This window comes from Salminus brasiliensis, chromosome 17 (genome assembly GCF_030463535.1).
Source record: "Salminus brasiliensis chromosome 17, fSalBra1.hap2, whole genome shotgun sequence".
NCBI lineage: Eukaryota > Metazoa > Chordata > Actinopteri > Characiformes > Bryconidae > Salminus > Salminus brasiliensis.
The window spans coordinates 22,501-132,500 of record NC_132894.1 but is presented as its reverse complement, the minus strand read 5'-3'; the positions used below and the strand labels follow the sequence as shown (position 1 = coordinate 132,500).

Here is a 110,000-nt window from a genome sequence, read left to right as displayed (position 1 = left end):
CCTTCACTCTTTTCACTCTTTACCCTCAGGCTTGTACTTAGTAGCCAAGAGCTTGCTGACGTCACGCTGAGACCGTGGTTTAAATACACAGCACTACGGAGAGAACCAGGGCTTCAAATCTCAACCTGGAGGTTCCTGAGTGCTTCTTGGCTTCTACTAATCTGATGGTTCTCCACATGTTCATAGTAGAGCCCTCACTTCCTCTCCATCTGAGCTCTGTATGGCTGTTTTTCGGCTGTTCTCAGGTGTTTAGCTGGTATGAGGGGAGTTTGTGTGCCGACGAGAGCACACAAGAGGTGACAGATCCTGGAGCTGAGCCAGAACACTCAAAGATAGGAACGTTCTCCGCTCTGTAACCACAAACAAACCGCACACACCACCGTCTCCTAGGCTCCTAGGCTTTTGATGAGGTGGGGTGGTTATCATCCAACATCCTAAGCTAATTAATGCTCTTGTTGCAGAATGCAGTAAAGTCAGTGTCTCAATACTTTTGTCCATATAATGTATGTTGTCATATAATCATATTTAAATGTGTGTGTGTGTGAGAGAGAGCGAGAGAGAGAGAGAGCTGAATGAACTTTTTATATGGACAGTTGAATTCAGTCAATTTAACATTTATGATTTCTATTTTATTATTTTTATGTCATTTCTGGACAAACCTTCTGTAGGTGGACATTAGTTTTGAGATCAGCTCTGTATTAACATTCCTCCTCGAGAGTTCACCCCCGCACTGACCATTCGTTCCTTTTGACTTTATTGACAGATCTTCCATATGACCTATGACCTGGCCAGTGCGGTGATGAGGATCTTTAACCTGATCGGGATGATGCTGCTGCTGTGTCACTGGGACGGCTGCCTGCAGTTCCTGGTGCCCATGCTGCAGGACTTCCCCTCTGACTGCTGGGTGTCTCTTAACAAGATGGTGGTAAGCTTAACGTCTGCAATTGCTCTGCTGACCGTCACCATTACTGTTTTGTTTCAGGTTCTCCTCGGTGTGGGTTCTGTCTCCTCAGCCCATCTCTGTTTATTAGTCACTGCATTTCTTATCCCAGAAAATGAGAGCTGAGAGACTCACTGTAGAGAAAACTCACTGAAGCTTCCCTGAAGGCCGTGGCTGAGTGAGGAGCTGAGGTGGAGAGGACTAGAACTTCTCATAACTTTAACATTAGAGTTTCTGTCACGTCACAGCTATGAAATATATTAAGTATTGATGCTGAATATTTTCTTTAGGAAGTAAAATGATGATCTGTCTGAAACAAGTGTCTAAAAAAGAAAAACAGTAAAGATATTAACAGGAAGAGCAGGACCTCCTTCCAAACCCCGGCACACACAGCTACATGATACGGAACGAGTGCTCATTTCCCTCCATTAAACACTTTATTTAGTACTAATGAAATTCAGATTTTCTTTTTTGGAAACGTTTGGCTGTTTCACTGCTTTACTTTTATGTTTCTGAGAATACTTTATCAGTCTCTGTATTGAGATATTAATAAATCTGTTTATTAATCTAAATGAAAAACCCATCTCCAGTCGACAGGATCAGAAAAGAGTTCCTGCTTTTGAGGAAATAAACGAGAGCCTTAAAGAGTGAAGCCTTTCACCCAGAAGGTCAGTCAAAACTTCTACAAAGAAGCTGAACACTTGGAAGGTTTGGAAGATGTGAGGACAGCTGGTGTCAGAACGAGGAGGTGGGGTTTATGTGCGGCTCTCTGTCATGAAAGAAAAAACCATAAGAAGCAGAAGTGTTTCCTGAAAGCACAAAGAACGATCAGGGAGAACGGCCACTCTGGGGTCACTGTGGGGTCACTGCTTTAGCGGGAAGCTAACTGAGTAAAAGTTTATAAATCCGATTCTATAAATCAGATCCAGATGGTTTGGGCAGAACTCAGCTCAAATAAAACCCTTTGATCTTGTTTGATCCACAGTCTCACATTTTATCATCTGTCCACAGGATGAAGCTTTCCATGCTCTCACAATGTCTAGGTCCAGCAGCGACCTCCCTGTTCCGCTCACATAGAACCGCTGTTACACTCAGAACCACCATCAGACAAGCGGACCACCACCAGCACCACAGGAAAGCCCACATGCATTACAGCTAATTATGCCTTATTATTTATTCAATTACGAGAGCCGCTGCACTGCCCAGCTGAGCCGGCAGTTTCAGCCCTGTCTTTTAGTGCAAAACAGTCCAACCAGACCTCAGCGGACCTTTAGGCTAGCATCAGCAAACACAGCTGGAAACCAGGCTGACAGCTAACCACTCCCCTTCTAATGGTGAAGCTTTTACAGGCTGAAGGTCCTGCTTAACCCCTCGTGGACAGCGGTGTCGACAGGTTTCCTGCACTGAGAAAAGAATTTGCATTGTTTGTGCCTCCGGGCTGAGTGACGCGCAGCTTCAAGAAAACAGCATCAATCTCATTGATCAGATCTATTGATGAAGTGAACAGATGTCTGGATCAGTTTTAGAACCTGAACAAACAAAGCAGGCTCAACGAAGCCGACGATGACTGAGGACTGTCTCAAAACCTTACAGCCGCAGACCCTCGCAGGTTACTCCAAACCCTGTCCAAAGAGCTTAAGCTGGAGTGTCATAACCGGACTTCGGGGAAATGGAGGAAGGTCACCTGCTCCAGGGAGTCATATGTTGGACGTGCTGAAACAGGATGGCGGTCCCACTATTTACAGGACTTGAATTATCTGCTGTTAACGTCAGGCTTTGGGTTCCAGAGACCACAGGACACCCGTCTCACCTCTTTAGTCCGTCTCAGTGAGTCTCGTTCCTAATGTAAATGCCTGTTTGTGCAGAACAAAGGAGGACAGTCTGATGAGCAGTATGGGGACAGGAGGACAGTTTCCCAGAAGTCTTGTTTCCTAAAGTCCTCTCTTTATTATCTCCTTAATTTCCCTTTTCCAGCATGCCTGTCTCTTTTCTCGCCTGTTCCTCATCTAAAGTCAATCTGAGACTCCCTGACTCAGTGTCTCAGTGATAGTGTTCTGATCTCCGGCCTGGACCTCCTGGCACAGACTGAATGCAAATCGCAAGAAGCAGATTCACGCAGAAACCCATCAGATCCATCCAGGAGAGATCAGACACTGTTTTAACATAGAGGCCGCCGGCTCCCAGCAGCAGCTCAGACCATATACTGATATCAGAGGGGGGGGGGTGAGAGAGGGGATGAGAGAGAGAGAGCGCGAGAGAGAGAGCGAGAGAGCCTGCATATAAGCCTGGCTGAAAAATAAACAGCGCCGCTGCTCAGCTGCCTTTTTAAGGCTGAATGAAAGAGTGCAGGTAATGAATCTATCAGGTTGGCGGGAGACGCAGATATTAGAGGCCAGACTTTAATCCTCCTCCGTCACAAAGGGGTTTACTGAGGATGGAGGAGAGCTCCACCTGAGCCAGGATAAAGTCAGGAGGTTCTTATTGTTCTTCCATCTGAGTACAAGCACACAGTGGAGCCACATGACGTTCCTCCAGGACCTCAATGGTGCAACATGGAATCAGAACAACACAATAAACACCATAAATACAGACATTAGACACAGTAATCAGACAGGACAGTGCAGTGCTGACAGCACTCAGTACTGACTGTGTGTGGTGGGGATAAGGTGCAGAGGTGTGCAGTGTGCTATGGCATATAGCGCTATACAGTTAGCTTATAGCATACGTGAACACAGCAGTTACTGAGAGAGAGAGAGAGATCAGCTGATAGGTGTGCAGGTAGACACATGGTGGGAGCATCAATAGAGCTGTGTGTGTGTGTGTGTGTGTGGTGAAAGGGGGTCTCAGCTCAGTCCTTGTGTGTTGACCACAGCAGCAGTGAGAAGAGTGTGTGTGAGAGGAGTCATCCACAATGCTGGTGGCTTTGCGGACGCAGCGCTTGGTGTGAATGTCTGTGATGGAGGATGAGGAAGTAGAGGCGCTGCTGGGCTCTCTTGGCTGTAAGCTGGCGTTGAGGTTCTCTGCGATGTGATTTCCACAGCAGACCCGTTGATGTCCAGTGTGGGGTGGTCACCTCATACTCTACTGATGTCAACAACCATTTCCTTTGTTAAGTCTGTTAGCCGCTGCACCTTCTCTTTGTATGCTGCCTCGTTGTTTTTGCTGATTGGCCCACCACGGTTTGCAAACTGCAGTGGGCCCAGAGAAGAGCGGGGCTGGTTTTTGATGTGCCTCATGACAAGCCTCTCGAAGCACTTTATGATGATGGGCTTTAGCATTAGCACTAGGAGCTAGATATACTGCTAATTTGTACGCTGTATTCAGCTTCCTCTGTAAATAAAAGAGTCTGGCTTGACAATTGCATACTCCAGAGTCCGGAGGGAAGGCCATCATCCATGTTGGATCCAGTGGATCTTAGCAACCGTATGCAGTCTGCCTGAGAGCAAACTTGGTGGTGGTTGTGGTAGGTGTCGGGTTGTGACAGATATTTAACAAAAAAAAACAAAAACTTGGAGGTCACTGCAGCCATGTGCCGCATCACCAGAACACAAAGGTTAGCATCTCAAAGGAAGCAGAGGTGAGGAATGTGCCACTCTGACAGAATACAGTGTTGGATGTATTATCGTCCGCAGTGCATTGTCTAGGTGTTTCAGGCACATTCGGCCTTCAGGTCTGAGGCAGTCACTTTTCGCTCTCTATCAGTAAATAATTTGAAAAAAATAAGGTTTGTGTCTTTTTGATTCTAGTTTAATGAATCCCTCTGTCCGTCTCTCTGTCTCTCTTTCCTCTCCTGTCTGTGCAGAACGACTCGTGGAGCGAGCTGTACTCCTTCGCTCTGTTCAAGGCCATGAGCCATATGCTGTGTATCGGATATGGACGCCAGGCCCCGGAGAGCATGTCTGATATCTGGCTCACCATGCTCAGCATGATCGTAGGAGCCACCTGTTACGCCATGTTCATTGGCCACGCCACCGCTCTCATCCAGTCCCTGGACTCATCACGCCGCCAGTACCAGGAAAAGGTGGGTCCACGTTGGTCACTGTTGATCAGGCCTGACACTACATACTGGGTTTGAAGGCGTTGGACATCATTTCTCAGATATTTACCAGGCTTGAGACGGGTTTCTCACAGCCAGTCTGTGACCTGCAGAACCCACTGATTTAAGTTTAATTTAAGTTTAAACTTTTTTTTTATCTGTCCTGCTTTTATTAACGGGGGGACTTTTTTAAATCTGGCTCTCTGCTCTAAACTTGTGTTTATTTATTCAGGCTGAAAGTGTTTGGATGCAAAAATGCAGCTTTCAGCCTGGATGAAGCCTGTTTATTCCTCTTGAAGAAAAGTCACACAGTGTCATGCCAGGTCAGGCGTGGAGGTGAACACAAGGAAACTCAAAACCACAAGCCGAGCTTGGGTGTAAAGACAGTAAGACAGGAACAAGGAGAAACAAACCTGAAGCAGAGCTTCAAACCGGTAAAACTAAACAAACAAGGGAGGGTACGAAGAGCAAAACCAAAACTAGAACTGGAGAAGGAAGTAGGTCAACTCACTAGAAACAAAGCCAACAGACACAAAGACAGGAGTAACAAGAGCAAGGTTACCCACGACAGGACAGGGCATGGACGACGCAACACTGGAGGCTTCTCCTTGACCAGACCGTGAAAGACTCTAAACCCAGATAGACGAGTCTGTGAGAGTCACTGGCTTTTGTAGCCACAGTCCAGGTGGAACGTATGAGGTTAACAAGGGGGAGGCGACCGCAGTGCGCATGAGCAGCTGACCCCGGCTCCTGACAGGGCACTTGGGCGGAGTCCTGGGATTGCCCCGGGGGAGAGCGTGAAGATCCTGACACAAAGTTTAATACCCGAACCAGATATTAAGTTTAGGTTATTTTTGGAGGAATTACAGAAAGTGGATTGGATCTGATTTTCTGCTGAAACTGCTCTTCCATTGACTTCATTCAATTAAGAATAAGCCAGACTGGTTGGCCTTGCAGAAGGTATTAGCTGGCTGCTAGCATGTAGGAGCCACTACCCACACAGGTGGCCTACTGGGAGTTAGCTGTTCAGAGTTAAGATTTCTTCAAACCCATGCAGTTCATGAGCTCCTGCTGCTCTCTGAAAAGAACAGCAGTCTAAATTGTTCGCCCCCTCAGCTCGGGGTGGCACCACGCAACTTGCTACGCACCTGCAGACGATCATTTCATGTGTCAATTTTGTTTTGATGTTGGCGGATCAAAGGCAGTGACCGTGATGCAGCAGGGAACTCTGGGTATTCTCTGTGACGTGGCATCTTTGTTATCTGACCCATTGCTCACTCTTCCTGCTACAGTAATTGGTGCCTCTTTGATTCTAATAGCAACATCTGGCTCTTGTTTACTGACATGTTCTCACTCGCCACTGACCTGCTGCTGCCAGACCTCCGTCTCGTTCAGTTTGCCCTCCACTCTAAGATCGGATGCTTCTCCCCTCTTTCTCTTCCTAGAGAGAGATAATCACTGCATTCCCTGGGTCGCGGTACAACCTCAGAGAAAAGCAAGTGTCCGGAGAGACCGTATTTTCCAGAAAGGCCTGGCGTTATTGGAGGGTTCCTGAGGCCAGCAGTCAGTTCTCATCAGGGAAGACTGAGTGATGTGGACAGACAACGCAGATAAGAGACTTTCCTCTTGTTTTGCTACCTCAGGAAATGGAAGCCTTAGTCATCATAAGTGGTAAAAGCAGCGTCCTGGACATGAACTCTCACACGTCCTTGTATGACATAGATAAGGCAGAGCGACGACTTTACTTTAAAGATAGTGAGAGTTAGCGTTCTGGATCACACCAGTGTGAATAAGGTGGATGTGGAGAGGTTGATTTGGGACCCCATCCCAGCGGCCATGGAAGCATGGTAAAGCTTCACTCATGAGAAATAAAATCAAGTGATCTTGCACGCTCATCTTTAAGTGGGTATTCATGGGGGGGATTCATTTCCATTTAATAAGGGGTCCTAAACTGTGTTCAGAATCATTGGTTTCCTAGCATCTCAACAAGAGGCTGTTTTCCAGTTTGTTTGATAAAGTCTGGAATTATGATATAATGCAGCGCGACAAAGGGCTCATCTAATCTCCCCGCAGGCGACAGACATTTCTCCTTATTAATCATTATCCAGCAGAGCAACACGCAGGCAGGGTCGTCTAACGCTCGGACGGATACGGCGGCACGCACCCACGGAATGCTCTTAAGAGCCAGACAAAAGCCATTCTTTGAGTAAGATACCGGGAACGCAGTCGACAGCTGCCAGTTCTGTTTCTGTGATACCGAGCAAACAGGTGCTAATGATGGTGGAGCTGGAGATGAATGGAGCTCAGAGAGGTGATGCTGATTGTGCTGGAATTAGGTTCCCATCAGAGAGGGTTAGTAATAACTCGGGTTCGACACTCACAGCTTGATCTACAAAACAAACTCTAGTTATCAAGAGCTTAAGTCCTGAATGATGAACAAGGCTGTAAATCAGGGTTCCTTAGTTCTGGTCCTGGAGGAACGATGCCAGATGAGTACAATTACAGATGAGCTGAATCAGGTAAAATTAAATGTTTGTGTTGATGCTTTTTTTTAGTATGCCTTAGTATGTTAATGAGCTGTGTTTGGATTGGTTGCTCATCCTAAAAACACTCCTTATAGCATTATCAGGATTTGGTGGGCCTGCTGTTGGGGGGTATATAACGGAAGTACATCCTAAATAGTATTAAAGTGGACAGTGTTTTAAGTTCTTATGGTAAATTTAATAAAGATGGTGGAAGTGGGCGGAGACTCTGACCTTCAGAGCGCTTGTGTGAGAGAACACCTCAGATGCTCCTGAGAGCTCCTATTCTCTGAGCACGGGGCAGATGAAAGTGTGTGGACAGTGTCAGGAAGTGCACAGCGGAGGGTCTGGGCACCAAAGCTGGATATATGAGTGTTTACATTTCAGAGAGTGTTTAAGCTTTGTTCTAGATATGAACAGTATGTTCTGTACGCTTGTATGCACATCCTGACAAACACACGGAGTGATATACAGCACTGAGGCAGGCCCCACTTTACCACAGTGTGTGTGTGTGTGCATGTGTGGTCCTAGTTTTCACACGCAAATTGATGAGACAGACGCACCCTGTCCCTCACAGTGCCGTCCTCTTCCATTCACATCTCAGTCTTCGGCATCTCTGGAAAGATGCATCATTTCTCAGGTCATTCTTTACAAATCGGCGATTCTCAATGACCACTGGCTGGAGCAACTGTACGCTTGAACCTTTGGCTTCTGGCTTCAGGTCCCATCTGCTTGACGCCCCCAGAACTCCAGCTCAAATGTCTCGAGTTCTCCTTCCTTGCCTCAGCTGGCGTGGTCCGCACTTCACAAATGATGCTATAAATGACAGAACGCTCCGGTCTAAACCCTTTCGTGTGCGTGGGATCTGGGTAAGGTACTGAACAGAATAAGATGCTTGACTTTCCTGGTTCTGATTCCAGCTACTGGATTAGCATATAGACTGAGCCGGAGAGCACACAGATAAGAAAGAAGGGCATTTTGGAATCCTCTTGGCTCATTTCCCTTCTGACTAAGCCCTTATCCAGAGTAATTAATTACGATTTAATTAGATTAGGATTTGATGCGGATTACAGAAACAAAAGGTTTGATGGAATTGTTTTATAACAGAGATTTTCTTTCTTTCACCTCTGAACATCAGTGCTCTACCAGAGGGAGGATGAGTAATACCCTGTGTGTGTGTGTGTGTGTGTGTGTGTGTGTGTGTGTGTTATGTCACTCTATAATGCCCCTTTAAGAGGATGCCTGTATCTGCTGAGTGAGGCAGAGTGTATGATGGTTGGGCTTTAAATGACAGTTTTTATTTTATTTATCTGGGCCTTCTTCTGGATCTGAGCTGAGCTTGTGGTCTGATCAGCAGCTTCTCATTGCCCACAGAAACCCTTCTCTTTTACTAGGACTAACCCATATCTGAAACTTGGGCTCTGATCATCTCATGATGTCAGGATGTCAGAATGACTGCAGGCTAGACGGCCATGTTTAGTTCAGGCTGGTTGAGGCAGTTCTGTGATGAAGAGCAATATGGTTCTGGAAACAGTGAGAGCTGCTGTCAGGTTGTGAGGGATTGACCTCTGACCTCTGTGTGTTGCGGTTTTGTGTGACAGCAGAGCTCAGTAATGCACACACGCATACATTACCCAGCAGAGAGAGACCATATAAACCAGGACTCGCTGAAGAACTAGACCCGGACTGGTTCCAAAAAACACACCTTTACATTAAACTCATACATACACACTTCTTCATCAGTATCAGTATCATCAATATCATCAGTATCAGTATCATCAGTATCTGTATCATCAATATCATCAGTATCAGGATCATCAATATCACCAGTATCAGTATCATCAGTATCATCAATATCATCAGTATCTGTATCATCAATATCATCAGTATCAGTATCATCAATACCATCAATATCATCAGTATCTGTATTATCAGTATCAGTATCATCAATATCACCAGTATCATCATTATCATCAGTATCAGGATCATCAGTATCTGTATCATCAATATCACCAGTATCAGTATCATCAGTATCTGTATCATCAGTATCAGTATCATCAATATCATCAGTGTCATCAGTATCATCAGTATCAGTATCATCAATATCATCAGTATCAGTATCATCAGTATCATCAATATCATCAGTATCAGTATCATCAAGATCATCAGTATCAGTATCATCAATATCATCAGTATCAGTATCATCAATATCATCAGTATCAGTATCATCAGTATAATCAGTATCAGTATCATCAGTATAATCAGTATCAGTATCATCAATATCATCAGTATCATCAATATCATCAGTATCAGTATCATTAATATCATCAGTATCATTAATATCATCAGTATCAGTACCATCAATATCATCAGTATCATCAATATCATCAGTATCAGTATAATCAGTATCATCAATATCATCAGTATCAGTATCATCAGTATAATCAGTATCAGTATAATCAGTATCAGTATCACCAGTATCATCAGTATCAGTATCATCAGTATCATCAATATCACCAGTATCAGTATCATCATCATCAGTATCTGTATCATCAGTATCAGTATCATCAATATCATCAGTATCATCAATATCAGTGTCATCAGTACAATCAGTATCTGTATCATCAATATCACCAGTATCAGTATCATCAGTATCATCATTATCATCAGTATCAATATCATCAGTATCATCAATATCACCAGTATCAGTATCATCAGTATCAGTATCAATATCACCAGTATCAGTATCATCATTATCATCATTATCATCAGTATCTGTATCATCAGTATCATCAATATCATCAGTATCAGTATAATCAGTATCAGTATCATCAGTATCATCAATATCATCAGTATCTGTATCATCAGTATCAGTATCATCCATATCACCAGTATCAGTATCATCAGTATCATCATTATCTTTAGTATCAGTATCATCAGTATCTGTATCATCAATATCACCAGTATCAGTATCATCAATATCATCAGTATCATCAGTATCAGTGTCATCAGTATCATCAATATCATCAGTATCAGTATCATCAATATCATCAGTATCATCAATATCATCAGTATCAGTATAATCAGTATCAGTATCATCAATGTCATCAGTATCATCAGTATCAGTATCAGTATCATCAGTATCAGTATCAGTATAATCAGTATCAGTATCAATATCATCAGTATCAGTATTAGTATCAGTATCATCAGTATCAGTATAATCAGTATAATCAGTATCAGTATCAATATCATCAGTATCAGTATCATCAGTATCAGTATCAGTATCATCAGTATCAGTATAATCAGTATCAGTATCATCAGTATCAGTATTAGTATCAGTATCATCAGTATCAGTATAATCAGTATAATCAGTATCAGTATCAATATCATCAGTATCAGTATCATCAGTATCAGTATCAGTATCATCAGTATCAGTATAATCAGTATCAGTATCATCAGTATCAGTATTAGTATCAGTATCATCAGTATCAGTATAATCAGTATAATCAGTATCAGTATCAATATCATCAGTATCAGTATCATCAGTATCAGTATCAGTATCATCAGTATCAGTATAATCAGTATCAGTATCATCAGTATCAGTATTAGTATCAGTATCATCAGTATCAGTATAATCAGTATAATCAGTATCAGTATCAATATCATCAGTATCAGTATCATCAGTATCAGTATCAGTATCATCAGTATCAGTATAATCAGTATCAGTATCATCAGTATCAGTATTAGTATCAGTATCATCAGTATCAGTATAATCAGTATAATCAGTATCAATATCATCAGTATCAGTATCATCAGTATCATCAATATCATCAGTATCTGTATCATCAGTATCATCAATATCATCAGTATCAGTATAATCAGTATCATCAGTATCAGTATCAGTATAATCAGTATCAGTATTAGTATCAGTATCATCAGTATCTGAGGAGGGAAGTCTGCCATGGCTGATTAGCGTTCGCGCTGCATCTGTTTCTGTTTGTTCTCCTCAGTACAAACAAGTGGAGCAGTACATGTCCTTTCACAAACTTCCAGCAGACTTTCGTCAGAAGATCCATGATTACTACGAGCACAGATATCAGGGCAAGATGTTTGATGAGGAGAGTATTTTGGAGGAGCTAAACGAGCCACTGAGAGAGGTAAAGATCTACGTTCTTCAGTTAAATGATCTTCAGACTAAATTGCTTTTAACCTAAAAATGTAATAATTTATACATTTAGACTTAAGTATTTATAGTGTATATGCTTTGTATTTTGAATGTGTATGGCTGTGTGTGTGTGTGTGTGTGTGTGTGTGTATGTTTTTTTACACACAAAAAGGAAATCGTTAACTTCAACTGTCGCAAGTTGGTGGCCTCCATGCCGCTGTTCGCCAATGCTGACCCCAACTTTGTGACAGCCATGTTGACAAAGCTCCGCTTTGAGGTCTTCCAGCCCATGGATTACATCATTCGGGAGGGAACCATCGGCAAGAAGATGTACTTCATCCAGCATGGCTTTGTAAGCGTCCTCACCAAAGGCAGCATAGGCATGAAGCTATCTGATGGATCTTATTTTGGAGGTAATCAGAATCAGAATCAGAATCTCTTTATTTCACCAAGTATGTTGTACATACAAGGAATTTGTCTTGGTGAGAGCAACCCGTATGACAAGTAACAAAAAACACAGAACAGATTATTTACAGTCTTAAACTAAAGGAAAATGACACTAAACAATAAATAGGGTAGGGGATAAATTAAAAAAGTAAGAAGTACTAAAGGTAATAAAGAGCTGATATTTACAGAAAGTAAAGAGCTGATATTTACAGAAAAGAACATCTGTACAGTGTGCAAATAGGCAGAGTGCAAAATAGCTGTTCAGTCCGGTTTGGTACAGTTCAGTTGTATGGTCACAGTGGGAGGTGTCCACTGTGGTTGAGGAGCGCTACAGCTCTGGGGAAGAAGCTGTTAGCATGGCGTGTTGTGCTGGTTTTGATGGATCGCAGTCTTCTACCAGAGGGGAGTGTCTGGAAGAGGAGGTGTCCAGGATGTGAGTAGTCTTGCCAGCCCGCTTCCTCATCCTGCTGGAGTAGATCTGCTGAAGTGATGGCAGGTTACATCCTATGATCCTCTCTGCTGTCCTGATGATGCGCTGGAGTTTGGCTCTTTCTTGTGAGGTGGAGGAACCAAACCAGATAGTTATGGAGGCTGTGAGAATGGACTCGATGATCGCTGTGTAGAACTGGATCATCGGGGTCTGTGGCAGGTTGAATTTCTTGAGCTGTCTCAAGAAGAACATTCGTTGTTGAGCTTTCTTGATGATGGAGATGGTGTTTTTCTCCCATTTCAAGTCTCTGGAAATGGTGGTGCCCAGGAACTTGAGTGACTCCACCATTGATACTGCAGTGTTGTTGATGTGGAGGGGGGGAAGGGTGGGTGGATTGCGTCGGAAGTCCACCACCATCTCTACAGTCTTTTCTGTGTTTAGCAGCAGGTGGTTGTTGCTGCACCAGGACACCAGCTGCTCAATTTCCTTTCTGTAAGCAGACTCATCACCGTTGGCTATGAGGCCCACCAGAGTGGAGTCATCTGCAAATTTCAGGATCTTTACAGCTGGATCTTTGGAGACACAGTCATTAGTGTAGAGGCTAAAGAGAAGGGGTGAAAGAACACAACCCTGAGGGACTCCAGTACTGAGTGTCCGGAGGTCTGAAGTGTGCTTCCCCAGCCGCACCTGCTGTCTCCTGTCTGTCAGAAAATCCACGATCCACCGACACATGGAGTCTGGCACTGACAGCTGGGAGAGCTTGGCCTGAAGAAGCTGCGGCACATCAGTGTTAAAAGCCGAGCTAAAGTCCACAAACAAAAAAAAAGACCAACAACACCAACAGCACCCACCAGCACCCAACACCACCCAACACCACCAGCACCCAAAACCACCCAAAACCACCCAACAACACTACCAGCACCCAACAGCACCCAAAACCACCCAACAACACCACCAGCACCCAAAACCACCCAAAACCACCCAACAACACCACCAGCACCCAAAACCACCCAACAACACCACCAGCACCCAAAACCACCCAAAACCACCCAACAACACCACCAGCACCCAAAACCACCCAACAACACCACCAGCACCCAAAACCACCCAAAACCACCCAACAACACCACCAGCACCCAAAACCACCCAAAACCACCCAACAACACCACCAGCACCCAACAGCACCCAACAACACCACCAGCACCCAACAGCACCCAAAACCACCCAACAACACCACCAGCACCCAACAGCACCCAAAACCACCCAACAACACCACCAGCACCCAGAACCACCCAACAACACCACCAGCACCCAAAACCACCCAATAACACCACCAGCACCCAACAGCACCCAAAACCACCCAACAACACCACCAGCACCCAAAACCACCCAACAACAACACCAGCACCCAAAACCACCCAAAACCACCCAACAACACCACCAGCACCCAAAACCACCCAACAACACCACCAGCACCCAACAGCACCCAAAACCACCCAACAACACCACCGGCACCCAAAACCACCCAAAACCACCCAACAACACCAACAGCACCCAAAACCACCCAACAACACCACCAGCACCCAAAAACACCCAAAACCACCCAACAACACCACCAGCACCCAACAATACCAACAGCACCCACCAGCACCCAAAACCACCCAACAACACCAGCACCCAAAACCACCCAACAACACCACCAGCACCCAAAAACACCCAAAACCACCCAACAACACCACCAGCACCCAAAACCACCCAACAACAACACCAGCACCCAACAATACCAACAGCACCCAACAATACCAACAGCACCCACCAGCACCCAAAACCACCCAACAAGACCACCAGCACCCAACAACACCAACAGCACCCACCAGCACCCAAAACCACCCAACAACACCACCAGCACCCAAAACCACCCACCAGCACCCAAAACCACCCAACAACACCACCAGCACCCAACAATACCAACAGCGCTCACCAGCACCCACCAACACCACCAGCACCCAAAACCACCCAACAACACCAACAGCACCCACCAGCACCCAACAACACCACCAGCACCCAAAACCACCTAACACCACCACCAGCACCCAAAACCAACCAACAACACCGACAGCGCCCACCAGCACCCAACAACACCACCAGCACCCAAAACCACCTAACACCACCACCAGCACCCAAAACCACCCAACAACACCAACAGCGCCCACCAGCACCCAAAACCACCCAACAACACCAACAGCACCCAACAGCACCCAACAATACCAACAGCACCCACCAGCACCCAAAACCACCCAACAACACCACCAGCACCAAACAGCACCCAAAACCACCCAACAACACCACCAGCACCAAACAGCACCCAAAACCACCCAACAACACCACCAGCACCCAAAACCACCCAACAACACCACCAGCACCAAACAGCACCCAAAACCACCTAACACCACCACCAGCACCCAAAACCACCCAACAACACCACCAGTACCCACCAGCACCCAAAACCACCCAACAACACCACCAGCACCAAACAGCACCCAAAACCACCCAACAACACCACCAGCACCCAAAACCACCCAAAACCACCCAACAACACCACCAGCACCCAACAATACCAACAGCACCCACCAGCACCCAAAACCACCCAACACCACCAGCACCCAAAACCACCCAACAACACCACCAGCACCCAACAATACCAACAGCACCCACCAGCACCCAAAACCACCCAACAACACCACCAGCACCCAAAACCACCCACCAGCACCCAAAACCACCCAACAACACCACCAGCACCCAACAATACCAACAGTGCTCACCAGCACCCACCAACACCACCAGCACCCAAAACCACCCAACAACACCAACAGCACCCACCAGCACCCAACAATACCACCAGCACCCAAAACCAACCAACAACACCGACAGCGCCCACCAGCACCCAACAACACCACCAGCACCCAAAACCACCTAACACCACCACCAGCACCCAAAACCACCCAACAACACCAACAGCGCCCACCAGCACCCAAAACCACCCAACAACACCAACAGCACCCAACAATACCAACAGCACCCACAACCACCTAACACCACCACCAGCACCCAAAACCACCCAACAACACCAACAGTACCCACCAGCACCCAACAGCACCCAACAATACCAACAGCACCCACCAGCACCCAAAACCACCCAACAACACCACCAGCACCCAAAACCACCCACCAGCACCCAAAACCACCCAACAACACCAACAGCGCCCACCAGCACCCAAAACCACCCAACAACACCAACAGCACCCACCAGCACCCAACAGCACCCAACAATACCAACAGCACCCACCAGCACCCAAAACCACCCAACAACACCACCAGCACCCAAAACCACCCACCAGCACCCAAAACCACCCAACAACACCAACAGCGCCCACCAGCACCCAAAACCACCCAACAACACCAACAGCACCCACCAGCACCCAACAATACCACCAGCACCCAAAACCAACCAACAACACCAACAGCGCCCACCAGCACCCAACAATACCAACAGCACCCACCAGCACCCAAAACCACCCAACAACACCAACAGCGCCCACCAGCACCCAAAACCACCCAACAACACCAACAGCACCCACCAGCACCCAACAATACCACCAGCACCCAAAACCAACCAACAACACCAACAGCGCCCACCAGCACCAAACAACACCAACAGCACCCAAAACCACTCAACACCCAAAACCACCCAACAACACCACCAGCACCCAACAATACCAACAGCACCCACCAGCACCCAAAACCAACCAACAACACCAACAGCGCCCACCAGCACCCAACAACACCACCAGCACCCAAAACCACCCAACAACACCAACAGCACCCACCAGCACCCAACAATACCAACAGCACGAAACAACACCCAACAGCACCCAAAACCACTCAACACCCAAAACCACCCAACACCAACAGCACCCACCAGCACCCAACAATACCAACAGCACCAAACAACACCAACAGCACCCAAAACCACCCAACAACACCAACAGCGCCCACCAGCACCCAACAATACCAACAGCACCCACCAGCACCAAACAACACCAACAGCACCCAAAACCACTCAACACCCAAAACCACCCAACAACACCACCAGCACCCAACAATACCAACAGCACCCACCAGCACCCAAAACCAACCAACAACACCAACAGCACCCACCAGCACCAAACAACACCAACAGCACCCAAAACCACTCAACACCCAAAACCACCCAACAACACCAACAGCACCCACCAGCACCCAACAATACCAACAGCACCCAAAACCACCCAACAACACTAACAGCGCCCACCAGCACCAAACAACACCAACAGCACCCAAAACCACTCAACACCCAAAACCACCCAACAACACCAACAGCGCCCACCAGCACCCAACAATACCAACAGCACCCAAAACCACTCAACACCCAAAACCACCCAACAACACCAACAGCACCCACCAGCACCAAACAACACCAACAGCACCCAAAACCACCCACCAACACCACCAGCACCCAAAACCACCCAACAACACCACCAGCACCCCCAGCACCAAAAGCACTACACAGCTAACCCAACCAACTGTTCTCGTGTGATTGAGAGTAGTGGATGGGATGTAAGGGGCGAGCCAATTTTGTGAAGAATGGAAAAAATATCGGTTCTGCTGAAAACTCTGAGCTCTGTTCTGGACACAGTGACTGAGCACAGTAAACTCCCTCAGATCTTTAACTCTAAACAACAGTACAGGTTTTGACGTTCACATCTCTCCACAGTTCCCGACTCCACGTTCTCCAAACCCCTCACACCAGTAATGAGGAGAGGGAGAGAAAAACAACGCTGACATTTCTCCTCAGTCGCCCCCTCCAGCGAGCTTTCTCCCACTTTAGGAGGCCTTCTTTCAAGCTCATTTGGTGAGACCAGCGCCGTTGATCCAGAAAACAGCAGAGTTCCTTTCCAGAGAGTTTTAGGGTAGTTCACTAAGGCTGTGAATGTGCTGGCAGCCAGATGTACCAAAGCACGGCCAAGAAGACAACACACACAGGGCTGATTAATAACACTTAATTAGTCTAGCCGGAGGAACACGACAGCACCATTTGTAATGTCAGCTGTGGAGATTCCCCTCAGAACCATCAGAGCATTAGGTACCCTACCTTCACCAGGCCTCACAGTCTTCTTTAGTTCTGGTCAGGTCTATACAGCGTCCACCAAACCAAACTGGCCTACAGTTTCACCTGCTGGTGGGACGCCGGTTAAAGCTGAACGAGAGAGGGGGAAACACACCTCTGAGAGGGGCGGGAATATCAACACCTGTTCATCAGAATATCTTCAATAACCGCCGCTCAGGTATGAGGGGATTCTTCTGTGGACAGCCATCATCAACTACCTCAACTGAGCTGTAACCATCATGTCTGACTCAGCCGAGACTCCAGACTTCAGTATCATGCTAGCAGTGCTAACGTCCACTTTAATGACAGTGAGCTGTGCCAGTGTCTCTTTGAAGCATGGCCCGTCTCCTTCAGTGTGGATCCCACTTGTGGAGTGTCCTCTTCACTGTGTGATAAATGAGCCAGCTCTTCTCAGCGCAGGGATTCTCATCAGAGGAAGGAGAACAGAGGAACAGGCGCAATCCCCCCACCAACACACACACACACACACACACACACACACACTATATATTGAATAATTTAATAAGCAGTAATGAACTGGACTTCATTCACTTTAAACACTGCAGTTTCAGGAATGTTGAGGGAGAGGCGAAACCTTTCAAACACCACAGAGAACCTTTCAACTAAACCTGCTGAGGAAAACAGACTACATCACTGACCTTCCTGATCTTCAACTTCAGTCACCTTTCAGGAGGCGATTCCTGGTTTTAGATCCAGATTAGTTGAGTTGAGTTTCTAACCGACTGAACTTTCTGCACTTTTTTGGAGACGGTACAAACAAAAACATGGCAGACCTTAGCTCCCCTGGTGGTTTAGGAGCCTGTAGCGACTGCTTTTACTGCTATAACAGGAAGCAGCCCTGAGGACCAGCTAGAGCACGGCGAGAGAAGCTGCAGCACTGTGGGTTTAACCCCTGCAGGGTCAGGCTGGTCTGAGCTAAAGTTCATGAGATGTAGTAATTAGAGAGAGCAGGCTGGGGATCTGAGTTCTGTGTTCAGATCATCTTCATTACTGAAGAGTTTCCTCAAAGTGACACCTACTCCACCATCTCTACCATCATCCTGCACTGGGAAACTCTTTCTGAGGGTATTTTCAGGCATGTAGGACTGGTACAGGCTGTTGGATGAAGCTTCAGGCTGCATTCTGATACTACACATTCACACTGCTTGTCAAAGGTTTATAAACCTTCATCAGATTAATCTTTTTCTTTTTTTTACAATAATGACGTAAACATCTGTTAATATCTTGGTTTCAGAGATTTGCCTGTTAACCCGTGGGAGGCGTACGGCCAGTGTGCGAGCAGACACTTACTGCCGCCTGTTCTCGCTGTCTGTGGACAACTTCAATGAAGTCCTGGAGGAGTATCCCATGATGAGGAGAGCTTTCGAGACAGTGGCCATCGACAGGCTGGACCGGATAGGTAACAAAAAGGACATCTTTCTGTCTGTCTGTCTGTCTGTCTACTGAGGCAATTAAATGTGGAATTGAATGATCACTATTTGTGTAGGAATAAAACCTAAACTCTAAATGCTTTTTTCTGTAGGTCCTTCTTTAGCTTTCTGCAGAGAGTTCAGTAGGTTTGTGTGGATTTGAGTTTGTTTATTGTTCAGGCCGTGCTAAATGATCTGCTCTAACCACATCTGTACACAAGGAGTGTGAATCATCTTGGAATATCCTCTTTTTTGTGATTTTAGTAAACAAGAAATGCTTCAATCTCATCAGAAACAGTAAACACTGGTGTCTGACATGCATCTGAGCATGGGAGCGATTCCTCTTGACTGACAGTAGAAGTATGTTATAGAAGACAATTAGATTCCCAGTCATTCCATTTATCCAGCTTCTGCCTGTGCCGGAATTCCGTCTCCTCTGCCATTCCTTCATCCTCCAGCGGTGACGGTGACAGAATGTAAACATACAATTTGCTAAGCCTCCTCCTCAGTTCTTCGTCTTCTGCTGCTCTCCCAAGGTCAGTGTGGGCCTGATGTCACTCCCAGTCACATGACATCTCATCTGTTTACAAAGGGCTTGCAGGGCCGCTGTTGCCATGGCACCACATTCCATACGTGATCCATTCAGCAAGCAGAGGATTCCAGAGAGAGAGAGAGAGAGAGATGCTCAGGCTCTTGTCTGCGGGAGGTCGGTCATGTTAGCTGGAAATTTGCTTTCTCCCAGCAGCAGGAGCGGTGGGCGAACTATGGCCACATACTCTCTCTCCCCTGTCAGTATCAGTGGCACAATGACTCAGCAGAAAACAGGCTGTTCTCCAGCTGTTCTGGGTGGGGCACCTGCTGCAGATCTGCCAACAAGGAGACTGGATGATTCGTCAGGAGATTTGCATCAGTAAAAGCAGGGGGTCAGCTGAACTCGTCAGTAAGTTTGAATATATCGAAATAGTCATAAACTCCGGTTGACTCCACCTCGAAACCAGCATAAACACCCTGATAACAGCGGAGTGCTGCTAGTGTAATATTTGTGAACTCTAGACCTCTACTTTTCACAAGCACCTCTGTTCTGTAGAACAGTCTGTAGTCTGTGTCACAGTGATGAACTAGTAATTCTGTGGGAATCGGTATATCTGGACTCTGGACCAATAAGAGCTTGGTCTACTCATGTGAAATCTGAGAATGTACTGTGACACAGACTACTGCTGGTTGTGATCTGCAGTAATATTATCGTATCATCATCAATACTGAAATCATTTTATTTCAGTTTCTGTTTCCTGCATTAGTGTTCTACTAATATTAGCCATATGATGGTGAAATGATCTGAATCTATTTTAGCTGCTCAACCAGAAAAAGTTTTTACATTAAGTCTGATTTCCTGTGGCTTTTGAACCCAAAGAGACACTTTTGTTGTTGATGTTGTCGTTCTGGAATGTGGGAGCGTCAATGTTGCGTTCTGCTTGGATGTTAGATTGAGCTAAAATGTTCAGGAACTCAAGAGACAGATAAAACTCTGACACCTCACAGCAACCTGACAGAATTGACATTGTTTGACAGGTGATTTTTTTTTTTTTTTATCCAGGCAGCTTCCATGTGGTATTTGAGTATCCTAAAACGCAGGTAAAGAAGGACTGGCAAAACAATTAACACCTGATTCTTCTCTGACTTTCAGGCAAGAAGAACTCCATCCTGATGCACAAAGTCCAACATGATCTAAACTCTGGAGTCTTCAACAACCATGAGAACGAGCTGATTCAGGAGATTGTGAAATACGACCGGGAGATGGTGAAGCTGGTGGACTTTCAGAGGCCCCGGGCCATGTCTGCTACCCTCTCCACCCACGGGACCATGTTCTCTCCCTCCAGCCAGCCGCCCACCAGCTCGGCCATTGCCTCCCTCCAGCAGGCCGTGGCCATGAACTTCTGTCCCCAGATGGCCAATCCTCTGGCAAGTCATGGTGCTCTCCAGTCCCCCCGAATGGTGCGCCGCTTCCAGGTGGTCCAGAGCCTCTCTAGTCCTGGGACCCAGCAGCCCTCTTCTGGTTCCCAGTTTTCTGCTGGAGCTCTTGCCTCCGCCCTCGCAGGCACACCTGTTCAGAGCCCCTTGTTGGCATCCGGCCGAACATTCCAGTACAGCTCCAGCCCCATGGGTGCCCCATCAGGGTCCCAGCTGTCCCTAATGCAGCAGCATGTCCGTAGTCCTACACACCGAGCAGTTGGGCCCAGGAGCACAATAACCCAAGACGCCCGAGCCCTCTCAGCCTCTCAGCCATCTCTGCCTCACGATGGAGTGCAGCCGCCCGCACCCAGCCCGCCCCAGTCCACAAGAGTATCTTCCACTTCCATCGGACCTCCTCACCATCTCTCGGGACCCTCATGCTTTCGGGCTTCCATTCCTCCTAGGATGACTCTCCAGCACCAGATGTCAGTAGGAGCGTTCCCGCCCGCGTCCCTGCCCCAAATGATGCCGAGCCGGGACTCAGGACTGCTCAAGAAAGATTCAGTGATCAGCCTTCCAGACACAGACTTTCAAATCAGATCTAGATTATCTTCCAATTTGTGACCTTGTGACAGTGCTGGTTGTGCTTCCATTAGCAGATACGTTTCTCCACTCCCCGTCACCTTCTGGATCTTAGTCTAAGAATGGGTATGGTGACTAAAACTACCAGGCTTCCAAAATATTAAGCAGAAAGGTTTTGTAAAATTCAAGATTCCAAAATCACAGAGAATTTTGTTCTACCCACGAGCATAAACATCAGCGTAGCTTCCGCCCGCACTCTTTACCTCTATTCATAATCTTTATTTACTGTGATTGTACTGAACCAGAAAAAATGGCTCTTTGCTACTGTAGGCTGAAAGGTGTAAGATGGGCTGGAACAGAAGGGGAAAGGTGATGTAATTCCAATGTAGGAAATGCAGTGTAGTAGCCAACTGAGTTTAATGATGCAATGTAGCGGAGCTATAGAGTGTATAACGGGGTGGTTAGGCGACAGCATCTTCAGAAATATTAAAACTGCTATAGAAATTGGAGGGTGAAGCTAGTACCCAGACAGCAGCAGATGATGTTCTCACTGAGGGCTCTGACTTTATTCTCCTCCAGAACAAAGTTGGGCCAAAAACAATGTGTTTTTAAATGTTTTACATTTTTTAATGAAATGAAGGAAACAAATAGAACTTCATTGCCTTGACTTTCAATTAGAAGGCATGTTATTTGTCTACACTGTGTGTGTGTGTGTGTGTGTGTGTGTGAAATATTCAAATAATTATTAATATTGAGAATATTGATATGTCTCTTAACTCAAGATGGATTTAAAGAAATTCATCCTGTAAGATAAATGATAGGTGAAGAGTTTTTGAAAATGATCAAACCTGTAAAAACAGGATCAGGATCAGTTTTATTATTTCAGCAGGAATTAATGCAGTTATTAATGCAGGCTAACATTGGATTCGGTTAACACTTTCCATCAAACACACACACACACACACACACACACACTTTACTCCTACCCCCTGTACTTTTGTTGCAGCCCTGTTACCTGTTATTCTCTGGCCTCCAGGTCGGAGGTCTCTCTTTTACCTGATTTCCAGTTAAACCAGTCATTAAACAGCAGATCTTCATTCTTCAGTTTCAGTAAAGAAGAGGGAAAGCTGTTTAACAGAAAGCCACTCAGAATCCTCACCAACTGAATCTGATATCAGAGGTTTGAAGGTTCAGAGCTCCACTTTTACCTTCAGCTTCCATTCTTTATAGGAGACTCTCCTTCAGCTCCTCTGCAGGAGATTTCTAAGCTCAGCCTTAGAAGCTGCTTCTCAGTAAGATCTTCTTGATCTGCTCCACCTCTGTCCAGACCCACAGCTCTGAGTGGTCTTCTCACAGTGGAGGACGGACAGAAGCAGCTGCAGATGTTTTCTGACCTGAGGAGAGTGGAGCTGGGTTTCCTGCATTCTCTCCATGACTAATGTTGGGGTTAGTGGCGCTTATCTTATGGGGTCAGTTTTAGGACTATATCAAATAGATTTTTTTTCTTCAGAAATATCTCCTAAGAAAGCAACTCCTACTTAATGGTGGGTTGACTGGAAATGAATAAAACTGAGGGGCGGTCTCTGACGTCTGAACAGTCCTGTATATTCACTAAAGCACAGATTTTACTTTTTCCTTTTGGTCCAATAACCTCACAGCGATACTCACTCACCCCTCTTGCTCTTGTCGATACCGTTTCAGTTTCTTTTACAGTTTGCCAAATTCAGTTGTCTGAAGCAATAAAATCTGAACTGTTGATCGTTGTATATATATTAAAAAAGTGCTGCAGGTCCTGCTATGCATTCAGGCTGGAGAAACGTCTTCTGCTCTGTAGTTTGATCTGGTTTTTGAATAAAGAGAGGAAGGCTTTAGTGAGAGCTGCACGTTTCTGTTTCCTCACTGATTTCACGCTTCATTTGTCTGAAGCAGATTTCTTCTGGTTTCAGTGGTTTTGGTCTTCACATGTTCTGTAGATCACATGCATTCCGCTGACCGATACTAAAGAAACTTATTATTCCTGTATTTCTTACATGAATGAAATCCTGACTTTTGTCTCTACTCCAACAGACTAAAGGAAAGATTCTGATAATTAAAAAATAAAAAACTAAACATCTCTAAATAAGAACTGCTCCGTTTTACACATTCAGATATTGCACAGAAGCTGAGGTATACTGGACATTTAGCTACTCTGAAATCAGCTTCAATTCAGCTTCATTATATATCCTCAATCACCTCACTGCCTGAGGTAGCTAGCTGGTAAACTTTAACTGCACAGTGTTGGCAACTTGTCTTCTTATGTATGCTTGCAAAACATTAAAGTTGGAATCCGGAGCTCTCGCTGCTCCTTCTAGGGAGTGAACCTTTCAGCTCCAGCGCTGAGTGATGGTGACAATGAGACACCCCGGCAGAATGCAACAGGGACAGGAGGTCAGCACAAGGACAAGCATCTGTGGTAGAGCTTGCAGCTGCGCTCCTGCTCTTCACAGCCACTCCAAGCAGCCCTGCTGAGAGGCGGCCACTCAGCAAGCACTGAGCTTCCAGATAGCCGCTGATAACATGTCCATTCACTAATCTCAACTGGTAGGGGAGACTCCGTCTGGCAGTCGGAATCTTGACCATCTCCATAGTCCTTCCAGATTCACTGTCCAGCACAGTTAGTTTACATTTACATTTACATTTAGAGCGTTTAGCAGACTCTCTCCACCAGAGCGACGTAAAGAAGAGCTTCACTGTTTACTGAAGAAGAAGCTCAGCTAGTTTAAATAGACTAAAATTCAGATCCTCTAATCTTAGACTCTACTAAACACAAGTCAATATGCAGACCATAATACTCTACTCTTCACCCAAGTCCTCTCAGAAGAGGAGGGTCTTCAGTCTGGGTTTGAAGACAGTGAGCGTTGGACGCTGCTGTTCGGACACCCAGGGGAAGTTCGTTCCACCACTTCGGTGCAGGACAGTAAAAAGTCTGGACGCTCGTCTTCCGTGGATATTAAAGGATGGCGGGTCGAACCGAGCCGTACTTGAAGCTGGAAGGGCCCTTGGTACAGATCAGCTTTTGACCATCGCCATCAATTACGGAGGGGCTGGCTGGTCCAGTCTTGGCTTTGTAGACCAGAGTCAGGGGTCTGAATCTGATGAGGGCAACAGTTACAGGAAGCCAGTGAAGAGAGAACGCAGCAGTGGAGGAGCTGAACACGTTGAAGAAGACCGGTTTGGGTTTGGGTTATTTCTCCAGCATAAGGGCAGAGTGTGATTCAGGACGGGACTGTACGAACACAAAGGGAGTGGTCAGAGCGGTCATTAAGAGCTCTAGAGCAGAGGATATGGGTGCCAATTGTTGTGCACCGGAGTTTCAGTTTTCAGTGCTGTTAAGCCGAGCTGAATTGAGACGCACCGCAGTCAGAAAGTGAAGCCAAAAAACATGAATCTGCTCCAGAGAAACATCTGCAAATGAACAGCGTAAAAACACACACTTTATTACTCTGTGAAAGATCTGCACAGCTCATCAGACCTGAACACCTCTTCTGTTCATCAAACAGGAACTTTTACAAAAATAAGTGCAGAACCTTCCTTTAGAGGAATCCACACATTAACAGTGTCCAACAGTGTCCGTAACAGCCATAGGCTTTTCTGTACTTCCAGGCCGGGTTCTGAGAGGATCAGCAGACATGGAGGATGCCGAGGTGAATAAGGCCCAAGCAGGAATTTGAAATTCTGTAAGTTTCATCAGCCTGTATGCCATCAGAAGAGGACCATACCTGACACACACTCACACTCACGCACTCACACATTCAGAGTCGTCCTAGCATTTGTGGCGTCACACCAGCAGCAGCTTTAGTGTACTGTGGTTCTGTCTGAATTGAGGTCAGTCTGCAGATCCACCCATCCAGGAAAGTCCAGGTGGGATAAACACTCAGCCAGGCCGTCGTCCTCCTCAGCTGAAGAAATAGGTGGACTCCTTCACCCTCTGCAGATCAAAATCACCTGCAAAATTAGACAGACAGAAGGGAGAGAGAGCGGGAGAGAACGAGAGTGTGAGTGAGTTTGTGAGTGGAGAGAGAGAGAAGAGCAGGTAATTCACCACATAACCATCTAGTTCACAAAGAGCCCCCCTCAAACATCAAACGCCCACACATACAGATTCCAGCCCCTCACCATTAGAACAGGCTCAATCCCTCCACACCCCTAACTCTTATTCTTCCATTTTCATTTGTTTTTTAAAAACTCTTTGTTTAAAACTGCATAAATTAACAAACTTGAAGAAGCCGAGAACTGCTCTGCACCAGATCTTCACTACATGCAGTATTTGACATGAACACGAGCACTGAACCAAAACATGCAATACCCTCTCAGTAGCCACCCACACAACAGCCCTCCTCAACTAGTGGATCAAGCAGTGTCACGTGTCTGTTTGTACGTACAATCCTCCACTGGAGATCTCCCATTCCCATTCGCCAGCTATCTTTTGGGGAGGAGTCATTTTGTTTCCTGCTAGTCCACTAGAGTCCGAAAGTTCAAGACCTTTGTGCAAACAAAGTGCAGTGACGGCTTATTAAGGCCACTGAAGTTTCCAAGAATCTGGGTTTCCAGTAAAAGGAGCTTGCACCAATTTCCTCCTAGTTCTTCTGTCCCACTCTAACCATCAACTCTGGAAAAACACCCAATTCACTCCGATAGTCCTCCACAGGTGTTACTCCCAAGAAGTCAGGAACTAAGGCTGACAGGTCACACCTCAAATGGTCTAACACCTGGAAAGCCAGGTGTACTGACCTGATGCCCATTAGCTTTACGGAGTGACACCAGTGATGTTCCCATTCCAGACTATTCCAACCAAAAAAGAAAGAAGAAACCAGTAACTACTAATCTCATCAAAATCTGACCAGTTTAATCACTGTATCACATGATCAACACCAGCATCAGGACGTTCCACACTGACCTTGGTGGCGCACGCGCACACACACACACACACACACACACACACACACACACACACACTGAAAGGTCTAGATTGAAAGCATGGCAGGGCTGTGGTGTTCCTGTTACATAAGCAGATTAACTATTTAGCGTAATTGTCGAGACGTACAGCAGTTTGGCGTCTGATGGGATGAAGCTCTGCAGAAACATTGCCCTAAAACTGATGAGCTGTCAATCAAACAGTAGAGCCAGGAGATGAGCTGCCAATCACAGGCAGGGCAAATGCCACTCACCTGTCTTCGGAACCTTTGCCAGCAGCTGCTTCATCCTGCTCAACTCCAGAAACCTCTTGTTCTTGGTCTCGTCCCTGGAAGCAGATAAAGCAGAGATAATTGTGCAGTCAGTGTAGAGCAGACCTGCCAGTGGGCTTCACATCCAATTAACCAGGAAGAGGGTAGAGGTTCACATCCTCAATCCCCCGAGTCTCTCTCCCTCTCTGTCTTTCTTTCTCTCACTCTCACCATCACTCATTCTCCTCAGAGAGGTCTGTGAGGAGACCAAACCAGCTCCCTTTAGTTTCCAATTAGTCAGAAAATCTCCATAAGGGCTGTATGAAAAATCACACTGCAATTATTACTTGCCTTGCAAAATACACAGCATGGCACTCTGGGTGCTGTAGTGAGAAAACAGTGATGGAGGAAAATGCTACAAAACCATGAATCCAAACCAACAACCACAGACTTACAACAGCATTACAAAACAGCATTAATGACATAATACTCTCATAAACCCAAATTAAAAAACACTAAACCAACATGTTTACATCAACAACTGCCCCTGGTGGTCAGCACTGCTAATGGTAAAGTTAATGGCCGCTAATAGCAGAAACTCAGAATATTCAGAGTTTCAGTCAATTTTATTAAACTTGCAGTGGTGAAAAGACTGACCGACAAACAGACCAGCAAAAAGACCTTCTTGACATTGGCTGTTAAAGCACAATTTGAGTGTGTGTGTATGTGAGAGAGTGTATTCTGAAACCTACACTGGATTTGGGCAGTACTTCTGCAGGAGGAACTTGGACAGGTCCTGCAGGATTGGCTGACTGTGCAGAGACACAAACTGCTCACGACAAACCTGAGGAGAAAGAGGAGCCAGAGCTGAGAAGCTTGGATCAATCAGAACACACACACACACACACACACACACACACACACACATATATACACACACACATATACACACACACACACACAGCTGACTCCCGTAAAAGGTGTGTGAGAGATCTCTTATTGACCGAGACAGAAAGTGACCGAGAACAACGGGGGATCTGCAGAAAATGGTAACTAGAAGCTCTGGTACTCTGTTTGATGGAACACAGCAATGACTGCCAGCAGGAACAACTTACTGGGATCAGCTGTTACAAAGCATATGGTGCAGTTGCCACAGTACGCAGTGAGGTTCAGGAGGCTGGACATGCAGAATTGCTGAGAGCGACCAGAAGGACCCCCAACATGGGGCAAGGCAGAAGAAAAACGTACCTTATTCATGGTGTCTACTGTGAGAGCATGGGTCCAGTAGCAGTCATGAACAGACACGAACGTCAGACCGGCACTAAAAACACAGACAGACAGACAGTCAGACAGACAGACAGACGGACTTCTGACAACCACAGAATGTGCTGTTGATAAAATTACTGATGTGCTGTTAATTGTTAGAAGAGCACAGGTTTGGGTGCTGTGATCTTCTCTGTGAGCTCCAGACACTGTATGGTTGTGTTCAGTTCCACCAGCAGCTCCTGATTCACTGTAATGAAGGCCTAGGCTAGATAAACTAGCTGTTTGCGATGATGTAGAATATTAAATATAGAGACAGCAGGATGCTTTCATCACATCTGCCTGTTTATGTTTCTGCTAAACCCAATCTTATTGACTGTAGGAATGATGGATCGTCCCTCAGCGCAGTAAAGGAAATGTACAGTAAACAATATCATTTCTGGTTCAGCGGTGGAGTTAAGAAACTCAGAAAGCAGTCTGCTAGCAGAGGCCTGCAGCATCGTTTCTACAAGAAAAACAGAAGAAGACCGTCACCTGTAGCAGTACAGCGCAGTTAACATCATGTGAGTGGAGTCCAGAGAGTGGATGAAGTTTGGAGGGAAGGCGTTCTTCTGCTTTACAGTGTCTGGTCTCCTACAATAGATCCATAAATAATAATAAAATATATACACAGATACACAATCACATACTAATGACATCAGATCACCTGTACCACCAGCGCAGGTAGCTCAGGCAGGCCTAAAGATCAGTCAGGATTGATACACAAATGTACACATAGCTCAAAGACTAATGTAGCCGCTTTGCATTATTTCGTACTGCTTTTAGCTGAAGCATTTATCTTTTTCAGTCTCACAGTAGAGCTGCTTCTGTCCCCTCTCCATCTGCAGTCCAGCCTGGGGGGGACTCAGTGTGTTCAAGACCACTATTCTTGGTTTAGTGATTCTTCTGTGGGTGTGAAGATCTGGGAGAGGGAGGCAGCAGGACGTGCTCCTCATATTCTCCTCAGGGGCACTTTAATGACCACTCAATGGTGGATCTAATACCGTGGCTCCACTCTGCACACAGAGGCCACAAAAACCAAGACCAAGACAAGACTGTGTTTAACAGGCCTGAAAACAGCACAGCTCAAACACTGAACTGGACTTAAAACTGAAACCAATTAGCTGAGCGAATCAGCTACATTTAGATCCATGCGTTCTGGTGAAAGGATGTCCATTCTGGTGTTTGTGTGTGTAAGAGAGAGAGAGCGAGAGCTGTCCTTTCCACTGAACTCATCCGATTGTGTGTTTTCACTTCAGTCACTGCCTCATCTGAGAGTGCTCATCAGTGTGAATCTGGGTTAAGAGGAAAAATTGCTTATTATTTTGTTTGGGGAACTTTTCCACTTCTAAATAGCTCCTGTAAAGGACTCTCTATCTGTTCTTTCGTTAATGTGATTTCAGTCTAGGCCGTCTGGGCGATGGCTGCTATGTGCCCAAGGCAGCGACTGACGGGTCTTAAGTGTTTTTTTAATCAAGACTGCAGACTCTGGGGCAGAAGGGCAGGTCACTAGGTTAGAAAGTTAGAATGCCACAAATGTTCTAAGTAAAAGCAGAGCCTCGACATCAGGAAACAACAACAACAACAACAACAACTCTGAACTGAACATGGTCCAGTCCTGAGGTGTATTATCGATAACCTACAGTAAAAACAACACAAATTGTGATGCTATTGGAGTAAAGAAAGTAACATCTGGGATCTTGGTTTTGTGCGTCAAAAAAACAAAAAAATGCTAAACTTAATCTTTTATGACTCTTATTCCCAGATAAATGAGTGTTAATGCGAGTCGTTGTCCATCCCGGGTGGTCTTCTATTGGGTAAATGACATGCATGATATTCAACAGTGACATTTCAGCATAAAATGCCATCCTCCCTGGCTGAAGGCCTGAGTGCCTCTTCAATTTTCACTGCAGGCTCTCAATGTGTGATGATGAACAAAGTTTGGACATCTAAAATGACCCCCCCCACACACACACACCAAAAAAAAAAATAATAATCAGGAAAAGGCACTTACTCGTGAACATCGTGGTTGATCTGGACAGCCACAAGTTGCATGTTGCTCTTTAGCTACAGAAAAACACAAGAAGGGCAAAAAAGAACAAGTCAGGAATTAAAGAGGAGCTGAAACAACAACTCTTCTTTTCTTTAACCTTAAAAAGGCTGTTCTTTTTCCACACTATTTAAATGCAGCAATTTGTACACATTAACAAATTAACAGGAAGGGGTTAAATGTGAACACAAGCTGGAGCAAAAACTGATGTGATGATCATGCACAGGACGAAGAAGTACCAGGACGGCCTGTTATGAACAGAATCGGAGAAAGTTTTGCTTCCTTTTTTTTTTCCAGAGATTGGAGTTTTGCTTTTGCTGACTGGGATTTGGAAGCCGATGGGTTAAATGAGTCTCTGCGGTCACTTTAAAATTGATAAACTAAACAGTGAACTTTATTAACCAGATACATTGGAGCTGGGGAATAATAGAGGAACAGAGGACTGCTGAACAGGCCGACCAAGAATATTTGAATAGGTCGGGTATGGGCTATTTTAATCCAAATCCAGTTCTGAATCTTTATTTTAACCATGGTGTTCAGAGCGCCATCTGGTGTCCTCAAGGCACCAGTAACATTTTCTCAAGCCGGCTGCAGCAGCAGTGCGGACAGTCTCAGAAGGTAAATAAAGGAGTTTCTCTGTTTTTAATCCAGCACATTCAGAACCAAGTGGAGGCTAACGCTAATGCTAACACACAAACACACACTCTCTCACTATAGAAACCCCAATCACACACAGCACATTTACCCCTATAAACCAGTGTTTACACACCAGTAAACCAACAACCACAGAAACCAGTCCAGAGTGTGTACCACTACACACACACAAAGTGATTGAACTGCAGTGTTGAAAAAGAGCTGATTGGGAGGAGAGTCAGACTGGATTATAAGATATTAAATATTATAAAACATGATTTTAGGAAAAGTCTCAACTAAACTAAATCAGTCAGTCCAGAATGTCTGATTATTGGGTTCAGTACAATCCCTTTATTTTAGTATTAGTTTCTATAATCAGCAGCTCGCCTGATCTAAACTGTTGGGCTGGATTATTTATACACACACAAAGATCAGATCAGGTTGGACCGGTATCGGCTGATACTCAGCATTAAGCTGTTATTGTGGTTAATGGAGAGTCTATAGCTGGCACTGGAGGGGAAGATTTGCCTTTCTTTACACACTTCCTGTGTCCTTCTATAAAAGGAGATGCGATTCCCCCCGGGGGCTCTTCTCTAAACCCAGGGCTCCAGGGTGCACTCAAGGGTGTCCTGCACTGTGGGAACATCACACTCACATTCTTAAAGGGATGAGATCACAGAAACCGACTCCCTTTTCTAAAAGAACAGTTTAATGTATGTAAAGTATTTCATTATTATATTATTACAGTTCATTCACATTACAATAACATGATCAGGACTGCTGTTACTGCAGACAGTCTAGCAGACATTGTTCTGTTTTAGGCTGACAGGAAGCAAACAATCTTCCGAAAGCCGCTCAATCTTTCAGGATTTTAATTTAGAACGGTTCCACACATTTCACCCAGATTTACCTACAGAATGAGGCACGATCCGAACAATCTGAGACTATTTACATACATCACTCTTCAAAGGTGCATTTAAAGCTGATTTATTTCTAAAAGGAAAAAGTTGGAAAAGGGTCAGAACATAACATATTTGGAACATAAGCCAAACAGAACACTGGATCAAATGTCTGATGCTGCAAAACCAGGACTTCATCTAAAACCAGTCTATTAAAGGAGTCTTCACGCTGGATCAGGATAAGTCAGAAACTCAGGACTAAGTGAGGAGACTAAGACGAGCTCTGCTGTCACCCTGGCAGAATGCCTATCTGAAGTCTGATAAGCTCCAGTTTGGACAGCAGTCTAAGCTTCTTCTGTTCCTCATGAGATACATATAACCCAGACACCACAGTATCTCCTAATGTTTCACAGCCTGACCTGCACCCCCTACAACCAGCTTCAGCTTCAACAAAACAACCGAAAGGAACGGGTGTTCTCCAAGCCAGCCCTTCCCGGTGGGCCTTCCAGCTGATGAACACCCTGGAGGTGCAGCTTTATATAACATTATGTTTTCCCTACAGACTGGAACTCCAACCTCTTCTACATTTTTTAAACAAAAAAAGATTGAAATTGAATGAAAGAATTCTATGTGTCTTATTTTCACAGTGTATTGTGCAATTTATCATGCTGTAATTTTGTGTTTAATGTTAAACATCAAGTTTAAAACATTTTGTAAACTTGTTTACATTTAATAAAAAAAAAATTGTTAGAATTTTTGGTTCGGCCAATTTACCCACCCATTTGTAGCTCCCCTTAGCACGGCATTAATGCTGTAATTCTCCTTTTGAAGTGACGCTATTATAGATCTAACCTTTAACCCTTTAGCACTCACTAACTCCACACAAACACCAGACCGGCCATTTGCCCCAAAAATCTACCAAGCTGCCATGTCCTTAATTGATTGCTGCTGTCACAGCCTCAGGAGATTAGGTACACTGTCTAATTACTCAGTGCCCCCCAGAGAGATGCACCAAACAACTCCTGACCTTCTCATTGGCTTATTCCTCTGGGTGGGTCCTTGAAACTTCCACCGCATTCACCAGAGCAGCCCGCACAACAACTGAGGCATCTGCTACACAGTCTACACAATGAGGAGCCACAAGCAGCACTGAGCCTAAAACACACCCAACAGTGATGGGACTGTTAAAGTGCCTTGTTTTAATCTGACCGAGACTTCCCCAAACAATCAGCACGATGGACAGGTCAAAGAGGAACAGCTTGTTGCCGACGGTCTCATATTCTTTATTTCCTCTGATTTTTCAGTTCCTTTAAAACGTTTTAAACACTTTCCTTCATTTTGTTTTTATCCCTTAAGACTGATCTATATGAAACGACCTGAGAGCGACTGCCCTTTACTGAACCACAGTCGAGAGGAAAATGCTGTACTTCATTAATGTTTGAAACGTGGCCAATATTACACCAGGACAATTCAGATGCTCCAACAGCGCAGAAAACCCTTTTGAGTGCACCCTGGAGCCCTGGCGTTACAGAACAGCTCCCGAGGGGAATCACATCTTTTTTTCAGAGGGTCATAGGAATTGTTTGGGCTCGGAAACACATGGATACTTCACGTGAAAAATAAAACAATCCTGTAAAATATGTTTTATCCCTTCGTGCTTCATTTGAGTTTATTTCACTCAGAAAAACAAAAACAAAAAACAAAAGCTAATAAACATGACCCCCAAATGATTAGTGATATACAATCACATTAGCTGCACTTACTGATGTATAGCCATAGCCTGAAACCCCCACTGTGCAATGCCTCCACCAACAGGGATACAAGAGCCCACTGATTAAACACTGGTAACACCACCCCGGCTTAATCTGTTTATTTACTGTACTGATATGAAGGTCTTATCCTCCCATCTTCCCCATCATCTAATTAATGCTGCATTTCCTATGGAAAAAACATCCAAGGATGGATGGGAGGAGAGAGAAGAAATGCAACGGCGGTGACCTCTGCTCAATCACCAGCCCCGCTCATGTATTTTAATGATCGAATCTTAAAGCAGGCCTGCTGTTTATGCCGAGTAATTCACTCTCAACAGCATCTACATCCATCTGAGGACCCTCCATCCATCTGAGTCTGCCACAACCCCATCAGTGTGTAGTAAAGGACAGCACTGTAAACAAGAGCCCAACCAATAAAATCAGCTAGTGACAAAGTCTGAATTCATGTCAATAAATGGTCAATAATGTATTTCTTTAAAATGTTGTTATGAGGAAACGGGGCATCAACCAACTGAGTACCACAGTTTAATCATGTTACAGAGGCCAGCAAATGTAGCATCATGACTAGGGATGCACCGATCCGATATCGCGTGTCCAACATCGCGTGTTGGACATCGCGTGTCCAACACGAGAAGGCAACACACTGGACAAGTGCTACACCTGTATCAAGAATGCCTATCGCGCGGTCACGCGCGCAGCTGTCGGGCTCTCCGATCACAGCCTCGTTCACCTCATTCCAACCTACCGGCAGAAACTCAAAACCAACAAGCCGGTCATCACAACAGTGAAGAGGTGGACCAGTGGAGACATTGAGAAGCTGCAGGGCTGCTTCGAATCCACAGACTGGGCTGTGTTTGAGGAGGCGACAGACGGACTGGACGAATACACAGACACTGTGACGTCATACATCAGTTTCTGTGAAGACAGCTGTATCTCAACTAAATCACAGGTGAGATACAGTAACAACAAACCCTGGTTTACTGCTGAACTCAAACAGCTTCGGAGGGAAAAGGAGGAAGGGTTCAGGAGTGGAGATAGAACTGTCTTTAAGGAGGCCAAATACAGACTGGAGAAAGGGATTAGAGCTGCGAAGAGCAAGTACTCAGAGCAGCTGAACAGACACATCACTGCTAACGACCCATCTTCAGCCTGGAAAGGCCTACAGCTTCTCACTGGTCACAAGGTGAGAAAGACCCCCCTCCTCCTGAACGACCGACACCTCACCAACGACCTGAATGAGTTCTACTGCAGATTTGAACTCACAAAAGACAATCAGACCGTCTACCACCCATCACCCCCCTCCACCTCCACCCCCACACTGGCCCTCTCACCTCTGCCTCCTGCTCATCTCTGCATCAACCGGCAGGATGTTCACAGGCTCTTCAGCAGACAGAAGGTGAGGAAAGCCCCCGGGCCCGACTCAGTCTCTCCATCCACCCTAAAACACTGCTGTGACCAACTAGCTCCAGTGTTTACAGACATTTTTAACAGATCACTGGAACTCTGCTCTGTTCCAGCCTGCTTCAAAACCTCCACCATCATTCCAGTTCCCAAGAAATCCACCATCACCGGACTGAATGACTACAGGCCTGTCGCCCTGACCTCTGTAGTCATGAAGGTCTTTGAACGCCTGATCCTAGCCCACCTGAAGTCCATCACAGATCCCCTGCTGGACCCCCTGCAGTTTGCGTACCGAGCAAACAGGTCTGTCGATGATGTGGTCAACCTGACCCTGCACTTTATCCTGCAACATCTCGACAGCCATGGAAACTATGCTAGGGTTTTGTTTGTGGACTTTAGCTCGGCCTTTAACACTGTTGTGCCGCAGCTTCTTCAGGCCAAGCTCTCCCAGCTGTCAGTGCCAGACTCCATGTGTCGGTGGATCGTGGATTTTCTGACAGACAGGAGACAGCAGGTGCGGCTGGGGAAGCACACTTCAGACCTCCGGACACTCAGCAACAACCACCTGCTGCTAAACACAGAAAAGACTGTAGAGATGGTGGTGGACTTCCGACGCAATCCACCCACCCTTCCCCCCCTCCACATCAACAACACTGCAGTATCAATGGTGGAGTCACTCAAGTTCCTGGGCACCACCATTTCCAGAGACTTGAAATGGGAGAAAAACACCATCTCCATCATCAAGAAAGCTCAACAACGAATGTTCTTCTTGAGACAGCTCAAGAAATTCAACCTGCCACAGACCCCGATGATCCAGTTCTACACAGCGATCATCGAGTCCATTCTCACAGCCTCCATAACTATCTGGTTTGGTTCCTCCACCTCACAAGAAAGAACCAAACTCCAGCGCATCATCAGGACAGCAGAGAGGATCATAGGATGTAACCTGCCATCACTTCAGCAGATCTACTCCAGCAGGATGAGGAAGCGGGCTGGCAAGATTACATCTGACCCCTCACATCCTGGACACCTCCTCTTCCAGACACTCCCCTCGGGTAGAAGACTGCGGTCCATCAAAACCAGCACAACACGTCATGCTAACAGCTTCTTCCCCAGAGCTGTAGCGCTCCTCAATCACAGTGGTCACCTCCCACTGTAAACCTCTAAACTTACAACTGATCTGTACCAAACCGGACTGAACAGTTATTTGCACTCTGCCTATTTTGCACTATGACTATTTGCACACCTGTACAGATGTTCTTTTCTTTTCTGTAAATACATCTTTCAGCTCTTTATTACCTTTATTACCTTTAGTACTTTCTACTTTTTTTAATTTATCCCCTACCCTATTTATTGTTTAGTGTAATTTTCCTTTAGTTTAAGACTGTGTTCTGTGTTTCTTTGTTACTTGTCATACGTGTTGCTCTCACCAAGACAAATTCCTTGTATGGGTAACATACTTGGTGAAATAAAGAGATTCTGATTCTGATTCTGATTCTGATATCAGGCTCGGATATCAGTCACGATATTAACAAAATTTGCTGTATCGGGTTTCGGATAATTAGGCCGATCCATGGAACCGATCCTTTCACTTTAATTTATTGGTGTGAGACTGCAATAATGTGAAAATAAATAAATGACAAATGGCAATTTAGTACATTTATATCTATGTGTTAATTTGCTATATTATATAAAGTACTGAAGAGACACGATACCTATACGCTATACAAAGTACAAGACATTCTGAACACGCCTGAACATGAAATCAAGGTTTTCACGTTTTAACGCTTATTTTGTTCAAAAAACTGCAGACCAGCGAATCTGAGTCACACTGTAATCACTGCAGCTCCTCCACAAACCATCTCCACAAACAGCAAACAGGTCACGCGGGCCAAGTGCTGGACCACCCGATCATTTTCAGTCCAAAACCGGAACCCGGCAGCTGTCGTGTCTATGCCTGGCAACATCAGCAGGCAGCGAAGAGCAGTCAGGCAGACAGGTTGCCAGATGCTCTCTGCAGGATCCCCCCACACACTACAGGCCACTACTGTGATGTTACCATCATGCCGCTAACTCTGCTAATGCTATCTGACAGCAGTGCAGAACAGCACGCATGAAGACTCCTGCTTCTTCCTTTGCTCACAGCTGGCAAAGGCCGAGGCTATGGGCAGGACGGGGGCAGGACTGGGGCAGGGCAGACGAATACAGAGTGTGCTGGTGTTTAAACTCCAGACTGAAAGGCTGTGAGGGGCCATTTTTCTCTTACTGCTATCTTACAGTAGATCCTACAGAACCTACACTGCCCCTCTCCTTCAGTCCACAACTGACTCTGACCTCCACTCCTATCAGTCTCTTCTCTCCAGGTTTACCCCACACCTTTAGACACGGCCCTCCTGCTCCCTCTTTTTTTGTCCTGCTTCTCTCCTCTTTCATTTCCAAACTATTGCTCCAAATCTCCTTCCTTTCATCTCTTTTATCATAAACAGCTCTTTGTTGTCAGGTCAGGTACCATCCACCTTCAAGTCTGCCAGAGTTGTCCCTATCCTAAAGAAACCAACTCTGGACAGCCTGGACATCGGCAACTACAGACCCATTTCTCTTCAAAGCAGCACACTCTACTGAAACTGCTCTCATTGCAGTTACAGAGAAGCTCTCATCTCAAACTGTCCTCAACAACTTGGATAAGCGGCAAGACTTATGTCAGGGACTGTAATATTTCTGCTCTTTCCTGCCTCCACTGACTTGTACTGATGCATAAAATAAACTCTTCAGTGCGATGCTGGCCGATGCGTCAGAGCCGGAGACACAGTGCATTTGCTGACTGACAACATTGCATCAGCTGCAGTTCGGAAAAAGAGGCAGTATTAAAGTATTAAATACAATAATAATAAAAAAAATAATAATTTATGGAGCGTTTTTAAATTCTCCGTAAAAAATGTTATAACATTTTTTTTTTATTCTATCACTGCTTCAGGTCTTGTGTGGCTTCCGTTGTGAATAATCAACTCTAATAATTCACTGTATTATTTTCTACAACCACATTTTAATGAACCATCTAGTTTGTCAAGTTCCTACAGAGACAGATGTGGGCCCATCTGATGGGGTAAATATTTTTAAAGGGCAGATCTCACATGCAAACAAAAGATAGCAATCAATAACCAATAGGACTGTGGTGAGACGCAGTAGACGATGCTTTTGTGAGACCAGAACTTACCACTTGATTCCTGGATCGGTGGTAGGGCTGGACGACAGGCAGTCCCAGCGGAGTCACCCACGCCACTGCGCTGCCGGACTTAGCGATTAGCCTGGCACTCTCTGTGAGCCAGTCCTGCAAACACATGTGCAAACACATTAGCTGAGTAGCTCATTAGTTTCCTACTTCAACAAGAAAGCAGTAGTTCAGGATTTCTACATCTGTGCCTGGGGAACATGACAAACAGGTGGCTAGCTGTTGCTGAGGCTCTGTGTTGGTAAATCTGCTGATTTGGAGCAACAGTGCCACCATTCCCGCTGTGCCAGAACCAGTTTCACTCCCCAAAGGCTTTCCTCCTGAGCGCTAATCTAGGAGATAAATATCTCCATTCTTCTGCATAAGCAGTGTAGGCCCTGCATCGGCCCATCTGTCAAGACTCCCCCTTCCCTCCCCTGCCCCACTTCGCCTGCCTTTACTGCTGCACCAGTGTGTAGGAGATTAGAGGCAAGATGGAGGACCTTTCACATTCCTCAATTTGTCTTCTACCTCTTTCCCTCCCAGTTATTTGGGCCTGACCCATTTAGGCTGATAGGCTTGTGTGTGTGCGTGTGGGGAGGGGGTTACTATCCGAGTACGACCTGGGTTTCTCCCACAGGAGTAAAGTGGGGCCCTAAAACAACGTTATCCACTCTCACTTTATTGCCTGCCATTCTCTGAGCTTCAGGCACAGGTGAAGCTAGAACAGTTCTGATACTTTGGAAGCTTTGCAAGCCCTGCAAATGATGGGGGGGTTGTGGTCTTTCAGCCCTCTTATCCTTCTCTTAATCCCAACATGGCCCACAGTAACTGGAACTAGTTCATTTAGCTCATATTGAAGAGCTGAAGTATTTTCAGGTTGTGTTTACCTGGATTTCTCTGGTGCCTGTAAACATCTCCTTCAAGCTACTGAAGACTTGATGAACCAGGTAGTGAGAGGCGTCCCAGACATGTTCCTGAGGTTAGAAAACAGCAGTGTTACAACCACAAAAAACAGGCCTGGTCCTGTTGTTGCTGATAAAGGGACAGTTTGTATGATTTACACGACTGATCACACATTATTTTCTACAACCACATTTTAATGAACCATCTAGTTTGTCAAGTTCCTACAGAGACAGATGTGGGCCCATCTGATGGGGTAAATATTTTTAAAGGGCAGATCTCACATGCAAACAAAAGATAGCAATCAATAAAATCAATAAATCAATAAAAAATTACGTGCTACTTCACTGCTGGTTAAGAGTCACTTGTTTGTTTATCACAAATCAGAGACTGAGTCTGAGTCTCTCTCTTACAGCAAAACATGACGTCACTTCCTTTATTACTTTAACATTTAAGATTTAAATTACTTTTCTGGACTTTATTAATTATTTGGAATTTTTAGCTGTAAAGGCTGATGGGACCAACATGAGGGGTCTCCTCCTTCCTTCCTCACCTTGGGGAAGTCATTGATCTCCTTGAGCCGTTTTTCAATCTGCAGTCTTCCCCCGTAGCGCGTGACACCATACACCACAGTCATCACCGTCTGCTTAACCACTTTCCTGTTGATGAAGCCCTCCAGCGCTTTCGCAATCTTCAGACCGTTGGATGCGTCGCGTGCCCGGAACTTCTCGACCTGCTTAGCAGGAGAACCAACTCAAACAACTGCTTGAGGTGAAAGAGGCACTTCCTGATAATCAATTACAGAAACACCCTTCAAAGAGAGAACTTCATCAGGGGATAAAGAAGAGTGTTTTTTTATTAAGTCAAACCAAGAATTAGCTCAGCTGATAATTTCATTGTAACGGAGAGTGTTTTTTTGGTAATGGACGATGTGGTAATGAACAGTGACTGTGGTAATGGACGGTAACTGTGTGGTATTGGACAATGACTGTGTGGTAATGGACGGTAACTGTGTGGTAATGGACGGTAACTGTGTGGTAATGGACAATGACTGTGTGGTAATGGACAGTAACTGACCTGGTGGGCTACACCACTGTAGACATCCTGGGGCAGTTCACAGGGCATCAGATTCACAGACGTGGCTCCAATCACATCACGTCCCAGAGCAGCGTAGTGCTGGAGGCCGTTACAAGAGCCATCCTGAGTCAGAGAGGGAGGGTTAGGGTTAGGCTCTATTCTAGTGTGGGTGCAGTCTGGATGCAGCACCTGGGCACAATAATAGAGACTGACACTGTCAGGTTTTAATGAGGAGTAAAATTCATATTATAGTAAGACAGAGTGGGGTTGTGGTAAAGACACACACACAGCCAACGTTCAGCACCTGATGTACAGGGAAATGGGAGATGAACTTTATGTGGTCAGGTGATCTGGAGGCATTCGCTATTTCCATACAGCAGGCCAGAGTCTGCCAAGGCTCATCAGCGTCCATCCACCACTTCCTCCCCTGAAGCACAACACAAGACACCTCCGTCACACCAGGAACACAATACTGCACATCCAGAAGAACTGCAGATCACAGCACAGTCAGGTTCCATAGAGGTTCCATGTTCCACTTTACCACAGGCATCTGACTCCAGTCCTAGAGGGCCAAAACAAGAATTTTGCCTCATTTAACACACCTGATACACCTGATCAGTTGGCCAGCAGAGCCTGAGTGAGACGAGTTCAGAGTGTTAAAAGAAGAATATACTAATCTCCACAGAGCTGCGGCCCTCCAGGACTTGAGTTTGGCACTTCTGTCCTACTTACCGACTTACTGATTTACTGAAAATCAGAAAAGTCGAGATTCATTTTTCCCTTTAATCTGTTCTGTGGCCTCAAGGTCTGCGCAGCTCCCGCTGCCCCTGCACCCCACGCTGTCCTGAAGAGGCTCATGGCCTCAATAAGCCTAAAGATCGTCAACTTCACCACAAGATATTTAATCCTAATTTCAGCTGTCTGAGTGCTTTTCCTGACACAGAATAACGAAAATCAGAACATCTTGGTGTCTTTTTCAGGACCACACCTCAACAGAACACCTTAATGTAATGTCCAATCTCTGTATTTTCACGCACTAATAAAAACGTCAATCACTAATTAATCTTACTGTAGAATCAATGTGATTTCTCCCAAGCCTGCTTCTTCCTCACCTATTTCCTTTTTTGTGATTTTTGCCCCCAATCTTTCTCCCAATCACATAATGCTACCTGCACTGGCAGGGCGAAGGCTAGTGCAGTCTTCCTCAGAGACACGTGTAGAAGCTCAACCACATGTTTTGAGATGTTTTTCAGCAAACAACAAACTGACATATTTTAATAGTCAACATTATCAGCTAATAATTGACTGAAGTAACCGATCATTGCAGCCTTTATGGTCACCCACAGTGAGAGGGTTGTCTGCTGAATCCAGGACGTCCTCCATGATGCTGTTGGCGTATTCCAGTCTCCCAGCCAGCGAGCTTTGCTTCTTCAAGCCTGTGAGGTTCACCAGATGGATCTTGAGCCAGTCCAGGCCTTTGGGACCCAGGGGTTTGCCCTCAGCGAACAGCAGGATGGCCCTGGTCATATCACTGCCCAGGTGGTTGAAATAAGGTGGGCAGGGGTAGGTGCGTCCCCGGAAGTCCATGTTGTGGGGAAACCAGAAGACCTCATCCCTTATGTGGTTGGCGATGGACAGCTTGTAGAGTGCATCCATGCGCAGGCTGTGCATCTCCCGAAACGTCTTCTTGGCTTTCAAAACCTCCTGCTTCAGGCGGGCCTTTTCCTGATGTGTGAAGGACAAGTCACAGGGGTTAAAGCGGGGGATCTCTGGAGCCTCCGACAATGGTGGCGGGATGTCCAGCTTCTTGCTGCCCTGGTCATTGAAGATGGAGATGATAATGTCCAGTAGGGGCTTGTTGATCCTCCAGGCACAGTTGCTTAGTTGGTTGAGGGAGTCCAGCACGGCATTGAGGTCCTCGTTCCTGCACTTCTCCAGAAGGAGCTGGTGCTGGATGGCTCCTCTGACTGTCCGCATCAAATTGGTGTGCGTCAGCAGGTAGGCGCCACTCTTTGGCGATGTCCACGGGATGGGCGGACACAACATGGGCATCACGTAGGAGTCAAAGGTCAGCTTGGTCTCCCTGGCTTCCAACTGGATTTGCACCAAGATCGGGTGTGGCTTAATAAAACCAACCTAGACACGTAAAATTGAGAAGAGATTAAACCAGTGTAAGGGAAGTATAACCCCTGTGGACAGCAACTGTTTCATTACAGAGCTGAGCAAAAACTGAAATACACAGTATGACTGAACTTATGCACTTACAACTGAAACCACATAAAAACTAATTTCTCTCTTTGTGCCCGTTCTCCCAAAAGCAGCTATGATGATTGCTTTCTATAATTATGACGCAAGTGGTGCTGAAGAAAGCAGAAGAGAAAACTAAATGCTATAAACAGATTGTCATTATCATCTTCAGCCTGTTTTTGATTTTTAACTCCCTGTTTTCTTAAGCCTAGCCCTAGTCTTCATGCTGAACGTTCAGGCACACATCTTTAATGTGTTTTGTATGTTTGTATTGCACCCGGTCTTGTATCCTGTCCCATGTCCTTACCGACTTTGTGCCAGAGACTCAGCCTAACAGTATTTGGTTGTGCTGTACAGCCCTATATCAGTAGAATGACTGTAAATTTGAACTAAATACATTTTTAAAGCTTTGTTTTCTCCAATTCTCAAGTGTCTGAGTATAGAGTTCTTAGTTGAAGAGTTCACTCTTTCTCTTTAATTATTGTGGTGTACTGATTCAGCAGCCGTTCTGTCTGTCTGTCGGGCTGTACGTTTACCTGTCGGCTGCTGCGGAAGGTGTACATGTGATAGAGGGCGGGGATGAGTTTCTTTTCCTTCACCGGTTTTAGGAGATTGTTCTGGATTTTGAGCTCACGCACAAGTAGATCCACCAGCAAGCTGCCCAGCTGAACGACCAGCACATGTGGCCAGGGCTCGTCATTGCTCTGCAGGGAGGGGCCAGCGCTTCTTTCTGCCTCCAGCTTATTCCAATGTTCCCGCGGTAGGACGTTACTGGACTGTATCAACACAGGAAATCAGATAATGACAGGATTACATTCATGGCCTAACCCTAACCCTAACCCTAACCTAACCCTAACCCTAACCCTAGTTTAAACTTACAAACTCACTTACAAAGGAACCATTTGGCTACTTCATAGATAAATTACAAATATCACAAACTTTACAAAATTACAAACAATTAGAATTATAAAACTTTACTGAAAAATCAGGATATTAGTTTTATTATTTAATACCAGATCATTTCAGAATTATCTGCAGGCTAATACACCATTCTGCACACATCAATCTAAAGTCTTTCTTCCTAACCTCCGACTAATTTTCTGAAAAAAAAAATATATATATCAGAATTATTTTATATATGCATATTTGCAACCAGACTATTTATTGTCATTATCATTATATTTAATTCTATATACAATGTCATTAATGCTTTTCAAACAGTATTTATTCATGGTTGCTTTAATGAGGCCTCTTGAGTCTATTTATATTAATGCGCTACACCCAATTACCACTATTATAAATGATTTGCAATTAAATCTTGATTAATACAAATAATTAAGAGACTAGTTGTGCATTCTTTCTGTGGAAAGCGAGTTCTGTACCTTTGTGTCTTTTGCGAGCAGCTCAGCATATGAATCGTAGATGTGGGACAGTTTCTCCACCATCTGGCTGTGGCACTTCCGCTGGGTGCAGTACAAGTTGTGTACTCTAGTGCCAAGCTCCTTCGCCATGTTGACCAGAGTGTCTCCGCTGGGTGGCAGGTTAGCCAAACCCTAAATGGCAATATTGAAGCAATAAGAAAGTCAAAAATACAACAGCCAATTTCTGACCCTTTATTAATCTGCTGATTTAAGATACTATGTCCTTATCCTAAAGATACGCTTCTTGTCTTTTATCTTAATTTTAATGTATTAGTGTTCTCACTACAATACCCAGCATGCACCATGTAATGATGTCCTAAAACCACTGGGAATCAATCAAGAAGAGTGGGGGGTTCTTAGTCTTTAAACCAGATAGGTTTTCCCTGCAGACTAACGTTACATCTGTAGAAGGTAGACCTACTAACAATATTGTGTCAATTTTGCCTTAACATTTGATTATCATGATTAATTTGAATTGATTAATTTCATTATTGCACATTTTTCAGTCATTTTAGAATCCTCTGCAGCAGCGTGAATAATTTTGAACACAGCTAACAGTTCATGTTTACAGCTTCCTAGTTCACTACTAGTTGGTTGGTCGGTGATGCTATGTTGGACTTGTAAATTACAGTCATTGCACACAACACTGCTTCTATACGGGAAAGAGCAGGTGTGCGTCAGAGCAAGATGAAGCACAGACACTCCAAACAGTCTACCTGCAGCATGATGCTGATGTAATCCTCATCACGGAGGACGCACAGGAAAGGATAGAGGTCAGTTTTCCAGTTCTTCCGTCTGCTTTTCCCTAAGCTCAATCTGGTGTCTCTCAGAGCCTGAAGCAAAGCTCTCTGCCAGTGGGAGTGTTGCTCTGCTAACAGCTTCCTCTGAGAAGAAATGAAGTACAAACAACAAACCAAGAGTCAAAACATTGCTGCAGCTTCTTACCTGAAAAAGCCCACTGCTGTTCACTCTGCTGACTCACGACTGCTGCGAAGTACAGCTCGAATCGCATTGTGAAATTTGCAGATGATATGTCAGTAGTGGGCCTCATCACCAAGAACAACAAGACAGCATACAGAGAGGAGGTGCAGCGGCTAACGGACCGGTGCAGAACCAACAACGTGTGAACAAAACTAAAGAGTGTGAAGCGACCACGCCCCCCTGAACATCAATGGCTCTGTTGTCGAAATCGTCCACATCACAGAGAACCTCACCTGGTCTCTCAACACCAGCTCCATAGCCAAGAAAGCCCAGCAGCGCCTCTACTTCCTGCGGAGACTGAGGACAGCTAATCTTCCTCCTCCACCCCTCTCCATGTTCTACAGAGGGACTGTGGAGAGCATCCTGAGCAGCTGCATCATCGCCTGGTTTGAGAATTGCAATACCTCACCTACAGCGAATAGTGAGGACCGCTGAGAAGATCATAGGGGTCTCTCTCCCCTCTGTCACAGACCTTCACACCACACGCTGCACCTGTAAGGCCATCAGCATTGTGAAGGACCTTCACCACTCATCCCTCACATGGACTTTTTTCACTGCTGCCGTCTGGCAGAAGGTACAGGAGCCCCCATGCCGTCACTGCACAGCTCTGCAACAGCTTTATCCCACAAGCAGTCAGACTGTTAAACTACAGACTGAACTAAACCCCCCTGACCCCACGACCCATAGCATGTTAACCGGTCTGCATCCTGTTTATCTTATTTATACTTTCCACACTTCACTACCTCAGTACCTGTTGTGATTCATGTGTGTTGTAGAACGTCACAGCATGTTAAATATCTATGTATCTTAGTATCAATACCTACCTGTTAAATATCTATGCACCTTTCACTCATTACCTCTACTCAGAATTGAGTCGTACTTCTTGTATTTATTATATTTATCACACCTTCTGTGTGTCTGTCCTGTACTGTAATGTTTTTGTTCTCATGTTGCTTGACGTGGCACATTGTTCTGGAAACAACTTTCATGTGTACTGTGTAGAGCTGAAATGACAATAAAAGCCTCGACTTGACTTCTGTTAGTGTGGGGAGTGGGAGTCTCATATGGACACAGGCTAAGTGTAAACATGAGAAACCTCAGAAGCACAGACTTTACGCTCAACTACTCCGAAAAATGAGGGATTAAAACAAACTGGTTTAGTTTAGTTACACTTTATTGCTGCTACTCTGCACAGCCTTGGTTTCATTTTTGACAGGAATAAGATACTGTTTTATTCTCTTTTAAATGAGCAGTTCATTAAAGCAATTTTAATAAGGTATTCATCATTATTGTCTTTGCTGTTTGTTGTGCATAAAACAACCTCAAGCTAAATGTAAAAGCTGATAGAAGTAATATCAGCAACATAGGAGTTTTTTGGTATTTGAGCGCTTTATAATTCAAAAGTGGATTTTGTTTGAATAATCTATTACACTGCTCAAAAAAAATAAAGGGAACACTCAAACAACACATCCTAGATCTGAATGAATGAAATATTCTCACTGAATACTTTGTTCTGTACAAAGCTGAATGTGCTGACAACAAAATCACACAACCACTGCACTACCCGAGTCACTTGTGTGGGTGGTAGAGTCCATCTCATGCTACCACGAGTGTGAAAGCACCACCAACATTCAAAAGTGATCAAAACATCAACAAGAAAGCAGAGGTACTGAGAAGTGGTCTGTGGTCCCCACCTGCAGAACCACTCCTTTATTGAGTGAGTTTTGCTAATTGCCAATAATTTCCACCTGTTGTCTATTCCATTTGCACAACAGCATGTGAAATTGATTGTCCATCAGTGTTGCTTCCTAAGTGGACAGTCTGATTTCACAGAAGTTTGATTTACTTGGAGTTATATTGTGTTGTTTAAGTGTCCCTTTTATTTTTTTGAGCAGTGTATTTATTAAAATAGTTGTTTGTTTTAGCTCTAATAAATATATTTATAATAAAGCATATCCCATAGTACAGTTCAGCCTGATGGGGGACAAATTTGGAGGAGTACACTTTGTCAGAGGCTCTGAGTGAAAGTGGGTTAGTGCTCCTCATGGGGTTTGTTTCTCTCAGGCCAGCAGAGAGAGCAGACAACAGTGCTGATAGGCTGGCCTCGGTGTCCAGAGGTAACACATTAGTAGGCATTAGTATTCCATTCAGCACTGGTGTAAATGCTGCAGAACCACCAGGGACCACCTGACCTCTCCGGTCTGGGACCACAAACCGGAGAAACTGACCAAGTAAATGCCACTGTAGAAACTGCGGTAATGACCGGTGTCTCAGATTCGTCTCAGAGTCTGAAAAATTTCACTAAACCTCAGACTTCATGTAAGAGGAGTCACGGTTCTCTAAGAAAGAAGAGGGTTTAGGAGAAGAGACTTCCAAACTCTGAGCATCAGCTCTGCTGAAACGCAGTGATCACTCCAGACACACCCAGTAAAACAGAGGCAGCTACAAAAAGTGAAAGCAAGGAGTATCAGTGAGGTCCACCAAACAGCTCTTGGCTGAATGACTATATCTAAACTAAGGAGGGAAAGTTTAATTTATTTTATATAGATTCTTTTCAGACATTAGAGGTGCGGGCGCCAAACGTGTTACCGTCTTGTTAAATGGAAGTTACGCACCATTTGGGTCATTTTTTCAGTGACCGGTTTGATAGCCTCCACAGAGTCAATGGTGATGGTGTTGGCCTGCTCTACAGTCAGCTGACGCCTGAAGCGGCCATGCAGGTCTGCTTGATCAAAGTCCAGTTTGGGACATTTGAAGTCTTCTCTCTGAAACACACAGAATTACGACTTTAGTGCTGATTTAATCTTCACTCCCAAACAGAAACAATGAAACCCAAGCAAGCTGAGACACACGCTGTTACACTGTTCTAGGTGATGGTTCTGTGGGTCGCAGCGTAGGAACCATTGGGTGAAGCAGAGCTCTGAGAAGTGTTTTAGGCCAGAGAGGAAAAACATGCAATTTTTGCACCACACTGCTGCAGAACCATTCTTCTTGGATCAGTACAGAGGGATGCTCAGCTCTGAGTGAACGGAACTATAGGTTCTCCAGTCTGGCTGAAAAACAATGTACTAAGAACCATGCACTGCTCTGAACAGCTGCGTATGATGAGCGCGAGAGAGAGAGAGAGCGCGAGAGAGAGCGCGAGAGAGAGCGCGAGAGAGAGCGCGAGAGAGAGCGCGAGAGAGAGCGCGAGAGAGAGCGATTAAGGCAGTGAGTAAAACACTGAGGCTGCTGGGAAGGGAAAGGTTTTGTTCAGGTCATGCGTTCCTCCACTGAGCTGAACTCTGATTTGCTGGGGATCAAAGGTCAGCCACAACTTTGATTAACGGAATTACAGAGAAGGAAAAGCAGGGCAGTGCCTGATCGCAGCATCACATGTGGTTAAAAATAGCCCGTGTTTCTGTATTGGGAGCACTCATTCATAAAAGCCTGTCTCTAAAAAAAAAAAACTGGAGTATGACTTTCATACGGCCGGTCAGCTCATCCAGAACCGTAGCCATAAAATAAATATGCGCTTCATCTGACTTCCACCAGAAGATGGATCAGAAAAGAGTGAATGAAAAAAGTAAACAGCACGGCTGGTTAGCACCTGTGTGCTGATGAGCAATTAAATGGCAAATATTAGCACTAAGCACTTGAGCGGCTAATAAAAACTTTACGGTCGCCTTAAAATCCAAATGAAAAAGAGAACAGCAGATGGTCTGGTCTCCTCAGCTGGATCATAATGCTCTAAAAGTGGCTTCACGACAATATAAAAGTTCTGCAGACTAGAACAGAACTGTGTCAGATGATAATCAGGGTCTAAAATCCTTTTAACCTAAACTTCATTTACTCGATGCTAATCAGCAAGCATGTGAAGAGTTTTGACTGACGCTCCCTAAACGTGATCAGTCTAATCAAAGTTTGTGCGATACTCCACTTTAGTCTGTACTGAATTCTAAAATCTGGTATCCTGACAACCCCATCCTAATCACTTTTGAGTCCCAGCTGAACCTTCCACTAGAGTGAGGCGGTCAAACGTGAAGAACTTTTTACAGTTTAAAGAACCTCCACATAATTTAAATGTTCCTAGAACCTCAAGTCCAAGCCAAGAATCAGTGAATCAGTTGTCCTTACTGCATCTCAACCATTCCGTCTATTTTTGCTGGATATCTAGAACATCAATCTTAAAATTGGGTTCATGCTCATCAGGTCTGAGAAGCACACTAACCAGTACCACCGAAATCTGAGGCTGAAAATCTCTGAGCTACCAGACAATTCACTGTTCTTCTTCAATCACTAATGCTATCAAAGAATTTTCAAAGCCTGAGCCACTTTTTCCACTGCTACTTATTGTTTGTTCGGGTAGTGGTGTACCTGCAAATCTCAAAGCACAGGTTGGTCTAGCAGTAGACACTGGTTGTAGAGCAGGACCCATGTAGCTGTTAGGATACCTGTGTGTAGAAGTCCTTGACCAGAGACAGAGAACACTGAAGGTTTTCAGCAGCTGCGGGCGGCTCGTAGTCAGGCTGCACTTCCTGGACAACCTTCAGCACCACTTCTCTCTCATCCTGCCTGAACACACACTGTCTAAACACATCATCCACACACAGGCCGTCCTTCTTCATCTGCTGCAAACAACTGCACACACACACACACACACACACACACACACACACACACACACACACACACACACACACAAACAAAATGAGGAAGAGAATCAGTGTCATTCTGTAAGCAAATTGATTCTTCTTGGTCTGGGGTTTACACCTTACTCCACTCGCTGCAGGCTGTCAGGAGGTGTGTCTGACAGAGCTGTGACTGCTTCCTGCCAAAGCAGAGCAGGCACACGGTGGCTTCTCATCTCCTTCTAGTGGAAGGGGCACCACAAAGCAGAGCATTCCTCCACTCTGCCCCATCTGCTAATGTCTCAGGAAGAAACATAGCTGACAAAGTCTGATATGATCAAACACAAGGTTTAGAAAGCTTCACTTTCCTCCTGAAGTCTAATTGCCGCAATTCAGAGGAAACTCAGGGAATTGAGGGAAGAGAGATCGCAAATTCTCAAAATGTCCTTTGTACAGTTACCTCCCAACCGTCCACATTCAGTCACGTTTGGCGTCTGGAACATCTTCACGGTCGCTCTGGAGCAGGCCCATATGTTCATTAAGACGTAAAGGTGACCATTTAAAGCGTCCAAGTTATTCTGATTAAAGAACCTCATTCGGTTCAAGTTCTCTCTCTAAACACAGCGGAGGAGAGGAACTTCCTCCTGCCTGGGCAGAAGAGCAGAGTGGAAAATGAACCACAAAGCAAACAAATGACATGAGCCCGGATCCAACACCCCTGATCCAGAACAATCACCACTGCTATGTTTGGGCACTGAGGGAGAGAGCTCGGAATAACATGTCAAACATCTGTACACACGGGTCAGGTCCCGCAGCAGCTAAATGTGCAAAATGCTTAAACAAACAGTCACAGCGGTTCCCTAAGCAAACAGGCAGAGGGTCCGTTGAGGGTCTAGAAACTGGCTTGTTCCAAAATTCTAAAAACTTGCAGAGAGAAACACTGACTCCTAAAGGCGAGCGGCAACACTGCAGAAAATAGCAGATGGCACAGGATCTAAAAAGCAACTAATGACACAGTTGTTGCTTATTGTGCATGAGAGTGGATCACACAAAGTCCACTATTATTCATTTGAACACCTTAATAATAAACTTCAAGACCAATAATGAAGAAATTCAAAAGCAGCAGTTTAGATATTAAAGCTGATTATGTTCACCTTTTAATGACCTGTTTGGATCTCATGGGGCTTCGGCCCATGCACTCCAGGGCAGCACAGTAAGATGCCACATCAGGCTTCAGTCCTGCTTCCTCCAACAGAATAAACAGCTGCTGTATCTGATGTAGAGACATCTACAGCACACAGCAGAGAAACAGAGAGTAGTTACTGCTACAGACAGTGTTGTTAGATTTAGCAGCAACAGTACTTTAGACGCACTATTATCAGTTGCAGGATATTACAATTACTATTTCTAGTTTACATCATTATATTCCAGTAATAAATCAAGGGTAAACTAAAAATGATGTATAAATTAGATGTGATCTATTATTTCATTCTGTGTAACTGCCTGTCTGCTTGATTGATGGATTTAAAGAAAAGCTCTGCATGAACGTAAAATTCTGACATGCTGCACCACACAACGGTTTCTCTTTCTTGTAGTGAGCTGCAAGAGTGTACACTCACCTTCTTGGCCCACATTCTCATCATGATGTTGTAGGAGCTGACGCTGAGCAGCTTGCGTTTAGGGAGGTTTCGGTGGTGCAAGAGCAGGTAGCGCTGGGCTCGCTCCACATCCCCTATGAACACACATGCCTCTAGATAGCAGCACACGTTCAGCGGGGCATTGTGGCCTACGTTCTTCTCTTCTAACAGCTTCTCACACCCATCTGGGCTCCACTCACCTTCAGCCAACGAAAGCTCTCCAGGAGCTGCAGTTTCAACCATTACAGGGCTTTTAGAGACCTTCAGCTCAGAGCTAGACACAGCAGAGGCTGCAGTCTTGGTGGGTTCTTGTTTTGCAGCTGCTTTGCTCCTCTTTGTTGATGAAATGGTCTTCACTGATGTTCCAGGAAACATCCAGGAGACTGCTTCAGTGTTGTGAACATTCTTTTGAAGCGAAGACTGTTTTCTAGTTCTGTTTGACTTCTCACCGTCAAGCTTCTGAATCCAGCGGCTTGTGTGAGTTTTTGAGGACAGACTTTCTGTAGCAGATCCTTTTTTACTGGACTTTCCAGCTTTAGATGGCTTTACCTTCTCTCCTGGTTGCACTTTTTGACTCTTCCCAGCTGAGGGTTCGTTCTCCCTGTGTGGCATTTTGAGGAATTCCACCTTTGAATGTTTGATGTCTAAAAGGACCTCGGACTGTAGCTGCTGTATTCGAGCCTCGAGAACTAGAATGAAAAAAAATAGTTGTTATGTAGAACAGCAGCATCACAGTTACAATGTGGAGCCTTGAAATCTTTGTGCATTTTAGAATATTTCTAATTGTTCTGCTGAACATCCAAACTAAAAAAAAAAAAAATCATCACTATCTTTACTTCAACATGCATTAATATTAAAAATTCCAAGTGAAAGGTACAGTTCTATTAAACATCAGCATAATTAATTAAAATAAAGTCAAAGTCCTCATTGTACACAATGGCTGTGAAAGGGACAAGACGTCTAAAAAGTTCAATGTCTCTAAAAGGTAGAAGTTCCTACTACCAGTGAGATATGGTTTCAGAAGAGACAGGTTATTAGAAATAACTTTAAAAATGATCATTTTAACTAATTATACTAATATGTTTGAAATAGTTCACCATTATTATTATTTTTTTATCTAAACACAAATATATATATCACACACACACACACACATACACAGTGGGGCAAAAAAGTATTTAGTCAGCCACTGATTGTGTAAGTTCTCCTACTTAGAAAGATGAGAGAGGTCTGTAATCACAGGTACACTTCAACTATGAGAGACAAAATGAGAAAAAATTTTTTTTAAAGAATTTATTTGTAAATTATGGTGGAAAATAAGTATTTGGTCAACAACAAACAAGCAGGAATTCTGGTTCTCACAGACCTGTACTAATTTCTTTAAGAACCTCTTATGTCAAGTCAAGTCAGATTTATTTGTATAGCGCTTTTTACAACTGTTGTCGTCACAAAGCAGCTTTATATAAATAGTGATTAATAAAAGACAGAGACAAAGAAGAAAATAATAATGAATACATTAATTCTAACGAATTAATGTATTAATGGCACCTGTCTGACCTTGTTATCTGTATAAAAGACACCTGTCCACAGACTCAAACAGTCAGACTCCACACTTAACCATGGCCAAGACCAAAGAGCTGTCGAAGGACACCAGGAAGAAAATCGTAGAACTGCGCCAGGCTGGGAAGAGTGAATCTACAATAGGCAGCAGGCTGGTGTGAATCAATCAACTGTGGGAGCAATTGTAAGAAAATGGAAGACATACAAGACCATTGATAATCTCTCTCGATCTGGGGCCCCACGCAAGATCTCATCTCGTGAGGTCAAAATGATCATGAGAACGGTGAACAGAAATCCCAGAACTACACGGAGGGACCTGATGAATGACCTGCAGAGAGCTAGGACCAAAGTAACAGAGGCTACCATCAGTAACACACTACACCAAGAGGGGCTCAGATCCTGCAGTGCCAGACCCCCAGTGTCCCCCTGCTTAAGCCAGTACATGTTCAGGCCCGTCCGAAGTTTGCCAGAGAGCATATGGATGATCCAGAAGAGGATTGGGAGAATTTCATGTGCTCAGATGAAACCAAAATAGAACTTTTTGGTAAAAACTCAACTCGTCGTGTTGAGTTGCATCCCAAGAAAACCATACCTACTGTGAAGCATGGGGGTGGAAGCATCATGCTTTGGGCTGTTTGTCTGCGAAGGGGACAGGACGACTGATTCGTGTTAAGGGAAGAATGAACGTCATATGTTGTGAGATTTTAAGCCAAAACCTCCTTCCATCAGTGAGAGCACTAAAGATGGAACGTGGCTGGGTCTTCCAGCATGACAATGATCCCAAACACACCGCTCGGGCCACGAAGGAGTGGCTCTGTAAACAACATTTCATGGTCCAGGAGTGGCCTAGCCAATCTCCAGAGCTCAACCCCACAGAAAATTTGTGGAGGGAGTTGAAATTCTGTGTTTCCCAGCGACAGCCCCAAAACATCTCTGCTCTAGAGGAGATCTGCATGGAGGAATGGGCCCAATTACCAGCTACAGTGTGTGCCAACCTGGTGAAGACTTACAGAAAACGTTTGACCTCTGTCATTGCCAACAAAGGATATATAACAAAGTATAGAGATGAACTTTTGTTATTGACCAAATACTTATTTTCCACCATAATTTACAAACAAATTCTTTAAAATCCTACAGTGTGATTTCCTGGGTTCTGTTTTCTCATTTTGTCTCTCATAGTTGAAGTGTACCTATGATGAAAATTACAGACCTCTCTCACCACTTGCCATCTCCTTTGAGAACTCACTGGTCACTCCTTCTACAAAAGCTGGAAGACTTGGTGTAGTCATGGATGATCAGTTATCGTTCTCAGGTCATTTTGCAGTTCTGACTCGGTCCTGCAGATTTCTCCTGTACAACATCCGGAGAATTCCACCCTTCCTCTCTAGAGTCGCCCAGGTGCTCGTTCAGTCTCTCTCGTCACTTCCAGACTTGACCACTGCAACTCTCTTCTGGCTGGTCTTCCTCTGCGCACTATCAGACCCCTGCAGCTTATCCAGAACACAGCGGCACGGGTCGGGTCGTCTTCAACGTTCCTAAATTCAGCCATGTTCAGCTCCTCCACTGCTGTGTTCTCTCTTCACTGGCTTCCTGTAGCTGCTGCCCTCATCAGATTCAGACCCCTGACTCTGGTCTACAAAGCCAAGACTGGACCAGCCAGCCCCTCCGTAATTGATGGCGATGGTCAAAAGCTGATCTGCACCAAGAGCCCTTCCAGCTTCAAGTACGGCTCGGTTCGACCCGCCATCCTTTAAGATCCACGAAAGACGAGCGTCCAGACTTTTTACTGTCCTGCACCGAAGTGGTGGAACGAACTTCCCCTGAGTGTCCGAACAGCAGAGTCCAACACTCACTGTCCTCAAACCCAGACTGAAGACCCTCCTCTTCTGAGAGGACTTGGGTGAAGAGTAGAGTACTATGGTCTCCATATTGACTTGTGTTTAGTAGAGTCTAAGATTAGAGGATCTGAATTTTAGTCTATTTAAACTAGCTGAGCTTCTTCTTCAGTAAACAGTGAAGATCTTCTGTAAGAACTCTGGAGAAGAGCGTCTGAAAAATGCCCTAAATAAAATTGTAAATGTGTGTGTGTGTGTGTGTGTGTATATATATATATATATATATAACACTGTGTAAACATTAGACTGTTTGTAGAGGGGAAAAATATTACCATCTAACAAATGAGAGCGCTCCCAGTGTCGTTCCGTGCTTCCATTGTTCTTCTTTGGAATAGCAGAGTACTGTCTTCGATGTGAAGTCCATCCTGAGAGATAAAAGGAGTGATTAGTTAATTAGATAACTGATCTAAAGAAAGCCTGGGGATGATGACCTTCAAACGCAGTCTTATAATTATTGTGCTAAACGTCATCACTGATCACCATTTCCTCTGACGGTTTTATAATTACCACATAATTACCATATAACTACCATTTTGATAAACTTTTAATATTGCTTAATAATGAATAATAATTACTATACATAGTCATTATTATAAATACAAATGAGCTATATTTCAATTCTGCAATAAATGCAACCAAAAAAAAACTGAGCAGCTTCACTGGCAGCAGCTCAGCCCACAGCGCTATTATTATTACTGTTATGATGATTATGATTATTATTGACGTGTTGAATTCATGGTCATTAGTGCAGGTCTCGTGGTGATTAGTTGGAGCTCGTGCTAAAGGGCAGATTAGCTTCACCTGTGATCCTCTCAGATCTCCTCAGGCGGAAGCAAACCCCGCAGCTGTCCGCAGTGAGAGGCAGAGCAGAGCTTCTCTCCATTCTTCCAGACAGTCTCCTCAGAACCGCGGAAATTCTTAAAACAGACATTTTGAATTTTTCCAGAAGAAACTTCACCAGCCTCTTCCTCTCTCAGCGGGCCGCCATTGCGTTTCAGACCTCACTAATCAACATCGACCGTCGATTCTTCAGGTCCAGGACTACTAGAAGAGCACAGAGATGTCGAGTTAGACTTAAACGATGTTTGATGCGGAAGTTTAATTTGATACAGTTCGATCTTTAATCGACAGAAAATCTGGTCCTCCGCGGCTCCCGTGTGTTCGTACTTAATTATTTTAACTGCAGAAGTTGGGGATTGGCTGATAGGCTGGCCTGTTCCTCAGGCTGCCTTTAGATGGCAGTGTTCATCAGCACATCCCTGCCCTGCCTGAGGTCAGCAGGTCAAACCCGCCTGTGAGGCCTCAGGCAGAGGCTGCGTCCCATCTGCGCACTGCACACTAACCCTATGAGGTATGGAGTGTATAATGCTCTTAATAGTGAGGCTTTGGCAGGTTAGTATACTTAACACTGGAACTGTTTTGTCTTAACCGGAAGTTATGAAACATTGCTATGCCAACATGTCACTGCATCGTTCTCCTGAGTAGCTCCCTCCTTTCTGTTTCACACTGCATTGTGGGGTAATAGTGTCCATCAGAACCAAACCAAACGAACTCATGTTCATCAGAACCAAACCAAACGAACTCATGTTCATCAGAACCAAACCAAACGAACTCTAGTGTCCATCAGAACCAAACCAAACGAACTCGTGTTCATCAGAACCAAACCAAACGAACTCGTGTCCATCAGAACCAAACCAAACGAACTCATGTTCATCAGAACCAAACCAAACGAACTCTAGTGTCCATCAGAACCAAACCAAACGAACTCGTGTCCATCAGAACCAAACCAAACAAACTCTAGTGTCCATCAGAACCAAACCAAACAAACTCTAGTGTCCATCAGAACCAAACCAAACAAACTCTAGTGTTCATCAGAACCAAACCAAACGAACTCTAGTGTTCATCAGAACCAACTGGTTCTCCGTATGCATTGTGGATATTTTTGGTTCTGTTTGGATCTTTCTTGGCCTGTCTGGAGCTGTCTGGGCCTGTTGTTAATTTTTTTCTGATTATCTTTTAAGATTTTTGATGTGATCCCCCTCAGTGTGTATATATAATATTTTCCCTCTTAAATATTATCTTCTCTGCGGGTGGCTCAGTTTACTGCACAACAACTTCTCGTCAGTGTAAAAGGTGCTGCTTTCTGTGTCTTTCTGTCCACTTCTGTGATGACGTTGCTCAGAAACCCGTCCACTGCTGCCCTCTCTATGTGGAATGGGCAGTCCTAAAAGTGGGTCCGTTTACATGTATCCCACCCTACTGGCAATGATTGTAGCCAGCCACCAAAGTGGAGGGGCGACAGGCGATAACCCTAAGCCAAAGCTCACAGATAACCCTAACCCAGTATAGTTTTGACTTAAGTGCCCTAATGAATCGCTCATTTCTTTAATACCATGTATACGTTTTTAAACAGTGTTTATAAATGTTTATGTTGCTAATAGCTGGAAACAGCTCTGGTCAAATGTCCATCTAAGGACAATAAATTAAAAAGTAATTATCTGCCTCAACTGCCCGAATAAAGTTAAATATGTCATGATTATTATACAGACATCATATGTGTCTAATGATCAACCGATGTGGGAGGGTATGATGTTAATATGTCCACTGTCAGTCATTCATACAGTCAGTCACTGTGGTGAGATACCATGTTTCCCAGTTTGTGTGGAATCCAGCAGCTCTGTGAAGCATGTCTGTGTAGGGTTTCTAACAGAGCTAGACGACTGAGTCTCATGTAGAACTGCTTCAACCTCATTGTGATGTACAGTCTGAACAGATCATCGTTAGCGCAGGTCACTGTTAGAAACACCTCAGCCCGGGTCACCCTAGACGGACAATAAGAGCGGTCAGCGCGTGTGTGTGTGTGTGTGGTTGTGGTTAAAGGAATTGGAGAGTGTTTGCTGTCATGGTTCACAAGTTTGCCCCCCTTTCCGAATGGTCCGTTTGATGTTGTGGCAGAGTCGGCGGCTGCCTCTCAGCACTGGTGTGAGCATCGTTGTGGGTGAGTGACTGTCGGCAATAGGGGAAAAGACATTCAGCCCTTCAGACCTGTGATAATGGCTTGGCCGAGGCGATGTCACTATTCTCATGGAATTTGATGGTGGGACCTGTGTGCACACCTTTCACCTACATGGGAGCGATTTATTTGTTTTGCAGGTGGGCACTACCTTGGACAGACGAGGCTTTGTGTAAAACCGGGGTCAGAAAATGCATTTGGCATCTGTGACCCTCAGGAAAGGTTAACGGAAAAAGGAGCTTGGCACACGTGTACTGTACTGGCTCTTCACAGTAGCCTGAAGACCCTCTGGACACCTCTGAAAGTATGTGCTGATCTTGGAGACCATTTTGGAGTGCTGTTAGCGATGCATTATAAAGCCCTGTTTTTGATTTGTTCAGTATGACGTGGAGAGTGTCCTGAATCACAATGAATAAATAAAGTTCAGTCCAGTTGTTTAATCAGAGGTACGGTGGAGGAATACGTACAGGTTGTTGTGCGGCAAAATAGTGTATTTTTTACCATCATCTTCATCTTCATCATCATCATTCCATATAAAACTCAGAAGACTCGTGTAGCTGCACTGGTGGGTTTATATAGAAAATAAATTATGGGCTGTATCTGTGTTGTAGTCATGGCGACCGATGCCTGTTTCCATTCACCTCCACTGTAGAGAGATCAGAGTGGGTCAGTTTCTCTACAGTGAAGCTCAGTTTCACACCATACTCATCCAAAACACACACTGCATCTAAGAGCCGCAGCGCCTGACATCAGTGGAAAGATCTCTGGCGTTCGACAGATAGGCAAAATCACAGGCTGAGCCGACCCCCAATCAGATCCACCGATCAGGTCCGACATCAGATGCAGCTTCCTTTTTTTCCTCAAAACAAAACCAAACGTATCAGCCCGCCCTATCGCTCTGAAATCTGCGCTCTCCATCTAGCGAGGATGAGGACTCTCAGAACCGAGCTGCTGATCGGACAGATTGGACTCTTATCACTGATGCAGAACACAACGGACAATGGTCCCGAAGCAGGAAATGCAAATGGCCTCGTCCTAGTTGGAGGCACAGGCATGGCGCGGCAGTCAGGTCCCGAATTAGAAACGGATGTTTATACAGACCACGCAACCTGTCTGGGCCACCTGCATTGGAGGAAACAGACAGGAAGTCGATGATGGAGATGAGGGCTTTGTGCATAATTTCAGGGACCAAAAACTGATGAACTCTTTTATTACAGAATACTATAATGAAAAGGGACAGATCATCCCAGAGGATCATGAGTGTGCTCTACAAACCAACTTTCTTAAAATGGGGAAGAACTCTAAACTGATAAAACAGAGAATTATTCATTTAACAGATCAAACAGAATTTCCTTTAATTATTCTCAAATAAAAATATTTTTCAGTTCAGTTCAATTTCAGTTTATTTATTTGGCTCTTTTCACAAAATGTCACAAAGCAGAGATGTGGGCCCGAGCCTCTTTTGAGCAGCTAGTGGCACAGTGGCAAGGGTTTCCCTCAGATCGAGAGGCAGAAAATTTGAGAGGAACCAAGACTCAAAAGGGGAACCCGTCCTCCTCAGGTCGACATCAGAGGAGGATATTTGAACTATCCAGTGTTCCAGTGGTTTTGTTTCTCTGTTTATTTTTCAGAAGCTTCATTTTTGTTTAGACACAAAATTGTTGCCTGAACAATAAACACACGATATATGGACAAAAGTATTGGGACACCTGCTCATTCAGTGTTTCTTCTGAAACCAAGGGTATTAAAAATGTTGCACATGTGTACTGTACAGAGCTGACAATAAAACCCTCTTGACTTGACTGTCCAGGGAAGAAGACTTTCTACTAGATCCTGGAGCATTATTGCTGTGAGGATTTGACTGCATTCAGCAACAGGAATGTTAGTGAGGTCAGGACATATAGTTTATCATCAGCAAAAGCCATGAAATTACATAAAATTACATAAATACAGTTAAGGTCAATATATGGTAAATGTTACAAATGTCAGGCAAATCCTGCATCCACATCACCTCGCACCTCAGAGCCAACATCTGAACTGCAGTAACAAGCTTGCGTCAGGTTCATTATCAAGTCTAAATATTATTACAGTACTGAGAATTGGAAGCCTGTGAAATGGTGTTCAGTCAGCTCTAAAACTAGCAAAGGGACAAAACTGAGTAATAGAGGCACAAATGCACTAGGAATGAGACTGTGAGTTAGCAGGAGAGAGAAAACAATTAATAATGGAAGCTATTAGGGCAATATTGTCAGTACTTCGAGGGAGGTCGGGTTACAGGCTCTTTTTGACGACTTGGATGGTACAAAACAGTCCTCATTACTGAGATATTATCTCCATTCATACACTTCCAGAGCCGCTCAGAGCCCTGCTGGGAAAGATTAGGTTGCTTTTGCTTGTGAACATCCTTCCCGGCTGTGGAGCTTTTCTAAGCTTGGGGGGCATCCAGACATTGTGGGTGATGTGGGAGTTTGTCTGAGGTGGCCACCACTGAGTCTGTCTAAGGCCTCATATACTGTTCTGTGTTTGATCTAGTGTTCGGACATGGATGCCACAATGCTAAACCTCAAATGCAGTGCGTTTAATATGGCAGCCTGACAGACAAGATTATTCGAAGTTTAGGTCTAAAGGAGTGTTGTCTGGGGCAGTGGAGGCTCAGCAGTTAGAGCACCGGGCTGTTGATGACAGGGTTGTGGGTTCGATTCCCGGGCTTGGCAAGCTGCCACTGTTGGGCCCTTTACCCTCTCTGCTCCCCGGGTGCTGCAGTTGGCTGCCCACCGCTCTGGGTGTGTGTGTATACTCACTGCCCCTAGCTCACTAGTGTGTGTGTGTTCAAATACATGCACCATTACCTTTATATTTCAGCAGAAGACAGAAGGTCAAACACGCAGTAGTTTTCTGAATAAAAAAGTGATCTAGTGAAAACAACCGTATGAGGAATGGCGAGTCTACACGTTTGGATGTGGGAATATCTATTGCCACATCTGATGTTCAGATGGAGAACAGGACCCCAAGGCCAAACACAGACTTTACAGTTAAACATCTCACAGTGCTCAGAATGATTTTAATTACCATCAGTTTTCAAAGGAAAGGGCACAAGAACTTCCGGGGTGGTTGAGTGTGCTGGAGGGCCACAGCATTGCTTGCATGAAAGGATTTCCTTCTATTACTGAGATGCTGTGACTTCTGGTGTCAGAGAAAAATCAGTTTTTGAAATGACTGGAATTCTTTTACTTCCAAATATATTCTGACCTGTGTAAGCTAAACAGACTCTTTCCATCACAGTGCTTGGGGAGAAGACTGGAATATCCTGGGACAATTACAGGGGGAGTCTGTAATCGCTCATCTGTCTAAAGAGTTATTTCAAGTTCTTCATTGTCTGAAATGGTTTCGGGCTCGTTTAGGCCTAGCAGAACCACTTCCTGAGCCATTTAGTGGCTGGTGCAGCAGTGGTGCAGGCCATTTTTCTGTCCCATTGATTTTTGTGAGAAGTCAAGACAAGCTGTGGTGAGATTTAATTGGGGGTGTAGGACTGTGAGTCTGTTTAATGATGCCCCAAACTGTAATAGTGGAGGAGGCTAAAGAAAGGCTTTGATGCTCAGCACCAGGAAACCCAAAGGCCACTATGCACAGGTAGACTAAAACAGCGGGGGAACGAAGCTTGTGGGGGTTGAGTTGAGGGACTCCAGACTGCTGTCTCCACATGTTTTTTATGAGGCAAGTGTGAACACCAACGCTTCTGGAAGATGTTTGTTCACTAGCTGGAGAGTGTGAACTGATTGCGGCCCCTTTCTAAGTGGAACACTTCTAAAGACTCTCAACCCCTCGACCCCCCTCTGCCTCCAGGCTGCACACATCATTGGAACCAGGAGTCTTTTAGCAGGGATGTAGGCTGAGTTAGACAAATACACTATAGAGAGCTACACAAGAACCAGACCAGATAAACGAGGAGCTGTGAGTGTTTGGTTTTGTCTAGGGAGTGTCCGTAGAGACCAGCAATCCTGAATGCATATTATGTAGTCACTGGTGCGACTGTCATTCATATCTTGTGTGGCACGGATCCAGCTGGGAGATCCATGCTTAATCACCAGTCATGAAGATAAAACTGAGTCCCATGAAAGGAGAAATTGCATCTAGTGTCTCCACTGAAATGATGACCGGGCAATAAAGCAGTTCTGTAGGTTGCCAACATTCAATACACAACTTTTATTTACCATAGTAAGAGAGTTCATTCATCTGAAGTGATTATGAATGATTCTGGCCCCACCCATCCACATTAGTCCCCAAGACACAAGCCCCGCCCAGGAGAAAATACAGGGCAAGAGTGAGCCACCCCACCAAAGAGCAAGCAGAGAGCACAGAGTGTAAAAGAAAGAGTGGACACCCATTTAAAGCTTTACTGCCCCGTCCAGTCACACGAACGTGCTCTCACATCTAGTTCTCTCTTTCCCTCAGTCTCTCTCTCTCTCTCTCTCTCTCTCTCTCTCCACTCTCACTCCCTTTCTCTGGGATACACACATACACACACAATTCACTCAGCTCATTCACAGGCACGGGTCAGGCAGCCTCACGTTTCACCTTGCTCTGCCCCTGGCTGGGAGGAGAGGGAGCCTTTGCAAGGTGCAGCCATTAGACAGGACTCTTCTTCTACAGCTGAGTGAAGTTTGGTCAAGCAACCTGAGAACTCCAAAGCAACCTGAGAAGAAATGGAACATTCTCTGGAGATGGGATTACAAAGTGTCACATCAATTCTGTGAAGAGCAAGGCTGGCCATAGGAAAGGAACAGATCAGTGCCTGGACCTGGCCAGTGGAACTCCTTTGAGTACCTTAACTGATGACAAGTATCCGTTCTTTCTGCTCTTTCTGAAAACAGCCGCTGTTCACAGGGAAGCAAACGGGGTACAAAATCATGCCGAATGCTTGCGCAAGGTGCCCTTCGGGAGTCTGACCCACCATGTGCAAATGGATGTCGTTCGACCTCACCTCCATTGGCTCGGCCCATCTTGGGCTGTTCCTTCGAACCTACACCCTCTCTCTCCACCTGACGTGCCTCTCCTTGCTCTTTTTAGCCGGTGTCTCTGTCGGAGGTTGCCCGACCGGACTGGGGCATGACCCGCTCCACTTGCTGGCACGGAGCACAAACTGTTCATGGACTCTAGAGCGGCACACGCGCAGCTACAACCACCTGGAGGGAGATGTCCGATTGCGGCGCCTGTACTCAGCCAACAAGTTCTTCCTCTGCATCGACAAGACAGGCAAGGTGGACGGCACCCGCCGCAAGAACTACCCTGACAGTGAGTAGGCGGCCATTATGTTCCCCTTTCTGATGTGTGTCTAGAAAAGCTGAGGAGCTCAGTATACTGTAGCCCTCAATTTAGCGGCCATAAATGTGCCGTCTTATCTCTTTTTTCCTTTATGGCTCTTTTATCCTACCTTGGATTTGTGTCCTGTGTTTGAAGAGCCAGCCAATGCTAAGTTGGTTCTGGAATACCACACGGGTTCAAGTGGGGAAGCCACAGCCATGTTCCTAACGGAGCAAACGTGAAGATGGACACACAAAGTTATTTTCGGAGGGAACGGGGGAGTGTGATTTTTTAATAAGATAAAATATTGTAGATAAAAGATACCAACTCATAATAATAAGTGTTGGAAATAATACATAAAAACTGTTGTATTGTATGATATTTTGGTTATTCCATTTTACTAGAGTTCACAGGCTTTTAGGAAGTTCAGACTTATGAGCAGTTCTGATTTGTGTGGTGAACTCAAGCCTCTGCTGGAAAATACCTCAAAACAGCAGGTGAAGTGGGCATCCACAGAGTCCACAGTCACCCAAGGTTATCTGTCATGAAGCAGCTTCCTTGCTCCAAATCGCAACCCCTTCCCCTTAGGTTCCATGTGAGACCACTTCTATGATATCTTTACACTAAGGGACCCTGTGTCAAGTGATTGTCTGTCAGTCTGGTTTTGTGTCATAATCGCCGTGAGACTGACACACTGTTGTTGTTTAAGGTTGGACTTTGGTGTGTCTGATGGAACTGCTTGAGTTGCCCAGTGTGAACAGAATGAATCATTTTTTCCAGACCAGTTGCTCCAACTGGGAACACAGCTTGGGTCTGTTGGTTTACAACTGTACAGACTTATATAGAAGTATACGAGTGAAATGACATGAAATGATTGTTAATAATATTAATATTAGAACATTACATCTAGCCTTCACTTTTTGTCTAAATTTTTTTACAGTCTAGTATCATCTCCTGATTTAGCAGACACCTTTGGGCTGTGGTGGCATCATTGACCAGTCAGTTTCTACTTTGCAGAGCTCTGTCAGGTCTGTTTGGAGGCCAGGGTCGAGCTTGTACATTTATTCACCGTCCTCAGTTCCTGCTCCTGAGTTAAGAAAGTGCTCCTTGAGTAGCAGGGGTCTCCTTCACCATGATAAAATACACTTCGCATGCTTACACAGTCCTTTTTGGTGCCGTTGAAAGAACACCACTCTGAAAGATTTTCTGCTAGGACATTTCATCAACAGCTTTACTGTCCATAACCGAGAGAGCGAAGGAGAGGTCAATTCATCAGATTGGTCTTTGCCAGAATGCAGCTGAATGCAATCGTCACACAAAGCTTTAAGCGTTCTTGTACTGTCTGCTCTGCCAAAGCCCTGCGTCATTGTTTTCACACACACTTCAAGTTTTCCTGTGTTCTCTGCTCCAACTGTAGTCCTCCGTCTCTCTCATGTGCTCTGTTCGCTGTGGGCAGCTGGTGCTGATGAAGGTGCCGTCCACCTTGTCCTCTGCATAGCCCCCACGGTCTGTCAACACAGCAGCGTTTCCCAAACAGCCAGAGCTGCACCCGGCCCCGCAGCCCAGTGCCCCCGCTCACTTTTTCCAGCCCCTGCTCCCGACTGCTCAGGTGCAAAAACAGTTGGAATTAGTCAACGGGCCCTCGGCTAATTGAGGTTGGAAAATATTGTATCAGTCCCAGCAGACTGGAACAGCCGAGGGAAGACGCAGGCACACGGAATCAAAGCAGTGAGAGAGGGAGAGCGCGAGTGAGTGAGTAAGCGAGTGCGAGTGAGAGCAAGCGAGTGAGTAAAAGAGTAAGAGAGGGTGCCTTTTCCAGATGGCATGTTTCAGCTCCTTCCAAAGATGCTCAATAGGATTCAGGTCAGGGCTCATAGAAGGCCACTTCAGAATAGTCCAATGTTTAGCCATTCTTGGGTGTTTTTAGCTGTGTTTTGGGTCGTTATCCTGTTGCAAAACCCATGACCTGCAGCTGAGACCAAGCTTTCTGACACTGTGCAGCACATTTCTCTCTAGAATCCCTCGAAAGTCTTTTCATTGTACCCTGCACAGATTCAAGACACCCTGTGCCAGATGCAGCAAAGCAGCCCCAGAACAGAACAGAGCCTCCTCCATGACACTGACACTGATGTTCCTTGAGCTTGACGTTTACCATTAATCTCTCTAGAAGTTTTTCTGGGCTGTTTTGTTATCATTCGTATTATCCATCTCTTTGATTTGTCATCAGTTTTCCTTCTGCGGCCACGTCCAGGGAAGTTGGCTACAGTCCCATGGATCTTAAATTTCTGAATAATATGTGCAGCTGCAGTCACAGGAACATCCAGCTACTTGGAGATGGTCTCATAACCTTTACCTTTAACATGCTTGTCTATAATTTTCTTTCTAATCTCCTGAGACTCTTTCCTTCGCTTCCTCTGGTCCATGTTGAGTGTGGTACACACCATGTCACCAAACAGCACAGTGACTACCTGTAGCCCTTTATATAGGCCCACTTACTGATTACTAGACTGTAGACACCTGTGATGCTAATTAGTGGACACACTTTGATTTAACATGTCCCTTTGGTCACATTATTTTCAGGGGTACCATCATTTCTGTCCAGGTCTGTTTCATGAGTTTACTTTTAAAAATAATTCTGTTGAAGCAATGGTTCAAAATCAATGTTGGATTTTCATTGGTTAATTTTCATAGAGTTTTTATTAATTATTACTTTTGTCAGATTCAAGTTATTCGTTAACCGAGGGGTACCAACAATTGTGAGAAAGTGAGTGAGTGAGAGCGAGCGAGTGGAAAAAAAAAGTGAGAGACAGAGAGTGAGAGAGAGACGTAGTTTGTGTGGGAATAACTGGAAGACAGATTTCCAGATTGCTTGCCTTTGTGTCTGTAATCTGTTTGAGTTAACAGAGCGGTCTCCATCTCGGCCGACACTCAGCTGAGCTGAAGCAGACGTATTTTTTCAGATGTTCTGGTTTTAGCACGGCTTTATTTGTCTGTTTGATTCTGATCGGTAGCGATTAGCCACCGGCTGCAGTGCGAGGCTGACTGATGGCATGTGCAAATCAGACAAGTCATTCAGCCGGAGATAACGGCTTTAATGGAAAGGCTCCAGTAAAGTTCTGTACCGAGCACAAAGCCAGAATGGCTCATGGTTTAAAAGGGTTTCCACTGAAAGAGAATGCAGATGAAATCAGGAAAAAAATCCGAGTCTGTGATGTCAGCAGTTATTATACCAGATCTCATTATCGCCATTGAATAACCTGTAAAGTGACAGTTGACCATTTCTTCTGGTCGTTCCCCGACAGCCATCTACTGGAAGGTTTTGCATCGCCAAGTTTGTTTTCCTTCTGTTTTCATGTCACGGTACTTCTGAAACATTGCTGGCAGACCAGACCGGCTTACAAGATCTGTTTTCCTGTAAACGAGACTTTAAAAGGACACACTGTTGAAGCTTTGGGCGTGTGAGTGAAGACATCAAATGCTTGATTCAGGTCCAGGCAGTGACACTGCGCTCTGCCCTAAGGAAATAAAGTCATGCAGCAGGCATAATCAGAAAAGTCACTTGTGTTCAAATATGGCCACTTTGTTGTTTGCCAGGCCCTTCACCCCGCTGCAGTGCTGTATTTCTAGGGGCTTGTGTCATGTTTACCAAGTTTCTCCTCACAGTTCTGCATCTCGCTTTACATGCTGCCATTTTCCTTTGCTGTGATTTCATGGACGTGTTGAGCTTGGACCCAAAGTCACAGGAAGAAAGTCATTCAGCCGTTCTGAATATATTGTGGAATTATTTAAAACATTTCAGAAAGAGAGACGCTCCGTCTACGGAGGCACAGAGGAGAGATTGTGTGCAGCTAGCACTGACATACGGGGCTGTATGGAGTCAGGAGAGGTAAAAAAAAAACAGTGCGTATAGAAGTCCTATTGGTCACTTCACCTTCTGGTGAAATTAAGATCTCTAACCAAGATCCTGGTGCAGTAACTCTTAAAGTTCTGAGAATATGGAGCCTGTGTTAGCTTTTGATACCCATCATTTCCAGGATGTCCACCAGTAACATCACCACACTGTTTTAGATATCAGAATCAGAATGCAGATAAATGATGGACTGTTGGAGGCGATACACAACCTCATGACCGCAGCTTTACTAAATGCCTCTGGCCGGGAAAGGAGTGAGGAAGCAGAAGGACAGCAAGCGAGCAACTATCCATGCTGGGCTAAAAGTTAACACTTGCCAACTTGCTTTACTGTGTCTTCTCCTGCAGTCTGAGCCAGTAAGACAGCTGATGAGGACGCTGTCCATTGATCCTCTGTAGAATGCAGTGAGGATGGAAATAAGGAGGTTTCCTCTTTTCGTCTGGGGGTTCATGGCTGGGCAGGTGGTGTTGAGTGTCCAGGTGAGGTCATTGGTAAAGTGTACACCAAGGAATTTGGAGATGTTGAACAATTTCTGATTTCTGAACCCACCTCTTTGATAATGCTAACTTCTGATAACTCTTCCCTGAGGTTCTAGGATGTTAACGTAAAGGGAACTGAAATATTCTAAATGAAATAAAAAAAACAAAAACACAAACATTTGAAGCTTGTAGATACTGCATTACTGGTAAATCTGTAACAGACATACACTAGATGTCCAAATGTTTGTGGACTCCCGCTCTAATGAATGCATTCAGCTGCTTTAAGTTGCACCCATTGCTGACACAGATGTGCAAATGCGCACACACAGCTTGTCTAGCAAATAAGAACATGAACTGAATGTAGAGACAGTTACTTCAACAAAGGATGAGGATAAACTCTTTTTAATACCCTTGATTTCAGAAGAGACACTGAAAAAGCAGATGTCCCAATACTTTTGTCCAAATAGTGCATAATTTACCTCTCGGTAAAAAGCTGAAACTGAACTGTGGCTTCAGTCAGTGGAGAATGTAGGACGTCCAAGAGGCACAAAATAAAACAAAAGTTTCAATAAAATACAGACGAGTATTTCAGTTCCTAGAAATCATTCGGCCTTCACTGATGATCACAGAGATCTGCTCTCAAGTCGAGACAGTGCTGTTAAGACTAAAAAGGCTAGTCATGTTGCTCCTAACGGTTAAGGCAGACTGTTTTTTTGAGCTGTTCATTCCTAAGTCTGGACCGCACCACGCCTCCCCCTTCTGGAGTGAAATATCGGGAGAAACTGTTTATTTCAATGGACCTCGAGAGTTTGGTGGATGCCCTGGTGCTGTTTAAGGGAACATGGACACCAGGTGATTCCAGACACTTCAGTGAAGTCTGGGAATGTTGCTTACTTTTTAGTCCAGAGGGGCTTCAGGGTGAATCTGGTGCCAGAGAGATGGGGAAAATTACATGAATCCTGCCTTTGTATGCCTTCCAAGTGGGGACACCAGTCTCGACTATAGTGGGAAAATACAGAAAGTCCATCTCCTGCCAGCTGTTCTTGGCACTAAGAAGAGACAAGGGAGAAAAATGAAACACACACACACACACACACACACACACACACACATACACCCTCGGAATGGTGAAGGTAAAGTGTGCCAATGGTGATTTAACAGCCAGGTTTGATACCATGAATGTAGTGTAGCAATTAGCAGCTAACAGCTCCAGTCCGAGTTTGCTGAGTTCATCAGGGGGGTTACTGAGACTGACTTTGGCTCCTGAAGGCTCGACATCCTGAGTTCTTAAATCACAGGATTTCTACCTTTCTACGACTCTGGGGTATCGATATAAGAAACTCTGATCTTGAAATTTTGATAATGATATTAATGAGAGAACAGTGTTTGCAGGATTTGAGTCTTTGCAAGTTAAAGTCTTTAGCGTTGACTCTGTCCTCGGCCCAGGGCTTCCTACATCTGGACCTATCAGATCCTACCATGTGGTAGAAGCCAGGGGCGGAGCCAACCTCCTGGGCAACCGGGCGGGACCAACCTGGTGGTGCAAGGTAGGAAGGACGTAAAAGAAATGTAACGTCAGCAGCATCTGAAAGCAGCAAAATAGCTGTGAGTAGAGGTCTTTTAATACAGGTGGAGGCTAGTGATTGGTTGAGGAAAAGGTGATGTAGCTTTTGAGTCTCCTGGTAGAACATTTGCTAGAGCTTTCATTAATAAGCTTTATTAATTAATAAAGCTTTCAGTTAATTACTCAGAATGGAAAGCAATGTGTTTGCCAGGCTTCATACACTGATGCCAAAACCTGTATAATTTTACATAGATTATCAAAGGTTTTGCAGTAAACGTAGCAGAACCAAAGGTTGTATTATCTTTCAACAACTGTTTTGATAACCTAACATGATGTACACCTGGTGATGACACCAACATTGCACACATATACTGGAACGCTGCACTCCAGCAGCTGGGCAGAGATGTTTCTTTAAAATTAAACCAAGACCAAGTTTTTGTGTCTTAATAGTTTATTATTATTATTATTATTATTATTATTATTGTGCATTCTGTGAGGGATGTAAATCAAACATTAAATAGATAGGTTAGAAGCCCACAGCTAGGCTTACTCATGCGGTACCATATGCTAATATCTGCTCAAGGAAACACATTCACCCTCTCTGGGTTCTGGGGATAAATGAAAGACAGCAGAAAGAGTAGGCCTCACTGTTTCAGGGTTGATGGACTGGGTTTTTTTTCTATCAATCTTGTCATCTAGGTAAGGTCATCACTTATTATTTCCCCTCCCTGTATAAAACGTAGTCCGGAGAACTAACTGGGCTCCATTTAAAAAAATGTGTCTCTCCTCAGAAACAATTCTGACCTCACACATCTCCAAGGGCCAAATTATAATAAGAATGTGGCACACCCATGAGTGGGGCACTTGTTTGTCTGCCAGGGCAACACAGATATGCAGCTGATTGAGCTGTAAAAGGAAACAAGAGGCAGCTATAAAAAAGGGTCACAGCAGTCTCAGTTCTGGCTCTCCCTCTGGCCTTCTCTCACATTAGAAACATAGACTTTATGGTCCCCATTTTTCAGAAGACATGTTTGCTAACCTTACTTTTGTCCAGTCATTTGTTCCCATGTTCATCAGATTGCTTATGTTGTAGCCGAATCCGCCCCCTTTGTGATTCTACACATATTGACAGTTTGAGCATCTGCTTACTGTCAGTATGATGTAACTGATGTGAAATATGGAGTGCTTTGCTCCATTTTAAAAACATCACTGATCTTCTAACATAAACTTGTACATTTGGGCCCTGCCCAATTCCTCAAGGGTAACTTCACAACAAAACTGGATTGCAACCAAGTGAAAATCAGAAGCTACACTTGTGATTGGGGGGGGGGGGCAGTGGGTAGGGCTGAGGCCTGGGAGGGGCAGTGGGAGTTAACATAAGCACTCATAACATAAGCGTAACTAAAGCAAGCTACATTCTGGACTCTTGAATCCAGTGGATCTGAGTGTGCAGTTTCGGATGCTGTAGCAACCAAGACCTTAACATCACTACTACAGGACTACGGTGCAGTAAACACAGGGCTCACTTGTGAGGGAGGTTGTTTTGACAATGTAATTTACTCTTAAAGCCACTTTATCAGTAATAGGAGTTCTAAATGTTTGTGTTGTTGATCTCTTGTCCTGTTACTGATTCCTGAAAAGCTGCTTTGTGGGAAAAGTTCGACAAATAAATTTGGTTGGATTTAAAGTAAATCAAATGACTGGAGTTTGCTGGTAAAACCCTAGTCTTAACCCTAACCCTAGTCTTAGTTACTTATCCTGTAATCGGTGTGATAAAACATGATTAAGAAACTATTATAATGGATCTGGAGTTTTGAGTTATCAGAACACATTTTTACAGTTTTCAGTTTTAGAAATACTGAATCTGTAGTTTTTCATTCTGGGGACGATGCGTCCAGTTTAGCAGAATGATTCATTGTGGCCGGCGTCTGTAAATGATGTATCGCCTACAACGAATGACCGTTTACAATAACCTGGTAATGGTCTGGTTTTATGTGTGAAAATTATCACACATTTAAGCATGAAAGTAAATCTACTCGAGTTCTAGGTATGTATAGTTAAAGAACGTCCCAAGTACAAAGTGCAAAGATTACTCAGAATGTTTACTTCCTGACGATGGTTTTTATTACTGAATTGCATACAAATGAGGCTCACCGAACTTTTAGAAACTTACAAAAAAATAGCTTTTCAGCAGTTTTATTAAAGTGCCACTGAATGTGTCTTTTTGATACTTCATTTACTTAAAATTACCACACGGTTCACTGGGGCCCGTGCCACTTAGAACCTGTTTTAATTACCTAAGATAAAAACTTGCCATATTTTGGAGTGCTCTTCATATTTACCTGCTTAGTAGCTGTGAAAGGAAACCTTACCTGTCGTCTGGCTTTAATAACAGATTTGGTTTTGAGGCCATATGATTCCGCAAAACCACAAAGCATCTGTTGGTACTCTCACTCGACAGCATCTACAGTGGCATGGAGAAGCAGCAGAGCGTTTAAGAGAACAGAATTACAAAAACAGAGTCTCCAGTCATCCGTAGCAGGACTTCCCCAGAGGTGCCTCCATTAGCTGGTTAGGCAGGTCTCATGCACCCCCTGCGGTGGATAGGGTTAAGGTCAAGGCCTCTCCCTCAGCTGGAACCTTTTGACAGGTCTGACAGTGAGTGGAGGGCACTGTTGTGTCTCCTGTCGCCTCACTGTTTAGTCCATCTCATTTTAGTGGCATGAAATAGAGGGCAGGGGCCAGCCACAGTCCTCGCTGCGTCCCCCTGCACCACGGCCCTTTCCCTCTTACAGCTCGAGAAGCATCTTTGTTTTTTAATCTTGTTTCGAAGTGACGTGACGAACACAAGATCATTATAATCTGGTTTGTGGGTTAAACCTGATCTCTTCTATTGCATGTGTGTCCATATGGGCAGTACAGAGCTGAGGGAGGGGCTTCCGGATGGGATCACTGCATTTGAACAAGCCAAAAATCTGCAGAAGCAAACTGATGCAATCCTTTTCAGGAGTTCCAGTCTTGCTTTGAAAGGTGCGGAAAACCTGTGAAACCATGAATCACATAAAGCCCCCTGCATCTGTTTCTGACTGTCAGCAATGACTTTGCCTCCCTCCAAAGAAAGTGGTTTAGAGGTAGGGCTGCTCATTCTCTCATTGATTAAAGAATTTTTCCTTCCCACACAAACGATTCAGTGCCACACAGAAGTAGGAGATGATGATGTCGATCTGTGTTAGTTTTAATTAATGGGATAATTCTGAAGTAATCCAGTTTCTAGACTCTCGTGCCTTCCGAGCTTGGATATTCAATTCAAAAGTGACTAAATCAAGATTACGCACCAAAGGGTCCAGAGAGTAAAACTGCTCTCCACCCTTCTCACCTGTCTTCATTCAGGGCTATGCTACTGGGCTATTATTACCATTATGAACTTTGCGATTATGAGTCACCTGATAAGACTTCCATTCTTATAATGCAGGTGAGACTCGCTGAAGATCTACTTAGTGCCAAGTCCGTGTCTTTCACCCATACTTCAGTAAATGCATGGATGAACAATGACTGTGTCTACTAAGAGTGTGTAAATCAGCCAGACTGAGTGCTTGACTATAGGAATGATGGTATCACCTGACCTTTGACCCCAGGACCATTGACTCTGGAAGTGACCTCTTTATCTGGAACTGTAATTGACTGATGAAAGACTTCCGCTGTTCCATAAGAGACTTCATTTTCCACTGGCTAGTGAGGGGGTGAAAATGTCTGTCTTTGTGAGAGCAAAGAGAGCAAAGAGAGCTAGTACAGAAGGATGCTTTACTCAGATAAGAGGAAACACTAAAAGCAATTTAAAAGTAATGGTGCCAAAACATGATGCCATAGAAGACTTTTAAAAAACCTCTTTGTGAACAGGTCTGTAATAAACACTTTACAGAATTATAGTTCATAATAAAAAAAAGACTTAATAAAAAAGGCTTTCAAAGTTGCTTTGAAATAATGTCACAGATGAAGGACTTTAGTTCCCTGAAATCTAGGATGTTTATATAACCTTTTAGAATCATCCTTTTAGTACATCCATGCCAAGAACCATCTAGGAAGCTTTATTTTTAACTTCCTGAGACCCTGACTTTTGCTTGGTGTTTTAATTTCTTCTATTTGGGATTAGTAGGACCTAACAAGTATGAAAACTAAACTTAGTCTTTGTATTGGAAGTCGTTTTTGCAACGTCCTCATATGCGGCCGAAGGAAATGTAATGTCCCCATATGAGGACGCAGGGTCTCAAGAGGTTAAGAGCAAATCTATCTCTTGCATTTCTATTGAAAGAATGCAGGATTTTTGGCTACTGTTACTGTATGGATTATATTATATACACTGTCTAGGGACACTAGTGGCATATCTGCCCATCTACTCCACACCATTTAATCAGCTTTTTTCCCCTTTAATTAAAAAACGAAACATCCTGGTCAGTGGAAATTACGGGGTTAATGAGCGAGAAACAAACAAAAAAAAAAAAACAGAAAACATGGGGCCAAAAGGATGTAAGGAAGGGGCTGGGGTCTCAGACCTGTGTCTAAGTCTCTTTGTCCCCAGCTGACCTCTGCTCTCCTGCCTGGCCTCTGCGCCTCTCACCTGGCCCGTCTCTCTGTGTGGGGGGTAACGGGATACCTGTCACTGGCACTAATGGCCTTTGAAGGACCTGGCTAATCCCCAGAGGCTGCATTCAGCAAGGCATAAAGGGGGAATGGGGCCAAGGGCAGGCCCCTGAAACTGTACAAGCGGTGGATTGTGTGAGAAGGAACATCACCCAAGTGTGCAGTTCAGACGAGGCAGTGTGAGAAAGGGCTTTCATCCGAGCAAAAGGCTACCACCGCTGCCGGTTCCAGCTTACACTGCCCTAATTACCGGCCTAATGGCGTATACAAAACGTCATTTCCAAAACACACAACTTTAAAAGCGAAACTGGCGACTTTATATGCACATACAAGTTCATTGTAAATATTGATCTTGTCATGTCTATTGTGAGTTTTACTGGGAAACCCGACACAGTCAGCTGGAATATAGTTAAAACACACGATTTTTCTAAGCAGAATATTGATTTTCTTTTTATGTCAGAGCAGCCTGAGTGAATGCGACATATGTTTTATTATATCGTAACATGATGAGGTTCTACAAGAGAGAAAAAACAGTCCCAGACAGGTGTTTCATATTAAAGCCCAAGGACATTTATTGGGTAGGACAGTGAATGCTTGGCAGAGCTGTTAAACTTTACAGAGTGTGACATTGTCAAAAACATTAGTTTCTTTTAAACAATAATGATTAAATCACCGACCATATGTGAACTGTAAATTCACTCAAAATAAAACTGTTAGCTGATCACTGTTAGCATTTTGCCAGCAGCAGACTAGACAGTTTGCACAGTATCTGCATTATTATATTTTAGCATATCTATAATTCTCCCTCCCGCTGCCACAGAAGTAGGTGTTGATAAGCATTAAATCTAAACTATAAAGAATCTATAAAAACAGTGTGAACATTGATGAGGTTTTACCTGACCTGTGAGTTTCAGAGTGGAAAGACATGATGTTATCAGTGGCAGTGCTATCTGTGTCCATCCCCAGAGACGACAAGAATGTTGAGAAATCAGGGCAGCGAATGAATCCCTTCAGTCACATCTATTCTTCCTTCCTGTCTTTCACTTCTTCTCTACTTTCTTTTAATTTCTACCTTGTTCTGTAACACATTTGTAAAAGATGCACATTTTGGTATTTAGAATTAGAATAATGATGAAACACGACTTATATATAAGCACTAAATAACTCAAAACGGAGAAGTGCAAGATGTGCTCTGATTGTGAACTCGTCTACAAACAGCAGCATCTGTTAAACTGCAGACTCAGATTTTCCCCCTACCAATGCAGTCAGTATATTTTCTGAATGAAATGTGGCACCAAAGTACTTTAATAGTACTTTAATATAACGTTTTAGCTGAATTCATTTTGCTTTAAAAAAGTATTGATGGAGGTTATTATCTACTGTAATGTTTTATCTGTATTGCAGTGAGAACATCTGTATAACGTTTCACTCTATTGTTGAAAGATTTTAAATTGTTTCTAATAATTATATCAACAGTAATTTTGCTCATACCCAGAAAACAGAGCATCAATATCATCTGATATTATCCTCTAAACAGCATAATGATCTGGCTCTAATTTGAAGTGACAAAGTCTTAAAAGGTATTAAATTTAACTTTAGGTCGCCGGCAGACAGACTAGGTCTCACTTGAGTATCACACACACATGCTGGGCTTGTTTGCTTTCAGGGCTCTTCATTATTCTTGGTCAGAATTCCTCTAAAAACAGTGAAAGCTGGACAAATTATAACATCATTAATTATGAAAAGTTGTGTTTACTGCTGCTGTGGTGTGTCACGGCTGCTAAATTAGACATGAGGATCGTTCTAAGTGGTGAATAGTATTTGAGGCCAAGCCAGGCAGCTACAGTCTGCACAATACTGCCTCCAGTTCAACTCGGAGGTCGTCAGGAAAATTCAGCGTCTGTCAGGTCTTAACTTCTCAATCAAAGTCCGGCTCTGCGGCCAGAAGAAAAAATACCCACATATATATGGATGGAAGTGTTCCCAGGGGTGTGAGACAAGCAGTAATGCAGAGGTCACTGTGTGTGCATGTGCTGGTTGAGACATGTGTCATAGCCTGCTGGGTGGGATGAATAAATCTTGCTGGACTTCAGAGACCTAATAGGTATGATTCAGGCCCGGAAACACAGCTGACTCTGTGTGGACTCGCTTCACAGCACTCTCAGGGCTACCTGTGAGGTTGTTGTAACTCAGTGTAGCAAAAAAACAAAGGTCCTGTACGTGTTTTGGTCTATGTGACCTTGATTAGTCTGCATAGGGGCCAGAAATGCAACAGATTACTGGGTTTGTTCCTGACTGAGTTAGGCCTTCAGTTCTACCAGTAAAGTCTCAACCAGATCTGCCCAGATACCAATTGGGCCATTCTCCATTGAGCATTTGAACTAAATTAACCCTGTTGTTACCAATCAAAACTAAACTGTAAAATCAGAAGAGGACTGTACTGGTGCTTGTGTTAAGCTAGCATGAATGGTTGCATTAAAATGACAGACATATAGAGCATGGTTTTCTTCCGCCACTGCAGCAACACATTTAGAAGAGAACGCTAACTGCTAATTCTGTTACTTTACTAAGATTTTCATACAAATCACAAAATCACATTTTATTGGCCACACACTCATACACACGTATACACACTTATACAAGTCAGGAGGTTCTTATTGTTCTTCCATCTGAGTACAAGCACACAGTGGAGCCACATGAAGTTCCTCCAGGACCTCAATGGTGCAACATGGAATCAGAACAACACAATAAACACCATAAATACAGACATTAGACACAGTAATCAGACAGGACAGTGCAGTGCTGACACAGCACTCAGTACTGACTGTGTGTGGTGGGGATAAGGTGCAGAGGTGTGCAGTGTGCTATGGCATATAGCGCTATACAGTTAGCTTATAGCATACGTGAACAGGAGAAAAATACGTGTGTTGGTGTGGCGCAACAGATAACACCACTAGTTGCCAGTGAGCTACTACACCATGTGGGAGACTGGGGTTCAATTCCCAGTCTGGGTGACTATGCAATGCTACACCAATAAGAGTCCTTGGACAAGATTCCTAACACTAAAGGTAAAGGTGCAGGTATTTGTCACTGTACAGCGAAATGTGTCCTCCGCATTTAACCCATCTGGTAGTGAACACACACACACACACACACACACACACTAGTGAGCTAGGGGCAGTGAGTACACACACACACACAGAGCGGTGGGCAGCCAACTCAAGCGCCCGGGGAGCAGAGAGGGTAAAGGGCCTTGCTCAAGGGCCCAACAGTGGCAGCTTGCCAAGCCTGGGAATCGAACACACGATTCTACATTGACCCTCCTCTGTAATATGAGTAACCTTGTAAGTCGCTCTGGATAAGAGCATCAGCTAAATGCCATAAATGTAAATGTAACACAGCAGTTAATGAGAGAGTCATACATTCACACACTTATATAGTCATAGATTGATAGATAGTGTCAGTAGTGTGCAGGATGTACAGTAAAGTGTAAATAGTGCAGAGTAAACTTTGATTAAACATAAGAGACTCAGTCCTCCTCCCTCTTCCGGCCCCACTGGGAAGAGCTGAAGAGTCTCATGGCTCTCGGAACAAAGGATCTCCTGAGTCTGTCTGTAGAGCAGCTCTGTGACAACAGCCTGCCACTGAACTTGGCTCCTTTAGTCCATAATGATGGAGAGCAGTGTGTGCAGTGTCCTCCTCTCTGCCACTTTTCATGCTTCCTCCCCAGCGCACTTCAGCATAGAAAAGACAGCTGGACACCACTGTCTGGTAGAACACCTGCAGGAGCTTCCAACAGATGTCAAAGGACCCCAGCCTCCTCAGAAAGTAGAGCCGGCTCTGGCCCTTTCTGCACAGGATGTCTGTGTTGGCTGACTAGCCCAACCTTTTATCCAGGTGCAATCTGAGATACCTGTAGGTCTTAACCATCACCACATCAACCCCCTCAATAGAGACAGGATGTGTGAGTGGCCTAGCCCTGCAAAAGTCCACCACCACCTCCTTGGTCTTGTTCAGTAGCAGGTTGTTACTACGGCATCATGCAACAGAGTCGTCCACAAGGTTATACACACTCATACACTCACACACACATACACACACATGTACACACTCATATAAACAATCATACACAATCATACAGTCTTACACACTCACACTCATTTACACAATCATACACATTCATACACATGTACACATTCATATACACACTCATACACATGTACACATTCATATACACACTCATACACAATCATACACAATCTTACACACTCACACTAATACACACTCATGTGCACAATCATACACTCATACACACTCCTATACACAATCATACACAATCTTACACACTCACACTAATACACACTCATGTGCACAATCATACACTCATACACACTCCTATACACAATCATACACTCATAAACACAATCATACAGTCTTACACAATCATACACACACTCCGGTGAACTAGCAGTAAAAGGCACCCTAACCCTAACCCTAACACGCAAACAAGGCAGCTCACTGTGCTGAATGTAGAAGACATTATAATGATACAGAATCCTGTTTGTTTTTCAGCTGATTCTGCTGATGTTTAACACGTGAACAAGGGAAACTCCTAAATTGGTTTGAAAGCGCTTATCTTAACCATGGCAGGTCCAAGACCCTGAGCGGCCTAAATAATGGCTCTCATGATTCGGCACCAAGCTGTTCGGAGGAGCAGCAGCCGGTGTGTCCTTTTATGGTTTGATAGCTCACCACACACAGGCTGAGACGAAGACCTGCTCCGAGCACCTCGGAGGAGGCAGATCAGATCAAAGGTCCTGGTCATGGCCATTAGGCCTGGCAATGAAGAACCCGACATGAAAAGCCTGTGTTTTGAAAAGGAGGCATAAAGGAGAAAGAGATGGAGCAGAAAGAAACAACAGTGCTCTCTTTTAGCAATCTGTGAAATAATTGAAAAGGTATGTCAATCAAGGGCGAGTGCACTGTTGGAACCCAGAGATTCCCAGGCTTTTTTTCTGAAGGGCGACAGGCCAGAGGGAGATGCTGAAGAGGGCGACCTGAGAAATTAAAGACCTCTAGGAAAAAAAGAAAGAAAGCAGTTGGGAAAAGCCAGAGAAACTTTGCCCAATCTTTCACTCACTTTGCTCCCCCCCCCTTTTTAATTGAGGTGGGAGGGACCTTGCTCTTTGTGACAAAAGCTGGGTCATTAATAAGTCCTTGTCAGCTTCCAGATCTCAGGTAGGCAACAAAAGCCTATTGGAAGCAAAGGGCCAGCTGAAGGAAACATAATTTTTTGACCCTCCTGACCCCAACCCCCCCACTACTAAGACCTTCTTACTACCATCTACAACCCTTAGCCCCTCCTTCTTCTCTTCATCCAGCTATAATTTCCACAAAGGAGGCTCAGTGTGTTCCTCTCTCTCTCCCTCTCTCTCTCTCACACACACACACACACACACACACACACACTTGCTGTCTTTTGCTCATTCCCTCTCCACTTTTTTTTTTTTTTTTTTACTTTTTTAAGGTCAGAAAAGACTGAATGATCTGACGATGGGCTCACTTCCAACACAGTGTATGGAGCAGGGGCTAAAAGAGAAGACTGAAAGACAAAAAGAAAGAAAAAGGCTAAGCTAAGGGCTCGTTCCATGCTTTGAGAAATCCCACACAAGCTGGGAAAATGGCCGGGCCACAGTTGACTAAGCACATATAGATGAGGATTTGCTTGTAGCTGTAAGCAGTTCATTGACAGCTGGAGCCAAAAACATGCCAAAGGTTAAAAGAATGTGTTGAGGCGAAGAAAAGCAAACTCATCTCCATTTAAAAACTCACATAAAAGACTTACTGACTGATCCTGGACATGACCTGCGTGTCCTGCATTTTCAAAGGTTTGTGCACTCTGGTAAAATTACATGACGCTAATGATGCCAGTGTACATAAATCACATCCTCTACAGAGACACACTTCTGCACATTTTAATCATGTTTAGAACCTGAATTTAACATGATTTCAAAAACACAACAAACACATTTATTGGAAACATGGACACCTGAACCATTTCTACATTAGACACATTAGCATGACAGCATTGAGGCTATAATAAATAAAACAAATTAAATTCTTGTCTAAACAGCTTAGAAAGAACTTAAGTATAAAAGTTGCTAGGTTTTCATCAACAACACTGTTAAAATTGAAAAAAAAAACATTGTTAAAATGTAAAATGAAAAACTAACAACATCTTTAATTCAAGTATGAATTTGAGTTGAGATCATGAAGTAAAAAAAGATTTACCATTTTAGATTTCAAACCTTACCCTAACCCTTCTGAACAATGAGAAACCTGGAGAAATTGACATGGAACACTCCTCAGACATGGTTCTTTATAGGGGCTACAGTTATCACAATATCACCAAAAAGAATTCTACTGCCTACTACTAAGAACCCGTTTATTGTTATAACTTTTCCCCAGTATTTTTGTTGAAGTTACCTGAAGTGCAGTTCGATGTTCTGGATACGTCTAACATTGTAACATTTTATACAGCTTACTATTACACAGACCCATCGGACAGTTTAGCAGTTTAGACTCGGGGAGAACAGACCAAACTTCTCACAGACAAAGACCAGAGCATTGATTGAAACCCACACCTCTAAACCAATGAAGATGTGCAGCACACACACGTCCTGCTGCTCCACTGTTCTAAAAATCAGTGTGGTACAGAACCTTTCCATTAGGAGGTTCTTTCAAAGTCAAAATGGTTCCTTACATTCTCAGAACTGTTTACTGAAATCTTTGAGCCAGAAATGCTTCTTTGGTAACATCTCTCCAAAGAACCCTTTAAGGATGTCTACCAGACTATAATGTGCCACTGAATGGAGGACCCGACTCCTCAGGCTCTCACCTCCTGCTAATGACTGAGATTAGGAGCAGCAACACTGTTAAGCACCAATGCTTTTTATTTGACAGTTGAAGTCCTCATAAACTTGTTGTGAGCTCCAGTCATCAGAGAGGCTGACAGAGGGGTTTAAGAGCTGCTTGCACGCTGCTCGATGTTTGCAAACACACTTTAACCTTCACAGGGCAGGTATTCCCAGCGCTGTTGGAGTCTACCCGCACGACCGACCGGAACAGCTTCAGACCGAGGCTGGATCTGCTTTACCCACATGCCAAAGAGAAAGCTGCTCAGTTTATTTACTCTTTCTTTTCCAGTGAAGGGCGATGACTTCACCTGGCATTTGCACTCTTGTTGGCTGCTTTCTTTCACTGTTAGTGAGAAGCGTTCAAGCTCCGTCCACATTACTGAACAAGCTTTTGGGAATATTTAAAAACATACATTTAGACAAAATAAATCAATAAAATTAGCGCATACAACCAGTTGCATTTTCATCTGATTAGACAAGCAGAGGGTGCAGCCTGGACTCAGCGCTGAGCTTCATTCAACCCATGAATGCAGCCAACTGTAAGACGTTTTGAGAGTTTCCCCACTGTAAGACTAATAAAGGATTATCTTATCTTATCTTATCTTAAGAACAGTGTCTGTAACATTTATGACATCTGTAAAAAGAACAAGCTTTTCTATTCAAACAACACTCATGGATCATAAATCAAGGGCTGGACTTCTATTAGAACATTTCTATGTTCTAATCTTTGTGTATAAGCAGAACTCCGATTTCCAAGGACTTCCATCTTCCACACATATGTTTGGTGTGGCTGTTGGCTTGTGAGTTGGTTCCAGCACTTGATGCCTTTAGTCCTCACTGGCACCTAGCATGGTCATCCGTTCCAGTGTTTACAGTCCAATTCCAGCAGCAGATCAGTCTGTTTCTTTTCCCATCATGCTATTTCCAAATGTTTTGGATCTTGAGATGTTGCCTTTTTGCCTTTTGAGCCAGGTTGTATGACTCCTGAGTAGCATGGGTGTTCCATACAGATAAAATCATCTAGGGGACATCAGGGTCCCTCAGAAACAGTGTTAGGAGGAATTCCTCAGGAGAGCCTCCCGTACAGCAATCACATCCCATTCAGTTTGATGGCAGAATACTTGGTCTGGCTTCCTGTTAAAGGACTGTAAAATGACTGAACCAGGACTGTGGCTATTAGGCCTGGTGACCCTACCACCACCACACACACACGCACAAAAGACTTTTCACCGAACATATTCACTTATTATTATTATAATTACCGCCTCCTGCTCAGATGCACAATATTATGCTTCACATCCTCTTTGGCACTGGTTGCACAGCTCGTCCCTGCAGCGTCCAGTTCTCCTGTATTCAGGGTAAGGGTAGTGCAGATCCTGCTGTTTTAGCTCTGTATTTATTTCGTACTGAATTCAGGTTCTTTTATTTGATAAAGCCTCTTCTGTCTCTTCTTCTATATATTCTACCTTCTATTCTCTCCTGCTGTTTGATGTAAGCGGACGGTTCTGAGCCTATCACCGCTGGCGCTACTGTGTAGAACTCTGTACAGGACAAATACAGCTTTCTACTGGAACTTTTATTAACATTTATTAAACAGAATTTATTTCTTTGATGACACTGACGTTCACCCAGATCAAAGTTTTACGTTTCTTAATACTGGAATCTTTCTGTTGCACAATGGCACTTAGCATTTCCTTGGGTTCAAACTCACTCATCGCTTAGACAGTTGCTCCACTTAAAAGCTTCTACTTTTATTTACGTTTCTGTGACAATAAAATATTTGTTTGTTGTATTTAAAGTATCAACGTGGAATTAAAATGTGAAGTTAGTACAGTACAGAGGCGGATTGTGATAGAAAATTGTAACATTTATACTATTTTTGAAATTCTTAGTATCAAAAACAAAGCTTTATACTCATTTAACCTTTAGAGCCCTGTGATGTCACCAGTGACCTTGTAAAGCAGGTTTTAATAAGGTTTAAATGGTCGCCACAAGTCACATTTGTCACAGAGAGTTTTGGCGAAATGTGTTACAGTCCTGATACTTTACCTGAAAAAAAGTACTGAATGTTTTCTCTACAGCATGTGATTAACCTTCAAAAGCAAGAAGTGCCAATCCCCACATAGGGTCTGAAATGTGTTCACTATGAGCTTTTAGAAATGGCTTTAAAGGTTAAGTTGGAATTTGTACAGTGTGTTGGTCCCACTGTTCACACAATGTAAAGGGCAGCTGGTGTCAATGATGCAAAAAAAGTTGCATTTCGATTGTATTTGGTTTCTTTAGGAAACAGAACCTTTCTGAAAGATTTTTTCAAGTCCTGAGGAAAGGGACATCCCCAGAGAATAAGGGTGCCTGTTTTTCTAATCGGTAATGATAGAGTAGATTTTGATGGGGAAACTCCCTCTCTCTAACTCAGACTTCAGTTCTCTCTCTTTTCTTCTCCAGGTCTGATGGAAATCCGATCCGTCAGTGTGGGAGTCGTCGCCATCAAATCTGTCAGCACCGGCCTGTACTTAGCCATGTCCAAAAAAGGCACGCTCTTTGGATCGGTAGGTACATCTCCCGTTGTTTTATAAGGCAGTCTGCGAGGGCTGCATTCCCATTTCTCTTTTGGAAACTAAGAAACTGTTTGGAACCGCGGAGCTTGGAGTATGTGGGAATATTGAGTCTCTGCACTCACCTGAACCCTGTTTTACAGGGAACTGTACTTTAACTGAACAGCGTACCTTAGCTGAGATTTGATCTGAGAACACTTTGAGGTCTCCTGGCTGGTCCCGTGCTGCTCCTGTAAGGCTTGTGCGTGCCATCAGACAGTTGTTTGTGGTTTGTTTAACTAGGACATCCTTTCCATGGTGTCTGAGTGCTTTAATCATTGGGTGAAAAATCTCAGCCTGGCCATCATTCAGTCACCCAGTTACAGCAGGTTTCCCAGTAGACTCTCTTTTCCACCTCTTCTCAAAGTAAACAAGACAATCCATGAGATTCTCTTAAAGCACAAGAGCCACTGTTTTCATCCCTGTTTGAATCGACTGTAATGACAATTAATCACATCAGGAACTGATGGTATCTGACTGCAGGCTGAGCGATAGCTCTGATAACACTCATTCTGCGTAAATCCGAAACAGGGCATATTGTCGTTGCCCCTTCTCTTCTCATTTTTGAGATAAGAGCTCTATGCAGTCGTAGCAGAGGGGCAGAAGATCACTATAGAGGTGATGAGTGGCTGTTTAAGGTCAGCAAAACAGAACTGGTTTTGAAATGTTGTTGTGGACAAAGTACGGAAAGTGCAGGTGCGAACATCCCACACTGCAAAAACTCATCTGTATTATATTGTCTTATGTCATATCTGACCTCATCTTGAAACACATCAATAGAGCAGCACAATTTGCAGCTGGTTAGTTATACTAATGAAGGACTGCAGCTGTTACCTCACCTCAGCATGTTTCTGCAGTCATTTCTTCAGCGGGGCGATAAGTAAATCTATCAGGATGCTCTCTGTATCTCTCTGTCTCTCTTAAACACACACACACACACACACACACACACATATATATGTATGTATATGTCGCTATTCACATGTAGAAGACGCCCGCATTTCCGGGGTCTGCTAAAGATAAGCTAAAGGTTAAAGATAGCTCTTTATAAGGAATGGCCATTTATACATTTACAGAGTTGGTACATCACACACTGATCATATTTTCTTTGGTTTACCAACATGAACTGTCTGGACATGTAGACATTACTTTCTGACGCCCTCTTCAACAGGTCCGATATAACCCAAGCTGCAAGTTTAAAGAGCGGATTGAGGAGAACGGCTACAACACGTACGCATCCCTGCGTTGGAAGCACGGCGGAAGGCAGATGTTTGTGTCTCTGAATGGCAGGGGGAAGCCAAGGAGGGGACATAAAGCACGGAGAAGACACCCGTCCACTCACTTCCTACCAATGCTCCCCGCATAACTGCAATCTCCTTAGCCTTAATGGCAAGCATATTATTACTGCAGCCCCACTCCCACTCCCACCCCCACCCATAAGGACTGTTGTACATTTCTTTCCGACTTCATGTTTTGTTTTTCTTCTGGAATTGTCAGATAATATGTTAACTTATTCCTCCTTCCTTCTTAGCATCTGATAAAGCTTCTGTAAAGTTTCTAATATTGTACATAAGCAATTATACTCCATATTTATGTTACTGCTGAAGAAACTAAGCATTTACAGCCTATTTTAACCAGCTGTTATAATTTACACATTTTTTCTACCTGTCAGTACATAGATAACATCTCTAAAAGACACCGAACATTGGCTGTGGAACAGGAATAACTGCTATACTTTCTTATTTACAGTGTTTGCTGACATGACAAACAATTTCCCATGACATTATGATAACACTCCTCATGAATTCTGTATTAATAATTTATTTGTAATAAATGTATGATGTCTTGCATGTCATACATAATAACGTACAGTGCCTGGTGTGGGCCTGTATGATGGTCTTTAATAGTTATAGTTACATGCATAACACTTATTTTTAATACATAATGGAGTATAATTCCAAGTCATTACAGGTTTTGAGAAGATGTTTTAATGCATAACGAAACCCAGCATTATGTAAGTATTATTATACTGGCTAATGCCATTCCTCATAAAGAATCATGTGAACCATATTAGACAATATAAAGGCATCTGTAATGCATCATGAATACAGGAATTATTGGATGTGTTACTGACATCATTGAAAGATAAAAGTTTTCTTCTTGTTTTTTTATCATTCGTCTGTATTTTTGTTTTTGTTCAGCTGTGAGATTTCATCATCTCAACCAGCATGATATCAAGACTGGCTGTAAAACACACACACAGAGACACACAGACACACAAACACACCCTACATCTACTTGTGATTCGTCAACATGCTCTCACATAACGTTTCCTAGGGTGATGGTGGTCAGGTCAACCTTCCCTGAACATGTGTTCTTGTGCGAGCTGAACACACATGGTTCATCCATTAAAACAGAGGACGGAGTTTGACAGCTTGTATCCTGTGCTCCTGTGAAACCTTTGTATTATGTGCTCCTATTAAGTCACACTAACATGTTCTCTCCTTAACCTTTAAAACATTTAATACATGTCAACATTTTCAGGCACTGAGTTCTCCTGTTGTTTGTATCAAGAGGCTACTTCTGGCTCTATGTTCTCCTGCTCTGACAGCTGCTTAATGGTTAGCAGACACAGGGGGTCAAAAGATACTGGTGGTGATTTCTAGCTGTGCGAATGAAGAGGTCCTTAAAAAATGTGCAGTTTACTGACTGTCTGATAAACGTATAATCTGTACCCTAATTCAGAACATTACTCTATTAAACTCACATAATCTGACAAGCCTTCTCAAGACAAACAGCAAAACTGTACACAATGTTGTATCATAGGTGACGTAATCTATGTGTGTATTCTGAATGTACAATGTTGTGAAAAGATGTTTGCTCCCTCTTTTTTTTTGTTTTTGACACATTTAGGTATATTTCAGATATTTAAATAAATTTATTATAAAGCAAAAAAAACAACAGGAGTAAACACAAAAGACAGACTGTAGTGTATGGTACAAAAGAGGAAAATGTATAGTATGTATTCAAAATAACACACATTACAAATATGCTCTCAGTTGTAACAAAAACCATAAAGGGAAAAAAAACTTACAGAACCTGATCAGTGCTCTTGTTCCACTGAGCTCAACGGTTCCAAAATAAGGTTGTACAAACTGCTGAGGCTTCGATTATAGACGTATGTAATAAAACGTTCTGCCTTTACAGGGGTTAAAGTGATGTATCTTTTGTTGCTAACCTCTTACAGCTACAGACGCAGTGCTAAACGAAGTGCTAACTCTGTCAGCTGCATGGAATAAATGGGACTCAGTGTAAGATGCTTGGTATAATGGACCTCCCATACCCTGTACTAAAACTGCACTGCTGAGCTGATATATCTGAGCCTCACTACATGGCAGGTCACATTCCTTTTCATTGCTCAGAGTAGGAGCACGTGGAGAGGAGAAAATCCAGTCCACCTATTTTTCCATCACCATATCTAGATCTAGATCAATTGTAAATGCGAAACTTTTTTGTGGATACCTTTTCTGATTAATATATTCAGTTACTTTAAGCTGCACTCATTGCTGACACAGAAGTGCAAACGCACTCACAAGCAGCTTGTGTAGTCCCTGTAGAGAAGTACTGCCAATAGAATAGGACTCACTGAATGTGAATGTTCAGTTCTTTACAGAAGGAGGGCAAAACATTTCATTTTGGATCTTTTCTACTTGTCTATTCATTTTGACACCAAAAAGTTTAACGTTTATTTGCTGGTACAGCCCTACACTAACGCATAACCACTAAACAACACAGCAAATAAAAGCTATATAAAAAGAACTTAATGGCTAGCGTTATAACATGAAGTTCCCTATGTTTATCCTATTTTCTGCCTGTCTTCTGTTTGATAGTCAAAGGCTCTTTACCGCTGTCCTCGCCCAAACAGTCCAGGAATTCAGGTCCCCCTCTTTTTTTTCTTGGCTTTAAGGTAAGGCCATCTGTTTATGCCAGTCCTTTGCTCCGAAAGCACAGAAACAAATTGAGGAGCCTGTAATTATCATTGTTGCTCTACTGTCCTGTCAGTTCCTTCGCCAGAGAGACCAGTGATCTTTTGGCAGCACTGAGGCCAGAAGATCAAAGCTATGGACCTTTGATCAGCAGCAACCCCCCCCCTGAAAACTTCTCCATGGAAAATCAAGGTGGAATGCTTCAAAGGGAGGAGTGCATAAGGGACACAGACAGCTCTGCAAGCATGTCCTCTGTCAGCACTAAGCTTGTGGGCCAGTCTTGGGGCATGTTTTAAAGTGTATTAGAGTATTAGACCTAGGCCTTCAGTTCAGCCCATGAATGTCAGAAATGTCAAAAGATTAGACATATTCCCACCTCTGTGACCACGCGCATTTCTGTCAACAGCATTTCTAATAATGTGTTATCACTATTTTTTGTAAGCAGGCAGCGTGTACCATCAGCCCCCAGCAGGGGGCCTGGCCAGCACAGTAGGAAAGCTGGTGGAGCTGGAGCAAAGAACTTCAAGCCCCAGAAGCCCAAGCGGTAATCAACGCTGACCAGGCACATCTGTGTGGCACGGTATAAATACAGCCAGCCAAACACAATTCCCCGCCGCACTTTTGTAGAGGGGCAAATGGTAACAGTGGTTCTAAGTTGTGAACAGTGAAGAAAAGCTGAAGATAAAAAAGAGAGTTTAAGTTGTAAAAAACTGAAAAGTTTCAAAAATCAAAAAGATCAGTGGCGAAAAGGAAAACTATAAAAAATATATATTTTGTGTTGAAAATGTTTAGATTGTCCTTTGTTTGAGTACACACCACTCCTGTTTCCTTTTGTTTGATTTTCTGCCCTTTTTTCTATATAGCTTTGAAACAGTTTTTTTTGTTTTTCAGCTGTGGTGGTGCAGTGGAAATGCACTGGGCTCCCATTACCAGGGTTGGGAGTTTGAGCCCTGCCACAGTCTCACCAAACACCAATCTTGTATTGACTTAAGACATTCACCATCTGTTACACGCACCATAAAATAATACTCCCAAAAAAGGGGTAGTATTTAAAATTAATTAACTGCACACCACACCGTAACATTTTTGTTTTTCAGACTTTTAGAAGAACTAGAGCAACATTTTTTTGTTCCAGGCTCTCAGAATCTATAAAGCTCTCTGAAGGCCTAGATGGCATGTTTCACTGATACTGAAATAAAAATGCTGTTGGTTGATGGGTATAGTGACTAAATCGAATAAATGCACCTTTTAGTCTCGCTTGATTAGAGATGATTTTAGCAGATGATGGTAATAGACATCCTACAAATAGTATTTGCTGAATTCCCGGGCTGGGGAAAATGAAAAGGCATCCCTTTTGAGAAATGTCAAGAACCTTTTTTACACACTTTATGAACCCATGACTCCTTTTACGTACAAGATAAGACACAAATGGCACTGTTTGATTTTATTATTTCCTCTAATTTTGTTTCAATTTCTCTGCTTCATTTCAGTCTCCACAATTGTGTCCTCTGCTGTTCATCAACTAAATAAATTTTTGCAACTTCTTATCAGAAAAATCCATTAGTCACTATGGTAGCAGATCCATCACTACCTGACTTGTCATTGTGCTGTGGATTAGTGAGTGTTGTCTGAAGTGAATGGATGCATAGGACACCAGTACCTCACAGCCCTGTAAAACCTTGCCCTGCCCATGCTGAAGAATGCACCACTGCAAAGGTCCAGCAGCCTTCAGCCTCTGGCCTCAACTCCCAGCATGCTTGCAGAGAAGTCAAACAGCAGCAGACAGATTGAGTTGACTTCAGCTGGCCAGGTCGGTGGGTAAAGAGAGGTGCCTTCAAAATCCTGCTGGAGAGTTTTGGCCCTGGCTGAATCAGGCTGTACTTTGGCTGCTGTCCCAGCGAACATCACAAGGTTGTCTTTGGCTTTTGAGAGACTGGAAAAGGTAAAAGTCAGGATGGGTTCAAGCAAAGCTAAAGTCATGCCAAACCTCTGTCCACCCCTGCCCTCAAAACAAACGTGTATGTGTAGAGATTACGCCCTAAACTACATGGTCTGTCTTTTGTCAAAATCTTGGCTGTTATTTTCCAAGCAATGCAACATGGCAGTAGCACACACTGGGTTTATTGGTTTAGATGGAATTGTGTTTTGTTGTTTTTTTATCTCCAAACTACATGTTTAAAGACAGATTTTCATCACCGAAATGCATTTGAAGAAATGTTGATTTATGTTGGACTAGGGTTAGCTGTAGCACACCCACCATGGAATACCAGCCAATAAGGTTTTAGCTCAAACTGTCAGACTTGTCGTCATCTACTTCATTCAGGAATGAAGATAAGACTGACTTTGCAAAGGTGAAGATAAGACTGACTTTGCAGTGTCCATTGTTGTACTAGATAATGATAACATTTGTAAAGCAAAGGATTTATAACTGCATACTAAAACGTAGGGAAGATTGCTATTCTATATAGTGGAATATAGTGCTATATAGTGGCCCTGTGATGATTTTGGACACAGCACACAGGGTTACCCTGCCAGTAGCAAAGCTCCAGACAAGAAAAAGAGCCTGGCCTTATCTATAGAGCCATCCAATTATAGTATTAGTGGACCTTCCGTCTACAAGGGAAGAGTTTGAAGATCAGATCAGAGACAGAGAGATTCTGTTCCTCTGCATGAAAGACGAGGACAAAGTACAGCAAAAACAATGCTGTTGTGTTGCTGAAACAGTCTTAATGAGACTGATATCTTTAGGCCCTCCTTCTCCCTCTAATAAAGATATAATTTTATGAAAGGTAGCTTTAATTATTAGTGCATTAAACATAATATCCCTGCTCTTTATGCTTTGCAATAAAAGCAATCAATATTTGTACAAATTAATTGAAATGTTTTAAAATATTTTTAGAATACAAAAAATAAATATATGTACATAGTTCATATTTGTCACAATATGTCACTTTGTACCAGTTGGTCACAATTGTCATCTTTTTGGAAACAGCTGTAATAGGGTATACAATATGGAACAATCCTAACATGACATTTGTCAACTGTAAACTGGTCTAGAATGTACATGAATATAAGTGAAAACTTGTGTCCACATTTTTAAAGCACTAGCATTCATTTTTGTTTAATTAGGAATTCTGAAAATATCAGTAACTTAATGAATGAGAATTTTGAATTCTATTGTGTTTCATCTTTCTGGATGTCTGTAATCAAAAGTGACTACACTAGGCCCGCTGTGTATAAGAAATGTATAGTTAGTGATCTTGCATGTATTTGTCAGCCCAGCGGCGCCGGGGTATAGAGGGAGCCGGTTTATAGAGGGAGCCGGGGTATGGAGGGAGCCGGTTTATAGAGGGAGCCGGTTTATAGAGGGAGCCGGGGTATATAGGGAGCCGGGGTATAGAGGGAGTCGGGTTATAAAGGGAGCCGGTTTATAGAGGGAGCAGGTTTATAGAGGGAGCCGGGGTATAAAGGGAGCCGGGGTATATAGGGAGCCGGGTTATAAAGGGAGCCGGTTTATAGAGGGAGCCGGTTTATAGAGGGAGCAGGTTTATAGAGGGAGCCGGGGTATAAAGGGAGCCGGTTTATATAGGGAGCCGGGTTATAAAGGGAGCCGGTTTATAGAGGGAGCCGGTTTATAGAGGGAGCAGGTTTATAGAGGGAGCCGGGGTATAAAGGGAGCCGGTTTATATAGGGAGCCGGGTTATAAAGGGAGCCGGTTTATAAAGGGAGCCGGTTTATATAGGGAGCCGGGTTATAAAGGGAGCCGGTTTATAGAGGGAGCAGGTTTATAGAGGGAGCCGGGGTATAGAGGGAGCCGGTTTATATAGGGAGCCGGGTTATAAAGGGAGCCGGGTTATAAAGGGAGCCGGTTTATAGAGGGAGCCGGTTTATAGAGGGAGCAGGTTTATAGAGGGAGCCGGGGTATAAAGGGAGCCGGGTTATAAAGGGAGCCGGTTTATAAAGGGAGCCGGTTTATATAGGGAGCCGGGTTATAAAGGGAGCCGGTTTATAGAGGGAGCCGGGTTATAAAGGGAGCCGGTTTATAGAGGGAGCAGGTTTATAGAGGGAGCCGGGGTATAGAGGGAGCCGGTTTATATAGGGAGCCGGGTTATAAAGGGAGCCGGTTTATATAGGGAGCCGGTTTATATAGGGAGCCGGGGTATAGAGGGAGCCGGTTTATATAGGGAGCCGGGGTATAGAGGGAGCCAAAGCGAACTCCTCGGTGCCGAGAATTGTTCTTGCCACGCCGAGCTGTAGGGTTGGCTTCATGTCCCGAGGATTCTAGGTGTGTTTATGGTGCTCGCTAGAGTTCGCTCTGTAAGAGTCGGTTCATGTTCTGAGGGAGTCGCTTCTTGGCTCACCGGTTGGTTGCCTGTGGGATTCGGCGTCCGGTTCCCTCGAGTTCGAGTCCTGTAAGTTCAGTCGCGCCTGACGAGCGCGGTTTGGGGTGGGTTTTTGTTTTACTGGTCTTTCCAGTGGTTTTACGTGCTAGTCTTCCTCCCTCCTTTTGGTCGTCTCACTCTGCTCCCTGGCTACTTACCAGCCTCAGGTGGTTTATCTGTTCTGCCCTGTCTGAGTTGTCCCGAGTTTGTTTTCTGTTTCTAGTTTGGACCCTGTACTTTGCTGCCACGTCTGGTTTTGTTTATTTCTTTGGGTTTGTTATTAAAGCTTTATCTTGCATTGCACTGTCCACTGCCTAGCCAGCATGACAGTATTCTACATTTTCCTGACTTCAGCAGTTTCACTGCATTTTGAATATATTTTACTCTGACAGTTAATTTGACTCTAGACAAGAAAATGTCGCAAAAAATGTTTGCAGTCCTCTATGTAAAAAGAACTTTTCTGTAAAAACATAGCATACAAAATCCCAGATATGAAGCTGTGCTGATTGGGAAGGCTTGGAGTGTGGCCTTAGCTCTTATCTCATTTCTTGCCATCTCTGTGGCTCCATCTTCTGGGTGAATAAGTGCACTGCAATACTGAATATAAAATTCATGCCCTTTCTGCATGAAAGCAAAACCTAAGAAATTGAATTTGCCAAGAGTTTGTGTTTGACTATAGCAGCAGCTACAATTAAAAATGATACTTAATGAAAAATTATGACAGTATGATTGAGTCATATTGGCTATTGTACCCACTTAAATGAATGTCACACCTGTCCTAGTTTTGTCACGTTTCTGTCTCATCTGTTCTAGTTTCGTTATGTCTGTTTTAGAGTCAATCTAACCTGTTCTAGATCCCTGTCATGCCTGTTTTTGTTTTGCATGACTATGTGCTTTCAAACACATGGCCTTGTTTGTTTTTTATCTGTCCTAGCTCCTCCTGTTCAGTGTTCACACCTGTACCTCATTCCTTGCCATGCCCTCTTAATCCCTCCAGGTGTCCCTTGTCCTTTCTTGTATTTATACCCCTGTGACCTCTCTCGATAGGTCTTTATCTAGTCAGTGTCTTATTGTTACCATGCTCAGTTTGTCAGAGTTTATTATTATCAGCTTGTTCGTTTATGTCCTTATGTCACCTTGTTTGGTAAATGTTCTTGGGTTTGTCTGGTGAATGTTTAGAAATCCCCTCATTCTTGTTTGTTTCTTTGTATCCTGTCTTTCCTTATTTCCACGTATTTGTGTTAATTACCTGCGAGTATATCTGCTTCTACCTCCTGCCTCAGCAAGCCGCTTGACAAAATGCCAAATGCCAGAACACTTATAAACAAATAATCTTATCACAAATAATCTTGATTGCAAAAGGTGCCTTATTTGTGTTGATAACTACACATTTCCAATTGCAGACTTGATCCAAAGCAAAACAAAGTTGGCCTCAGTATAGTTGGAATGCTTTAGGTAGGTCTCCATGTGGATATAACTGTCATAATCCAAATTAATGACTCTGTTTCCTATTTGGAAACGGATCTTGGAAAAAGATCTTGGAATTTTACAGGAGGTTTTTGGAAACTCATTTAAATGTTCCAAACACACAATACTTTCTCCTATATCCCCAGATTACTTTTTAAATATTGGAATTAGGGGATGATTATTTCTCTTGGAGACTGGCACACTGTCAATATCAATTTTGCAACCACCCAATCCAACCCATTACATCATTATTTTGGAATCGCTGCCAGTGCCAATATAGTTTTGGCACAATACAGTTTTGGAATCTGGAGACATAAACATGCAAGAATATCTCATTGGAACTGAGACTGCATTTTTGAAGTTAAGAACAATGGATTCCAGGATTTTACTCCATGCTGTGATTGGTCAGTCACTCTTTCTGATGTGGGATTAGAGATTTGAATCTTAATTCTGGTGGATTGCAAAATATTACATACTGTCAATGTTGCACAATAAATTATGTTTTTGGAGCTGAACATTGCCAGTATCTCAATTTCAGAAAAAGAATAAATAAACATACAAACTTAAGTCTTTGGAAATGAGACTGCATATTGGGAAGAAAGAGTATTTGATTCTAAATAGTACATTCCAAATTTCACTCCATGTTGGGATTGCATTAGTCACTCTTCCTGATATCCTTCCTTTCATCTTTTTCATCATAAACAGCTCTTTGTTGTCAGGTCATGTACCATCCACCTTCCTAACCAGTCTGGATTCAAAGCAGCACACTCTACTGAAACTGCTGTAATTGCAGTCACAGAGAAGCTCCATGCAGCTAAAGCTGCCAAACTGTCCTCGGTTCTGATCCTCCTCGACCTCTCCGCAGCTTTTGACACAGTGGACCACAAGATCCTCCTGTCTGTCTTCGCCGGCCTTGGAATTACCGGCTCTGCATGGCGATGGTTTGCATCGTACCTGCAGGGACGCTCATACCAGGTAACATGGCAGGGGGACACGTCCACTCCTTGTAGTCTCTCCACTGGCGTTCCACAAGGCTCGGTTCTTGGTCCTCTTCTTCTCTCACTCTACACCAGCTCTCTTGGTAAAGTGATCTCCTCTCATGGATTCTCTTACCACTGTTACGCCGACGACAATCAACTCATCCTTTCTTTCCCACCGTCTGACACACAGGTCTCCACCCGTATCTCAGCATGCCTCGCTGACGTCTCTTCTTGGATGGCAGCTCATTTAACTCAAGCCCAACAAGAAAGAGCTGCTGTACATCCTGGGAACTGCTGGACCTCACAATGATCTCGCCATCTCCTTTGAGAACTCACTGGTCACTCCATCTACAGAAGCTGGAAGCCTTGGTGTAGTCATGGATGATCAGTTATCGTTCTCAAGTCATTTTGCAGTTCTGACTCGGTCCTGCAGATTCCTCCTGTACAACATCCGGAGAATTCCACCCTTCCTCTCTAGAGAGTCGCCCAGGTGCTCGTTCAGTCTCTCATCACTTCAAGACTTGACCACTGCAGCTCTCTTCTGGCTGGTCTTCCTCTGCGCACTATCAGACCCCTGCAGCTTATCCAGAACACAACGGCACGGGTCAGGTCGTCTTCAACCTTCCTAAATTCAGCCATGTCTCTCCACTGCTGTGTTCTCTCTTCACTGGCTTCCTGTAACTGCTGCCCTCATCAGATTCAGACCCCTGACTCTGGTCTATAAAGCCAAGACTGGACCAGCCAGCCACTTCATACTTGATGGCGATGGTCAAAAGCCGATCTGCACCAAGAGCCCTTCCAGCTTCAAGTACGGCTCGGCTCGACCAGCCATCCTTTAAGATCCACGGAAGACGAGCGTCCAGACTTTTTTCTGTCCTGCACCGAAGTGGTGGAACGAACTTCCCCTGGGTGTCCGAACAGCAGAGTCCAACTCTCACTGTCCTCAAACCCAGACTGAAGACCCTCCTCTTCTGAGAGGACTTGGGTGAAGAGTAGAGTATTATGAGTATTAGAGTATTATATTGACTTGTGTTTAGTAGAGTCTAAGATTAGAGGATCTGAATTATAGTCTATTTAAACTAGCTGAGGTTCTTCAGCAAACAGTGAAGCACTTTTGTAAGTCGCTCTGGAGAAGAGCATAGGGGCAGTGGTCAAGTCAAGTCAAGTCAAATTTATTTGTATAGCGCTTTTTACAACTGTTGTCGTCACAAAGCAGCTTTACATAATTATTACTTAATAAAGAACAGAGACAGAGAAGAAAGAAGAAATAACATGAAGCGTCAAAGACCCCCGTGAGCAAGCCAACGGCGACAGTGGCAAGGAAAAACTCCCTCAGAGCTGGAGGAAGAAACCTTGGGAGGAACCAAGACTCACAAGGGGGACCCATCCTCCTCTGGCCAGACTGTTTTAAACATTAATGATAAAAATTACCAAACCAGGTACAACAGAAAGTTAATAGTTGTGATATTAATAGTGTCAGACAGGCACGAGTCCATCTAGGTTTCAGCACGGCCACCAAACAGGCAGCAGCGGGTGAGCCATGGGTGGTGGCGGGTTGGGGGGGACCCGCTGGCTGGACTGGTAGGTGGCAGCTGGTTAGATGCAGGTAGAGGGGACCTCAGCGGGCAATCTTCCTGCAGATCGGGCTGGGTGGCCATTTACTCGGGGAAGGTAAAGAGAGAGAAGTTAGTTCTAAGAGGAATTTTATGGAGTGCAGAGAATGTTGATCATCAGCATCTGGGTATGTCTGATGACTCCGGCAGGTCTGATTATCACAGCATAATTAAAAGGAGAGAGCCAGAAGGTAACACGGACACGGGCGTACCCTGAGAACACCAGCATCTATCTGCTCCACCGTCAACAAACCTGAGTGATCGCGTGTAAGCAGCGAGACGACAGCTCCAGCATCTCAGAGTACTACAATTCCCTGGGTCCGCGAACCCCTGGACCTGCAGCCCTTATCTAAGAAACATTAATTACCAAAAGCTAAACTAGTTTTCAGTTTAGATTTAAAGATTGAGACTGTGTCTGAGTCCCGAACATTATCTGGAAGGTTATTCCAGAGCTGGGGGGCTTTATAGGAAAAGGCTCTTCCCCCTGCTGAGGTTTTCTGAATTTTGGGAACGCGTAAGAGGCCAGCACCCTGAGATCTAAGTAGTCTTGATGGTTCGTAATATACTATAAGATCCTGCAGGTACTCAGGAGCGAGGCCATGTAGGGCTTTATATGTTAATAAAAGAATTTTGTATTCAATACGGAATTTAACTGGGAGCCAATGAAGTGCTGATAGAACTGGACTGATATGGTCAAATTTTCTAGTTTTAGTAAGGACCCTGGCTGCAGCATTTTGCACCAGCTGAAGTTTATTGAGGTTCCTGCTGGAACAACCTGACAGTAACGCATTACAGTAATCTAGCCTTGAGGTAATAAAAGCATGTACTAGCTTTTCTGCGTCTTGTAGTGATAAGGAGTTTCTTAGTTTGGAGATGTTCCTAAGCTGCATAAAGGCTGTTCTACTAATATTAGCTATATGTTGCTCAAATGATAAATCTGAGTCGAATGTGACGCCAAGATTTTTAGCTGCTAAACCAGGAATGATGGGAGAATCTGCCAAGTCTAACATTAAGTCTGATAGTTTATTTCTAGAGTCTTTTGGACCTAAAAGGAGAACTTCGGTTTTGTCACTGTTAAGGAGAAGGAAGTTATGTGACATCCAGAGTTTTATATCCTTTACACAGTCCTCCATTTTCTGTAGTCTAAATTTATCGTCAGGTTTGGCTGATATATAGAGCTGTGTGTCATCTGCATAGAAGTGGAAATTAACGCCATGTCTGCTTATAACTGAGCCCAGTGGTAACATGTATAATGTAAATAATAGTGGTCCTAAAATTGAGCCTTGCGGAACTCCATATCTTACTTCTGTGTAGTTTGAAGATAAATCATTTATCTTTACAAATTGGAAGCGTCCCGTTAGATATGATTGGAACCATGATAGGGCTGTCCCTGTGATTCCAACCATTTTCTCTAATCTTTCTAGTAATATAGAATGATCTATTGTATCAAAGGCTGCACTAAGGTCTAGTAGGACTAATAAAGATACGTAGCCTTGATCAGAGGCAAGAAGGAGATCATTCGTAATCTTCACTAGGGCTGTCTCTGTGCTGTGATTGAGTCTAAATCCAGACTGGAATTTCTCATACATGTCATTTTTACTCAGGTATAAGCAGAGTTGTTGGGCCACAGCTTTTTCTAATATCTTAGATACGAATGTTAAGTTTGAGATGGGTCTATAATTAGATAATACGCTAGGATCAAGATTTGGTTTTTTGATTAAAGGTTTTATAACTGCTATTTTAAGGGTTTGGGGTACATGCCCAAGGCTAAGGGATGAATTTACAATTGTTAAAAGAGGTCCGATTATAATTGGGAGAATTTCTTTTAGCAATTTAGAGGGAATCGGGTCGAGTGTACATGTTGTACAATTAGCTGAGGATATAATTTTTTCTAGTTCTGGCTGTGGAAGTGGGTAGAAGGCTTCCAGCCTTTGTTCTACAACTAAGTTTTGTTCTAAAGCAACTACATCGGGTGACGGCCATGTTTGATTTAATAAGCAGGGTTGGATTTGTTGTCTAATATTTTCTATTTTATTATTAAAATAGTCCATAAAAACATGACTAGTTAAAGATGTTGGGATCTGGGGTTGAGTATCTGCCTGGCTTTTAGTAAGTTTAGAGATCTCATTAAAAAGAACTCTGGGATTGTTTTTGTTTTTCTCGATCAGCGAGGCCAGATATACTGAGCGAGCTTTAATGAGTGCCTTTCTATATTGACTAAGGCCGTCCTTCCACGCAGAGTGGAACACCTCTAGTTTGGTCGTCCGCCATTTACGCTCTAGTTTCCGCACTGTTTGTTTTAAGGTACGAGTTTGATCACTGTACCACGGTGCGAGCCTTTTTTGCCTCATCATTTTATTTTTGAACGGTGCTACTTTGTCTAAGGTTGATCGGAGGGTATTCTCTAGATCGTTTGTTAATTTGACGAGCTCCGTTTGGTCTGACGGAGTGTAAGCTAAGGTCGATAGGGGTGGGAGATTTTTAGTAAACTGTACAGCTGTCATTGGTGTAATTGTGCGTTTTAAACAGTGTTGGGGAGAAGAATTTACATTTTGCCTTAGATGTAGCTCAAAGGAGATTAGATAATGGTCTGATATTACTGAGCTTTGAGGTAGAATATTTAGCTGATCAATGCTAACACCCAGGGTCAGGACTAAATCTAGGGTATGATTACAGTAATGTGTGGGTCCAGTTATGTTTTGTATAATGCCGACAGAATCTAAAATTGATACAAACGCCTTTGTTAATGGATCGTCTGCTTTTTCAAAGTGAATATTAAAATCTCCTACTATTATAACTTTGTCACTGCACACTGCCAAGTCTGCAGCAAAATCACTAAATTCTTTTAAAAATTCAGAGTAGGGCCCTGGAGGCCTATAAATATTAATCAGTGAGAAAACATTTTTATTTGTGGCTGGATTTGATATATTAATGTAGATAAGCTCAAAAGAAGTGAAGGTGTTACAGTGTTTTTGAATAATCTCTAGTGTATTCTGATAGATCATACATACTCCACCTCCTCTGCCTGATAATCTAGGGCTATGTACATATTTATAGCCTGCGGGGGTGGCTTCATTTAGTGCTATATATTGATCAGGTCTAATCCAGGTTTCGGTTAGGCAGAAAACATCTAGTTTCTGATCACATATAATTTCATTCACGATCACTGCTTTTGAGGTTAGTGATCTAATGTTAAGTAGACCAAGCTTTAGGTCTGAGGTGCTGGTGTTATCGTTGAAATGAGAGATTTTAACACTGATTAAATGATTAAAACGAGCTGATCTAGATGTTCTCTGTTTGGCTTTAATTCGGGGCACAGACACAGTCTCAATACGGTGAAACCTGGGTGACGCCTCAGAGCAGCTCGCAGACGGTCGGTTTAGCCGGTCTGTCTGCGGCCTGGTCTCGGCTCTGGATTGTCAGCAGCCTTTTACACTCCTCTGCCGACTAACTAGCAGACTATGCGCTATGCTGCACGAAAGTAAGGCAGCACCCTCCCGCGTGGGGTGGACACCATCCCTACCTAAAAAACCAGGCTTGCCCTCAAACTTTGACCAGTTATCTATGAAGCCCACATGATTTTCGGAACACCACTTGGACATCCAGCGGTTCAGCGCTGTGAGTCGGCTGTAGGACTCAGCGCCGCGCCTCATTGGGATGGGACCAGAGCAAATTACGGCATCGGACATAGTCTGATTGCGGTGAAGAGTGGAAGAGCTTGCAGAAGTGGTGGTTGAAGGACCAGAGAGGGGGAGTGAGAAGGAGAGAAAGTGGTGATCAGAGAAGTCCAAAGGAGTCACAGCCACATCCAGAGCAGGGACAGGTCTGCTGAAGATCAGGTCCAGAGTGTTCCCTGCTCTGTGTGCTGGTGCAGACTGGCTGAACGTGAGATCAAAAGAGGATAGGAATGGGAGAAGGCATGAAGACTGGAGTTTCTCTGATGGAAGGTTGAAGTCGCCGAGTAGAATAAGTGGGGCATCAACAGGGAGTCCACTCTAGAGAACATCCAGTTCATCAACAAAATTGGCCAAAGGACCAGGAGGACGATAGAGAACAATGATGTGAAGTCTAGTGAGACAGTAACAGCACGGTGTTCAAAACAGGCAATGTCAAGATTAGAAAAAGAGAGCGGGGTGAAGCGCCACAGAGGAGAGAGAAGTAGACCGGTGCCGCCGCCCCTGCCAGTCCTTTGTGGAGAGTGGGAAAAGGCAAAGGCAGACGACAAGGCAGCTGGAGTTGCAGAGTTGTCCGGGGTGATCCACGTCTCAGTCAGTGCCAGGAAGTTTAGAGACCGAGCAGAAGCAAAAGCTGAAATGAAATCTGCCTTCTGCACTGCAGACTGGCAATTCCACAGTCCCCCAGTCACCATCACATTGGTATTAGAACAAGGTGGGTAAATGAGGTTAGCGGAATTGCGGCGTCTGCACCTCTGGCTGCTGTCAGAAGTGTGGACAGGAATTGCAAAGCACATCTTCAAGTACAACAGAATAGAGTTAAAAACAAAATAAACAGAATAAATAAAGTAAAAAAGTTTTGCAGCTGATATTCCAGTGAGGAGTCATAACTTCTAACAAACTGCTAACCGCTACAGACCGCTCCACACCTAATTTATCAAGATTGGAGGCACTTGGCTCCTCCTCTGCAATTCACACTTCTAGCTGGCCTGAAACTACATCTGAATCAGCACCTCAATCAACTAGTGAGCACCAAGCTTCTATGTTAACCTTAAGACAAGAGTGTTAGCAGAATCTAGTTAGAAGTATGTTTAAAAGCCAGCCTACCTTACAAGCTAAAGATGACCCCAAGATGACCCCAAGTAAGAAGCAAGCACATCAATTCAATCCTGAGAAAGGCCCAACAGAGGATATACCTCTTGCAGCAACTACGTAAGCTTGGCCTGCCACAGGAGCTGCCAAGCCACTTCTACTTTTACAGAGTCCGTCTGGTGCACATCCATCACTATCTATACTAAGATTCCAGACATTGGAACAGTTTTTTTCCTCATGCCATCACCCTCATAAACACAGAAGCATTAACATCTATCTCTCACTAGAACAGAACTACTCCTGTTCTCCAGACAGAGATTCCTGCTATCACACAGACACTTTTCATTGTGTGTTTTACCTCACATGCCATGCTTTACATTCTGTTTTCACACGGTACATTATGCGCGACAACATACTTGTCCAATACATCTGATTCTGATGTGGGATTAGAGATTTTAATTATAATTCTGGTGGATTCCAAGATTTCACACCCTATGATACCAGATTATGTTTTTGGAGTTGGCAGTGTTCCAAGATCACTATTTTGGAACCAGAACCCAACAACGCTGGATCATATTCTTGGACTTGGCAATCTGCCAAGATCACTGTTTTGGAATTAGGGCCCTAACATCTTGAATCATGGTTTAGGTTTCTAGTTCCAAAAACATGTGATCTCTTTGGACACCAACCTCCAAATTTCAGACAAACTGTTACAGTGTTGGCGAGTGTTCCAAGATTTCACTCCATGCTGTGATTGGTCAGTCACTCTTCCTGATGTGGGATTAGAGATTAGAATCCTAAATCTGGTGGATTCCCAGATTTCACTCCTTGCTGTGATTGGTCAGTCACTCTTGCTGATCCATGTTGTCCGTTGTCACAATAGGTTAATTTACTGTTGTTGCTGCATGAAAAATCGAAGGGTTAATCAGGGTACTGGTTTAAGCCCCGCCCTGCTCTCTCACAGCCCTCAGTTCTGCTCGCTGAAGGCTGGAATAAGGTAAGGTCCTACTTATCACGTACTGGATGCCAAGAATCTAATATTTATCCCTAAACCAAGCAAACATATTCTTCATTTGTCTGATAGAGTGTTTGTTTAATGGAGTCACGGCCACAATCGCCAGACACCACCACCTGTTCATTTACTGTAAGTAAAAAATAGCCACTCTTCTCTTATTTCTCAACCCTCCACACACACACACACACACACACACACACACACACACACACACAGTGATTTAGGGATTTGTATTCACTTTTTGCTCTTGTGTTGGTTCCACTGCTTTTCTGGTTACAGTGAGTCATTTCCAGTTTTAGAATATTATGGTAATTGATATGCAAAAATATATTGATCCGTAAACATTACATAGCCTTCCATTAACAATGTATATTTCTACAGATATGAATTTTGTATTTTTTTTCTAGATGAAGCTTCAAAGGCTTCCAATTTACAGCTCTTAGAGACCAAGAACTGTATTTTATTCACTAGTCATTCCAAGTAATTAATATCGAACCCTAATTCCCTATAAACCTGTATTTATTTAGCAGTTATGAAGACCAGTTGTACAAGCAAGCATCAAACTATTAAACTATTACAGAAATACTTGTGTTGACTAGTTTAGGTTTCTTCAGAGAGTCAAACTGAGACATTTATATGTAAAGAAGAACAAGAGAAGACATCGCTTGTGAGTAACATTGTGTTATTACCTCTTATCCACACACATTATCTAATTCTCTTGTCGTGTTTGAGGGGCTGTCACGTTACGCACCTCACCCGGTACGTGAACCCATAGTGGAATTGATGGTGAACGAGTTTCATTAATGCTATAATGTTGTACAAAACTGTGCACAGGGCAAACGCAGGAGACTCTTCTATTCAGTTTGATTCCCTGTTGAGACACCACTTTCAAAAAGACCTGTAGACATGACTAAATGTTATTGTATGCTTGAAGAAAATGTACTTTTTTTCAGATAACACAGAGGCTAAGAAACACCCCAGAGGAGGAGGCCATGCGTCTACATCTGACCACAGAGAATATAAGAACGCGGCTGAGGAAGCTGGCTTTTCACTACTCAGACTTCTTTGTTAAACATGCCTGGGTCTGAGGTGTGGAAAACTGTAGAACACTGATGGTGGGAGCAGTGCCACCTCCAGAACAGTTCCACATGGATGGCAAAGGGGTGGCATGAACTCTCGGCTAGGTGGCAAGCTGCATACGCACTCAGGGGGTGGGGGGGTCAAAAGTCTCTCTCTCTGTCTGATTGTCACACTAGTCTGCACTCTGTGTGTTGTTCTTTTACTGTCTGTACTGTTCTGTGTCGCACTGTGTTTGTCTGCACTGGGTTGTGTGATGTGTTAGGGTTAGGCTGTAAGCTGCCTTTTAACGAATGTGAATCTTCAATATTTTCAAAACTAAAGATTTACAGAACTGAAAAGAAAATGTTTTTATTTCTCTCATTTTTAGTTCCAATGGACAAAATGATTGCCCAGTGTGCAAACAGACCAACCTAAGACGCTTAGATAAACACATACAAACGCACCATCCTGGTCTAACAGTAAAGAAGTATGAAATAAACATGCTGAGGTCACACTTCATTGAGGATCTCCTGATATTATTTGCACTTTGTTTCAGAAAGAGGAGCAGGAGAAACTTTTAAGGACAGCTAAACGGTGGACTAATTTAAAAGAGCTGATAAAACTGCGGGCCACAAATCCATATCTTCCCATGGTCAGTGTTCTTGATTTTGAGCTGTCAGAGTTAGACGACGATGAGTCGCACCCCTGTCCACAACCAACCAAGAGAGAGCAGGCCGACAGAGAGGAGAACCCCAGCATCGCCACACCGTCCACTCCAACCACACAGTCTAACTGTCAGGGCTGCAAGAGGCTCAAACAAGTGATCACACACCTCAGAGACAAACTGAACAAACTGGAAAAGGAATCTCCGAAACCTGAGCGGAAAAAATATCAACGAATTAAATTTACACCAGAAAAACTTCCAGGATTTGGTAAGTTTATCACAGACTCTCTCTAGCGGACCTGAACAGACTTGTACAGTAAGCACACAGTTATAGATCACACAGTTAAACATTTTAGGACATTTAGAAATACATATTCATGTGTCTTTCCTAAATACATTTCAGGTGGAAGGACAGCTTTGCTGTAACACAAAAACATCTACCTAAGCGACATGACATCTTTCCTGAAATTTCTCCTTGAAGCAGAGATTGTGAGAGCCCCCAAGAAGCTGAGGGGGGCAATTTTCAGTCTCAGTCAGCTTCAGAAAGACATAACCAAACGTCTTGCTGCACACAAGCAAACAGTCAAGGCCAAAAAAAAAAAAAAAAAAAAAAAAAAAAAAAAAAAAAATCAATCAAGTAATTGGCCCTGGACCTTTATTCAGTTAATGCCATCAGTTCGTGTTATGACCCCTACAATGCAGAATGCTCTTCATGATATTGTTTTGCTTTTCAGAAAGAATCATGGCTGCAGCAGAGGTACAGACCTAAAAGAATCTGAAATGTTATTGATGGTCATTGTCAGGTTCGCGTCGCTGCGCCCACCCCGGGGGCGGTTCTGAGCTGCGGTCCCCAGGCTTCAAGGACTCTTAAGTTGACGTTTGGTTCAGGTCAAGGTTCACGTTCATTGGTTTCAGTAATCACGTGTGTTTTTGTTTAAGTGATTGGATTCACCTGAGGCTGGGGTTCTTACGGAGCTAACGCTGACATTCTCGTTGCCGAGAATTATTCTTGCTGTGCTAAGCTGTCTGGTTTGCTTCGTTGTTCCAGAGATTCTAGGTCTGTCTATTGTGTGTCTCTAGAGTTCGCTCTTTGAGAGCTGGTTCATGTTCAGGAGTAGATCGCTTCATGGTTTGCAGGTTGGGGTCTTGAGGATTCTGCGGCTAATCCCGTTGTTCTAAGTCACGCAAGTTTAGTTGTGCCTGACGAGCGCGGTGTTATGTTTGTTCTGTTCTTCTCTATCTCGCCTGGCTCCCTGGCTACCAACCAGCCTCAGGTGGCCTTCAGGTTTAGCCCAGGTTAGTTTATCACATTTGTTTTGGTTAATCATTATCTCTGGCGTTATTGCTGCATTCTTGTGTTTTCCCCTGTTTTGTTTAATAAAATCTTGCATCGCACTGTCCCTGCGAGTGTTCGCCCGTCATTGTCTGATCTAGCCAAACTAACCAGGTTAACGATAAACAAAAGACAAACGTGACAAACTGGGTAAACAAAGAGCACACCTGTGGCTGGTGAGGGACGAGGGCTAGGCTAGCATGCCAGGGCTGAGCCAGAATGATACAGAAAACCTAAACCTACAGGCAGTGCCTGGGGAAAACCGTGAAACAGAGACAGCACGAGTCAGGCGCTTCTGAGACTTACTGGACCTCCGGAGCTGAGGGATCCACTGCCGAACCCAAACAGAACCGATACAATGACGGGGCTCGCTTACCAGGCCCCTGATACTCCTTACGGTGCTCTATGACCGAAGGTCAGCAGGCAGTAGCGGTTTGGCAGCCACACTTGAGTCCCTAGACCGAGGAGGTTTAGCTGACATTAGCAGAGGCCGTTGGAGAGCCCAACAGATAATGCCAGCACTACAAGACACCAGATCCAACCCATTGTTGACCTGAGATAACCAGAGCTACTGAGAGTTAACAGCAGTCAACTAAAGTCAATTCTCGGCCCTGGCTGCTGGTGCTAGCCCTCCTTAAATGCACCAGCCCACAGGTGTAACACATCAACAGAACGTGAAGACAAACACAGTGACTCAAACTGAACAGTGAAGCAAGAACAAAACATGACTGTCAACATAAAAGTCCTCTTCAACATTGGAGTCCATGACATGATCATGATAGGGAGTTCTTGATCGCCTGTGAGCCGCAGCCCGAGACCGCCCCTGGGGCAGACGTGGCGGCACGGGCGTGACACAGTCATAAAGAGAACTGGAAAACCATTATTTTATTTTGTATTAATAATGGTCTGAATCAGACATAATTTTTGGTTTCACTGTTTCAAAATATGTGTTTGTTTCAGGAAAGAGTTTTTAAGTAATAGTCGTTGGACAAATTATTACATTTTAATATTGTTTTTGTTCAATAAAGATACTGAAGTTAAAAGAGAAAGAATAATGTTGATCAATAATGGGCTGTCATTTTTTTGATATTAAGTGTCCCATTGAATTGCCGCGACTGAAACAGAAGGTAGTAATAAGGGTACCGGGTCGACCTCCCCCCCCTCCGCCGTTTGGTGGATGCGGGAGAGGGCGTCCGCCTTGGTGTTACGGGAGCCTGGCCTGTACGTGATGTGAAACCGGAACCTGGCGAAAAACAGGGACCACCTGGCTTGCCTAGGGTTCAGACACTTAGCTTGCCGGAGATACTCGAGGTTCTTATGGTCGGTAAGTACCAGGAATGGGTGGGCAGCGCCCTCCAACCAATGACGCCACTCTGACAGCGCCATCTTGACTGCCAGGAGCTCCCGATCCCCTACCCCGTAGTTCCACTCTGCTCCTGTGAGCTTCTTAAAGTAAAACGCGACGGGGTGCAGTCGGTCGTTTCCCTCCTGTCTTTGTGACAGGACGGCCCCCACCCGTGTACTGGAGGCATCCACCTCCACCACGAATGGTCCACGCGGATCGGGGTGGCGCAACATTGGGGCAGACGTTAAAGCACGCTTAAGTGCTTGAAACGAGTCCTCTGCGGCCGGCATCCATGTGATGCGCCGCGGGACTCCCTTGACTAATGACATGATGGGCGCTGCCAAACTACTGAAGTCTCTAATGAACCTCCTGTAGAAGTTTGCGAACCCTAGAAAGCTCCGCCTGAACCTTTGCCTGATCCATAAGAACCCCCCGCTCGCTGATGATGTAACCCAGAAAAGGTATCTCTGGCACATGGAACAAACACTTCTCTATTTTTACAAACAGCAGGTGGGACCTGAGTCTCGCCAGGACCAGGCGGACGTGACGCACATGGGTGATCAGGTCGGGGGAGTACACCAGTATGCCGTCCAGAAAGACCACCATGAATCGTCCGAGGTAGTCCTTCAGGACGTCAATGATAAACGTCTCGAAGACGGAGGGGGCGTTGGCTAGGCCATTCGGCATGACCCGGTATTGGTAATGCCCCCTGGTGGTCATGAACGCCGTCTTCCACTCGTCCCCCTCCCTGATCCGCATGAGATTGTATGCGCTGCGCAAGATTGTAAGCCCCCCGCAACCGTTCGAGGGCGGACGGGACCAACGGCATGGGATAGGGGAAGCGCCTGGTTATAGCGTTAAGCACCCTGTAGTCTATACACGGCCTCACCCCCCCCCCCCCCCCCCCCTTTATTCTGAATTTAAAAAAACCCTGACGCTACAGGAGACTTAGACGGCGTAATATACCCCTGTGCTAAGGCTTCGTCTATGTACTCCTCCATCACCCGTTGCTCCTCCATAGTGAGGGGATGAACTCGTGCTTTGGGTAAGACCGCTCCCTCCACTAGGTCGATGGCGCAGTCGTACGGGCGGTGGGGGGGAAGCTTAGCAGCACCGGACTTAGAGAAGACGTCTACAAGGTCCGCATACTCGGACGGCAGGGCGACTAGGGACTCTGGCTCAGGGCTCTCCACAGATGTGGACCTGACTCTAAGGGGGGCGAGATTGAGGCAGTGTGCACAGCAATATGAGGACCAAGACACTATCTCCCTGTCTGGCCAGGAAATGTGAGGGTTGTGTTTACTAAGCCATGGCAGACCTAGTATCAGTTCATGCTCGGAGGCCAGGAGCACCAGCAGTGAGGCCTCCTCCTGGTGTAAGAAACTAGCGGCTAGGTGGACCCCAGTCGTCACGTGGGTAATTGGCCGAGGACCCATGGGCTGACTGTCCAGGGTGGTGATGCGGAGAGGTCTCAGGAGTTCCTCCACCGGGATCCTCAGACGCTCCACGATGTCGGCCCTCAGGAAGCTCCCCTCCGCACCGCAGTCGATCAACGCTGCAACACACACAGACTGGGACTGGTAGGTCACTAATACCGGCAACGTGATCGACCGTGACACAAGCCCCTGAACGGGCAGACTCACCGCATTAGCGTGAGGAGCCCCCTCCCCGCGCCCATCGGTGTTTGGGCGGGAAGCCATCAGGATCCTCTTCCGGCAGTCCCTGCGATGATGCCCCGCATCCCCACAGTAGAAACACAGCCCCTCTCTGGTCCTTCGACTGCGTTCCTCAGGGGCCAAGCGGCCAATACCCACCTCCATGGGCTCACTCTCCGGCGTACTTGGTGAGGCGGAGGCCGCTGCTCCCGCAGAACTGGAAAGCAATATACTCCCTGGCGCCCCTTGGCTGGCCTGCTTCTTGGGACAGGCGACCGATCCCCCAGCTCCGTGGGGTCTGGGGTGAGTAGGGCGACCTAAGAGCTGGTCCAGCCGGATCACGAGCGCGATGAAATCATCCAGCTCCAACGTCTCGCCCCGACAGGCCAGCTCCCGCTGCAGACGGGAATTCAACCCGTTGCGAAACAGGGCCAAGATGGCCGGCTGATTCCATCCGCTCCCTGCGGCGCCGCTGGGCTGACATTCAGCAAAACCATTTAGAAAGTATGCTGTTTGTATGTTTGCAATGTTTTGTTTTGTGTAATAGTAAATAATGCAAACTCAAAAGAAAAAAACCTTTAGATTCAGGCTTTATATGAGGGTTAGGGTTAGGGTTAGGGTTTAGGGTTAGGGTTAGGGTTAGGTTAGGGTAGGTTTTTGTTATGTACAATGACTTCCCCCATTACAATCCATCAGACTGCATGGTTGAGTAGGAAGATCAAGGGTAGTGCACGGGCCAGCGCTTGTTAAGCATTGCTATCGGGCTTTTGGTCCTGTAGTAGGTTTAAAGAGAGCCGAGTGAGGCGAGCAGAGTGAGGAGTGTGCCACTAGACTGAGCAGGACACCCTCTAGACCTACTTGGCCTTGTTTGCTCACCTATTCTCTCTCCCTAATGCTACAGTTAAGCAGGGAGTGAACAGGTGTGGACTTATTTTAAATTAGACGGTGTATAATCCCCAAATTTCTCTTGAATAGAGTGAGGAGATTTAATTGTTGATTTAGTGATGTTTGTAAGATTTTAATAATTTTAGGACACATCATCAGTAGTGTACCTCAGAGTCATCAGGTGTTTCGGCCTTAAACACTATACACCCTCATCTGAGGCGGCCAGCCTGAGGTTGATCATTCCTAGGCTTGTGTCCCATGTCCAATTAGGTTTTAATATTATGGCATCTGATAGATGCTCAGGGCGCGTAGCCTATTTTAGGTTTTAGATCTAAAGGGTATTTTAGATGAAGCTGAGGTGAGGTCACGTATAACTAACTTGTTAGGTAAGGTCTATTGTTAAATGTACTGTTGCATTGTTGGTGCTAATCACCGATAGAAGACTGGGCACCCATTTAAGGTCTGTTTGCCCCAGACCACCTTCCCTGCGTGCTGTCCAAGTGGACCCAGAGAGGCTGGATACTTACCCCCTGCCCAAATGACCCTTTGTTAGCACCGCAAGGTTCCCCAGGTCATCCAGACAGGGCCTGTGAGTGAGTCTCATCTTGGGGCCTACCCTGGCACCTTCTCCAAGAGAGAAAGTGAGGGCTGAGTCTCCAGAAGCCCCAGGGGCCAGGGCCAGCCGCGAACAGATCACTGCCTCCCTGACCCCCAGTTCATCCAGATCCTGTGCCCAAGCCGCCTGTTCGTTAACACCGCAAGGTATCCCAGGCAGCTTAGTGCTGGTGGGGGCCTACTCCGACAGAAGCCAGAGATCGGAAACCAGAGGCCAGGGGACCAAGGCCAGCCGCGAACAAATTGCTGCCTCCCAGGACCCTGGGTCCAGAATCCGTGCCCCAACCACCCGTTGCCAGGTGGCTGATACCAAGACTCGGGAAGGTAGGTACCGTGCAATACGTCACCCCCCAGACAGTCTTGGGTGGAGATCCAAGCCGGCGGATAGCCTTCCTACCATTCTAGCCGGGTATTCCCCAAGACGCTAGAATACTTTCAGAAAGATACCAAGCTTCTACCGCTTTGGACCCCCTGGGGTTGTACACTAATGGCGGACAACATCCTCACCTCCTTGAGCGATGCTGCCAAGCTTCTACCACCAGCGCTCCCCCCGTCTGGATTCCCCTGTGCTGGAGTGGCCAGGGCTATTTTGGTAACCTAAATCTGGATCAGGGTGGGTATTTATGTTTGTGGCTTGGATTATAGAGGGGTTTCAGCTCTTTCCAACGCAGAAAACCCCGTGTTTCTACCTGCTGTAGTTTTTGAGTTATTAACTTTTAAAGTTGGTTGGAGTGAGTTTCCTCTCCATCTCCTGCTGGGAATTCTGGCTGAAATTAGCATATTCGATATTAGGGTCTCCTCTCTCCTCCCTTTGGGTCCTCCCTGTCTGTTCATACCCTAGGGGTGGACTTTACGCCCAAATTTGGGGCCTGCTTGTCAAGGCTGGGGATCTGATCCTATTGGATGAGTTTTCCCGGGTCACAGAAGGGGGGTTGTGTCTGTGCATGTCCGTGTTTGTGTGAACAGGAGGAGGTGTGTGTGTGTGTGTGTGTGTGTGTGTGTGTGGGAGAGGGAGAGAGAAGGGGGGTGTTTGTGCCTGTCTGTGTGTGTGTCTATAGCTCAATTAAGGCTAGGATTAGGGTCTGGATTGAGGTTAAGGCTAAGTTTAAGACTGGGGTTAGGAATTGTGACAGGTTTTAGAATTAGGATTAAGTTAAGGCTAGGGTTAGAGCTAAGTAAAGAATGAGGCTAGGATTAAATTAAGACTAGGTTTCAGCCTAAATTATGACCAGAGTCAGGTTTAGGGTTAGGGTTGGGGTTAGGGTTAGGGTTAGGGTTAGGTTTTTGTTATGTACAATGACTTCCCCCATT

At 44.4% G+C, this 110,000-nt stretch overlaps 3 protein-coding genes across 3 annotated transcripts in view; 2 read left to right on the top strand and 1 right to left on the bottom strand.

Annotated features, from left to right (window-relative positions):
- The window catches only part of hcn2b (hyperpolarization activated cyclic nucleotide-gated potassium channel 2b), a 28,954-nt gene extending 5,369 nt beyond the window's left edge, over positions 1 to 23,585 (top strand). Inside the window, exons 3-8 of the mRNA XM_072660916.1 lie at positions 764 to 925; positions 4,743 to 4,961; positions 11,509 to 11,655; positions 11,836 to 12,076; positions 19,002 to 19,166; positions 20,861 to 23,585. Coding sequence (XP_072517017.1) covers positions 764 to 925; positions 4,743 to 4,961; positions 11,509 to 11,655; positions 11,836 to 12,076; positions 19,002 to 19,166; positions 20,861 to 21,750 — 1,824 coding nt within the window. The 3' untranslated portion in view covers positions 21,751 to 23,585. The remainder of the gene's footprint in view (positions 1 to 763; positions 926 to 4,742; positions 4,962 to 11,508; positions 11,656 to 11,835; positions 12,077 to 19,001; positions 19,167 to 20,860) is intronic.
- Positions 23,586 to 25,163: 1,578 nt separating this feature from the next.
- On the bottom strand, positions 25,164 to 55,499 carry polrmt (polymerase (RNA) mitochondrial (DNA directed)). Its single transcript, XM_072660915.1, has 21 exons — positions 55,310 to 55,499; positions 54,781 to 54,873; positions 51,036 to 51,742; positions 50,571 to 50,704; positions 49,240 to 49,426; positions 47,422 to 47,571; positions 44,542 to 44,709; positions 43,787 to 43,957; positions 42,941 to 43,180; positions 41,502 to 42,293; positions 40,462 to 40,584; positions 40,158 to 40,280; positions 39,634 to 39,813; positions 39,068 to 39,154; positions 38,184 to 38,297; positions 30,229 to 30,281; positions 28,710 to 28,808; positions 28,161 to 28,233; positions 27,665 to 27,756; positions 26,916 to 26,989; positions 25,164 to 25,692 (listed from the first exon to the last, which is right to left on the bottom strand). The coding sequence occupies exons 1-21, from the start codon at positions 55,437 to 55,439 to the stop codon at positions 25,643 to 25,645; spliced, it is 3,840 nt and encodes a 1,279-aa protein (XP_072517016.1). The 5' UTR covers positions 55,440 to 55,499; the 3' UTR covers positions 25,164 to 25,642.
- A 6,381-nt stretch (positions 55,500 to 61,880) lies between these two features.
- fgf22 (fibroblast growth factor 22) lies at positions 61,881 to 85,093 on the top strand. The gene is made up of 3 exons (XM_072660388.1): positions 61,881 to 62,813; positions 82,776 to 82,879; positions 84,096 to 85,093. Exons 1-3 carry the CDS (start codon positions 62,474 to 62,476, stop codon positions 84,288 to 84,290), a joined length of 639 nt encoding a protein of 212 aa, XP_072516489.1. The 5' UTR covers positions 61,881 to 62,473; the 3' UTR covers positions 84,291 to 85,093.
- The last annotated feature ends 24,907 nt before the right edge of the window (positions 85,094 to 110,000 follow it).

What these genes read in the sequence shown, in the direction of transcription:
- polrmt (XM_072660915.1), bottom strand. Translation starts at nt 55,439, where the DNA reads ATGTCTGTTTTAAGAATTTCCGCGGTTCTGAGGAGACTGTCTGGAAGA. An exon ending in ATCAACCACGATGTTCACGA is followed by an intron (nt 28,809 to 30,228) that starts GTAAGTGCCTTT and finishes GATCTATTGTAG; the next exon opens with GAGACCAGACACTGTAAAGC. An exon ending in ACTGCGCTGTACTGCTACAG is followed by an intron (nt 28,234 to 28,709) that starts GTGACGGTCTTC and finishes CTGTGTTTTTAG; the next exon opens with TGCCGGTCTGACGTTCGTGT.
- fgf22 (XM_072660388.1), top strand. Translation starts at nt 62,474, where the DNA reads ATGTGCAAATGGATGTCGTTCGACCTCACCTCCATTGGCTCGGCCCAT. An exon ending in CCGCAAGAACTACCCTGACA is followed by an intron (nt 62,814 to 82,775) that starts GTGAGTAGGCGG and finishes TTTCTTCTCCAG; the next exon opens with GTCTGATGGAAATCCGATCC. An exon ending in AAGGCACGCTCTTTGGATCG is followed by an intron (nt 82,880 to 84,095) that starts GTAGGTACATCT and finishes CCTCTTCAACAG; the next exon opens with GTCCGATATAACCCAAGCTG.